Below are 144,179 nucleotides of genomic sequence, written 5' to 3' on the forward strand. Positions count from 1 at the left end.
TTCCAATTGGGTCTCGCCTAGCTCCTCTTTTCCTTAGTCGCTAAGGAACGCGTGCAAAACTCACCCTGGGCCACTGAAACAACTTGGAAGTGACTGGCAGGACTAATAGGAAGAGTTCCCTGTCTCTCTCTCGCTTCCTGGCGCCTTTGGGCCCAAATTCTAATTTGGGTCTTGCCTAGGTCCTCTTTTCCTTAGTCGCTAAGGAACGCGTGGAAAACTTATCTTGGGCCACTATAACACCCTGGAAGTCACTGCTTGGACTAATAGGAAGAGTTCAATGTCTCTGTCTCGCCTCTTGGCGCCTTTGGTCCCAAATTCCAGTTTGGGTCTTGCTTGGGTCCTCTTTTCCTTTGTTGCTCGCTAAGGAACGCGTGAAAACTCATCTCGGTCCAGTGAAACACCTTGGAAGTGACTGCTAGGACTAATAGGAAGAGTTTCCCGTCTCTCTCTCGCCTCCTGGCACCTTTGAGCCCAAATTCCAATTTGGGTCTTGCCTGCCTCCTCTTTTGCTTTGTCGCTCACTACGGAACGCGTGCAAAACTCATCTTGGGCCACTGAAACACCTTGGAAGTTACTGCTAGGACTAATAGGAAGATTTCCCTGTCTCTCTCTCGCCTCCTGCTCCTTTGGGCCTAATTTCCAATTTGGGTCTCGCTTGGGTCCGCTTTTGCTTAGTCGCTAAGGAACGCATGTGACACTCATCTTGGGCCACTGAAACACCTTGGAAGTGACTGCTAGGACTAATAGGAAGAGTTTCCTGTCTCTCTCTCTTTCGCCTCCTGGCGCCTTTGGGCCCAAATTCCAATTGGGTCTCGCGTAGCTCCTCTTTTCCTTAGTCGCTAAGGAACGCGTGCAAAACTCACCTCGGGCCACTGAAACAACTTGGAACTGACTGGCAGGACTAATAGGAAGAGTTCCCTGTCTCTATCTCGCCTCCTAGCGCCTTTGGGCCCAAATTCCAGTTTAGGTCTCGCCTGGGTCTTCTCTTGCTTAGTTGCTAAGGAACGCATACAATACTCATCTCGGGCCACTGCAAAAACTTGCAAGTGACTGGTAAGACTAATAGGAAGAGTTCCCTGTCTCTCTCTCACCTCCTAGCGCCTTTTGGCCCAGATTCCAATTTGGGTCTCGCTTGGGTCCTCTTTTCCTTTGTCACTCGCTAAGGAATGCTTGAAAACTCATCTCGGGCCACTGAAACACCTTGGAAGTGACTGCTAGGACTAATCAGAAGAGTTCCCTGTCTCTCTCTCTCTCATCTCCTGGCGCCTTTGGGCCCAAATTCCAAGTTGAATCTCGCTTGGGTCCTCTTTTGCTTAGTCACTAAGGAACGCGTGCAAAACTAATCTCGGGTCCCTGAAACACCTTAGAAGTGACTGCTAGGACTAATAGGAAGAGTTCCCTGTCTCTCTCTCGCCTCTTGGCGCCTTTGGGCCCAAATTCCATTTGGGTCTCCCCTAGCTCCTATTTTCCTTAGTCGTAAGGAACGCAGGCAAAACTCATCTCGGGCCACTGAAACATCTTGGAAGTGACTGGTAGGACTAAGAGGAAGAGTTCCCTGTCTCTCTCCCGCGTCCTGGCGCCTTTGGGCCCAAATTCTAATTTGGGTCTTGCCTGTGTCCTCTTTTTCTTAGTCGCTAAGGAACGCATGGAAAACTCATCTTGGGCCACTGTAACACCTTGGAAGTGACTGCTAGGACTAATAGCAAGAGTTTCCTCTCTCTCTCTCGCCTCCTGGCGCCTTTAGGCCTAAATTCAAATTTGGGTCTCGCTTGGGTCCTCTTTTCCTTTGTCGCTTGCTAAGAACGCGTGCAAAACTCATCTCGGGCCACTGAAACACCTGGGAAGTGACTTCTAGGACTAATAGGAAGAGTTTCCTGTCTCTCTCTCTCCCGCCTCCTAGCGCATTTGGGCCTAAATTCAAATTAGGTCTAGCCTGGGTCCTCTTTTGTTTAGTCGCTAAGGAACGCGTGAAAACTCATTTCGGGCCACTGAAACACCTTGGAAGTGACTGCTAGGACTAATAGGAAGAGTTCCCCGTCTCTCTCTCACCTCCTAGCACCTTTGGGCCCAAATTCCAATTTGGGTCTTGCCTGCCTCCTCTTTTGCTTTGTCGCTCACTAAGGAACGCGTGCAAAACTCATCTCGGGCCACTGAAACACCTTAGAAGTGACTACTAGGACTAATAGGAAGATTTCCCTGTCTCTCTCTCGCCTCCTGCGCCTTTGGGCCTAAATTCCAATTTGGGTCTCGCTTAGGTCCTCTTTTGCTTAGTTGCTAAGGAATGCGTGTGAAACTCATCTTGGGCCACTGAAACACCTTGGAATTGACTGCTAGGACTAATAGCAAGAGTTCCCTATCTCTCTCTCTCTCGCCTCCTGGCGCTTTTGGGCCTAAATTCCAATTAAGTCTCGCCTGGGTCCTCTTTTGCTTAGTCGCTAAGGAACGCGTTCAAAACTCATCTCGGGCGACTGAAACACCTTGGAAATGCTGCTAGGACTGATAGGAAAAGTTCTCTGTCTCTCTCTCCTCCTGGCGCCTTTGGGCCCAAATTCCAATTGGGTCTCGCCTAGCTCCTCTTTTCTTTAGTCGCTAAGGAACGCTTGCAAAACTCATCTCGGGCCACTGAAACACCTTGATAATGACTGCTAGGGCTGATAGGAAGAGTTCTCTGTCTCTCTCTCCTCCTGGCGCCTTTGGGCCCAAATTCAAATTTGAGTCTCGCCTGAGTCCTTGATGAATTCACTTTTTATTATATTTTTACTTGCCTTTTTGGTGCTCCTTAATAGAAGAAATGGACTTAGATAGTGCAAATAATATAAAAATCACATTTTGAGTAAATATCATAGGTTTATTAATTTTTGGTTAATTTTCATTTAATTACATAGATATAGATTGCAATTTTAATTATCTTGATGATTTTGCAGAATGCCCAAGTTAAATTTGAGAAATCTTGGTCCTTGGATGAAAGTTCCCCCCAAAGTAGCCACTTTTGGGAGCAAAAGTGGCAACTACAGCAAGTCTGGGCATTAAAAGTTCCAAAGTAGCCACTTTCAAGACCAAAAGTGGCAACTCCAGAAGCTCCAGGGACGCTAAATTGGAAGCATGATGTGCGTGGCTACTATTGGCTCTCAAAGTAACCACGCGCACCAAAGTAGCTACTATCAAGCCCAAAAGTGACAACTCCAGAAGCTCCAAGGACGCTAATTTTCAAGCCTTCTTGCGCGTGGCTACTATTGCCTCTCAAAGTAACCACGCGCACCAAAGTAGCTACTTTCAGCACAAATAGTGGCAACTCCAGAGAAGTGGCATTCCTTCCATCCTGCGCGTGGACACTTTCAAGGCCCAATTATAAATAGATTTTAGGAATTAGGGTACGGGACTTTTACACTTTACACAATTTTTCTTTGCCAAATTGGGATAATTTCTTACGACATTGGAGTCTTGGGTGACAGCCAAGGGTCTTCTATAGGTTTTAATTTCCAATTTCTCCTTTGATTGTTGTTGAATTTACATTAATGATGTTTACGTTCTTGCATTTCTTTCTCTCATTTGTGAAGCCCATCCCTATGGAGGGCTAAACTTTCTTGTAATTCCTGGTCAATGCACATGAATCTTGAATTCTTGGGATTAATTGCAATACAAGTCTTTCTTTCCTTGAATTTATTAACCCCAATCTCTGAATGAAATAGAATTTGCATGAAGGGAACATTGCTTAATGAACCCTAATTTACCTAACGAAATTCTAATTCAAAATTGCTTAATTTTGATTAATCTTTGAGGTTGCTTAATCTTAGGGATAGAGATTGGAGCCCATTAAGATGCTTAATTTTAATTGGGATGTTAAAGTTAGTCTTCGCTTGTTAGATTAACTTAATTCAAGGGAAAGAAAGGGGATTATTGAATCATTTGAAAGAATAATGATAGAACTCATTGCTTGACTAGGGATTACTCATTTTAATTGATTGAATTTCATTAAATTGACATTTCGTTCTTGATTAAAACCCGAAAATTGACAAACCTCCCCTCAATTTACTTGCTTTAAAATACATGTTTACACTTGTTCGATGTATGTTCCCAACCAAAAATTCCTTGGAGACAACCTAGGATAACACCCTAGTACTGCATTCATTTCTTTGCATATTTGATGAGGATTGATGAGTCCATATTTTACTACATTTTTATACATCATTTATTACTTCTTATAGAAAAGAATAGACTTAGATAGTGTAAATAAGATGAATATTCCAATTAGGCTAAATAATATAGCTTTCTTAGTTTTTTGTTAATTTACATGAATTTAGATAGTTTATTTTACATATTTTGATCATTTGAATAATATGGCAGGAATCCCCAAGCTTATTTTTAAGAATTATTGGATTTTGAGGAATTTGAGTTGAAAGTAACTACTTTCAATATTGATAGTGACAACTACAGCAAGCCACTTCCAGCAAAGGGACCAAAGTGATCACTTTCAAAGCTTAAAGTGACAACTACAGTAGCCCAGAATCAACCAAACCTGCGCGTGGTTACTATGAATATTCATAGTAGTCACTCCAGAGCATGCAGAATTGAAGGTGCTGCGCGTAGTTACTATCAAAATTCATAGTGACAACTCCAAAGAGTCCAAAATGTCCCAGTGTTGCGCGTGATTACTATGAATATTCATAGTAATCACTCCAGAGAGGCAAAACTCAACTGATGCTGCGCGTGTTTACTATGAAAGAATGAGAGTAACTACTTTGGAGGGCGCCAGCTTTAGTATAAATAGATTTTTACCAAATTAGGGTGGAGAGTTCTTACACTTTTTGAACCTTTTCTCTTCTTTACTCAATTTAGGATATTTTCCAGAGCTTAGGGCAACCTTGGGTGACAGCCAAGGGTCCAACCTAGGGTTTGGTTTCTCATTTCTCTTGCTTTTACATTAATGTTAATGAGTTTTCTGCATTTCCCAATTGCGTTTTTGACCCCCATTTCCATAGAGGGCTAAGTTTGTGTAATCCTTAGTGAATTCACATGGGTTCTTGAGTTCCTTGAATTTAATGATAATATAATTCCTTTCTTTCATGAATTACTTCTTCCTTATCTCTTTAATTGAATTAATGGTGAATGAGGGGGGGTATTGCTCAATTAACCCTAATTTCATTTTAAGGAGATTCTAAACTAAGGGTTGCTTAATCCTAGGTTTAATTCTAAGGTTGCGTAATTTTGGGATGAGAGATTAGAGCCTAACAAATTGCGTAATTTCGTTGGGACCATAAGGTTGATTTTCGCTTGTTAAATTAACCTAATTCATGGAAGAGAGGATGAATGTTAAATCTTGAGTGGAATGAGGATAGAATCTATGTGGATGAACTAAGGATTGCTGTTTTCTATTGTTTGAATTAATTAAACTCATTTGCTTATTGCTCTTTATTTTGATTTGAAACCACAAAACCCCCCATTTTAATTGCTTGTTTAATTAATGCCTTCAACATGTTTAATGAAGATTAATAACCAATGTTCATGGGAGACAATCTAGGGTTACCCTAGTATTACATTAATTTGTTTAAATTTTGATGAGGATTTACGACAAATCTTTTAAACACCTCGAAAAAGATCATCATCAAGGATTAACGACAATCTTTTGCATGACAAGTAGCTAAATTCGTTTCATCAAATTGGCGCCGTTGCCGGGGAATTATTGGTGCTGAACTTATGTTGAACATGATTGGTGCTCTGTTTTTGTGTTTTGCATGTTAGTACGTTTGTTTCATTTTGAGTTTTTGTATTGTGTTGATAGTCATACGAATTTTATGGTTTGTTTCTGCATTATCATTGCATGATTTTCTGCATCATTTCCTTCATTCAAGTGCTGAAAATTTTCAATCACTCACTTTCAATTTTCTGCACTCATTTTGCTGCATATTTCTCTGTTTTTCTGCACTTTTTGCTGCATAATTCTGCAGAATTCTGCAGAGAAATTTTAAATTGTTCTTGTCATTTCATTTACTCAATTTGCTTTCAATTTAGTTAGTTGATATCTAGTGCATGACCCGATCAAACCTTGGAGATTTGTATCCATTAGACCAGGAGATTGATAGGACTTTTTATAGGAACCTTAGAACACATAGGGATCACTCTGAACACTCTGAATCATTATCATCACCTACTGCATCTTTGCAATCTGTGACACCAAATTCTATTTACTCTTCTCCATTTTCACTTAACTCTAGTTTTGGAGCAATGTCAGGTGACGAGAGGACTCTTAAGGAGCAAGCTGCACCGGATGTCACATACCAAACATTGTGCATCCAATATCCAGATGTAGATGCCCCTTTTGTTTTAAAAACTGGATTAATTCAGCTTCTACCTAAATTCCATGGTTTTGCAGGTGAAGACCCTCACAAACACTTGAAGGAGTTTCATATTGTTTGCTCCACCATGCGACCTCAAGGTGTCCCAGAGGAGCATGTCAAATTGAAGGCCTGCCCTTTCTCATTAATGGACACTGCAAAGGACTGGTTGTACTACCTTCCACCGGGATCAATAACAAGTTGGGACAACCTCAAAAGACTCTTTCTAGAGAAGTTCTTTCCGGCCTCCCGAGCTGCATCCATAAGAAAGGAGATTTGTGGAATTAGGCAGCTAGAAAGAGAAACTCTCTATGAATACTGGGAGAGGTTTAAAAGACTATGTGCAAGCTGCCCCCACCACCAAATTAGCGATCAATTGCTGATCCAGTACTTCTATGAGGGATTACACCCAATGGATAGGAGTATGATCGATGCAGCGAGTGGAGGAGCTTTGGTAGACAAGACCCCTGTGGCAGCCAGGAACTTGATAGAAAACATGGCTGCCAACTCCCAGCAATTTGCAACCAGACAGAATTCTTGTGTTACTAGAGGTGTGCATGAAGTTCAAGCTACAGAACCAAACAAATTGGAGCACAAGATTGATGAGCTAGCCTCTATGGTAAAGCAATTAGCTGCAATGCAAAAGAGTGCTGTCTCTGCAACACCTCCACCACCAGTTCCAGCTACACTTTGTGGAATATGCTCAGCTGCAGATCATTATACAGACAGCTGCCCCACATTGCAGGAGTCAGATACTCCTGAAGGTAATCCCCAAGCCTATGCTGCAAATATTTACACTAACAAATTTCCTTTTCAGCAGCAGTAGCAACAACCAAACTGGGATCTTTCTTCAAACCGGTATAACCCGGGCTGGAGAAATCATCCAAACTTGAGGTGGGGAGGAAATTCCAACCAGCAAAATCAGTAAAGCAACAATTACCAAGCTGGTCAAGGTAGGCCACATCAGCCACGCCAATGGAATGATCAACAACATGGGCAACAACCTCACCAACAGCAGCAAGCATTCTCATTCCAAGCCTCTTCTTGTCAGAAGAATGAGCCATCGTTGGAGGAGCTTGTGAAGCAAATGGCCATGAGCAACATTAATTTTCAACAGCGAACAGAGGCCAGTATCAGAACAATTGAGAACCAGATGGGACAGTTGGCTTCCTCTATAAATCAAATTCAGTCCCAAGGTTCAGGCAACCTCCCAGCACAGACAGTCACAAACCCAAAGAATGTCAGTGCAATTACTCTGCGGTCTGGGAAGGTAATGCAAGAGCCTGAAATGCCTAGGGAGAAGGAGATCCCAAGCCCCTTGGTTAATGAAAGGGAGGAAGAAAATGCACCCATCACTCAAGAAGTGGTAGAAGAAGCTGAAAGGGCAATTCCACCACCTTTCCCTCAAAGGGTTATGATTGCCAAACCAAGTAAGAAAGCTGAGGAGAGTGACAAAGAAATCTTGGACACTTTCAGAAAAGTTGAGGTAAACATACCCTTGCGGAGGCAATTAAACAAATACCCAAGTACGCCAAGTTCTTGAAAGATTTATGTACACATAGAAGGCGTCTGAAGGGTAATGAAAGAATCAACATGCGTAGGAATGTTTCTGCACTTTTTGAGAAACAAAGAACCACAATGCCTGAGAAGTGTAAAGACCAGGAACATTTACTATTCCATGCATCATTGGTAATAATAGGATAGACAATGCAATGCTAGATCTAGGAGCATCCATTAATGTTATGCCATTGTCTATTTTTTCTTCTCTATCTCTTGGTCCCTTGCAGCCCACAGGTGTAGTGATTCAGTTGGCCAATAGAAGCACAACACACCCAGCTGGACTTGTTGAAGATGTGTTGGTGAAGGTGAATGACCTCATATTTCCAGCTGACTTCTACATCCTTGACATGCAAGAAGAAGAGTCACTCAAAAATTCTGCACCTATCATTTTGGGAAGACCGTTCTTGAAGACTGCAAGAACAAAGATTGATGTACATGCCGGTTCACTCACCATGGAATTTGGGGATAACATTGTGCGCTTCAACATATTGGATGCCATGAAACATCCGATTGAAGAACATTCTGTCTTCCATATTGACGTATTTGATGCATTAGTGGATGAGAGCTGGACCGAAATTTTGAGAAACTCTTTTCTTAACTTTTCCCATTATGTAGATGCTTTTGTTTGTAAATCTTATGAAAATTCTTTATATGATACTTGTGCTGAAAATTCTGCTTATTTGAATGAAAGTTCTAAAAGTTTTAGTGTTGATGAAGTTGATAATTCCATAGGGGTGGAATGTGAAGTATTGGATTTAGCAAATACAGTTGAATCTAACCCCTTTGATTTAAATGTTGCAGAAATTTTGTCAAATGAAAATGCTAAATCACTTCCCTCTATAGAGCAACCTCCCACATTGGAGTTAAAGCCTCTACTGGAGCATTTGAAATATGTCTATTTGGAACCAAATGAAAAGCTCCCAGTTATCATCCCCACCAAGCTTGATAGTGATCAAGAGGAGAAGTTGCTAGAAGTGATCAAAAAGCACAAAAGAGCCATTGGGTGGACACTTGCTGATATACCAGGAATTAGTCCCTCCATGTGCATGCATAGAATTTTGTTGGAAGAAGATGCTAAACCGGTGAGACAACCTCAAAGGAGGATGAATCCCATCATCCTAGATGTGGTGAAGAAGGAGGTCACCAAGTTGCTTCAAGCTGGGATCATTTACCCAATCTCTGATAGCACTTGGGTTAGCCCTGTGCAAGTGGTCCCCAAGAAATCTGGACTTACAGTGGTCAGGAATGAGAAGAATGAAATGATACCTACCAGAGTCCAGAACAGCTGGAGAGTCTGCATAGACTACCGGCAGCTGAACCAGGCCACAAGGAAGGACCACTTTCCACTACCTTTCATTGATCAAATGCTTGAAAGATTGGCAGGTAAATCCCACTATTGCTTTCTAGATGGTTACTCTGGTTATTTTCAAATTTGTATTGCCCCTCAAGACCAGGAGAAAACCACATTTACATGTCCCTTTGGCACCTTCGCTTATCGAAGAATGCCTTTTGGCCTATGTAATGCTCCTGGCACATTCCAGAGATGCATGTTGAGTATTTTTTCTGATTTAGTGGAGCATTGCATAGAGGTATTCATGGATGATTTCACAGTTTATGGCACCTTCTTTCATGCATGTTTAGTCAATTTAGAAAAAGTCTTGAAGAGGAGTATTGAAACTAACCTTGTACTTAACTTTGAGAAATGTCATTTCATGGTAGAGCAGGGTGTAGTTCTAGGACACATAATCTCTGAAAAAGGTATTGAGGTTGATCCTGCAAAATTGGATGTTATTTCACACCTTCCTTACCCCTCATGCGTGAGGGAGGTTTGTTCTTTTTTGGGCCATGCAGGATTTTACAGGAGGTTTATTCAGAATTTTTCCAAGATTGCAATTCCTCTTTCAAAGCTGCTGCAAAAAGATGTTGAATTCGACTTTGATGAGGACTGCAAGGAGGCTTTCAACTTCCTTAAAAAAGCCTTAACCACCACACCAATTATCCAACCTCTAGATTGGTTAATACCATTTGAGCTGATGTGTGATGCCTCAAATTATGCAGTGGGAGCTGTCCTTGCACAACGGGTTGGTAAGGTCCCTCATGTCATTTATTATGCTTCTAGGACCTTAGACACTGTACAATCCAATTACAGCACAACTGAAAAGGAATTGTTGGTCATAGTGTTTGCATTAGATAAATTCAGATCATATCTGTTAGGATCAAAAGTTGTGGTGTTCACTGATCATTCTGCTTTGAAGTTTTTACTAAAAAAGACAGATTCTAAACCCAGGCTGATAAGGTGGATGCTCTTACTTCTAGAATTTTACTTGGAGATTAAAGACAGAAGTGGAGCACAAAACTTGGTGGCAGACCATTTAAGCAGAATAGAGGGAGTCCCTGAACTTATTCCCCTCAAGGATGATTTTCCTGATGAACAACTCTTAGAGTTGTGCACATCCCATGTACCTTGGTATGCTGATTTGGTTAATTTTTTGGTTTCAGGAATTTTCCCTACAAATGCATCAAAAATTCAAAGGGACAAAATTAAGAGCGATGCCAAACATTATGTGTGGGACGACCCTTACTTATGGAAGTTCTGTAATGATCAAGTGATCAGAAGATGAATCCCTGATGAAGAGATCCCATCCATATTGCAGTTCTGCCACAATTCGGTTGTGAGAGGACACCTTGGACCTCAAAGAACAGCAAGAAAGGTGTTGGACTAAGGATTATACTGGCCCTCCATTTTCAAGGACTCTTGGCGAACATATTCTGTCTGTGAGAGCTGCCAGAGGTCAGGAGGAATGATCACCAAGAGGCAGGAAATGCCTCAGCAACCTATCCTATATTGTGACATCTTTGATGTCTGGGGTATTGACTTTATGGGTCCCTTTCCCTCTTCTTTTGGTTTCTTATACATTTTACTTGCTGTTGACTATATTTCAAAATGGGTAGAAGCTAAAGCTACCAAGACTAATGATGCTAGAGTGGTTGCAGAATTTGTTCGCTCCAACCTATTTTGCAGGTTTGGCATCCCACGTGCCATCATTAGTGACCAAGGGAATCATTTTTGCAACAAGACAATGGAAGTCCTGCTGAGAAAATATGGAGTTCTGCACAAAGTTTCCACAGCCTACCACCCGCAAACAAATGGCCAAGCAGAACTTTCCAACAGAGAATTAAAGAAAATACTTGAAAGAGTTGTACAGCCCCACAGAAAAGATTGGAGCCGCAGACTAGATGATGCCTTATAGGCAAACAGGACTGCATTCAAAGCACCCTTGGGCATGTCTCCTTACGGAATAATCTTTGGCAAGGCTTGCCATTTACCAGTGGAGATAGAGCACAAGGCATATTGGGCAATGAAGGCTTGTAATATGCACTATGACTCAGCTGGAGAGCAAAGAAAGCTTCAATTGCAAGAGTTGGAAGAGTTACGTCTAGAGGCATATGAAAATTCCAGAATTTATAAGGAGAGAACCAAGAGATACCATGACAAGTTGATAGCCAGGAAAGAATTTTGTGTTGGTCAAAAGGTGCTCTTGTTCAACTCCCGCCTCAAATTCATGCCTGGAAAGCTTCGCTCAAGGTGGATTGGTCCATTTAAAGTCACACAAGTGTTTCCTAATGGTGCAGTGGAAATCAAGAGTGAATCCACTACCAAATGTTTCACAGTGAATGGACATCGCCTGAAGCATTTTTTAGAGAACTCAGTTCCTGTGGAGGAGATTGAAGAGATGGATGTGTATTGCCCCATCATTCCCTCCAACCAAGACCCTTGCCATGAGTAAATCACTTCGAACGTCAAGCTAATGACGTTAAAGAAGCGCTCTATGAGAGGCAACTCACAAGTTGATAAGCAATTTTGTCTTTTCATTATTTCTCCTTTGCATTCTTTCAATTACATTTTTGTCTTCATTTGAGGTGTAATGAGCTAAGCAATTTCTGATATGCTTCAATTTTGTGTAAATAATTCTTTGTGGATGCACAATTTTGTAGGAATTCTAGCAGCAGCACCACTTTGGGCACTCATTCTTGCTAGATGCAATTCATCCTTCATGAAAGTGGCCACTCTCGTAGGCTATAGTGACTACTTTGGCTCAAGGTAAGCAACTCCTTCTCTGTAGTTCCCACTTTTAAGAGTGGGAGTGACCACTTTGGCGCCCAGGAGCTCAATCATTTGCGCGTGGACACTTTGAAGCTCCAAAGTAACCACGCGCAAATCTCCTTGCATTGTAGCCTTTCTGGAGTTCCCACTTTGAAGCACCAAAGTAGCCACGCGCACTTGTCCCACAAAATAACTCTCTGGAGTTCCCACTTTGAAGCTCCAAAGTAGCCACGCGCAAATGACAATCCACACACCTTCACTGTAGTTCCCACTTTGAAGCTTCATAGTGGCTACGCGCAAATTGGAACCAAATTTTAGCTTTTTAGGTGCCCCACGTTACTTGTTTAGAGTAGGCACGTACACCATTTGCACTATTCCCCTTGGGCCTAACCCATAGTAGGCACTAATTCCCTTCAAAGTGAACACGCTCACTATTTCACACACACACCTCCCACTTCACGACGCATTCACACCGCCCAACGTCCAGCACGCACCATTTTCATGTCACCCACTTACACCCACTCACTCCTAGGGCCAAAACGCACCTCCCCTCACCACACCCAAGGCTTCAAACAAGGTAATTCTCTCAATTTCTCTCCATTTATGGTTAGGGTTCATAGATTCCCCAATTTGGGGCTTTTCAATTTTACTTGTTTTTTTTCTTGAAATTGAGGTGTAATTCTTGTATAATTGAGCATTCTTACTTGAATTAGAGAGGGAGAGGTCACTAAATTAAACCCAAAGGGGCGTATTAATCCCATTCAAGTGAGCGTTCCCACTTTTGGCCCCAATAGTGGCCACGCCCACTTCCTCTTTGCCATGACTCTCATTTGTTGTTTTTGTTATGCTCCCCTCCCTCATTTTTATGCTCTAAACATGGCAATAATGCTTTTAAACTTCTTGTTCATGTGTGTTAATGCCTAAATTTGCTTCGTGCCTATTTCCATTTAGTTGTGACCCCTCCATTTTGCTGTTTTGCTTTTCAATCCCATGCCATTTTACTTTTGCTGCACTTGGTTCTCATGCATATTACAAAATTAACCATAATTGTTGCTCTTTCTGGGTGTTGAATATGCTTTTCGTGACTTTAATTTCACTAATTACTGCATTATGATCCTTGAGTTTCAAAGCTTTAATAGTCATATTCTACTATCCATTGGATTGCTATACATAGTGTATGTATGTCACACCATTCTTTGTGCTTAATTGCTCTTGTCTATACCATTTGAGCTCTATGTTTGTAGGCTGTGATTGAAATTGATTGCCCTCTGGGTCATATGTAGCACTACACACCCTTTTGCACACAAATCACTTAAGATGATATCAAATTATTTTGCAGCCCCTGCACTATTCATTCACATATTCTCTCTTCTCTGCAGATAATGTCGGGCAATCCTAGAAGGAACACACCTAGAACCAAGAGGAGTAGGACAGCTGAAGCCTCTTCATCACAACCCCCTCCTACTCATGACCCAAGGTTTAGGTCCCCAGAGCATGAACAATATTTCAAAGAGAACATCCTGCGGCGCCAGATCATTCAGGACAGGAATTTTGAAATCCAGCAGGGGACATTTCCACAGTTTCAGGAGGAGATAAACAGACATGGCTGGGGACTTTTCACTTCTTGTGCAGGCAATGGGTGGAAGGACATCACCCAGGAATTCTATGCTAATGCCCTGCGCCTGGAAGATGACACTTACCCTCCCAGGCACACCATGGTCAGGGGTAAGCAAGTTAGTTTCACTCCAGCCACCATCCAGAGGGTTTTAAACATCCCCCCTCTGCAGAAGCAACCTGGCCAATTGGATTTCACTGCATTCTCCAAACAAAAGGAAAAGGATTACCAGCCTATACTTCAAGCAATCTGCATTGAAGGAGAAAATTGGGAATTTGATTGTAAAATGCAGCCCAAGAATCTGACCACTAAACACCTTCTCCCTCCTGCCAAGGTGTGGAGTATCTTTGTTGTCAGCTCATTCATGCCAGTCATCCACACCTCCACCATTGCAGTAAAGAGGGCAGAACTCATCTATGCTATTCTCACTGGCATGCCCATCCATGTTGGGGAGGTCATCAGCAGCGCCATGCTGGAAGTCCTTAAAAGGAGCAGAGATTCTTTAGCTTTTCCATCTGTAATCACTATGTTGTGCCAGGATGCAGGTGTTGATTTTGGAGACTACCAGCAGAGAATTAGAGCACTTCCTCCCATTTCCACTGCCTTGGTAAAGGACCTATTTAAGCCAAAGAAGTCTTTAGACCCCGGTCTCACCTTGCCACCCGAATACAAGAAGGAGACCCCTGCAACAATCAAGGAGCAGCTGCAGCAAATAGCACAGAGGCAGTCTGCCATCCACTCTGGTCAAACCAGCATGCTCCTCCTCATGGAGACCATGATGCTGAACATTGGCAAGAAGATGGGGATGACTTCAGACCAGATATATCAGGCCCACCGTTTCCCTGCCCCTTTCCTCCGAGCTGCTGTTCAGAATGACTTGCCCCCATTCAATCCCAATGCTCCCAGAGATGTCCGCAACTCCAGTTCCTCAGAGGAAGCAGAAGAAGTAGAAGAAGATGAAGGCGCCACCTCATCCACCTTTGATGAAGATGCCATTTAGTCCATTTTTCGTGTTTTCTTTTATTTCTCTGCTTGTACTTATTTTCTTTTATTTTCCCAAGTAATTAGGAACCACTTGTCCTTTTATTATCTTTCCGTTCCTGCTTTTATGTTACTTTCCTTCAAACAATTATGTTACCTCCCTTTTCGTTCTTTTTCTGAACTCTTGTTATCATTGTGCAGAGATGCCCTCAGTTCCATCAAGAGGAGCATCATTTTACCCTGAACTTTGAATACACCATCTATAAAAGGGGGGTGAACTCTTTGTCTCTATTTTGCATTTATTTGTAGCTTACTTTTCCTGCACAGTACTAATAATAATAAAATTTTTTTTTCCTTATTTCATTTCTTCTCTTTTCATTTTAATCTAGTTCTCTTTCGTATTTTGCTTTTATGCTCTGATTGAATTTCCCATCTAACTCCTACTCATTCTCATTTTTGTACATATTTACTGTCCCTACTATTTTAAGCATATTTTCTTGTCGGGTGAATTGTGCTCTCATTTTGCAAGTTATTATCACTTTTACCATGGTAGTGAATTGGGCCTCTTACTTCTTTTTCTGTGTGCATATTACATGTATTGTTGCATTCATCCTCTAGAACTTGCCCTGTTTCTTAATTCAATATGCATTGTGCAATTTTTCATCTAGATGATTGAGGCCTTCTTTGCACATACCTTTCCCCCCACCCTTGCACTTCACTTCCCTGTTCCCCACTTCTTGCTTTTGCCAAACTTAGTCAACAAATATATTTCCCTTTCCTTAATAGAGGTATTTCTTTTGAGTTGCCTCAAGATTGAGTGCAAGAAACTAAGTTTGGGGTGTTGATTATGCTTGTAGTTGCTTGAGGACAAGCAATGTCTTAAGTTTGGGGTGGTGGACAGCATACATGTTCATAATACATGTAAAAAAAAAAATGATTGTCAAAGTCCTTGATATCACAAAAATATGAATGAATGAAAAAGGAGAAAAGAAAGAAAGAAAAATATAGCAAGGCATTTGAGTTGAAAAAGGATTTCCACATAAGGCAAATAAAAAATTAATGTGGTGAAAGAATGCTTTAACCTCTTAAGCTACATCATTTAAGGCATTTCACTCTAGTTGTTGCACTAAATCACTCAAAAGAACTCCCTCCTCTTGAGTACCCACTTGATCTTGTCACTCTCCTTGGTTAAAATTTGAGCCTCTCCTAACCCCATTTGTGACCAACAAAGCCCTCATGATAGGTGGTTCGTTGTATCTAGGCAAAGGAGATTGAGAATATGGGCAAGCCTATGGTAGGGTGAGGCTAAATGCATGGATTGAGGGAAAACACTTAGCCTGAAATGTTGTTGAGTGATGAGTGAAACACCACCTTGTGAGATGGATAGTTTCTTTGCATTATGTGAGTCACATGAAACCTTGCTTGATTCTTTTGTTTCAATTTAGTGGGACTTTGCATGGAATATTTGACATGAATATGATTCCTCTGTTGAATGAGTCTATGGTTGTGAAGATGTTGGAAATGCTAATTAAAGCATGAAGTTGGAATGAAAATCTCTTAAAAAAATTTTTTTGGATAAATCCAACCCTCTTCATTTGTTTTGCTTGAATTTTGATTTGCTTGAGGACAAGCAAAAGTTTAAGTTTGGGATTGTGATGAATTCACTTTTTATTATATTTTTACTTGCCTTTTTGGCGCTCCTTAATAGAAGAAATGGACTTAGATAGTGCAAATAATATAGAAATCACATTTTGAGTAAATATCATAGGTTTATTAATTTTTGGTTAATTTGCATTTAATTACATAGATATAGATTGTAATTTTAATTATCTTGATGATTTTGCAGAATGCCCAAGTTAAATTTGAGAAATCTTGGTCCTTGGATGAAAGTTGCCCCCAAAGTAGCCACTTTTGGGAGCAAAAGTGGCAACTACAGCAAGTCTGGGCATTAAAAGTTCCAAAGTAGCCACTTTCAAGACCAAAAGTGGCAACTCCAGAAGCTCCAGGGACGCTAAATTGGAAGCATGATGCGCGTGGCTACTATTGGCTCTCAAAGTAACCACGCGCACCAAAGTAGCTACTATCAAGCCCAAAAGTGACAACTCCAGAAGCTCCAGGGACGATAATTTTCAAGCCTTCCTGCGCGTGGCTACTATTAGCTCTCAAAGTAACCACGCGCACCAAAGTAGCTACTTTCAGCACAAATAATGGCAACTCCAGAGAAGCAGCATTCCTTCCATCCTGCGCGTGGACACTTTCAAGGCCCAAAGTGGACACTTTCAAAGGCAAAAGTGGACACTTTGGTGACATGTCATCCACTATAAATAGATTTTAGGAATTAGGGTACGGGACTTTTACACTTTACACAATTTTTCTTTGCCAAATTGGGATAATTTCTTACGACATTGGAGTCTTGGGTGACAGCCAAGGGTCCTCTATAGGTTTTAAGTTCCAATTTCTCCTTTGATTGTTGTTGAATTTACATGAATGATGTTTACGTTCTTGCATTTCTTTCTCTCATTCGTGAAGCCCATCCATATGGAGGGCTAAACTTTCTTGTAATTCCTAGTCAATGCACATGAATCTTGAATTCTTGGGATTAATTGCAATACAAATCTTTCTTTCCTTGAATTTATTAACCCCAATCTCTGAATGAAGTGGAATTTGCATGAAGGGAACATTGCTTAATGAACCCTAATTTACCTAACGAAATTCTAATTCAAAATTGCTTACTTTTGATTAATCTTTGAGGTTGCTTAATCTTAGGGATAGAGATTGGAGCCCATTAAGATGTTTAATTTTAATTGGGATGTTAAAGTTAGTCTTCGCTTGTTAGATTAACTTAATTCAAGGGAAAGAAAGGGGATTATTGAATCATTTGAAAGAATAATGATAGAACTCATTGCTTGACTAGGGATTACTCATTTTAATTGATTGAATTTCATTAAATTTACATTTCATTCTTGATTAAAACCCGAAAATTGACAAACCTCCCCCCAATTTACTTGCTTTAAAATACATGTTTACACTTGTTCGATGTATGTTCCCAACCAAAAATTCCTTGGAGACGACCTAGGATAACACCCTAGTACAGCATTCATTTCTTTGCATATTTGATGAGGATGAACGACAATCTTTTGCATGACGAGTAGCTAAATTCGTTTCATCAGTCCTCTTTTGCTTAGTCGCTAAGGAACACGTGCAGAGCTCATCTCGGGCCACTGAAACACCTTGGAAGTAACTGCTACGACTAATAGGAAGAGTTCCCTGTCCCTTTCTCGCCTCCTGGCGCCTTTGGGCCTAAATTCCAATTGGGTCTCGCCTAGCTCCTCTTTTCCTTAGTCGCTAAGGAACGCGTGTAAAACACATCTCGGGCCACTGAAACTACTTGGAAGTGACTAGCAGAACTAATAGGAAGAGTTCCCTGTCTCTCTCTCGCCTCCTGGCGCCTTTGGGCCCAAATTCTAATTTGGGTCTTGCCTAGGTCCTCTTTTTCTTAGTCGCTAGGGAACGCGTGGAAATCTCATCTTGGGCCACTGTAACACCTTGGAAGTGACTGCTAGGACTAAGAGGAAGAGTTCCCTGTCTCTCTCTTGCCTCCTGGCGCCTTAGGGCCCAAATTCCAATTTGGGTCTCGCTTGGGTCCTCTTTTCCTTTGTCGCTCGCTAAGGAACGAGTCAAAACTCATCTCGGGCCACTGAAACACCTTGGAAGTGACTGCTAGGACTAATAGGAAGAGTTCCTCGTTTCTCTCTCGCCTCCTGGCACCTTTGGGCCCAAATTCCAATTTGGGTCTTGCCTGGGTCCTCTTTTGCTTTGTCGCTCACTAAGGAACGCGTGCAAAACTCATCTCGGGCCATTGAAACACCTTGGAAGTGACTGGTAGGACTAATAGGAAGAGTTCCCTGTCTCTCTCTCGCCAGCATTTGGGCCCAAATTCCAATTTAGGTCTCGCTTAGGTCCTCTTTTCCTTTGTTGCTCGCTAAGGAATGCGTGCAAAACTCAACTCGGGCCAGTGAAACATCTTGCAAGTGACTGCTAGGACTAATAGAAAGAGTTTCCTGTCTATCTCTCGCCTCCTGGCGCCTTTGGGCCCAAATTCCAATTGGGTCTCGCCTACGTCGTCTTTTACTTAGTCGCTAAGGAACGCGTGCAAAACTCATCTCAGGCCACTGAAACAACTTGGAAGTGACTGGTAGGACTAATAGGAAGAGTTCCCTGTCTCTCTCTCGCCTCCTGGCGCCTTTGGGGCCAAATTCTAATTTGGGTCTTGCCTGGGTCCTCTTTTGCTTAGTCGCTAAGGAATGCTTGCAAAACTAATCTCGGACCACTAAAACACCTTGGAAGTGACTGCTAGGACTAAGAGGAAGAGTTCCCTGTCTCTCTCTCGCCTCCTGGCGCCTTTGGGCCCAAATTCCAGTTTTGGTCTCACTTGAGTCCTCTTTTGCTTAGTCGCTAAGGAACGCCTGCAAAACTCATCTCGGGCCACTGAAATACCTTGGAAGTGACTGTTAGGACTAATAGGAAGAGTTCCCTGTCTCTCTCTCGCCTCCTGGCGCCTTTCGGCCCAAATTCCAATTTGGGTCTCACCTAGGTCCTCTTTTGCTTAGTCGCTAAGGAACGCATGCAAAACTCATCTCAGGCCACCAAAACAACTTGGAAGTGACTGGTAGGACTAATAGGAAGAGTTCCTTGTCTCTCTCTCGCCTCCTGGCGCCTTTGGGCTCAAATTCTAATTTGGGTTTTGCCTGCGTCCTCTTTTGCTTAGTCGCTAAGGTACGTGTGCAAAACTCAACTCGGGCCATCGAAACACCTTGGAAGTGACTGCTAGGACTAATAGGAAGATTCCTCTGTCTCTCTCTTGCCTCCTGCGCCTTTGGGCCTAAATTTCGATTTAAGTCTCGCTGGGGTCCTCTTTTGCTTAGTCGCTAAGGAACGCGTGCAGAACTCATCTCGGGCCACTGAAACACCTTGGAAGTGACTGGCAGGACTAATAGGAAGAGTTCTCTGTCTCTCTCTCGCCTCCTGGTGCCTTTGGGCCCAAATTCCTATTGGGTCTTGCCTGAGTCTTCTTTTGCTTAGTCGCTAAGGAACGCATGCAAAACTTATCTCGGGCCACTAAAACACCTTGGAGTGACTGCTAGGACTACTAGCAAGAGTTCCCTATCTCTCTCTCGCCTGCTGGCGCCTTTGGGCCCAAATTCCAATTTGGGTCTCGTGTGGGTCCTCTTTTGCTTAGTCGCTAAGAAACGCGTGTAAAACTCATCTCGGGCCACTGAAACACTTTGGAAATGACTGTTAGGACTAATAGGAAGAGTTCCCTGTCTCTCTCGCCTCCTGGCGCCTTTGGGCCCAACTTCCAATTGGGTCTTGCCTGGGTGCTCTTTTGGTTAGTCGCTAAGGAACGCATGCAAGACTCATCTCGGGCCACTGAAACACCTTGGAAGTTATTGCTAGGACTAATAGTAAGATTTCTCTGTCTCTCTCTCGCCTCCTACGCCTTTGGGCCTAAATTCCAATTTGGATCTCGCTGGGGTCCTCTTTTGCTTAGTCGCTAAGGAACGCGTGCAAAACTCATCTCGGGCCATTGAAACACCTTGGAAGTGACTAGTAGGACTAATAGGAAGAGTTCCCCATCTCTCTCTCGCCTCCTGGCACCTTTGGGCCCAAATTCCAATTTGGGCCTTGCCTGGGTCCTCTTTTGCTTAGTGGCTAAGGAATGCGTGCAAAACTCATCTTGGGCCATTGAAACACCTTGGAAGTGACTGCTACGAAGTGTTCCCGGTCTCTCTCTCGCCTCCTGGCGCCTTTGGGCCCAAATTCAAATTTGAGTCTCGCCTGGTTCCTCTTTTGCTTAGTCGCTAAAGAACGCGTGCAAAACTCATCTCGGGCCACTGAGACACTGATAAATCCACATTTTACTACATTTTTATGCATCATTTATTACTTTTTATAGAAAAGAATAGACTTAGATAGTGTAAAAAAGATGAATATTCCAATTAGGCTAAATAATATAGGTTTCTTAGTTTGTTTGTTAATTTACATGAATTTAGATAGTTTATTTTACATATTTTGATCATTTGAATAATATAACAGGAACCCCCAAGCTTATTTTGAAGAATTATTGGATTTTGAGGAATTTGAGGTGAAAGCAACTACTTTCAATATTGATAGTGACAACTACAGCAAGCCATTTCCAGCAAAGGGACCAAAGTGATCACTTTCAAAGCTTAAAGTGACAACTACAGCAACCCAGAATCCACTAAACCTGCGCGTGGTTACTATGAATATTCATAGTAGTCACTCCAGAGCATGCAGAATTGAAGGTGCTGCGCGTAGTTACTATCAAAATTCATAGTGACAACTCCAGAGAGTCCAAAATGTCCCAGTGTTGCGCATGGTTACTATCAATATTCATAGTAATCACTCCAGAGAGGCAAAACCCAACTGATGTTGCGCGTGTTTACTATGAAAGAATGAGAGTAACTACTTTGGAGGGCGCCAGCTTTAGTATAAATAGATTTTTTACCAAATTAGGGGAGAGACTTCTTACATTTCTTGAACCTTTTTCTCTTCTTTACTCAATTTAGGATAATTTCCAAAGCTTAGGGAAACCTTGGGTGACAGCCAAGGGTCCAACCTAGGGTTTGGTTTCTCATTTCTCTTGCTTTTACATTAATGTTAATGAGTTTTCTGCATTTCCCAACTGCGTTTTTGACCCCCATTTCCATGGAGGGCTAAATTTTGTGTAATCCTTAGTAAGTTCGCATAGATTCTTGAGTTCCTTGAATTTAATGATAATATAATTCCTTTCTTTTCATGAATTACTTCTTCCTTGTCTCTTGAATTGAATTAATAGTGAATGAGGGGGGTATTGCTCAATTAACCCTAATTTCATTTTAAGGAGATTCTAAACTAAGGATTGCTTAATCCTAGGTTTAATTCTAAGGTTGCGTAATTTTGGGATGAGAGATTAGAGCCTAACAAATTGCGTAATTTTGTTGGGACCATAAGGTTGATTTTCGTTTGTTAAATTAACCTAATTCATGGAAGAGAGGATGAATGTTAAATCTTGAGTGGAATGAGGATAGAATCTATGTGGATGAACTAAGGATTGCTGTCTTCTATTGTTTGAATTAATTAAACTCATTTGCTCATTGCTCTTTATTTTGTTTTGAAACCACAAAACCCCCCATTTTAATTGCTTGTTCAATTAATGCCTTCAACATGTTTAATGAAGATTAATAATCAATGTGCACGGGAGACAATCTAGGGTTACCCTAGTACTACATTAATTTGTTTAAATTTTGATGAGGATTTACGACAAATCTTTTAAACACCTCGAAATAAACCATCATCAAATTGGCGCCGTTGCCGGGGATCATTGGTGTTGATTTTTCATAAAAATGTTATTTGCTCTATTTTCATTTTCGTTTTCTGCATATTTAGTAAATTCTCTTTTAACTTTTGCATTGTGTATACTTGAGTATAGTTGTAGTTACATAGATAAGTAGAGATATCTTGCATTTAGGTAGAACCAATTGCTGTTTTCTGCATATTGTTTGAATTCTGATCTATGCATTTTAGTTTACCACACTGTATTTTTGTTTGCTGCAATTACCCTGTTTCTGCTGCATAATTCTGCAGAATTTGTGTTTGTGTGTTGCATATTTTCATTCAATAATTGCAATTTCTTTCTATTTCTGTTGTTTGGTGTTAATACTTTATTTTACTGCACTTAGATGTTAGTTTTTCTGCATAATTATAATCTGAATTTTTCTACATTTTTACTGCTTCATTAGTTTACTTCTTTTCAAATTTCCATAGACAATTCCTAATGAATGACCAGATCAAATCTGGGAAATTTATATCCTCAAGATATTGAAATTGATAGGACATTCCATAGAAATCTTAGGAACCTTAGTAGACAAATTCTGCACATATTGAGGAACCATCTTCCCCATTTTCTCCATCTTCTATATATTCTTCTCTGCATTCTTTAAATTCTGAACCTTTAGAAATGGCAGAAAATGCCTTGACACTTAAGGAGCTTGCCGCACCGGACGTGACCTACCAGACTTTATGTATCCAATACCCGGATGTGGATGCCCCTTTTGTTCTTAAAACTGGCCTAATCCATCTTTTGCCTAAATTTCATGGTCTTGCAGGTGAAGATCCGCATAAACACCTCAAAGAATTTCATATTGTTTGCTCTACAATGAGACCACAAGGTGTGCCTAAAGAGCATGTGAAATTAAAGGCTTTTCCATTTTCTCTTATGGATTTGGCTAAAGACCGGTTGTATTATCTTCCACCTGGCTCTATTACAAGTTGGGACACCCTCAAGAGATTGTTCTTGGAAAAAATTTTCCCTGCCTCAAGGGCTGCCTTAATAAGAAAGGAAATATGTGGTATTAGGCAGCTAGAGAGGGAAAGTTTGTATGAATATTGGGAGCGTTTCAAGAGACTTTGTGCTAGCTGCCCCCATCATCAGATAAGTGACCAACTCCTAATCCAATACTTCTATGAAGGCTTACACCCAATGGATAGGAGCATGATCGATGCAGCTAGTGGGGGAGCCCTAGTTGACAAGACTCCCGCAGCCGCTAGAAACCTCATTGAGAATATGGCAGCTAACTCTCAACAGTTTGCTACAAGGAAAAATTCCATTATGTCCAGAAGTGTCAATGAGATTCAAACTTCAGATTCACACAAGCTGGAGCATAAACTGGATGAGTTGGCTACTATGGTAAAACAGTTGGAATCCATCCAAAAGAATTTTGCTGCATATACACCTCCACCTCCATCCATTCTAGCAATGCTTTGTGGGATTTGTTCATCTACGGATCACTTCACTGATAGTTGCCCCACATTGCAGGAAACTGAATCTTCGGAAGGTAATCTTCAAGCTTATGCTGCTAATATTTATGCTAATAAATTTCCTTTTCAGCAGCCGCAGCAACAACAAAGCTGGGATTTATCTTCCAATAGATATAATCCCAGTTGGAGGAACCATCCTAACTTAAGGTGGGGAGGAAATGCACAGCATCAAGGCTCTAGCCAACCAACTAACAACCATTTCCAACCGCATCAAGCTGGACAAAGCAAGCCATATTCAGCCCAGCAACATCACCATCCATCATCTTCATCTCAACAGCACCATCAAGCTTCTTCTTCAATAGCTGCTGCACCTCAAAAGAATGAGTCATCCTTGGAAGACCTTGTGAAGCAACTCACTATGAGTAATCTCAATTTCCAACAACAGAGTCAAGCCTTCAAACAACAGACTCAAGCAAGTATTAAGACCTTGGAGAATCAAATGGGTCAACTTGCTTCATCCCTTAATCAACTTCAATCTCAAGGTTCAGGCAATCTCCCTGCACAAACTGTCATAAACCTAAAGAATGTGAGTGCCATTACCTTGAGATCTGGTAAGGTGATGCAAGAGCCAGAAATGCCTACTGAGAAGGATCCCAGTTGCACTTTAGCTGTAGAAGGTGAAGGAGGAGAAGTTGGAAGCCAAGAGCAGCCTGCACCTATGCCCACACCATGTCAACCAAAAGTGGTAGACAAGGAGGAGAGGTCTATTCCTATTCCCTTCCCTCAAAGAATGGTTCAGCCCAGCAAGAAGCAAGAAGAGGTTGATAAAGAAATTCTGGATACTTTCAGAAAAGTTGAAGTCAATATCCCCTTGTTAGATGCTATCAAGCAAATCCCAAAGTACGCCAAATTCCTTAAGGACTTGTGCACTCATAGAAGGCGTCTAAAGGGTAATGAAAAAGTGAACATGGGGAGAAATGTATCAGCTCTTTTTGAGAGGCAGAAAACTTCCATGCCTGAGAAATGCAAAGATCCAGGGACGTTTACTATTCCCTGCATTATAGGAAACAATAGGATAAATAATGCCATGCTTGATTTAGGTGCATCTATTAATGTTATGCCTTTATCTATCTTCACATCTTTGTCTCTTGGACCATTGCAGCCCACGGGTGTCATCATCCAATTAGCAAATAGGAGCACTACTAATCCAGCCGGCCTTGTGGAGGATGTTCTAGTGAGAGTGAATGACTTGATCTTTCCTGCTGACTTCTACATCTTGGACATGCAAGAAGAAGAGCCAATAAAAGGAGCTGCACCAATCATCTTGGGAAGGCCATTCTTGAAGACGGCCAGGACCAAAATTGATGTGCATGCTGGAACTCTCACTATGGAGTTTGGAGAGAGTGTGGTTCGCTTCAACATACTAGAAGCTATGAAGCACTCACCTGAGGAGCATTCAGTTTTTCACATTGATGTTCTTGATAGCTTGATAGATGATAATTTTGCTAAATTTTTAGGAGACTTTTTCGTTGATTTTTCTGATTGTATAGATACCATAGATACTAAAATTTGTGAATATTGTACAAAGTCATCTTTGTGTGATATTTGTATTGCTGACTTTCTGGATTTAGATTCTGCAACTTCTAACATTAATGACATTGAAAAATCAAAAGGGTTAGAATGTGGTTCATTGAGTACAACAAGTCTAATTGAATCTAACCCTTGTGGTTTAAATGTTGCAGAAATCATTTCAAATGAAAGTGCTAAAACACTGCCTTCAGTTGAGCAGCCTCCCACCTTGGAGTTAAACCCTTGCCTGAGCATTTAAAATACGCTTATTTGGAAACAGGTGAGAAGCTCCCTGTGATCATTTCCACTAAGCTTGATGAGGACCAAGAGGAGCAATTGCTTGATGTGATTCGGAAGCATAGAAAGGCCCTTGGTTGGACCTTGGCTGACATCCCTGGAATCAGCTGTCCTGCTTCTCTTGGTTCTGGGGCCGTTCCTTCTAGGATTGCTTGACATTATCTTGAGCCAAAGTAGTCACTATAGCCTATGAGAGTGGCCACTTTCACGAAGGATGAGTTGTACCTAGCAAGAATGAGTGCCCAAAGTGGTGCTGCTGCTAGAATTCCTACAAAATTGTGAATCCAGGAATTATTTACACAAATTGAAGCATATCAGAAATTTCTTAGCTCATTACACCTCAAATGAAGACAAAAATGTAATTGAAGGAATGCAAAGGGGAAGTGAGGGAAAGACAAAATTGCTTATTCACTTATGAGTTGCCTCTCACATAGCGCTTCTTTAACGTCACTAGCTTGACGTGTGAAGTGATTTACTCATGACAGGGGCCTTGGTTGAAGGATATGATAGGAGAGTACACATCCACCTCTTCAACCTCCTCCAATGAAACTAAATTCTCCAAAAATTGTTTCAAGCGATGTCCATTCACTGTGAAACTTTTGCTGGTGGAATCACTTTTGATTTCCATTGCACCATTAGGAAATACCTTGGTAATTGTGAATGGTCCAATCCACCTTGACTTGAGTTTCCCAGGCATGAGTTTCAAACGGGAATTGAATAAAAGGACCTTTTGATTAGTGTAGAATTCCTTGCTTGAAATTCTCTTATCATGGTAATGCTTAGTCTTTTCCTTGTAGATTCTGGAGTTCTCATAAGCTTCAAGGCACAATTCCTCTAACTCTTGTAGTTGTAACTTTCTCTGTTCCCCAGCCAAGTCATAATGCATATTGCACAGCTTCACCGCCCAGTATGCTTTGTGTTCTACCTCAACCGGTAGATGGCAAGCTTTCCCATAAACCACCTTGTATGGTGACATTCCCAAGGGTGTTTTAAATGCTGTCCTATGTGCCCACAAAGCATCATCAAGCCTGCGGCTCCAGTCTTTTCTATGGGGCTGAACCACTCTCTCAAGTATTTTCTTTATCTCCCTATTAGAGAGTTCAGCCTGCCCGTTGGTCTGCGGGTGGTAAGCGGTGGAAACCTTATGGACAACCCCGTATTTCTTTAACAAGACTTCCATTGTCCTGTTGCAGAAATGACTTCCTTGATCACTAATGATGGCCCTAGGAATTCCAAACCTGCAAAATAAGTTGCTACGGACAAAATCGGTAAGAACCTTGGCATCATTAGTCCTGGTGGCTTTGGCTTCCACCCATTTTGATACATAATCAACAACAAGGAGAATATAAAGAAAACCAAAAGAGGGGGGAAAAGGTCCCATGAAATCAATACCCAGGCATCAAAGATGTCACAGTACAAGATAGGTTGTTGGGGCATCTCCTGTCTTCAGGTAATGACTCCTCCTGCTCTTTGGCATCTCTCACATGTAGAGTATGTTTTCCATGAGTCTTTGAAAATGGAAGGCCAATACAGTCCTGCATCCAATATTTTTCTTGCTGTTCTCTGGGGTCTTTTATGCCCTCCCACAACTGAAGCATGATAGAACTGTAGTATGGATGGGATTTCTTCATCAGGCATGCATCTCCTAATGACTTAATCACTGCAGAATTTCCATAAATAAGGGTCATCCCAAACATAGTGTTTGGCATCACTCCTTATTTTGTCCTTCTTAATTTTTGGTGCATCTGTTGGAAAAACCCCTGCAACAAGAAAGTTGACAATGTCAGCGTACCAGGGTGTCTGTGAAGTATACAACTCCAGTAGTTGCTCATCAAGAAAGTCATCTAAGATGGCAATAGGGTTGGAAACTCCCTCTTTTCTGCTCAAGTGATCAGCCACCAGATTTTGGGTTCCGCTCCTATCCTTGATCTCCAGATCAAACTCTTGAAGTAGAAGCATCCACCTTATGAGCCTAGGCTTGGAATCTCTCTTTTTCAGTAGATACTTCAAAGCAAAATGATCAGTAAAAACTATAACTTTGGACCCTAACAAATATGATCTGAATTTATCCAATGCAAAGACTATAGCCAATAACTCCTTTTCAGTTGTAGTGTAATTACACTGTGCAGGGTCTAAAGTTCTAGAGGCATAGTAAATGATGTGAGGAAATTTACCGATCCTTTGAGTCAACGCAGCCCCCACTGCAAAGTTGGATGCATCACACATGAGTTCAAATGGTTTGGTCCAGTCTGGGGGTTGGATGACAGGTGTGGTGGTCAGAGCTTCTTTAAGCATATTAAAGGCTTCCTTGCATTTCTCATCAAAATTAAACTCAACCTCTTTTTGCAGCAGCTTGGAAAGGGGAGTAGCAATCTTGAAAAAGTTCTGGATGAACCGCTTGTAAAATCCTGCATGGCCCAAAAAAGAACGTATCTCCCTCACGCATGAGGGGTAAGGAAGTTGTGCAATAATATCAAGTTTTGTAGGATCTACTTCAATTCCCTTTTCAGATATGATATGGCCTAACACCACACCTTGCTCTACCATGAAATGGCATTTTTCAAAATTTAGCACAAGGTTGGTGTCAATGCACCTTTTCAAAACTCTTTCTAAATTAACCAAACATGCAGAGAAAGATGGGCCATATACAGTGCAATCATCCATAAAGACTTCTACGCAATGCTCCACTAAATCAGAAAAAATACTAAGCATGCATCTTTGAAATGTTCCTGGAGCATTGCACAGGCCAAATGGCATTCTCCTGTAGGCGAAAGTGCCAAAGGGACATGTGAAAGTGGTCTTATCCTGGTCCTTCACTAAATCAAAAGTGATCGTTCTAGAGAGTCTTCAACTTGGCGAACTGCGCGTAGTCACTTTTATCAGAAAAAGTGATAACGCGCAACTACCTTGGCTCTGCGTTGTCACTTTTATCATCCAGAGTGATAGTTCCAGAGAGCTCTCAATATCAGAAAAATGCGCGTGGCCACTATTTCTGGGAAAAGTGTTAACGCGCAACCAAAACCTCTCTGCGTAACTACTTTTTCTCATAAAAGTGATAACGTGAAAATCTGGGAAATTTTATAAATACCAGAATCGATCCGAAAAAAAGGGATTCTGTTCATTTTCAGTTTTTTTAGTTAGTTTCTGGTTAGAGGAAGTGAGAGAGAGGAGTGGGGATTCAGATCTTGGAGCTTCACGAAGAGGAATTGGAGTGGAGCAAGCTTCCATGGCGTTTCTGAGTTTCTTCTTCTCTTCTTCTCTTTCTTTTTCTTCTTCTGCTGCCATGGCTGTGTAATTCGTTCATAGTTAGGGATTGTAGATCTGAAATGAACATGTTGAATTGATTTGGATCTGGATTTCAAGCTTTGGAATAGATTGAGTGATTGATTCTGAACTTCACGTGTGAATTGAATGGAAATTTGATTAACTAAATTCAGAGGAACCTTTGTCAATGGAAATTGAATTTGTTCTTCAGATCTGAACCAATCACCGAGATTTTAGTTTTCTTAGGGATAAGGAACTTTGATCTTACAATCTTTTGGTTTCTTACACTTAAAGCAACATTGAATTGAATTAGATCTAAGGAATTAGAATGGTTTAATTGAATGTTAGGTTCACTGAGTTAAGGAATTAACCTCTGAATAGTATAAAGTGAAATTGATTGTCATTCTTTCCAATTGCTTGTTAATTCAGAACTTTATTGATTAAACATTGGAGTTTTGGTGAAGCAATTCCTTAGCTATGGTTTCTCCCTCTGTTATCACATAACTGTGTGTGCATTGTCTTGGTTGCTGCAAGTTCATTTTACTTTTAATTGTTCCAGTTTGCTGTTATTAGATGTTACCACTCTCCTTACAATTTTGAAAAAGCTTAAATGGTTATAATTCTATGAAGTGATACTTGAATCTAAATTCCCTGTGGAGACGATATTTGGATCTTAATTTTACTCATCACTTGCTGCAATCCTAGTGCACTTGCTAGTGTAGAAAGTTAACAACAAGTTTTTGGCGCCGTTGCTGGGGAATTTTGCATTTCAATATCATTAGTAGTAGAAAAGTAACTAGATTGAGCATTTATTTTGTTGCTTTGCTTTCAAATTGCTTTCTGCATAATTTTACTGCACCTTGTGTAATATTCTGCATAATATTTCTGTCTGCTGCATAGAATTTTTACATCTTTGTTATCTGCATAATTTCATTTTTCATTGTTCTTCATAGTTGTAATTGCCATTCTGCATATTTGTACATGATTTTACAATTCTGCAATTGCTAGATTTAAGTTTCTATATGCTTTTACTGATAGAATTTGCATGAATTATGTTGTACATTTCTGAATATCAATTGTGGTCTAATTTTGCTTTAAACTGATTTGTATATGCGTGGTAAAAACAAGAATAAATCAATTCTGGTCTTTGATAATGACATAGACATAACTTTGAGAAGATTGAGAAAAGAGTCTAGAGCAGAAAAAGCCATAGGGAGTGATAGTGAGTTAGAAGCTGTCCATTCTCCAGAATCTCAGAGTAATCCTAGAGTGAAAAGAACATCTACACCCTTGAGACAACCAAATCCAGCAATAGAAATGGCAGAACAGAACAGATTTAGAACATTAGGGGACTATGCTATTCCTAACATGCAAGGTTTTAACTCTTCTATAATTAGGCCAACTATTCAAGCCAACCATTTTGAGATTAAACCTGCCCTACTACATTTAGTCCAACAGGATCTGTTTGCTGGAGGAAATTCTGATGATCCTAACCTGCATATTTCAAATTTTCTGCAGCTTTGTGACACCATAAGAATGAATGGAGTTAGTGAAGAAGCTATCAGATTAAGACTATTTCCTTTTTCCTTGAGAGATAGAGCAAAATGTTGGTTACAAGCTCAACCACAAGGAAGCATCACAACCTGGACAGAACTTGTGAATAAGTTTTTAACTAAGTACTTCCCTCCATCTAAAGCTGCTAAGTTGAGAGGAGAAATTACATCCTTTGTGCAACAAGAAGGAGAATCATTGTATGAAGCATGGGAAAGATACAAAGAACTGCTTAGAAGGTGTCCACATCATTGTATTCCAGATTGGATGCAATTAGAGACTTTTTATAATGGGATGAATGCAGTAACAAGAACAATGGTTGATGCTGCTGCTGGAGGTTCATTAAATACAAAGTCCTTGGAAGAAGCTCAGAGGATTATTGACATTATGGCATCTTCAATGTATCAGAATTCAAACTCAAGGAATCAAGGAAGAAACTCTGGTCATGAAGCTAAAGTTCTGGAAACTTTTCTTGCACAAAATCAGCTACAAAATCAAATGTTTTCAGAACAATTAGCTGCCTTAACACAACAAATTAACAATCTGCAAACAGGGAGTATGCCTACCAGTCAGCTAAGTTGTGACTTTTGTGGAGGAAACCATGCAAATGGTGCATGTGAGGCATCCACAAGTGAACCACAAGAGCAAGTGAATTATATGAATAATTTTCAGAGACAACAGCCATCATATCCCCCTGGATTTCAATTTTCAAATAATAGAACTCAGCAGTATTCTAATTGGAATAATCAATATTCTGCTGCAAAGAATTCTAATTCAAATTTGCCTTTTTCTAATGCAGGTCCAGCAACACAACAGCATTATTTTCAGAGAAATTTGTCCACTCAACCTCAAGGAAATCAAAAATTTTCCAGACCTATGAATGAGAGGTTGACTGAGATGGAAGAGACTATGCTGCAATTCATGAAGGTGACTCAAACAAGCTTCAAAAACCAGGAAGCTTCCATGAAGAAACTAGAGACACAGATTGGACAATTAGCTGAACAATTATCCAGCAGGGATGAAGGAAGATTTCCAAGCAATACAGTAATCAATCCTAAAGAGCAATGTCAAGCCATAACTACAAGGAGTGGAGCTGTAGTTGCAAGCCCTAAACCAGCAGAAAAGAAAGTAAATGATGTAGCAGAAAGAAACATTGAACAAGATCTGCAACAAGGAAATTTTAAGCTATTGAAGAAAGACCATTCAGAAGAAAAAGAAAAAGTTCCCATGAATTCTGAAAGGAAAACCAAAAAGCAACTCTTTAAGGAAGCTTGTAAGCCAATAGATCCAGAAAAATACAAGAGGCTGCCCTATCCTCAAAGAGTTCAGAATCCTAAACAAGAGGAACAATTTGAAAGGTTTATGAATGTCTTTAAGAAATTACAAATTAACATTCCTTTTGCAGAAGCTTTGGAGCAAATGCCCTCATATGCAAAGTTTATGAAAGAACTACTTTTCAGAAAAAGAAAGCTAGAGCATGATAAAACAGTACCTTTGACAGAGGAGTGCAGTGCCATTCTCAAGAGAATGCTTCCTCAAAAGCTGAAAGATCCTGGATCATTTAGCATTCCTTGTGAAATAGGAAACTGCACTGTGGGAAGAGCATTGTGTGACTTGGGAGCAAGCATAAATCTGATGCCATTGGCTGTTCTGCAGAAACTTGGCATAGAGGAAGTGAAGCCCACCAACATTACACTGCAGCTAGCTGATAGATCATACACTTATCCATATGGAGTTGTTGAAGATTTATTAGTTAAAGTTGACAAGTTCATTTTTCCTGCAGATTTTGTAATTCTGGACATGGAGGTGGATTCTAACATTCCTTTGATCCTAGGGAGACCATTTCTTGCAACAGGGAGAGCTTTGATAGATGTGCAGAAAGGTGAACTTATGCTTAGAGTTCAAGATGAGAAGGTAGTGTTTAATGTGTTTGAAGCTTTAAAATATCCAATTGAAGATAGCACATGTATGAAGGTAGATATACTGGATGCTTTCATTACACAACGCCATATTAATGAAATTGATGAACTTGCGGTGTTAGAAGAAATAATATTTGCAGGGAGCAACAAATCTGAACTTCTGCATGAAGAATGCATTAAGGAAGTGCAGTAGCAACTAGAAGCTCTGCCAATTCAAAAATCTGCAGAAAATTCAGTGAAGGAGAAGCTAGAAAAGGATGATAAAGAAGAGGAAAAGCAAAGGCTAGAACTGAAACAACTCCCTTCACACCTGCGGTATGCATTTCTGGATGAGAAACATGAAAATCCAGTCATCATCAATAATGAACTTAAGGAAGAACAAGAGGAAAAATTGCTCAGAATTTTGAGAGAACACAAATCTGCAATTGGCTGGAGTATTGCAGATCTGAAAGGTATAAATTCCTCATTTTGTAAGCACAGAATTTTATTTGAAGAGAATTTTAAACCTGTTGTGCAGCCACAAAGGAGGTTAAACCTAGCCATGAAAGAGGTAGTTAAAAAAGAGGTCATAAAGCTGTTAGATGCAGGAATAATATACCTAATTTCTAACAGCAATTGGGTAAGTCCAGTCCAAGTTGTTCCAAAGAAAGGTGGTATGACAGTTGTACCTAATGAAAAGAATGAACTTGTCCCTACTAGGACTGTGACTGGATGGAGAATGTGCATAGACTATAGGAAATTAAATGATGCAACCAGAAAAGATCATTTCCCACTACCATTTGCAGATCAAATGTTAGAAAGACTTGCTGGACATTCATTTTATTGTTTTCTTGATGGGTATTCAGGATATAATCAAATAGCAGTAGATCCTTTAGATCAAGAGAAAACTGCATTTACATGTCCATTTGGAGTCTTTGCCTATAGGAGAATGCCATTTGGTTTGTGTAATGCCCCTGCCACTTTCCAAAGATGCATGCTTTCTATTTTTTCTGATTTGGTAGAAAACATCATAGAAGTGTTCATGGATGATTTCTCTGTTTTTGGTGATTCTTTTGATGATTGTTTAGCTAATCTATCCACTGTTTTGCAGAGATGTCAAGACACTAATCTTGTGTTAAATTGGGAAAAGTGTCATTTCATGGTACAAGAAGGCATTGTCCTTGGTCACAAAATTTCAGAGAAAGGAATGGAGGTGGACCAAGCTAAAATAGAAGTCATTAGTAAATTGCCTCCACCTATCAATGTTAAGGGAGTTAGAAGTTTTTTAGGACATGCTGGTTTTTATAGAAGATTCATAAAAGACTTTTCCAAGATTGCTAAACCCTTGAGTAATTTACTTATAAAGGATGCAGATTTCATATTTGATGATAATTGTTTGCATGCATTTTCTGTTTTAAAAGAGAAACTGATTTCTGCACCTATTCTTGCAAAACCAGATTGGAAACTACCTTTTGAACTCATGTGTGATGCAAGTGATAGTGCAGTGGGTGCTGTTTTAGGACAGAGAAAAGATAGGAAATTACATGCTATCTATTATTCAAGCAAAGTGTTAAATCCTGCACAAGTGAATTACACAACAACAAAAAAAAGAACTTTTAGCTGTTGTATATGCTTTTGATAAGTTCAGATCATATTTAATGGGTTCGAAAGTGATTGTATATACTGATCATGTTGCTCTTAAATATCTCTTGACAAAACAGGATGCAATGCCTAGATTATTAAGATGGATTCTACTCCTCCAAGAATTTGAGCTAGAGATCAAAGACAAGAAAGGAAAAGAAAACAGTGTTGCTGACCACCTATCCAAATTACCCTTGGAGAGTTCAACCACTGAATCATTGGAAATAAATGAAGAATTTCTAGATGAAAAGCTATCCGCAGTGGATAACATACCTTGGTTTGCTGACATTGCGAATTTTAAAGCCACTCAATTCATACCAAAGAGGTTTACTTGCCAGCAAAAGAAGAAGTTCCTACATGACAGCAAATTCTATGTGTGGGAAGACCCATACTTATTCAAAATTGGAGTAGATGGGTTACTTAGAAGATGCATTCCACAAAGTGAGCAAGCTGAGATATTATGGCATTGTCATAATTCAGAATATGGAGGCCACCATGCAAGTTCAAGAACTACTGCAAAAGTGTTGCAAGCAGGTTTCTTTTGGCCTACACTCTTCAAAGATGCCAAAAGGTATGTAGAAAACTGTGACAAATGTCAAAGAACTGGAAATATCTCAAGAAGACACGAGCTGCCATTAACCAACATCTTAGAAGTGGAACTATTTGATGTATGGGGGATTGATTTCATGGGACCATTTCCCCCATCATTTTCACACGAATACATTCTAGTGGCAGTGGATTATATGTCTAAATGGGTAGAAGTAATTCCCACCAGATCAAATGATGCAAAGGTAGTGATTTCTTTTATAAGAAAGAACATTTTTTCAAGATTTGGTGTGCCTAGAGTGCTAATAAGTGATGGAGGTACTCACTTCTGCAACAAGTATCTTGAAGCTGTATTAATGAAATATGGTGTGAAGCATAAGGTTGCTACTCCTTACCATCCACAAACAAGTGGACAAGTGGAGGTTTCAAATAGAGAAATCAAGCAAATTCTGGAAAAGGTAGTGAACAGCTCAAGGAAGGATTGGTCAAAGAGGCTGGATGATTCATTGTGGGCATACAGAATTGCTTTTAAAACTCCAATTGGTATGTCTCCATATCAGTTAGTATTTGGAAAGGCCTGTCACCTACCCCTAGAGTTGGAACATAGAGCATATTGGACTACAAAATGGCTTAATTTCGATCTGTCAAATGCTGGAAGGAAGAGAGTTCTACAGCTGCATGAATTGGAGGAATTCAGACAGCAAGCATATGAGAATGCAAAGTTGTACAAAGAAAGAACCAAGAGAATCCATGACAAGTTCATTCTGCAAAAAGATTTCAGAACTGGCCAACAAGTGCTGTTATTCAATTCAAGGTTAAAATTGTTCTCAGGGAAATTGAAATCTAGATGGTCTGGACCATTTTTAATAAAGGAAACCTCTCCCTTTGAAGCAATTCTTATAGAAGATCAGAAAACAGGGAGGGAATTCAAGGTCAATGGCCAAAGACTGAAGATCTATCATGGAGAAGAGTTTGCAAGAAACATATCATGCTTGAAATTGGTTCCTCTTGAGTGAGGAACAACTAATGTCAAGCTAGTGACATTAAAGAAGCGCTTTGTAAGAGGCAACTCACATTTCTAACCCAGTTTAAGCTTTCTATAGTGTTTTTAGAATTTTGCATATTATTGTTCTGTAAATTTCTGATATGCTGCAAAAATTCTACACAAATATTGCTGAATCTGAGTTTCTGAGGTGCATTTGTTTGTTTAATTTGAGAATTGAGAGGTGAATGTGTAGTTAAGAGTTTAAGATTCTGCATAATCTGATTTTACCAATTTCTGGAAGTTTCTGCATAATGTATGTGAATAGTCCAGTGAATCTGATTTTTTGAGGCATAATTGAGATACTTGAATTGAGATTCAATGTGAAGAGTGTGTATTTGATGGATTCAAGAGTGAAAATTTAATTAATTGAGGTTTTAGAGGTAATTGATTAATGAGAGGAGTCACTTTATTGCAGAAAAGAAGCTACGCAGAGAAGGCAATTTGAAGTTTTCTGCTGGAACAATCACTTTTGCTGATAAAAGCGATTACGCAGAGACAGATGGGAAAATGAACTCTATGGAACGCTTCCTTTTTCTGTCAAGAGTGACTACGCACAGGTAAGTAAACTTCTAATATCTCCGAGTTAGTACTTTTATTGAAAAAAAGTTATCACTTTGCTGCGCGTTATCACTTTGCTTAGCAATAGTGATAACGCGCGCCTCACCCTGAAAAATTCACTCTCTGGAACATTCACTCTTACGAATAATAGTGATCACGCTGGGAATTTTAATAACATAAAAGTCACTTTTATTCTCCAAAGTAGTCACGTGCTTGGGCGTGCCTATAAATATTGCTAAAGGTGAATACGCACATACGTTTTTAAATCAAAAAATCCCTTCCCTCTCTGAGAGCTCCCCACTTATCAACCTCTGCATTGCGATTCAGAAGCTTCTTCTTCCTTGTTCGAATATCATTTCTGCATCTTAACCAAGGTACACTTACCTCACTTCTAAAATCTGTGATTGGGGTTTCTGTATTTGTATAACTATTTTGGGGAAGTTGCTAAAAAGGGATAACTAAGAATGCTTGAGGCAAACAAATCAATTTAGGGATAGAAAATACTGAGATTAGGTTTTGCTGTAATGAGAGTTCTCTGAAAAAAATTAAAATTCTGCATTGCACTTTTCACATTAAAAACTTTCTGCAGAAATTGATTTGACCTAAAAGACTTTAATAACAATGTTCTGATTGAAAGATATTGAATTTGAAAGTCTGAAATTATCTATTGTACTGTGTTCTGCATGTACTGTTTTGGAAAATGTCAAGATGAGTGTTGGGAAACTATTTTGATAGTATTTGCTTCAAGAATGGACAATACTTTGGATCGATCTTTCCCTGTCAACTATGACATTTCTGCTGGGATAATTGAAATTACATTGCATATTATATGAACCACATTTCTGCAGAATCTGAACTGATAGCAACAGAACTTTCTGAAACTGTAGAATTGAAAATTAGAATACATAGTTGTGTTGAAATTGAGTTAGACATTAAATTGGGATTATCTGAAATGTATACTTGATTGCAAAATGAATACAACTTGGGAATTTTGGTCAAGGCATGTAATTATCTTTCTGCGTTACCCTGTTAATTGATAAGAGTGTGCACTCTGAAATTTTACTGTTAGATTTTGCATGTTTTGAATAAGTTGTGCAATTGGGTGTTGGTTCTATTAGCAGATTGCATGATGAGAAGTATTAGAAAATTTTAATTTCTGCAAACTGCTTGATTAAATTTTCTGCAGCATAGGATTATTCTTGATTCTAAAATTTTTAACTGACAATTACTCCTTCAATGCAGAAAATTCCAAAATGGTTAGGACTTCATTCAACACACCTGTGGGTCCTCCTAAGAAGAAGCAAGCTGCATCTTCTACCACCCCAAAGAAGAAGCGAGCTGCATATTCCATGACCCCAACAAGAAGATCCAGCAGAAATCTCCAAGCTGCAGCATCAAAAAGGGCCAGAACTGATGGTGTCTCAAGCTCTTCACCTATTCAGATATCTGAACCCTCACCTTCTCCCTCACTTCAGACAAGATCATCTGCACCTACATCTTCACCCTCACCTTCTCCACCACCTTCAACCAGATCACCTGCACCTGCACCCTCACCTACACCATCACCTCCACCAAGAACAGCTGTACCCTCAGGATCCTCACCACCAGCCCCACATGATCCGAGATTCAGAAGTTTGGCTCATGAAAACTTTTTCAGAGCCAATATTCTAAGAAGAAAAATTGTTCCCGACAGAGCATTCCAAATAGCTGGGAACAACTATCCTGAAATTAAAGAGGAAATCCAGAAAAGAGGCTGGGAATTCTTCTGTGCAACAGCTGGCCTGGGTTGGAGGGAAATAACTCAGGAATTCTATGCCAATTGCATGAAGTTTAAAGGGAAAGGAACCCCTAAGTTCAGCTCCATGGTCAAAGGCATGAGAATTGACTTCTCACCAGCAAATATCAACAGGGTGCTGGAAATTAATTCTACACAACATGCTGCATAGCTGGACTTCAAAACATTTAAAGAAAGTCCAGATATTGATTTTGTGCAAATTCTGGAAAGGATTGGGAAACCAGGCACCACATGGGAGCTCAACCAATCTAAGAAGCCAAAGCATATTGTCACCAAGAATCTTCTGCCCTTTGCCAAAGTATGGAGCATGTTTATTTTAAATTCGTTCATGCCTGTCAAACATAGCTCCACACTAGCTGTGAAGAGGGTTGCTCTACTTTTTGCCATAGTCTCCAACATCTACATAGATGTGGGAGAGGTAATAAGTGACTGTATCTTGGGAATACTGAAGACAAAAAGGGATTCATTAGCCTTTCCTTCAGTAATTACACTACTTTGTGAAGACGCAGGAGTAGAGTTTGGTGATTATCAAGAGAAAATCAGAGCTGCACCATCCATTTCTGCAGCTCTGATCAAAGAGATTTATGCAACTGTTTCCTGCACTTCTGCAACCCCAATCCCTTCACAATTCAAGAAAGAGAAACCAATGATGATGAAGGACACTCTGAAGCAGCTAGCTGAAGGGCAGAACCAACTTCCTGAAAGGCAGACTGAGCTACATAATAGCCTCAAAGCTGGAGTCATGCTAATGGAATGTATTATGCTGAATATTGGTCAGAAATTGGGAATGACCAAAGAAGAAATGTATCATACTCTAGACTTCGTAGAGAATGCCTAGTGCCTTCGTTCTTCTGTTTTCAAGAATATGCCAAAATACATAACCCACTTTCCTCAGCCACCATTTGAAGAGGTAGTGGAAGAAGAAGAAGAAGAAGAAGAAGGTTCTGAAGAGGAAAGCTCAGAGGAAGAAGATGCAGCAGAAGATTAGTCTAGGAATTTAAATTCTGTTATTAGATTTTTGTAAATTTCTGGTAGTTTAAACTTTTTGGGTTGTAATCACTAATTGGTACACTTTGGTTTAATTCTCACTTACCTATTTTGCAATTATATTAGCTTCTTAACTAATTACCTTTATCTTGCTGCGAGTTAATGGAAATCTGGTGTTTTTGTGCAGAGAATATCACACACAACACTCACACACATTGGATGGTGACTCTTGCACAAGCTGCCATGAAAGGGGGGTTTCATTCTCTACCTCTTATTCATGTGTAGCCTCACATTACACTGAATTGTTGTTGAAAAACACTAAAATACTAGAATAGATAATAAACTGCTTGCTGTGAATTCTGTGTGAAAATTTTTCTTTAAGTTGTTTTTCCCATTCTCAAAATGAGATCACACTTGTATTTTCAAATATGAGGCAGTTGCCACTAGGTGCATATATTTCTGAAAAGTGCATTGTGTTTTCATTAATCCACATGATCACTTATAAATGCCTAGTGAGACTTGAGCTACCTACTTCTTTCCTTGTGTGATTAATCAGATTTTACTGCATTCTCTAGAACTTGCCCTTGTTCCTAATTGAATATGCATGTTACAGTTCTCACACACATGATAGAGGCCATGTTTGATATACTTAGTTAGCCTAAAATGCCTTCCCTTATGATTAATTGCCCTAGTTTACCCCGTTTGAGCTTAATATTCCATTTACTTGAGTTAACTTCCTTACACGCCTTGCTGAAAAACCAATTTTACCATTCAAATTGATCAAAGGCATTGTGAGTTTAATCAAGAATGAGTTTTAAAATTAAGTTTGGGGTAGCATCCAATTAAGTTGCTTGAGGACAAGCAAAAATTTAAGTTTGGGGTAGGGGAGTAGCAAGCTATCTAAGTTTGAGTTCAAAAAGTCATAACGAAAGAACAAAAGTGTTGCAGAAAAATTAAAAATTATGCAGCAAAACTGTGGAAAACATGAGTTCAAAAATAGAATCTGAGTTGAAAAAAGCAAAATGGAGATCAAAAAGAAGAAATTAGCAGTAAACTGTTGCAGAGAAAAAGAAAAAGAAATTCAACGAAAAGAAAAGAGTAAATGGAAGTAAGAGAAAAAAAAAAAGGAAAATAAAAACTCTTTCTGCTGCACAAAAATGATTAGTCTGCTGCATAACTGAGGAATTTAATGTGAATTGATGCTAAACCAGACTAGTTTTAAAGTCATTCACTCAAAATGCTTCTGATCTTTTGAAATTGCAACTTGTTTCTTATTTTGTTCAGTATCTACCTTAACCTAAGCCCTGTTATAAACTGTAAAAAGTCCTCTTGATGTGTGATTGGCTGTACTAAGCAGAGGAGATAGAGAAATTGGGCAAGCATATGGTAGAGTGCAGTGAAATTAATGATTTAGAGTGAAAACAACACCCAAACACTGTTGAGTGATGAGAGAAACACTGTCCAGTGAGAAGTGATCATGATTTTAATGTTTCTCACATAAACTTGGCTGATATATTCACTTAGATAGCAATTCTGGCTTAAAATTTGATGAATGCATTGAGATTGCAATGATGAGTAATTGGATGAATATCTTGATTGAAAATTTTGCAAAAAACACAGAATTGCAAATTGAAAAATTCTGATATAGCAGTTGTGAAATGGTTTCTGAAAAGTGGAAGAATTACCCTTGGTTTAATTTGATTTGCTTGAGGACAAGCAAAGTTTCAAGTTTGGGGTAGTGATGAATCCATATTTTGACTGATATTTTAGCATAATTCTAACACAAATGATAAGAAAAATATATAAAGAAAGCAGAAAAACTTAGAAAAAGAGAAGGAATTGAATTTTGTTTATATATGTAGTGATTTTAGCAATTGTGAAATTTTTGCTTAGGAATTAAGTTTTTAATCTTGTTTTTGTAGGAATAAATTGAGCAAGGATCATATTCATGGAAGTTTGATGACAAGGAAGAGGAAAGAAGCAAGTCTGGACTCCAAAGACTCAAGAATAAGAAATTGCAGACTGGGCGTCATCACTATTGTCAGTGAAAGTGATCACTTCAGAGCTCAAAGAAGAAGTGAAGTCTGGGCGTTACCACTTTTATCATTAAAAGTGATAGTTCCAGAGAGGCAAAATATCAGGAAAGCTCTGCGTAACCACTATTGTCATCAAAAGTGATCGTTCTAGAGAGTCTTCAACTTGGCGAACTACGCGTAGTCACTTTTATCAGAAAAAGTAATAACGCGCAACTACCTTGGCTCTGCGTTGTCACTTTTATCATCCAGAGTGATAGTTCCAGAGAGCTCTCAATATCAGAAAAATGCGCATGGCCACTATTTCTGGGAAAAGTGTTAACGCGCAACCAAAAACTCTCTGCGTAACTACTTTTTCTCATAAAAGTGATAACGTGAAAATCTGGGAAATTTTATAAATACCAGAAGCGATCCGGAAAAAAGGGATTCTGTTCATTTTCAGTTTTTTTAGTTAGTTTCTGGTTAGAGGAAGTGAGAGAGAGGAGTGGGGATTCAGATCTTGGAGCTTCACGAAGAGGAATTGGAGTGGAGCAAGCTTCCATGGCGTTTCTGAGTTTCTTCTTCTCTTCTTCTCTTTCTTTTTCTTCTTCTGCTGCCATGGCTGTGTAATTCGTTCATAGTTAGGGATTGTAGATCTGAAATGAACATGTTGAATTGATTTGGATCTGGATTTCAAGCTTTGGAATAGATTGAGTGATTGACTCTGAACTTCACGTGTGAATTGAATGGAAATTTGATTAACTAAATTCAGAGGAACCTTTGTCAATGGAAATTGAATTTGTTCTTAAGATCTGAACCAATCACTGAGATTTTAGTTTTCTTAGGGATAAGGAACTTTGATCTTGCAATCTTTTGGTTTCTTACACTTAAAGCAACATTGAATTGAATTAGATCTAAGGAATTAGAATGGTTTAATTGAATGTTAGGTTCACTGAGTTAAGGAATTAACCTCTGAATAGTATAAAGTGAAACTGATTGTCATTCTTTCCAATTGCTTGTTAATTCAGAACTTTATTGATTAAACATTGGAGTTTTGGTGAAGCAATTCCCTAGCTATAGTTTCTCCCTCTGTTATCACATAACTGTGTGTGCATTGTCTTGTTTGCTGCAAGTTCATTTTACTTTTAATTGTTCCAGTTTGCTGTTATTAGATGTTACCACTCTCCTTACAATTTTGAAAAAGCTTAAATGGTTATAATTCTATGAAGTGATACTTGAATCTAAATTCCCTGTGGAGACGATATTTGGATCTTAATTTTACTCATCACTTGCTGCAATCCTAGTGCACTTGCTAGTGTAGAAAGTTAACAACACACACACAGAAGAATTAGTACAGTATTTACAAGTGGCATTATCTGAAAAATCAGAAAAATTAAGAGCAAGTTCCTCTTCTAAAAACTCAGAAAATTGAGCATCTATCAAATCATCTAACAGACTAATTTGGAAGACAGAGTGTTCTTCTGATGGGTGCTTCATGGCGTCCAGAACGTTGAACCGCACAATGCTATCCCCGAACTCCATAGTGAGTGTCCCGGCATGCACGTCAATCTTCGTTCTTGTAGTCTTCAAGAACGGTCTTCCTAAAATGATTGGTGCAGACTGACTCCCCCTCTTGCATGTCCAGAATGTAAAAATCGGCTGGGAAGACGAGATCATTCACCCTGACTAGTACATCCTCAACAATCCCAGCTGGGTTCGTGATGCTTCTGTTGGCTAACTGAATAACCACACCTGTAGGTTGCAGAGGGCCAAGAGATAGTGAAGTAAAAATGGACAATGGCATGACATTTATAGATGCTCCTAGATCTAGCATGGCATTTTCAATCCTATTGTTGCCAATAATGCATGGGATAGTGAATGTTCCGGGGTCCTTACATTTCTCAGGCATTGTGGACCTTTGTTTTTCAAAGCGTGCAGAAACATTCCTACCAATATTTACCTTCTCATTATTGATAACCACGTCGCAATGGTATCAAACAAACTAGATTTTCTTAAAAATTTTGTAATACAAGGAGTAAACCTAGGTCATCTCACAAGGACATAAGATACATTTTGTTTCTGGTTCCATCATGTGATTTCAGATTAGCTTAGAGAAGGATTGTTTTGAATTAAATTGTAAACAACAGAAAAGAAAGGAACAAGGAATAATTATAACGAAACGAAATATGAAATTCAACCAAATCAAGATCTCAATCACTACAATGCAATTCTCATTGTTACACGAATATAATTCCAACGAATTTCCAATCAACACTAATTAAATACGACATTAATAACCCAAAATCTAAATCTAGATTATGAATTTCATCAAAACAAGAACTGCAATCGCAAATCCAATGCACTAACAAAATTTAGAACAATTGATTTATTGAATTAGGTGAATTCATTTATTTCAAATCTAAAATTCTCATTCTCTGTTTAATGCAAACGAAAAATCAATATCATGAAAAACGTAATTATCCTAATCAGAAAAGAGGAGGAAAAGCACGAATTCGATAGAACCTAACCCGAAACTCAAACGCAATGTTGTTCTTGAAACCTTGAACCGACTGATGGATTAGCCTTGCTTCATGATCATGTTTGCTTCAGCCAAAACCAGAAAATATGAAAAGATGGAAGGTAGAGAGACGAAAATAAAGGAAAGAATTTAAAATAAAGACTTTTGTAATTCTGAAAAATTGCGGGAAAAGAAAAACAAGGATTCGTACATAGAGTCATAACCTCTATTTAAAGATAAAATAATTGGGCTTAATTAAGGCCCAACTCCCTAATGAGTTTCCTAAACACCTAACTAAGTAAAAGACATAATAATTGGGCTTAATTAAGGTGGATCATCATAGGAATCGAGAATTTTGAACATGCAAAGGCAAAACCAAAATGTTTTCAAGGAAGAAATTACATGCACTTAATAAAGTTCCAAGCTTTGAGAGAAATCAACGCATCTAAGCAAGAAATCGAGAATTTCAAAGAGACATAATGGAGTACAAGACAAAAAAATTAACATGCAAACGGTTCAATCCTTTTATCCAAGATCATTGAAGATAAAAATGGAAACTTTTTAGGGATTCTTCACAATTTATCCAGGGGAAAGCAAGAATCAAAGTGAAAGGTGAGAACTCCCCCTTGCCTTGAGTTTTAGGCGTGAAATGAAGTGGAGAAGGGGCTGGAATTGATGGATCTCCAAGGAAATCTTGCTGGACCGAGAAAACAGCAGCCAAGTTCTTCAAGGTTCTCCTCCAGAGTTGGTTCCTTCCACATGAAAATTGAAAGGATGATGGAGGAAGAAGTTTGTGATGGTGAGGTAAAGTGTTTAAGTGATTTGGATGAAGAAGTGGTGGTGTTTGAGGGGCTGGAAGCTCTTGGTTTTCTTAAGAGAACTTTGAGAAAATTTGAGACTTTGAGAGGATGAGAAGTGTGAGAGAAAGGTAGAGAGAAAAGAGAGAGGGATTCTTGGTTTTTGGCTTCCAAAAGGCTCAATCTTATTTAGCAAGCCTATTTATATGGAGTCTAACTTTGAGTGACTAAATGACACTAAGCACCTCATGTTGGTTTACTTAACAAGGCTTCCAAATTAGAAAAACTGCACACGGTTCACTTTGGGTGAAAATTGAAATGAAATTGGATCAATTGGAACAACCTAGGCTACATGCACACTGTTTGGATGCCACAAATCCCAAAAATTTTGCACAAAAATCCAAAGGTAAGATTTAGACAGCAAATGCATGAAATTTGGTTGACCGAGAAAAATGCGATATGACTAAGTTGACACGTGGACGAGGCTTTTGATGTGGTGCTAAATTAAAGAGAATGTGATTGGTTAGAATAAATATGGTGTCGGGTTTGGAAGACAAGAGAATGTTCCAAAGTGATTTTGCTGGCAAATCGGGAGACAAAATCTTGTGCATGGAATTCTAGTGGTCGATAGTAGATTTCAAAATATTCGGGCAATCATGATGTTTGTAAAATGGGGGACAAGGTTTGTTTGCATGAAAATCTAGTGGCCGATGCTAGATTTCAAAAATCTTAGAAGTAATGATTACTAGATCTCGTGAAATTTCATGCAACGATTTTGACGGCTAAAAAATCATTACTAAATCTTTGTAATGATTAGAAAATCTCATATTTTTCGAGACAGATACTTATGATTTGACAATTATTCAAATAAGACAAAAATTGACTTTTTGGATAAATCTCTCGGGGATATTTTAGACAGTACTGCTGAATAATATCAGGGAAATTCTTGGACGATATTGGAACCAAATATTTTGCATGCAGTTACCCTAAAATGCCGAACTCAGAATTAAATCAATATTCTAAAAAATAAAATTCAGCATCTATCTAATTATTCTGACGCTAGCAAGCCGAAGTTATCAAACAATTAAAATTCAAGAGCTAATAGCTAATTAACAAAAATTGGGGCGTTACAAGAAGCCTATGATGATGAAGGATACTCTGAAGCAACTAGCTGAAGGGAAAAATCAATTGGTTGAAAGGCAGAATGAGCTTCACAATAGCCTAAAGGCTGGAGTTATGCTGATGAAGTGCATAATGCTGAATATTGGTCAAAAATTGGGAATGACCAAAGATGAAATGTATCACATTCCTGATTTGGTAGAGAATGCTCAATGCCTTCGCTCTTCTATGTTCAAGAATATGCCAATCTACAGAACCCATTTTCCTCAGCCAACATTTGAAGAAGTAGTGGAAGAAGAAGAAGAAGAAGAAGAAGAGGAAGGTTCCAAAGAAGAAAGTTCAGCAGATGAAGATAATGCAGAAGAATAGAATAAGAATTTTATTTTTGTTGTTTTTCTAACAGTTTGTAAATTCAGTAGTTGTTCAGAACAATTTTTAATGTTTTTAGTTGTAATGACAATCACTTTCTGTTCAACTTTATAATTCTGCAGTTTTAATTCCTTTTGTTCCTAATCATTGATGAAATTTTGGTGTTTTGTGCAGAGAATGTCACACACACATCACTCACACACAATGGCTGTTGACAGTTGCACAAGCTGCCATGAAAGAGGGTATTTTATTCCTTACCTCTTGATACATGTGTTAGCTACACAATACACTGAAAATTTACTAATAATAGTATAGGGTATGAGCTATTTTTCTGCAAATTAACTGTAAGATGCTTGATAGTTCTGTAAAATCTGTTTGAATTTTTTTAAGTTGTTTTTCCCATTCTCAACATGAGATTACACTTGTATTTTAAAAAATGAGGCAGTCTTGCCACTAGGTGTATATAAATCTGAAAAAAGAAATGTGATTTTATTGATTAACATATCACTTACACAACATGAGTGAGATTTGAGCTGCATGTTTCTTTTTCTTGTGTGATTAATCATAATTTGATGCATTCTCTAGAACTTGCCTTTGTTCTTAATTGAATATGCATGTTTACAATTTTCACACACATGATGGAGGCCATGTTTTGGTATACCTAGTCAGCCTAAATGCCTTATGATGAAACAAGTTTTGCTACTCGTTATGCACAAAGATTGTCGTTAATCCTCATCAAATATGCAAAGAAATGAATGCAATACTAGGGTGTTATCCTAGGTCGTCTCCAAGGAATTTTTGGTTGGGAACATACATTGAACAAGTGTAAACATAGATTTTAAAGCAAGTAAATTGGGGGGAGGTTTGTCAATTTCTAGATTTTAATCAAGAGCAAAATGTAAACTACTGAAATTCAATCAATTAAGAAGAGTAATCCCTAGTCAATCAATGAGTTCTATCCCTATTCTTTCAAATGATTCAATAATTCCGTCTTTTTCCCTTGAATTAAGTTAATCTAACAAGCAAAAATTAACTTTAGCATCCCAATTAAAATTAAGCATCTTAATGGGCTCCAATCTCTATCCCTAAGATTAAGCAATCTCAAAGATTAATCAAAATTAAGCAATTTTGGATTAGAATTTTGTTTGGGTAATTTAGGGTTCATTAAGCAATGTTCCCCTCATGTAAATTTCATTTCATTCAGAGATTGGGGTTAATAAATCCAAGGAAAGAAAGAGTAATATTGCCATTAAACCCAAGAATTCAAGAACCATGTGAGTTGACTAGGAATTACAAGAAAATTTAGCCCTCCATATAGATGGGCTTCACAAATGAAAGAAGGGAATGCAGAAACGTAAACAACATTAATGTAAAATCAATGAGAATCAAAGGGAAATTGGAAATTAAAACCTATAATGGACCCCTGGCTGTCATCCAAGGCTCCAAGCTCTGGAAAGAAAAATGTCCTAATTTGGTAAAGAGAATGAAAGAAAAATAAAATTTCTAAGCTCTCGTACCCTAATTCCTAAAATATATTTATAGTGGAGGACATGTCAGCAAAGTGCCCACTTTTGCCTTTGAAAGTGTCCACTTTGGCTCTTGAGAGTGTCCACGCGCATATACGTTGGTTTGCAAGTTCTCTGGAGTGCCACTTTTCATGCTGAAAGTAGCTACTTTGGATGCGCGTAGCCACTATGAAAGGAAATAGTGTCCACGCGCAAATTGCTTCCCAAGTGGCGTCCCTAGAGCTTTCTGGAGTTGCTACTATGAAGGTTGAAAGTGGCTACTTTGGACGTGCATAGCCACTATGAAAGACAATAGTGTCCACGCGCAAATTGCTTCCCAAGTGGCATCCCTGGAGCTTTCTGGAGTTGCTACTATGAAGGTTGAAAGTAGCTACTTTGGACCCTTTAATGCCCAGACTTGCTGTAGTTGCTACTTTTGCTCCTGAAAGTGGCTACTTTGGGGTCAACTTTCATCCAAGGGCCAAGATTTCTTAAAATTAGCTTGGGGACTCTGCAAAATTATCAAGATAATTAAAATTACAATCTATATCTATGTAATTAAATGCAAATTAACCAAAAATTAATAAACCTATGATATTTACTCAAAATGTGATTTCTGTATTATTTACACTGTCTAAGTCCATTTTTTCTATTAAGGAACACCAAAAAGGCAAGTAAAAATATAATAAAAAGTGGATTCATCACCTTCCCTTATGCGTGAATGCCCTAGTTTACCCCTTTGAGCTTAATATTCCTTTTCTTAAATTAACTGCATTACAAGCCATGCTGAAAAACCAATTTTACCATTCAATTAATCAGAGGCATAGTGAGTTTAATCAAGAATAAGCTTTAAAACTAAGTTTGGGGTACCATCCATATTACATTGCTTCAGGACAAGCAAATTTCTAAGTTTGGCGTAGGGGAATAACAGGCTATCTAAAGTTTGAGTTCAAAAAGTCAGAAAGTAAAAATAAAGTGCTGTAGAAAAATTATGAAATTATGCAACAAAAACTGGCTGCAGAAAATTGTGAAAAGAGAAAAACATGAGCTCAAAAACAGAAATTGAGTTGAAAAGAGCAAATTGAAGTTTAAATTTGCAGCAATTTGTTGCAGAGAAAAAAAAAGAAAAAAGAAAATAAAAATTCTCCTGCACAAAAACAAGTTGTTTGCTGCATAATTGAGAAAGTTAGTGAGAAATGAGGCAAAACCAGACTAGTTTTAAAGTCATTCACTCAAAATGCCTCTGATCTTTTGAAATTGCATTTGCTTCCTATTTTGTTCAGTATCTACCTTAACCTAAGCCCTGTTATAACCTGCAAAAAAGCCCTCTAGATGTGTGATTAACTGTACTAAGCAGAGGAGATGGAGAAATTAGGCAAGCATATGGTAGAGTGTAGTTGAATTGATGATTTAGAGAGAAAACAACACCTAAACACTATTGAGTGATGAGAGAAACACTTCCAAGTGAGCTGTGATCATGTTGATTAATTGTACTCACATGAATTTTGATGAAATATATGAACTTAGATAGCAATTCTTACTCAATGATGATTATGCAGTAGGAATATCATGATGAGTATTTAGATGAACAACTTGATTGAAAATTTTGCAGAAAACACAGAATTGGAAATTGGAAAATCTGAGAAAAGCAGTTTGTTAATTGAATTTGAAAATAAAGGAACTTACCCTTGGTTTAATTTGATTTGCTTGAGGACAAGCAAAAATTCAAGTTTGGGGTAGTGATGAATCCATATTTTTACTGATATTTTAGCATAATTCTAACACATTTGTTAAGAAAAATATATGAAGAAAGCAGAAAAACTCAGAAAAAGAGAATGAATTGAAGTTTTCTTTAAAATTGTAGTTATCTTAGCAATTGTGGAATTTTTGCCTAGGAATTAAGTTTTTAATTTTGTTTTTGAAGGAATAATTCGAGCAAGGTTCATGAAAATGGAGGCTTGATGACAAGGAAGAGGAAAGAAGCAAGTCTGAAATCCAAAATCACAAGAACAAGAAAATGCAGACTGGGCGTCATCACTATTGTCAGTGAAAGTGATCACTCAAAGAAGAAGAAAGCTGGGCGTCATCACTTTTATCAGTAAAAGTGAGCATTCCAGAGAGGCAAAATATCAGGAAAGCTCTGCATAACCACTATTGTCGTCGAAAGTGATCGTTCCAGACAGCCTTCAACTTGGCGAGTTACGCGTAGTCATTTTTATTCATAAGAGTGATCACGCACAACTACTTGGGCTCTGCGTTGACACTTTTATCAGCAAGAGTGATAGTTCCAGAGAGCTCTCAATATCAGGAAAGTTGAGCGTGACCACTTTTTCTCATAAAAGTATTAACGCGCAACCATAAACCTTCTGCGTAGTTACTATTTCTCATAAAAGTGATAATGCGCAAATCTGGGAATTTCTATAAATACCATATGCGCCCAGATTTTCAGGGAGTTCAATTTTATTTTCTGTTTTTTTGTTAAATTGTTGTGGAGGGAGCCTGAGAGGGAGATTGGGGATGAACTTTGGGCTCCAACCTAGAGGAATCAGATTGGGGATCGAATGAAGAAGCTTCTTCTGCGTTCTTTCTCTTCTTCTCTTTCTTTTCCTTTTTTCTGTTGTAATGGCTGTGTAATTTCTTCATAGTTAGGGATTTTAGATCTGAAACGAACATGTTGAATTGATTCTAGATCTGGATTTCAAGCTTTGGAATAGATTGAGTGGTTGATTTTGCACTTTACGTAGTAATTGAATGGAAATTTGATTAACTAATTTCAGAGGAACTCTTGTCAATGGAAATTGAATTTGTTCTTCAGATCTAAACTAATCACCGAGATTATAGTTTTCTTAGGGATAAGAGACTTTGATCTTGCAATCTTCTAGTTTCTTACACTTAAAGCAATATTGAATTGAATCAGATCTAAGGAATTAGAATGGCTTAATTGAATGTTAGGTTCACTAAGTTAAGGAATTAACCTCTGAACAATATAATGTGAAACTGATTGTCATTCTTTCCAATTGTTTGCTAGTTCAGAACTTTATTGATTAAACATTGGAGTTTTGGTGAAGCAATTCCATAGCTATGGTTTCTCCATATGTTATCACATATTTGCTTGTTCATTGTTCTGTTTTTCTTTTGATTTTAGCATTTGCCAATTATAAATCCAAACACTTCTTGAAATTCGTGTGGTTCAACTAGTTATTGTTTTGTGAAGTGGTAATTGGATACCTAATTCCCTGTAGAAACGATACTTGGATCTTAAATTTACTCATCACATGCTGCAATTGCTAGCGCACTTGCTAGTGTTAAGATTGCAAACAACAGAAAGTGTTCCTTTGCCGGAAAGCAAAAAGGGACCAAAACCAGAAATTGGGTCCCAAGTCGCCAAAAAGTACCAGAATGGGAGAAGGTGCTGAGAAATCCTTCCCTTAAGTCCTACGAGTGATATTCCAGGAGTTTCAGCGGTCTGAGACAACTTTTGCACGTGTTCCTTTGCCGGTAAGCAATAGGGGACCAAAAGAGACCAAAACAAGAACTTGGGTCCAAAATCGCCAAAAAGTACCTGAATGGGAGTAGGTGCTAAGAAACTATTTCTTTGAGTCCTAGCGATGATATTCAAGGAGTTTCAGCGGTCTGAGATGAGTTTTGCACGTGTTCCTTTGTCGGTAGGCAAAAGGGACCAAAAGAGACCAAAATCGAAACTTGGGTCTAAGGTCACCAAAAAGTACCAGAATGGGAAAAGGTGCTGAAAAATCCTTCTTTTGAGTCCTAGGAGTGATATTCCAAGAGTTGTAACGGCCTGAGACGAATTTTTCACATGTTCCTTTGTCGGTAAGCAAAAGGGGACTAAAAGATACCACAACCGAAACTTGGGTCCAAAGGCGCCAGAAGGGGAGAAGGTGGTGAGAAACCCTTCCTTTGAGTCCTAGGAGTGATATTCAAGGAGTTTCAACACTCTGATACGAGTTTTGCACGTGTTCCTTTGCAGTAAGCAAAAAGGGACCAAAAGAGACCAAAACTAGAACTTGGATCCAAAGTCGCCAAAAAGTACCAGAATGGGAGAAGGTGGTGAGTAACCCTTTCTTTGAGTCCTAGCAGTGATATTCAAGGAGTTTTAGTGGTCTGAGACGAGTTTTACACGTGTTCCTTTGCCGCTAAGCAAAAGGGGACCAAAAGACCAAAATCAGAACGTGGGTCCAAAGTCGCCAAAAAGTGCAAGAAGGGGAAAAGGTGGTGACAAAACCTTCTTTTCAGTCCTTGAAGTGATATTCAAGGAGTGTCAGCGGCCTGAGACGAGTTTTGCACGTGTTTCTTTGCCGGTAAGCAAAAGGAGACCAAAAGAGACCAAAACCGAAACTTGGGTGCAAAGGCACGAGAAAGTGCCAAAAGGGGAAAAGGTGGTGAGAAACCCTTCTTTTGAGTCCTCGAAGTGATATTCAAGGTGTTTCAGCGCCCTGAGACGTGTTTTACACGTTTTCCTCTACCGATAAGCAAAAGGGGACAAAAATAGACCAAAACTGGAACTTGGGTCCAAAGGCGCGAGAAAGTGCCAGAAGGGGAGAAGGTGGTGAGAAGCCTTTCCGTTGAGTCCTTGAAGTGATATTCCACGAGTTTCAGTGGCCTGAGACGAGTTTTGCACGTGTTGCTTTGCTGGTAAGCAAAAGGGGACCAAAAAGACCAAAACTGAAATTGGGGTCCAAAGGCGCCAGAAGGGGGGAAGGTGGTGAGAAACTCTTTCTTTGAGTCCTAGGAGTGATATTCAAGGAGTTTCAGCGCTCTGAGACGAGTTTTGCACGTGTTCCGTGCCAGTAAGTAAAAAGGGACCAAAAGACCAAAATTGGAAAAGAGGACCGAAACTTATGTTCAAAGGCGCTAAAAAGTGCCAAAATTGTAGGAAGTCGTGAGAAACCTTTTCTTTGAGTCCTAGCAAGGACATTCAAAGAGTTTTAGTGGTCTGAGACGATTTTTGCACGCGTTCCTTTACCGGTAAGCAAAAGGACACCAAAAGAGACCAAAATCGCAACTTGGGTCCAAAGTCGCCAAAAAGTGCCAGAAAGGGAGAAGGTGGTGACAAAACCTTCTTTTCAGTCCTTGAAGTGATATTCATGGAGTTTCAGCGGCCTGAGACAAGTTTTGCAGTGTTTCTTTGCCGGTAAGCAAAAGGGGACCAAAAGAGACCAAAATCGGAACTTGGGTCCAAAGTCGCTAAAAAGCACCAAAATGGGAGAAGGTGGTGAAAAATCCTTCCTTTGTGTCCTAGGAGTGATATTCAAGGAGTTTCCGCGGTCTGAGACGAGTATTGCATGTGTTCCTTTGCTGGTAAGCAAAAAGGGACCAAAAGACCAAAACCGAAACTTGGGTCCAAAGGCGCCAGAAGGGGGGAAGGTGGTGAGAAACCCTTCCTTTGAGTCCTAGGAGTAATATTCAAGGTGTTTTAGCGCTCTGAGAGGAGTTTTGCACGTGTTCCGTGCCGGTAAGCAAAAAGGGACCAAAAGACTAAAATTGGAAAAGAGGACCAAAACTTGGGTTAAAAGGTGCTAAAAAGTGCCAAAATTGTAGGAGGTGGTGAGAAACCCTTTCTTTGAGTCCTAGCAATGACATTCAAAGAGTTTTAGTGGTCTAAGTCGATTTCTGCATGCGTTCCTTTACCGGTAAGCAAAAGGAGACCAAAAGAGACCAAAATCGGAACATAGGTCCAAAGTCGCAAAAAAAGTACCAAAATGGGAGAAGGTGGTGACAAATCCTTCCTTTAAGTCCTAGGAGTGATATTCAAGGAGTTTCAGCGGTCTGAGACAAGTATTACACGTGTTCCTTTGCCGGTAAGCTAAAGGGGTACAAAAGATACCAAAACTGAAACTTGTATCCAAAGCCGCCAAAAAGTACCAGAATGGGAGAAGGTGGTGAGAAACCTTTCCTTTGAGTCCTAGGAGTGATATTCCAGGAGTTTCAGCGCCCTTAGACGTGTTTTACACCTGTTCCTCTACCGATAAGCAAAAGGGGACCAAAAGAGACCAAAAATGGAACTTAAGTCCAAAGACGCGAGAAAGTGAAGAAAGGGGAGAAGGTGCTGAGAAACCCTTCTTTAGAGTCCTAGGAGTGATATTCAAGGAGTTTCAGCAGTCTGAGACAAGTTTTGCACGTGTTCCTTTGTTGGTAAGTAAAAGGGGACCAAGAGAGACCAAAATTGAAACTTGTGTCCATAGTTGCCATAAAGTACCGAAATGGAAGAAGGTGGTGAGAAACCCTTCCTTTGAGTGCTAGGAGTGATATTCAAGGAGTTTCAGTGGTCTGAGACGAGTATTGCACGTGTTCCTTTGCGGGTAGGCAAAAGGGGACCAAAAGAGACCAAAACTTGGGTCCAAAGTCGCCATAAAGTACCGAAATGGGAGAAGGTGGTGAGAAACCCTTCCTTTGAGTCCTAGGAGTGATATTTAAGGAGTTTCAGTGGTTTGAGACGAGTATTGCACGTGTTCCTTTGCGAGTAAGCAAAAAGGGAACCAAAAGAGACCAAAGCCGAAACTTGCGTCCAGAGTTGCCAAAAAGTACCAGAATGAGAGAAGGTGGTGAGAAACCCTTTGTTTGAGTCCTTCAAGTGATATTCAAGGAGTTTCAGCAGTCTGAGACACGTTTTGAACGTGTTCCTTTGCCGGTAAGCAAAAGGGGACCAAAAGAGACCAAAACCGGAACTAGAGTCCAAAGGCGCGAGAAAGTGCCAAAAGGGGAGAAGGTGCTGAGAAACCCTTCCTTTGAGTGCTTCAAGTGTTATTCAAGGAGTTTCAGCGGCCTGAGACAAGTTTTGTACGTGTTCCTTTGCCGCTACACAAAAGAGAGCAAGACCAGAACTTGGGTCCAAAGTCGCCAAAAAGTGCCAGAATGGGAAAGGGTGGAAAGAAACCTTTCATTGGAGTCCTAAGAGTGTTATTCAAGGAGTTTCAGCAGTGTGAGACAAGTTTTGCATGTGTTCGTTTGCCGGTAAGCAAAACAGGACCAAAAGAGACCAAAACCAGAACTAGGGTCCAAAGTCACCATAAAGTACCGAAATGGGAGAAGGTGGTGAGAAACCCTTCCTTTGAGTCCTAGGAGTGATATTCAAGGAATTTCAACGGTCTGAGACGAGTATTGCACGTGATCCTTTGCCGGTAAGGAAAAGGGGACCAAAAGAGACGAAAACTGAAACTTGTGTCCAAAGTCGCCATAAAGTATCGAAATGGGAGAAGGTGGTGAGAAACCTTTCCTTTGAGTCCTAGGAGTGATATTTAAGGAGTTTCAGTGGTTTGAGACGAGCATTGCACGTGTTCCTTTGCCAGTAAGTAGAAAGGGACCAAAAGAGACCAAAACCGAAACTTATGTTCAGAGTCGCCAAAAAGTACCAGAATGGGAGAAGATGGTGAGAAGCCCTTTGTTTGAGTCTTTCAAGTGATATTCAAGGAGTTTCATCGGTCTGAGACGAGTTTTGCAAGTGTTCCTTTGCCAGTAAGCAAAAGGGCACCAAAAGAGACCAAAACCGATACTAGAGTCCAAAGGCGCGAGAAAGTGCCACAAGGGTAGAAGGTGATGAGAAACTCTTCCTTTGAGTGCTTGAAGTGATATTCAAGGAGTTTCAGCGGCCTGAGACAAGTTTTGCACATGTTCCTTTGCCGCTAAGCAAAAGAGAGCAAGACCAGAACTTGGAAAAAAGTGCCAGAATGGGAGAAGGTGGTAAGAAGCCGTTCCTTTGAGTCCTAGAAGTGTTATTCAAGGAGTTTTAGTGGTCTGAGACAAGTTTTGTATATGTTCCTTTGCTGGTAAGCAAAAGGGGAACAAAAGAGACCAAAACCGAAACATGGGTCCAAAGTCGCCATAAAGTACTGAAATGGGAGAAGGTGGTGAGAAACCCTTCATTGAGTCCTAAGAGTGATATTCAAGGAATATCAGCGGTCTGAGACAAGTATTGCCCGTGATCCTTTGCCGATAAGGAAAAGGGGACCAAAAGAGACCAAAACTGGAACAAGGGTCCAAAGGCGCGAGAAAGTGCCAAAAGGGGAGAAGGTGGTGAGAAACCCTTCCTTTGAGTCCCAGAAGTAATATTCAAGGAGTTTCAGTCGTCTGAGACAAGTATTGCACGTGATCCTTTGCCGGTAAGGAAAAGGGGACCAAAAGAGACCAAAACTGGAACTTGGGTCCAAAGGCGCGAGAAAGTGGCAAAAGGGGAGAAGGTTGTGACAAACCTTTCCTTTGAGTGCTTGAAGTGATATTCAAGCAGTTTCAGCGGCCTAAGACAAGTTTTGCACGTTTTCCTTTGCCGGTAAGCAAAAGGGGCCCAAAAGAGACCAAAATCGGAACAAGGGTCCAAAGGAGCGAGAAACAGCCAATAGGGGAGAAGGTGGCGAGAAACCCTTCCTTTGAGTGCTTGAAGTGATATTCAAGGAGTTTCAGCGGCGTGAGCAAGTTTTGCACGTGATCCTTTGCCGCTAAGCAAAAGAAAGCAAAACCAGAACTTGGGTCCAAAGTCGCCAAAAAGTAACAGAATGGGAGAAGGTGGTAAGAAACCCTTCATTTGAGTCCTAGGAGTGTTATTCAAGGAGTTTCAGCAGTGTGAGACAAGATTATCACGTGTTCCTTTGCCGGTAAGCAAAAGAGGACCAAAATAGACCAAAACTAGAACTTGGGTCCAAAGTCACCAAAAAGTACCAAAATGAGAAAAGGTGGTGAGAAACCCTTCCTTTGAGTGCTTGAAGTGATATTCAATGAGTTTCAGCGACCTGAGACAAGTTTTGTACGTGTTGTTTGCCGCTAAGCAAAAGAGAGCAAAACCAGAACTTGGGTTCAAAGTCGTCAAAAAGTACCAGAATGGGAGAAGGTGGTAAGAAACCATTCCTTTGAGTCCTAGGAGTGTTATTCAAGGAGTTTCAGCGGTCTGAGACAAGTTTTACACGTGTTCCTTTGTCAGTAAGCAAAAGGGAACCGAAAGAGACCAAAACCAGAACTGGGGTCCAAAGTTGCCATAAAGTACCAAAATGGGAGAAGGTGGTGAGAAACCCTTTCTTTGCGTCCTAGGAGTGATATTCAAGGAGTTTTAGCGGCGTGAGATTTGTTTTGAACATGTTTCTTTGCCGGTAAGCAAAGGGGGACCAAAAGAGACTAAAACCAGAACTTGGGTTCAAAGTCACCAAAACGTCCCAAAATGGGAGAAGGTGGTGAGAAACTCTTCTTTTGAGTCCTAGGAATGATATTCAAGGAGTTTTAGCACTCTGAGACGAGTTTTGCACGTGTTCCTTTGCCACTAAACTAAAGAGACCAAAACCGGAACTTAGGTCCAAAGGCGCGAGAAAGTGCCAAAAGAGGAGAAGGTGGTGAGAAACCCTTTCCTTTGAGTCCTTGAAAAGATATTCAAGTAGTTTCAGCAGCCTGAGACTAGTTTTGCACGTGTTCCTTTGCCGGTAAGCAAAAGAGACCGAAACCAGAACCTGGGTCCAATGTCGCTAAAAAGTACCAGAATGGGAGAAGGTTGTGTGAAACCCTTTTTTTGAGTCCTAGGAGTGATATTCAAGGAGTTTTAGTGGTCTGAGACAAGTTTTGCCCGTGTTCTTTTGCTGCGTACAAAAGGGGACCAAAAGAGACCAAAATCGGAACTAAGGTCCAAAGGAGCGAGAAAGTGCCAGAAGGGGAGAAGGTGGTGAGAAACCTCTTCCTTTGAGTCCTTGAAGTGATATTCAAGGAGTTTCAACGCCTAACACTAGTTTTGCACGTGTTCCTTTGCCGGTAAACAAAAGGGGACCAAAATAGACCAAAACCAGCACTTGGGTCCAAAGTAGCTAACAAGTACCAGAATGGGAGAAGGTGGTGAAAAACCCTTCCTTTGAGTCCTAGGAGTGATATTCCAGGAGTTTCAGCGGTCTAAGACGAGTTTTGCATGTGTTCCTTTGCCGGTAAGCAAGAGCAGACCAAACGAGACCAAAACTAGAACTTGGGTCCAAAGTCGCAAATAGAACCAGAATGGGAGAAGGTGGTGAGACACCCTTCCTTTGAGTCCTAGGATTGATATTCAAGGAGTTTTAGCAGTCTGAGATGTGTTTTGCACAGTTCATTTGCCGCTAAGCATAAGTGGACCAAAAGAGACCAAAACCAGAACTGGGGTCCAAAGTAACCTAAAGTACCGAAATAGGAGAAGGTCGTGAGAAACCCTTCCTTTAAGTCCTAGAAGTGATATTCAAGGAGTTTTAGCAGTCTGATATGAGTTTTCCACGTGTTCCTTTGCTAGTAAGCAAAAGGGGACCAAAAGAGACCAAAACCAAAACTTGAGTCCAAAGGCGCGAGAAAGTGCCAAAAAGGGAGAAGGTGGTGAGAAACCCTTCCTTTGAGTCCTAGGAGTGATATTCAACGAGTTTCAATACTCTGATACGAGTTTTGCACGTGTTCCTTTGCAGTAAGCAAAAGGGGACCAAAAGAGACCAAAACTAAAACTTGGATCCAAAGTCGCCAAAAACTACCAGAATGGGAGAAGGCGGTGAGTAACCCTTTCTTTGAGTCCTAGGAGTGATATTCAAGGAGTTTCAGCGGCCTGAGATGTGTTTTGCACATGTTCATTTGCCGCTACGCAAAAGTGGACCAAAAGAGACCAAAACCAGAACTGGGGTCCAAAGTCATCGAAAGTACCGAAATGGGAGAAGGTGGTGAGAAACCCTTCCTTTAAGTCCTAGAAGTGATATTCAAGGAGTTTTAGCAGTCTGAGATGAGTTTTCCACGTGTTCCTTTGCTAGTAAGCAAAAGAGGACCAAAAGAGACCAAAACCAAAACTTGGAACCAAAGGCGCGAGAAAGTGCCAAAAGGGGAGAAGGTGGTGAGAAACCCTTCCTTTGAGTCCTAGGAATGATATTCAGGGAGTTTTAGCGGTCTGAGACGAGTTTTGCTTGTGTACCTTTGCCAATAAGCAAAAGGGGACCAAAAGAGACCAAAACCAGAACTTAAGTCTAATGGTGCGAGAAAGTGCCAGAAGGGGAGAAATTGGTGAGAAACCCTTCCTTTTAGTCCTAGGAGTGATATTCAAGGAATTTCAGCTGTTTGAGACGAGTATTGCACATGTTCTTTTGCCGGTAAGCAAAAGGGGACCAAAAGAGACCAAAACCAGAACATGGGTCGAAAGGTGCCAGAAGGGGAGAAGGTGGTGAGAAACCCTTCTTTTCAGTCCTAGGAGTAATATTTAAGGAGTTTTAGCAGTCTGAGATGAGTTTTGCGCCTATTCCTTTGCCGGTAAGCAAAAGGGGACCAAAAGAGACCAAAATTGGAACTAGGGTCCAAAAGCGCGAGAAAGTACTAGAGGGGGAGAAGGTGATGAGAAACCCTTCCTTTGAGTCCCTAAAGTGATATCAAAGGAGTTTCAGTGCCTAAGGTGAATTTTACACGTGTTGCTTTGCCGGTAAGCAAAAGGGGAGCAAAAGAGACCAAAACCGAAACTTGAGTCCAAAGTCGCCAAAAAGTACCAGAATGGTAGACGGTGGTGAGAAATCCTTTCTGTAAGTCGTAGAAGTGATATTCAAGGAGTTTTAGCAGTCTGAGATGAGTTTTCAACGTGTTCCTTTGCTAGTAAGCAAAAGGGGACCAAAAGAGACCAAAATCGGAACTTGGGTCCAATGGCACGAGAAAGTGCCAAAAGGGGAGAAGGTGGTGAGAAACCTTTCCTTTGAGTCCTTGAAGTGATATTCAAGGAGTTTCAACGCCTGAGACTAGTTTTGCATGTGTTTTTTTGCCGCTAAGCAAAAGAGACCAAAATAGACCAAAACCAGAACTTTGGTCCAAAGTCACCAAAAAGAACCAGAATGGGAGAAGGTGGTGAGAAACCCTTCTCTTGAGTCCTAGGAGTCATATTCAAGGAGTTTTAGCGGTCTGACATGAGTTTTGCTCGCGTTCCTGTGCCGTTAAGCAAAAGGGGACCATGAGAGACCAAAACCAGAACTTAGGTCTAAAGGCTCGAGAAAGTACCAGAAGGGGAGAAGGTGGTGAGAAACTCTTCCTTTGAGTCCTAGGAGTGATATTCAAGGAGGTTCAACGGTCTGAGACGAGTTTTGCTTGTGTACCTTTGCCGGTAAGCAAAAGGGGACCAAAAGAGACCAAAACCATAACTTAGGTCCAAAGGTGCGAGAAAGTGCCAGAAGGGGAGAAATTGGTGAGAAACCCTTCCTTTTAGTCCTAGGAGTGATATTCAAGGAATTTCAGCTATCTGAGACGAGTATTGCAAATGTTCTTTTGCCGGTAAGCAAAAGGGGACCAAAAGAGGCCAAAATCGGAACTTGGGTCCAAAGGCGCGAGAAAGTACCAAACGGGGAGAAGGTGGTGAGAAACCCTTCCTTTGAGTCCTAGGAGTGATATTTAGGGAGTTTCAGCGGTCTGAGACGAGTTTTGAATGTGTTCCTTTGCTGGTAAGCAAAAGGGGACAAAAAGAGACCAAAACTTAAACATGGGTCCAAAGTCGCCAAAAAGTGCCAGAATGGTAGAAGGTGGTGAGAAACCCTTTCTTTGAGTCCTAGAAGTGATATTCAAAGAGTTTCATCGGTCTGAGATGAGTTTTGCAAGTGTTCCTTTGCCAGTAAGCAAAAGGGGACCAAAAGAGACCAAAATCGGAACTTAGGTCTAAAGGCACGAGAAAGTGCCAAAAGGGGTGAAGGTGGTGAGAAACCCTTCCTTTGAGTCCTTGAAGTGATATTCAAGGAGTTTCAGTGGCTTGAGACCAGTTTTGCACATGTTCTTTTGCCGCTAAGCAAAAGAGACCAAAACAAGAACTTGGGTCCTAAGTCGCCAAAAAGTACCAGAATAGGAGACGGTGGTGAGAAACCCTTCCTTCTAGTCCTAGGAGTGTTATTCAAGGAGTTTCAGCGGTCTGAGACAAGTTTTGCATATGTTCCTTTGCTGGTAAGCAAAAGGGGACCAAAAGAGACCAAAATCAGAACATGGGTCCTTAAGCGCCAGAAGGGGAGAAGGTTGCGAGAAACCTTTCCTTTGAGTCCTAGGAGTGATATTCAAGGAGTTTCAGCAGTCTGAGACGAGTTTTGTACGTGTTCCTTTGCCGGTAAGCAAAAGGGGATCAAAAGAGACCAAAACTGGAACTTGGCTCAAAAGGCGCGAGAAAGTGCCAAAAGGGTAGAAGGTGGTTAGAAACCCTTCCTTTGAGTCCTTGAAGTGATATTCAAGGAGTTTCAGCGGCCTGAGACTAGTTTTGCATGTGTTTTTTTGCCGCTAAGCAAAAGAGACCAAAATGAGAACTTAGGTCCAAAGTCGCCAAAAAGTACCAGAATGGGAGAATGAATTTTTACTGATATTTTAGCATAATTCTAACACATTTGATAAGAAAAATATATGAAAAAAAAACAGAAAAAACTCAGAAAAAGAGAAGGAATTGAAGTTTTGTTTAAATTTGTAGTTATTTTAGCAATTATGGAATTTTTGATTAGGAATTAAGTTTTTAATCTTGTTTTTGAAGGAATAATTCGAGCAAGGTTCATGCAAGTTCAAGGACTGTTGCAAAAGTCTTGCAAGCAGGTTTCTTTTGGCCTACACTCTTCAAAGACGCCAAGAAGTATGTGGAAAACAGTGATAAATGTCAAAGAACTAGAAATATTTCAAGAAGACATGAGTTGCCATTAACCAACATCCTAGAAGTGGAGCTATTTGATGTATGGGGGATTGATTTCATGGGACCATTTCCCTCATCATTCTCACACGAATACATTTTAGTTGCAGTGGATTATGTTTCTAAATGGGTAGAAGCAATTCCCACCAGATCAAATGATGCAAAGGTAGTGATTTCTTTTATAAGAAAGAATATTTTTTTTCAAGATTTGGTGTGCCTAGAGTGCTGATAAGTGATGGAGGTACTCACTTCTGCAACAAGTATCTTGAAGCTGTCTTAATGAAATATGGTGTGAAGCATAAGGTTGCTACTCCATACCATCCACAAACAAGTGGACAAGTGGAGGTTTCAAATAGAGAAATCAAGCAAATTCTAGAGAAAGTAGTGAACAGCTCAAGGAAAGATTGGTCAAAAAGGTTGGATGATTCATTGTGGGCATATAGGACTGCTTTTAAAACTCTAATTGGTATGTCTCCGTATCAGTTAGTATTTGGAAAGGCTTGTCACCTACCCCTAGAGCTGGAACATAGAGCATATTGGACTACCAAGTGGCTTAATTTTGATTTGTCAAGTGCTGGAAGGAAGAGAGTTCTGCAGCTGCACGAATTGGAGGAATTCAGACAGCAAGCTTATGAGAATGCAAAGTTGTACAAAGAAAGAACCAAGAGAATCCATGACAAGTTCATTCTGTAAAAAGATTTCAGACCTGGACAGCAAGTGCTGTTATTCAATTCAAGATTAAAATTGTTTCCAAGGAAGCTGAAATCTAGATGGTCTGGACCATTTTTAATTAAGGAGACTTCTCCTTTTGGAGCAATCCTTATAGAAGATCAGAAAACAGGGAGAGAATTCAAGGTCAATGGCCAAAGATTAAAGATCTATCATGGAGAAAAGTTTACAAGGAACATCTCATGCTTGAAATTAGTTCCTCTTGAGTGAGGAACAACTAATGTCAAGCTAGTGACATTAAAGAAGCGCTTTGTGAGAGGCAACTCACATTTCTAACCCATTTTAAGTTTTTTTTAGTATTTTAGAATTTTGCATATTCATGTTTTGTAATTTTCTGCTGTTCTGTAAATAATCTGCAAAAATACTGTTGAGTCTGCTTTCTGAGGTGCATCTGATACTTAAATTGAGAATTGATGTGGTGAATGTGCATTCAAAGGTTTAAAAAGTCTGCATAATCATATTTTACAACTTTTTGAAAAGTCTGCATAATGTATGTGAAATTCTGCTACATCTGGTTTTCTGAGGTACATTTACAATACTTGAATTGAGATTCAATGTTAAAGTGTGTATTTGAAGGATTAGGGTATGAGAAGTGAGTCAATTGAGAGTTTTGAAGCAATTGGTTAATGAAAGGAGTCACTTTGTTGCAGAAAAGAAGCTACGCCGAGAATGTATTTTGAAGATTTCTGCTTGAACACTCACTTTTACTGATAAAAGTGATCACGCAGAAACAGATGGGAAAATGAGCTCTCTGGAACGCTTCCTTTTTCTGTCAAAAGTGGTTACGCACAGGTGAGTAGAATTTTAATCCTTCTGCGTTACTCCTTTTATTGAAAAAATTTGTCACTCTACTGCGCGTTATCACTTTGCCCAGCAATAGTGATTACGCTGGGACCAATTAATTGTACAATGTTCATTTTTGTTTTAAAAAGTGTCACGTGCCTAGCGTAAATATATATACTCTCTAACCTGAGCACGCACACACACTCTTCACTCTTAAAACTTCATCTCTTTCTGAGCTTTCTCTGCAATCTTACTCCCTGTGTGCGTCGAGCTAGCATCAGCAAGCAATTCTCATACATTTCTGCATCTTCCTGCAAGGTACGCTTACTTTCATCCCTCTGAAACTGTAGTTAGGGTTTCTGTGTTTGAAGTTTGAAAAAAATATTGAATTGGGTAATGGGGCATTGTATGAACAATACACTGAATAAGTTTTCCCTGTCATTTAAATTTTTTTTAGAAGCATCTGAATCTGCATTGCACAATATTTGAATTAAAAAAAATTCTGCAGAAACTGGGATGACCTAAAAAGACGTTAGTGAAAATGTTTGAACTGAAATTGTTTCATGTGATTAATTGCTACCATATGCTAATTGTAATATAATCGAATGCTTGAAAAATACCAGGAGAATCAACCCTGCATTACTTTAATAAAATAGCTTGTTACTGAAAATGATTAGGTTGCAAAACTATGTTTGAAAATTGGTTGAAACCTGAAAATATTGCTCTGCGCTACCCTATTTCTTTGTGAGAGTGAACACACCCTGAACTTCCAAACTAGGTGTATAAAAATCCCTCTGAATTTGATTGATTAATGTTGTGCATCTGTACTGTTGCATCTATATATTACATTTTCTGATAGCAGACTTGAATTCATGTTCTGAGGTTATTTGGTTCCATAATAGAATGGATAATACTCTAAATTGGTGTTCCATGTCAGGTATGCTAATTTGATGGGATAGTTGAAATCACATTGCACTATATGAACCAAATCTCTGCATAATCTGAATTAATAGCAACAGAATTTTTTGAAAAAGGTGGGATTGGACATTAGAATGCATGATTGTGGTGGAATTGAGTTAGACATTATACTGGGAAGAACTGAAGTGCATACTTGGTTGAAAACTGGCTAAAAAACCTGTAAATTTTTGCTGACATTACAGAATTGTTTTGAAAATTGGTCAAGACCTATAATAATCTGTCTGCGTTAACCTGATATTTTCTAAGAGTGTGCACTCTAAAAACCTACAGCAGGATTTTATATGCTGTCACTGTGAATATTTAAATTTGTGCAGCTGGGTGTTGGTATTTGAATGTTGGATTTTATCTTAACAGCAACCTGCATGAGCATAGTGTTAAACAATGAATATTTGCAAACTATTTGCTGGAATTTTCTGCAAGCATAGAAATATCATGTGTTAAAATTTTACAATTTCTTTTGCAGAAACTGAAAAATGGTTAAAACTTCCTTCAACACACCTGCGGGCCCTCCTAAGAAGAAGCAAGCTGCATCTTCCACAACTTCTATAAGAAGATCCACCAGAAATCTTCAAGCTAGGAATTATCTAGCAGCAAAGAGAGCCAGAACTGATGGTGTCTTAAGTTCCTCACCTATTCAAATCTCTGACCCACCTCAACCAAGATCCCCTGAACCTTCACCTTCCCCATCACCTCCCCCAAGAACAACTGCACCCTCAGGATCTTCACCATCTGTCACACATGACCCCAGATTTAGAAGTTTGGCTCATGAAAACTTTTTCAGAGCCAACATTCTGAGAAGAAAAATTGTTCCCGACAGAGCATTCCAAATAGTTGGGAACAATTATCCAGAATTCAAAGAGGAAATCCAAAGAAGAGGCTGGGAATTCTTCTATGCAACAGCTGGCCTGGGTTGGAGGGAAATAACTCAAGAATTCTATGCCAATGCCATGAGGTTTAAGGGAAATCGAATCACTAAGCTCAGCTCCATGGTCAAAGGCATGAGGATTGACTTTTCACCAGCAAACATCAACAAGGTGCTGGAAATCAACTCTGCACAACATGCTGCACAGCTGGACTTCAAATCATTTAAGGAAAGTCCAGATATTGATTTTGTGCAGATTCTGGAAAGGATTGGTAAACCAGGCACCACATGGGAGCTGAACCAATCTAAGAAGCCAAAGCACATCATCACTAAGAATCTGCTTCCCTTTTCCAAAGTGTGGAGCGTGTTCATCTTGAACTCATTCATGCCTGTCAAACATAGCTCCACACTGGCTATCAAAAGGGCTGCTTTGCTATTTGCCATAGTCTCCGACATCTACATAGATGTAGGAGCAGTTATAAGTGACTGCATTTTGGGCATCCTGAAGACAAAAAGGGATTCATTGGCTTTTCCCTTAGTCATCACTTTGCTTTGTGAAGATGCAGGAGTAGAATTTGGAGATTACCAAGAGAAGATCAGAGCTGCACCATCCATTTCTGCAGCTATGATAAAAGAGATTTATGCTATTGTCTCTTGCACTTCTGCAATCCCAATTCCTTCACAATACAAGAAAGAGAAGCCTATGATGATGAAGGACACTCTGAAGCAACTAGCTGATGGGCAGAATCAATTGGCTGAAAGACAGACTAAGCTTCACAATAGCCTAAAAGCTGGAGTTATGCTAATGGAATGTATCATGATGAATATTGGTCAGAAATTGGGAATGACGAAAGATGAAATGTATCATACTCCAGATTTGGCAGAGAATGCTCAGTGCCTTCGTTCTTCTGTGTTCAAGAATATGCCAATATACAGAACCCACTTTCCTCAGCCAACATTTGAAGAGGTAGTGGAAGAAGAAGAAGAAGGTTCTGAAGAAGAAAGCGCAGAGGAGGAAGATGCAACAGAAGACTAGTTTAGGAATTTATTTTCTGTTACTAGGAGTTTTGTAAATTTCTGTAGTTTCAAACTTTTTGGGTTGTAATCACAATTTGGTTTAATTTTCACATACCTGTTCTGCATTTATATTAGCTTTCTAACTAATTGCTTTTCTCTTACTGATCATTAATGGAATTTTGGTGTTTTGTGCAGAGAATGTCACACACACAACACTCACACACATTGGATGATAGCACCTGCACAAGCTGCCATGAAAGGGGGGTTATTCCTTACCTCTTAATTCATGTGTTAGCTACATAATACACTAGACATTTACTGATAATAATATAGATTAGGAGCTGTTTTCTGCGAATTAAATGCAAGAGGATTGAAAATTTTGTGAATTCTGTTTGAATTTTTTTTTAAGTTGTTTTTCCCATTCTCAAAATAAGACCACACTTGTATTTTCAAAAATAAGGCAGTTGTCACTAGGTGCATATAATTCTGAAAAGTGCATTGTGTTTTCATTAATCCACATGATCACTTATAAATGCCTAGTGAGATTTGAGCTGCCTATTTTTTTTTTCTTGTGTGATTAATCATATTTGGCTGCATTCTCTAGAACTTGCCCTTGTTCTTAATTGAATATGCATGTTTACAGTTTTCACACACATGATGGAGGCCATGTTTGATATACTTAGTCAGCCTAAATACCTTCCCTTATCCTTGAATACCTTAGTTCACCCCTTTGAGCTTAATATTCCTTTTTTCTTGAATTAACTTCATTACAAGCCCTGTTGAAAAACCAATTTTACCATTCAATTAATTAGAGGCAGAGTGAGTTTAATCAAGAATGAGCTTTAAAACTAAGTTTAGGGTAGCATCCATTTTGTGTTGCTTGAGGACAAGCAAATTTATAAGTTTGGGGTAGGGGAATAACAGGCTATCTAAAGTCAGAAAATAAAAATATAGCACTGTAGAAAAATAAAGAAATTATGCAGCAAAAACTGGCTGCAGGAAATTCTGAAAAGTGAAAAAAAAATTGAGTTCAAGAGAAAAAGAATTACAGTAAAATGCTACAGGAAAAGAAAATTTGAACTCATGAAAGCAAGGAAAGAAAAATCAAAATGAAAAATCTGCTGCACAAAAACAAATTGTTTGCTGTAATATTGAGGAAGTTAGTGAGAAATGAGGCAAAACCAGGTTAATTTTTCAGTCATTCACTCAAAATGCCTCTGATTTTTGAGAAATTGCATTTGCTTCCTATTTTGTTCAGTATCTACCTTAACCTAAGCCTTGATTATAACTTGCAAAAAGCCCTCTTGATGCGTGATTGACTGTACTAAGCAGAGGAGATGGAGAAATTGGGCAAGCATATGGTAGAGTGTAGTTGAATTGATGAGTAAAGAGAGAAAACAGTACCTAAAACACTGTTGAACAATGAGAGAAACACTGTCTAGTGAGAAGTGATCATGCTTTTTAATGTTTCTCACATGAACTTGGCTGATATATATGAACTTAGATAGCAATTCTTGCTTAAAATTTGATGAATGCAGTGTGATTGCAATGATGAGTAATTGGATGAACATCTTAAATGAAAATTATGCAGAAAACACAGAACTGTAAATTGCAAATCTTAGAAAAATAGTTAGTGAGATGATTCTTGAAGAATGGAGGAATTACCTTTGGTTTAATTTGAATTGCTTGAGGATAAGCACAAATTCAAGTTTGGGGTAGTGATGAATCCATATTTTTACTAATATTTTAGCATAATTCTAACACATTTGATAAGAAAAATATATGAAAAAAAAGTAGAAAAAACTCAGAAAAAGAGAAGGAATTAAAATTTTGTTTAAATTTGTAGTTATTTTAGCAATTATGGAATTTTTGATTAGGAATTAAGTTTTTAATCTTGTTTTTGAAGGAATAATTCGAGCAAGGTTCATGTGAATGGAGGCTTGATGACAAGGAAGAGGAAAGAAGCAAGTCTAGACTCCAAAAACACAAGAACAAGAACATGCAGACTAGGCGTGATCACTATTGTTAGTGAAAGTGATCACTCCAGAGTTCAAAGAAGAAGAAAGCCTGGGCGTCACCACTATTGTTGTTGAAAGTGATCGTTCCAGAGAGCCTTCATCTTGGCGAGTTGTGCGTAGTTACTTTTATTCATAAGAGTGATCACGCGCAACTACTTGGGTTCTGCGTTGACACTTTTATCAGCAAGAGTGATAGTTCCAGAGAGCTCTTAATATCAGGAAAGTTGCGCGTGGCCACTTTTTCTCATAAAAGTGTTAACGCGCAACCATAAAACCTCTGCGTAGCTACTATTTCTCATAAAAGTGATGACGCGCAAATTTGGGAAATTCTATAAATACCAGAAACAATCCGGAAATTAGGGGATTCGGTTTATTTTTAGTTTTGTTAGTTAGATTCTCGTTGAAGGAAGTGAGAGAGAGGAGTGGGGAGTTGAATCTTGGAGCTTCACGAAGAGACATTGGAGTGGAGCACATTGCAATGGCGATTCCGATTTTCTTCTTCTCTTCTTCTCTTTCTTTTCTTTTCTCTGCTGCCATGATTGTGTAATTTCTTCATAGTTAGGGATTGTAGATCTGAAACGAACATGTTGAATTGATTTTGAATCTAAATTTCAAGCTTTGGAATAGATTGAGTGATTGATTCTGTATTTTACGTAGTAATTGAACGGAAATTTGATTAACTAATTTCAGAGGAACTCTTGTCAATAGAAATTGAAGTTGTTCTTCAAATCTGAACCAATCACCGAGATTATAGTTTTCTTAGGGATAAGAGACTTTGCTCTTGCAATCTTCTGGTTTTTTACACTTAAAGCAACATTGAATTGAATCAGATCTAAGGAATTAGAATGACTTAATTGAATGTTAGGTTCACTGAGTTAAGGAATTAACCTCTGAATAATATAATGTGAAACTGATTGTCATTCTTTCCAGTTGCTTGCTAATTCAGAACCTTATTGATTAAACATTGGATCTTTGGTGAAGCAATTCCCTAGCTATGGTTTCTCTCTCTGTTATCACATAATTGTTTGTTCATTGTTTTGTTTTCTGCAAGTTCACTTTACTCCTAATTCTTCTGAATTGATGTTATTAAATGTTACAATTTTTCTTTCGAATTTTCATGGATCAAATGGTTATAATTTTATGAAGTGATACTTGAATCTAAATTCCCTGTGGAGACGATACTTGGATCTTAAATTTTACTCATTACTTGTTGCAATCCTAGTGCACTTGCTAGTGTTAGATTGCGAACAACAGAGAAGTTGGGTCCAAAGGCGCCAAAAAGTGCCAAAATGGGAGAAGGTGGTGAGAAACCCTTTCTTTGAGTCGTAGGAGTCATATTCAAGGACTTTTAGCGGCCTGAGACGTGTTTTGCACGTGCTACTTTGCCGCTAAGGAAAAAGGGACAAAAAGAGACCAAATCAAGAACTTGGGTCCAAAGGCGCGAGAAAGTGCTAGAAGGGGAGAAGGTTGTGAGCAACCCTTCCTTTGAGTCCTAGGAGAGATATTCAAGGAGTTTCAGTGGTCTGAGACGAGTTTTGCATGTTTTCCATTGCTGCTAAGCAAAAGGGGACCAAAAGTGACCAAAACCGGAACTTGGGTCCAAAGGCGCCAAAAAGTGTTGGAATGGGAGAAGGTGGTGAGAAACCCTTTCTTTGAGTCCTAACAGTGATATTCAAGGAATTTCAGCAGCCTAAAAAGAGTTTTGCACGTGTTCCTTCGCCGGTAAGCAAAAGGGGACCAAAAGAGACCAAAACCGGAACTTGGGTCCAAAAGCGCCAGAAGGGGAGAAGGTGCTAAGTGATAACCACGTCGCAATGGTATCAAACAAACTATATTTTCTTACAAATTTTGCAATAGAAGGAGTAAACCTAGGTCATCTCACAAGGACATAAAATGCATTCTATTTCTGGTTCCATCATGTAGTTTCATATTAGTTTAGGGAAGGATTGTTTTAAATTAAATTGTGAACAACAGAAAAGAAAAGAACAAAGAATAATTCTAACGAAATATGAACTTCAACCAAATCAAGATCTCAATCACCACAACGCAATTCTCATTGTTACACGAATATTATTTTAACGAATTTCCAATCAACACTAATTCAATACGACATTGACAATCCGAAATCTAAATCTAGATTATGAATTCCATCAAAACAAGAACTACAATCGCAAATCCAATGCTCTAACAAAATTCAGAACAATTGATTTATTGAATTAGGTGAATTAATTTGTTTCAAATCTGAAATTCTTATTCTCTGTTTAGAATGCAAACGAAAATTCAATATCATGAAAAACGTAATTATCCTAATCAGAAAGAAAAAGGAAGAGCGAGAATTCGATAGAACCTAATCCAAAACTCAAATGCAATGTAGTTCTTGAAACCTTGAACTATTAATGGATTAGCCTTGCTTCATGATCATGCTTACTTCGGCCAAAACCAGAAAATACGAAAAGATAGAAAGTAGAGAGACGAAAATAAAAGAAAGAATTTAAAATAAAGACTTTTTGAATTCTGAAAAATGATGACCGAAGAGGATTCGCACATGAAGTCATAACCTCTATTTAAAGATAAAATAATTGGGCTTAATTAAGGCCCAACTCTCTAATGAGGTTCCTAAACACCTAACTAAGTAAAATCAACAATACAATCAAATTCTAAAAATTTCAGTGCAGGGACGTAACATTGTGACGAAATTTTGGACCTGAAGATGCTCGAACTAGGCTTTTCTCTAAACAGAGAAGTTATAGATCTCTGTCTTATCTTTCCAAGGACACCCATTTTGTCCAATTCTGAGTAGTGTAGCTCCAGATATGGTCTTTGTAAGAAACTGTGTCAAAATAAGAAGTTATGGCGGGAATTAAGAAAGAATTGCATTTAAATCCTAAATGACTTACTAACACAAATCTAAACTAACACATCAAAATAGTGTACTAATGAAGCTCAATTAAACTAAAAACATGGAGAGAAAGATGTACTAAAATATGACTATTGATGAATCCATATTTTGACTGATATTTTAGCATAATTCTAACACATTTGATAAGAAAAATATATAAAGAAAGCAGAAAAACTCAGAAAAAGAGAAGGAATTGAAGTTTTGTTTAAATTTGTAGTTATTTTAGCAATTGTGAAATTTTTGCTTAGAAATTAAGTTTTTAATCTTGTTTTTGAAGGAATAAATTGAGCAAGGATCATATACATGGAGGTTTGATGACAAGGAAGAGGAAAGAAGCACGTCTGGACTCCAAAAACACAAGAATAAGAAATTGCAGACTGGGCGTAATCACTATTGTCAGTGAAAGTGATCACTTCAGAGCTCAAAGAAGAAGGAAAGCTCTGCGTAACCACTTTTATCATTAAAAGTGATAGTTCCAGAGAGGCAAAATATCAGGAAAGCTCTGCGTAACCACTATTGTCATCAAAAGTGATCGTTCCAGAGATTCTTCAACCTGGCGAGTTGCGCGTAATCACTTTTATTCATAAGAGTGATCACGCGCAACCACTTGAGCTCTGCGTAGTCACTTTTATCAGCAAGAATGATAGTTCCAGAGAGCCTTCAATATCAGGAAAGTTGCGCGTGGTCACTTTTTCTCATAAAAGTGTTAACACGCAACCATAAACCTTCTGCGTGGCTCCTATTTCTCATAAAAGTGATAACACGCAAATCTGGAAAATTCTATAAATAACAGAAACGTGCAGATTTTTCGGTGTTCAGTTTTATTTTTCTGTTTTTCTATTAGATCTCGTTGAGAGAGATTGAGAGAGAAGATTGGGGTCAAGTCTTGAAGCTTCCACAAAGAGGAATCGGATTGGAGCTTCCAGCTATGGCTTCTTGGAGTTTGTTTTCTTCTTTTTTCTCTTTCTCTTCTCCCATGTCTGAGTAGTTTTCTTGTAGTTAGGGGTTTATGGAACTCGAATTGATGTATTGATTTGATTCTTGCTTCTGAATTTTGAGTTCTTGGATTAATTGAATTGTGAATTCTGTTTTTCTTGCAATCGATGAATGGAAATTCGTTTGATTCATCTTAGAGGAACAATTACCAATGGAAGTTGGATTTGCTTCTCTGATCTGAGTTAGCAATCAGAATTTGAGGATTTCTTAGGAATAAGGAGACCTAATTCTGCAATCTTTAGGTTCTAAGTCTTAATGCAACTTGAAATTGAACTTCACCTAAGGGATTAGGGTGGTTTAATTACTTTGGTTATTGCTGTTATATGTCACAAATCTCATTCCAAAATTCGTATGACTCAAATGGTTATAATTCTGTGAAGTGGTACTTGAAACCTAAATTCCCTGTGGAGATGATATTCTGATCTTAAATTTACTCATCACTTGCTGCAATCCTAGTGCACTTGCTAGTGTTAGATTGCGAACAACAAGTTTTTGGCGCCGTTGCCGGAGAATTTTGCATTTCAATATCATTAGTAGTAGAAAAGTAACTAGATTGAGCATTTATTTTGTTGCTTTGCTTTCAAATTGCTTTCTGCATAATTTTACTGCACCTTGTGTAGTATTCTGCATAATATTTCTATCTGCTGTATAGAATTTTTACATACTTATTTATCTGTATAAGTACTTCCCTCCATCCAAAGCTGCTAAGTTGAGAGGAGAAATTACATCCTTTGTGCAGCAAGAAGGAGAATCATTGTATGAAGCTTGGGAAAGATACAAAGAATTGCTTAGAAGGTGTCCACATCATTGTATTCCAGATTGGATGCAATTGGAAACTTTTTATAATGGGATGAATGCAGCAACAAGAACAATGGTTGATGCTGCTGCTGCAGGTTCATTAAATACAAAGTCCTTAGAAGAAGCTCAGAGAATTATTGAGATGATGGCATCTTCATTGTATCAGAATTCAAACTCAATAAATCAAGGAAGAAACTCTGGTCATGAAGCTAAGGTTTTGGAAACTTTTCTTGTATAGAATCAGCTGCAAAATCAAATGTTTTAAGAACAATTAGCTGCCTTAACACAACAAATCAGCAATCTGCAAACAAGGAGTATGCCTACCAGTCAGCTAAGTTGTGATTTTTGTGGAGGAAACCATGTAAATGGTGCATGCGAGGCATCCACAAGTGAACCACAAGAGCAAGTGAATTATATGAATAATTTTCAGAGACAACAGCCATCATATCCCCCTGGATTTCAATTTTTGAATAATAGAACTCAACAGTATTCTAATTGGAATAATCAATATTCTGCTGCAAAGAATTCTAACTCAAATTTTCCTTTTTCTAATGCAGGTCCAGCAACACAACAACCTTATTTTCAGAGGAATTCATCCACTCAACCTCAAAGAAATCAGAAATTTTCCAAGCCTATGAATGAGAGGTTGACTAAGATGGAAGAAACTATGCTGCAATTCATGAAGGTGACTCAAACAAGCTTCAAGAACCAAGAAGCTTCCATGAAGAAACTAGAAACACAAATCGGACAATTAGCTGAACAACTATCCAGCAGGGATGAAGGAAGATTTCCAAGCAATACAGTAATCAATCCTAAAGAGCAATGTCAAGCCATAACTACAAGGAGTGGAGCTATAGTTGCAAGTCCTAAACCAGCAGAAAAGAAAGTAAATGATGCAGTAGAGAGAAAAATTGAACAAGATCTGCAACAAGGAAATTTTAAGCTATTGAAGAAGGACCATTCAAAAGAAAAAGTAGATGTTCCTATGAATTCTGAGAAGAAAACCAAAAAGCAACTCTTTGAGGAAGCTTGTTGATGAATCCACTTTTTATTATATTTTTACTTACCTTTTTGGTGCTTCTTGATAGAAAAAATGGACTTAGATAGTGCAAATAATATAGAAATCACATTTTGAGTAAATATCATAGGTTTATTAATTTTTGGTTAATTTGCATTTAATTACATAGATATAGATTGCAATTTTAATTATCTTAATAATTTTCCAGAGTCCCCAAGTTAATTTTGAGAAATCTTGGCCCTTGGATGAAAGTTGCCCCCAAAGTAGCCACTATCAAGCCCAAAAGTGGCAACTCCAGAAGCTCCAGGGACGCCAATTTTGAAGCATGATGCGCATGGCCACTATTGCCTTTCAAAGTGGCTACGCGCATCCAAAGTACCCACTTTCAAGACCAATAGTGGCAACTCCAGAAGCTCCAGGACGCTAATTTTGAAGCATTTCAGCACAAAAGTATCCACGTGCACCAGCCACTTTCAGCACAAAAAATGGCAACTTCAGAGAAGTGGCAAACCTTTCATTCTGTGCGTGGACACTTTCAAGGCCCAAAGTGGACACTTTCAAAGGCAAAAGTGGACACTTTGGTGACATGTCATCCACTATAAATAGAATTGAGGAATTAGGATATGGGACTTTTGACATTTTACACAATTTTCCTTTGCCAAATTGGGATAATTTCTTACGACATTGGAGTCTTGGGTGACAGCCAAGGGTCCTCTATAGGTTTTAATTTCCAATTTCCCTTTTGATTTTTGTTGAATTTACATTAATGCTGTTTACGTTCTTGCATTTCTTTCTCTCATTTGTGAAGCCCATCCATATGGAGGGCTAAACTTTCTTGTAATTTCTAGTCAATGCACATGAATCTTGAATTCTTGGGATTAATTGCAATACAAATCTTTCTTTCCTTGAATTTATTAACCCCAATCTCTTAATGAAATGGAATTTGCATGAAGGGAACATTGCTTAATGAACCCTAATTTACCTAACAAAATTCTAATTCAAAATTGCTTAATTTTGATTAATCCTTGAGGTTGCTTAATCTTAGGGATAGAGATTGGAGCCCATTAAGATGCTTAATTTTAATTGAGATGTTAAAGTTAGTCTTCGCTTGTTAGATTTACTTAATTCAAGGGAAAGAAAGGGGATTATTGAATCATTTGGAAGAATAATGATGGAACTCATTGCTTGACTAGGGATTACTCATTTTAATTGATTGAATTTCATTAATTTACATTTCGTTCTTGATTAAAATCCGGAAATTGACAAACCTCCCCCCAATTTACTTGCTTTAAAATATATGTTCACACTTGTTCGATGTATGTTCCCAACCAAAAATTCCTTGGAGAAGACCTAGGACAACACCCTAGTACTGCATTTATTTCTTTGCATATTTGATGAGGATTAACGACAATCTTTTGCATGACGAGTAGCTAAAAATCGTTTCATCAAATTGGCGCCGTTGCCGGGGAATTTTTGGTGCTGAACTTATGTTGAACATACTTGGTACTCTGTTTTTGTGTCTTGCATGTTAGTGTGTTTGTTTCATTTTGAGTTTTTGTGTTGTGTTGAAAGTCATACGAATTTAGTAGTCTATTTCTGCATTGTTATTGCAAGATTTTCTGCATCATTTCCTTCATTCAAGTGCTGAAATTTTTCAATCACTCACTTCCAATTTTCTGCACTCATTTTGCTGCATAATTCTCTATTTTTCTGCACTTTTGCTGCATAATTCTGCAGAATTCTGCAAAGAGATTTTTAAATTGCTCTTGTTATTTCATTTACTTAATTTGCTTTCAATTTAGTTAGTTGATATCTAGTGCATGACCCGATCAAACCCTGGAGATTTGTATCCATTAGACCAGAAGATTGATAGGACTTTTTATAGAAACATTAGGACACATAGAGATCACTCTGAACATTCTGAATCATCATCATCATCACCTACTACATCTTTGCAATCTGTGACACCAAATTCTGTTTACTCTTCTCCATTTTCACTTAACTCTAGTTTTGGAGCAATGGCAGGTGACGAGAGGACTCTTAAGGAGCTAGCTGCACCGGATGTCACATACCAAACATTGTGCATCCAATATCCAGATGTGGATGCCCCTTTTGTTTTGAAAACTGGATTAATTCACCTTCTACCTAAATTCCATGGTTTTGCAGGTGAAGACCGTCACAAACACTTGAAGGAGTTTCACATTGTATGTTCCACTATGAGACCTCAAGGTGTTCCGGAGGAGCATGTCAAATTGAAGGCTTTTCCTTTCTCATTAATGGACACTGCGAAGGATTGGCTCTACTACCTTCCTCCCGGATCTATTACAAGTTGGGACAACCTCAAAAGACTCTTTCTAGAGAAGTTCTTTCCAGCATCCCGAGCTGCATCCATAAGAAAAGAAATTTGTGGAATTAGATAGCTAGAAAGAGAAACTCGCTATGAATACTGGGAGAGGTTTAAAAGACTATGTGCTAGCTGCCCCCACCACCAAATTAGCGATCAATTGCTGATCCAGTACTTCTATGAGGGATTACACCCAATGGATAGGAGTATGATCGATGCAGCGAGTGGAGGAGCTTTGGTAGATAAGACCCCTGTGGCAGCCAGGAACTTGATAGAAAACATGGCTGCCAACTCCCAGCAATTTGCAACTAGACAGAATTCTTGTGTTACTAGAAGTGTGCATGAAGTTCAAGTTGCAGAACCAAACACATTGGAGCACAAGATTGATGAGCTAGCCTTCATAGTAAAGCAATTAGCTGCAATGCAAAAGAGTGTTGTCTCTGCAACACCTCCACCACCAGTTCCAGCTACACTTTGTGGAATATGCTCAGTTGCAGATCATTATACAGATAGCTGCCCCACATTGCAGGAGTCAGATACTCCTGAAGGTAACCCCAAGCCTATGCTGCAAATATTTACACTAACAAATTTCCATTTCAGCAACAGCAGCAACAACCAAACTGGGACCTTTCTTCAAACCGGTACAACCCGGGCAGGAGAAATCATCCAAACTTGAGGTAGTGAGGAAATTCCAACCAGCAAAATCAGCAAAGCAACAATTACCAAGCTAGTCAAGGTAGGCCACATCAGCCACGCCAATGGAATGATCAACAACATGGGCAACAACCTCACCAACAGCAGCAAGCATCCTCATCCCAAGCCTCTTCTTATCAGAAGAATGAGCCATCATTGGAGGAGCTTGTGAAGCAGATGGCCATGAGCAACATTAATTTTCAACAGCGAACAGAGGCCAGTATCAGAACAATTGAGAACTTGATGGGACAGTTGGCTTCCTCTATAAATCAAATTCAATCACAAGGTTCAGGCAACCTCCCAGCACAGACACTCACAAACCCAAAGAATGTCAGTGCAATTACTCTGCAGTCTGGGAAGGTAATGCAAGAGCCTGAAATGCTTAGGGAGAAGGAGATCCCACGCCCCTTGGTTGATGAAAGGGAGGAAGAAAATGCACCCACCACTCAAGAAGTGGTAGAAGAAGCTGAAAGGGCAATTCCACCACCTTTCCCTCAAAGGGTTATGATTGTCAAACCAAGTAAGAAAGCTGAGGAGAGTGACAAAGAAATCTTGGACACTTTTAGAAAGGTTGAGGTAAACATACCCTTGCTGGAGGCAATTAAACAAATACCCAAGTACGCCAAGTTCTTGAAAGATTTGTGTACACATAGAAGGCGTCTGAAGGGTAATGAGAGAGTCAACATGGGTAGGAATGTTTCTGCACTTTTTGAGAAACAAAGAACCACAATGCCTGAGAAGTGTAAAGACCTAGGAACATTTATTATTCCATGCATCATTGGTAATAATAGGATAGACAATGCAATGTTAGATCTAGGAGCATCCATTAATGATATGCCATTGTCTATTTTTTCTTCTCTATCTCTTGGTCCCTTGCAGCCCACAGGTGTAGTAATTCAGTTGGCCAATAGAAGCACAACACATCCAGCTGGACTTGTCGAAGATGTGTTAGTGAAGGTAAATGACCTCATATTCCTAGCTGACTTCTACATCCTCGACATGCAAGAAGAAGAGTCACTCAAAAATTCTGCACCGATCATTTTGGGAAGACCGTTCTTGAAGACTGCAAGAACGAAGATTGATGTATATGCCGGTTCACTCACCATGGAATTTGGGGATAACATTGTGCGCTTCAACATATTGGATGCCATGAAACATCTGATTGAAGAACATTCTGTCTTCCATATTGATGTATTTGATGCATTGGTGGATGAGAGCTGGACCGAAATTTTGAGGAACTCTTTTCTTAATTTTTCCCATTGTGTAGATGCTTTTGTTTGTGAATCATATGAAAATTCTTTGTGTGATACTTGTGCTGAAAATTCTGATTATTTGAATGAAAGTTTTGAAAGTTTTAGTGTTGATGAAGTTGATAATTCCATAGGGGTGGAATGTGAAGTATTGGATTTAGCAAATACGGTTGAATCTAACCCCTTTGATTTGAATGTTGCAGAAATTTTGTCAAATGAAAATGCTAAATCACTTCCCTCTATAGAGCAACCTCCCACATTGGAGTTAAAGCCTCTACCGAAGCATTTGAAATATGTCTATTTGGAACTAAATGAACAGCTCCCAGTTATCATCTCCACCAAGCTTGATAGTGATCAAGAGGAGAAATTGCTAGAAGTGATCAAAAAGCACAAAAAAGCCATTGGGTGGACACTTGCTGATATACCAGGAATTAGCCCCTCCATGTGTATGCATAGAATTTTGTTGGAAGAGGATGCTAAACCAGTGAGACAACCTCAAAGGAGGGTGAATCCCATCATCCTAGATGTGGTGAAGAAGGAGGTCACCAAGTTGCTTCAAGCCGGGATCTTATACCCAATCTCTGATAGCACTTGGGTTAGCCCTGTGCAAGTGGTCCCAAAGAAATCTGGACTTACAGTGGTCAGGAATGAGAAGAATGAAATGATACCTACCAGAGTCCAGAACAGCTGGAGAGTCTGCATAGACTACAGGCGGCTGAACCAAGCAACAAGGAAGGACCACTTTCCACTACCCTTCATTGATCAAATGCTTGAAAGATTGGCAGGTAAGTCCCACTATTGCTTTCTAGATGGCTACTCTGGTTATTTCCAAATATGTATTGCCCCTCAAGACCAGGAGAAAACCACATTTACATGTCCCTTTGGCACCTTCGCTTATCGAAGAATGCCTTTTGGCCTATGTAATGCTCCTGGCACATTCCAGAGATGCATGTTGAGTATTTTTTCTGATTTAGTGGAGCACTGCATAGAGGTCTTCATGGATGATTTTACAGTTTATGGCACATCCTTTCATGCATGTTTAGTCAATTTAGAAAAAGTCTTGAAGAGGTGTATTGAAACTAACCTTGTACTTAACTTTGAGAAATGCCATTTCATGGTAGAGCAGGGTGTAGTTCTAGGACACATAATCTCTGAAAAAGGAATTGAGGTTGATCCTGCAAAATTGGATGTTATTTCACAACTTCCTTACCCCTCATGCGTGAGGGAGGTTCATTCTTTTTTAGGCCATGCAGGATTTTACAGAAGATTCATTCAAAATTTCTCCAAGATTGCAATTCCTCTTTCGAAGCTGCTGCAAAAAGATGTTGAATTCGACTTTGATGAGGACTGCAAGGAGGCTTTCAACTTCCTTAAAAAAGCCTTAACCACCACACCAATTATCCAACCTCCAAATTGGTTAATACCCTTTGAGCTGATGTGTGATGCCTCAAATTATGCAGTGGGAGCTATCCTTGCACAGCGGGTTGGTAAGGTCCCTCATGTCATTTATTATGCTTCTAGGACCTTAGACACTGCACAATCCAATTACACCGCAACTGAAAAGGAATTGTTGGCCATAGTGTTTGCATTAGATAAATTCAGATCATATCTGTTAGGATCAAAAGTTGTGGTGTTCACTGATCATTCTGCTTTGAAGTTTTTCCTAAAAAAGACAAATTCTAAACCCAGGCTAATAAGGTGGATGCTCTTACTTCAAGAATTTGACTTGGAGATTAAAGATAGAAGTGGAGCACAAAACTTGGTACCAGACCATTTAAGCATAATAGAGGGAGTCCATGAACTCATTCCCCTCAAGGATGATTTTCCTGATGAACAACTCTTAGAGTTGTGCACATCACATGTACCTTGGTATGCTGATTTGGTTAATTTTTTGGTTTCAGGAATTTTCCCTATAAATGCATCAAAAATTCAAAGGGACAAAATTAAGAGCGATGCCAAACATTATGTGTGGGACGACCCTTACTTATGGAAGCTCTAGGACGCTAATTTTGAAGCATTTCAGCACAAAAGTAGCCACGCGCACCCAAGTAGCCACTTTCAGCACAAAAAGTGGCAACTTCAGAGAAGTGGCAAACCTTTCATTCTGCGCGTGGACACTTTCAAGGCCCAAAGTGGACACTTTCAAAGGCAAAAGTGGACACTTTGGTGACATGTCATCCACTATAAATAGAATTGAGGAATTAGGGTACGGGACTTTTGACATTTTACACAATTTTCCTTTGCCAAATTGGGATAATTTCTTACGACATTGGAGTCTTGGGTGACAGCCAAGGGTCCTCTATAGGTTTTAATTTCCAATTTCCCTTTTGATTTTTGTTGAATTTACATTAATGCTGTTTACGTTCTTGCATTTCTTTCTCTCATTTGTGAAGCCCATCCATATGGAAGGCTAAACTTTTTTGTAATTCCTAGTCAATGCACATGAATCTTGAATTCTTGGGATTAATTGCAATACAAATCTTTCTTTCCTTCAATTTATTAACCCCAATCTCTGAATGAAATGGAATTTGCATGAAGGGAATATTGCTTAATGAACCCTAATTTACCTAACGAAATTCTAATTTAAAATTGCTTAATTTTGATTAGTCCTTGAGGTTGCTTAATCTTAGGGATAGAGATTGGAGCCCATTAAGATGCTTAATTTTAATTGGGATGTTAAAGTTAGTCTTCACTTGTTAGATTAACTTAATTCAAGGGAAAGAAAGGGGATTATTGAATCATTTGGAAGAATAATGATGGAACTCATTGCTTGACTAGGGATTACTCATTTTAATTGATTGAATTTCATTTATTTACATTTCGTTCTTGATTAAAATCCAGAAATTGACAAACCTCCCCCCAATTTACTTGCTTTAAAATATATGTTCACACTTGTTCGATGTATTTTCCCAACCAAAAATTCCTTGGAGACGACCTAGGACAACACCCTAGTACTGCATTTATTTCTTTGCATATTTGATGAGGATTAACGAAAATCTTTTGCATGACGAGTAGCTAAAAATCGTTTCATCACTTGTAAGCCAATAGATCCAGAAAAATACAAGAGGCTGCCTTATCCTCAAAGAGTCCAAAATCCTAAACAAGAGGAACAATTTGAAAGGTTTATGAATGTCTTTAAGAAATTACAAATTAACTTTCCTTTTGCTGAAGCTTTGGAGCAAATGCCTTCATATGCATAGTTTATGAAAGAACTACTTTCCAGAAAAAGGAAGCTAGAGCATGATAAAACAGTACCTTTGACAGAGGAGTGCAGTGCCATTCTCAAGAGAAAACTTCCTCAAAAGCTGAAAGATCCTGGATCATTTAGCATTCCTTGTGAAATAGGAAACTGCACTGTGGGAAGAGCATTGTGTGACTTGGGAGCAAGCATAAATCTGATGCCATTAGCTGTTCTGCAGAAACTTGGCATAGAGGAAGTGAAGCCCACCAACATTACACTGCAGCTAGCTGATAGATCATACACTTATCCATATGGAGTTGTTGAAGATTTATTAGTTAAAGTTGATAAGTTCATTTTTCCTGCAGATTTTGTAATTCTAGACACGGAAGTGGATTCTAACATTCCTTTGATCCTAGGGGGGCCATTTCTTGCAACCGGGAGAGCCTTAATAGATGTGCAGAAAGGTGAAGTTATGCTTCGAGTTCAAGATGAGAAGGTAGTGTTTAATGTGTTTGAAGCTTTAAAATATCCAATTGAAGATAGTACATGTATAAAGGTAGATATACTGGATGTTTTTATTACACAACGCCATATTAATGAAATTGATGAACTTGCTGTGTTAGAAGAAATAATATCTGCAGGGAATAACAAATCTAAACTTCTACATGAAGAATACATCATGGAAGTGCAGCAACAATTAGAAGCTCTGCCAATTCAAAAATCTGCAGAAAATTCAGTGAAGGAGAAGCTCGAAAAGGATGATAAAGAAGAGGAAAAGCAAAAGCTAGAACTGAAACAACTTCCTTCCCACCTGCGGTATGCATTTCTGGATGAGAAACATAAAAATTCAGTCATCATCAATAATGAACTTAAGGAAGAACAAGAGGAAAAATTGTTGAGAATTTTGAGAGAACACAAATCTGCAATTGGATGGAGTATTGCAGATCTAAAAGGTATAAATCATTCATTTTGTAAGCACAGAATTTTATTTGAAGAGAATTTTAAGCCTGTTGTGCAGCCACAAAGGAGGTTAAACCCAGCCATGAAAGAGGTAGTTAAAAAGGAGGTCATGAAGCTGTTAGATGCAGGAATAATATACCCTATTTCTGACAGCAATTAGGTAAGTCTAGTTCAAGTTGTTCCAAAGAAAGGTGGTATGACAGTTGTACCTAATGAAAAGAATGAACCTGTCCCTACTAGGACTGTGACTGGATGGAGAATGTGCATAGACTATAGGAAATTAAATGATGCAACCAGAAAAGATCATTTTCCACTACCATTTGCAGATCAAATGCTAGAAAGACTTGTTGGACATTCATTTTATTGTTTTCTTGATGGGTATTCAGGATATAACCAAATAGTTGTGGATCCTTTGGATCAAGAGAAAACTGCATTTACATGTCCATTTGGAGTCTTTGCATATAGGAGAATGCCATTTGGTTTGTGTAATGCCCCTGCCACTTTCCAAAGATGCATGCTTTCTATTTTTTCTGATTTGGTAGAAAACATCATAGAGGTATTCATGGATGATTTCTTTGTTTTTGGTGATTCTTTTGATGATTGTTTAGCTAATCTATCCACTGTTTTGCAGAGATGTCAAGACACTAACCTTGTGTTGAATTGGGAGAAGTGCCATTTTATGGTATAAGAAGGCATTGTCCTTGGTCACAAAATTTCAGAGAAAGGAATGGAGGTGAGATATAAGTCATTAGTAAATTGCCGACACCTATCAATGTTAAGGGAGTTAGAAGTTTTTTAGAACATGTTGGTTTTTATAGAAGATTCATAAAAGATTTTTCCAAGATTGCTAAACCCTTGAGTAATTTACCTATAAAGGATGCAGATTTCATATTTGAGGATAATTGTTTGCATGCGTTTTCTGTTTTAAAAGAGAAACTGATTTCTGCACCTATTCTTCCAAAACCAGATTGGAAATTACCTTTTGAACTCATGTGTGATGCAAGTGATAGTGCAGTGGGTGCTGTGTTAGGACAGAGAAAAGATAGAAAATTACATGCTATCTATTATTCAAGCAAAGTGTTAAATCCTGCACAAGTGAATTACACAACAACAGAAAAAGAACTTTTAGCTGTTGTATATGCTTTTGATAAGTTCATATCATATTTAATGGGTTCAAAAGTGATTGTATACACTGATCATGCTGCTCTTAAATATCTTTTGACAAAATAGGATGCAAAGCCCAGATTATTAAGATGGATTCTACTCCTCCAAGAATTTGAGCTAGAGATCAAAGACAAGAAAGGGAAAGAAAATAGTGTTGCTGACCACCTATCCAGATTACCTTTGGAAAGTTTAACCACTGAACCATTGGAAATAAATGAAGAATTTCTAGATGAAAAGCTGTTTGCAGTGGATAACATGCCTTGGTTTGCTGACATTGCAAATTTTAAAGCCACTCAATTCATTCCAAAGAGGTTTACCTGGCAGCAAAAGAAGAAGTTCTTACATGACAGCAAATTCTATGTGTGGGAAGACCCATACCTGTTCAAAATTGGAGTAGATGGGTTACTCAGAATATGGAGGCCACCATGCAAGTTCAAGGACTACTGCAAAAGTTTTGCAAGCAGGTTTCTTTTGGCCTACACTCTTCAAAGATGCCAAGAGGTATGTGGAAAACTGTGACAAATGTCAAAGAACTGGAAATATCTCAAGAAAACATGAGCTGCCATTAACCAACATCTTAGAAGTGGAACTATTTGATGTATGGGGGATTGATTTCATGGGACCATTTCCCCCATCATTCTCACACGAATACATTCTAGTGGCAGTGGATTATGTGTCTAAATGGGTAGAAGCAATTCCCACCAGATCAAATGATGCAAAGGTAGTGATTTCTTTTATAAGAAAGAACATTTTTTCAAGATTTGGTGTGCCTAGAGTGCTGATAAGTGATGAAGGTACTCACTTTTGCAACAAGTATCTTGAAGCTGTATTAATAAAATATGGTGTGAAGCATAAGGTTGCTACTCCATACCATCCACAAACAAGTGGACAAGTGGAGGTCTCAAATAGAGAAATCAAGCAAATTCTAGAGAAAGTAGTGAACAGCTCAAGGAAGGATTGGTCAAAGAGGATGAATGATTCATTGTGGGCATATAGAACTGCTTTTAAAACTCCAATTGGTATGTCTCCATATCAGTTAGTATTTGGAAAGGCCTGTCACCTACCTGTAGAGCTGGAACATAGAGCATATTGGACTACAAAATGGCTTAACTTTGATCTGTCAAGTGCTAGAAGGAAGAGAGTTCTGCAGCTGCATGAATTGGAGGAATTCAGACAGCAAGCTTATGAGAATGCAAAGTTGTATAAAGAAAGAACCAAAACAATCCATGACAAGTTCATTCTGCAAAAAGATGTCAGACCTGGCCAGCAAGTGCTGCTATTCAATTCAAGATTAAAATTGTTTCTAGTGAAACTGAAATCTAGATGGTCTGGACCATTTTTAATTAAGAAGACTTCTCCCTTTGGAGCAATTCGTATGGAAGATCAGAAAACAGGGAGGGAATTCAAGGTCAATGGCCAAAGATTGAAGATCTATCATGGAGAAGAGTTTGCAAGAAACATATCATGCTTGAAATTGGTTTCTCTTGAGTGAGGAACCACTAATGTCAAGCTAGTGACATTAAAGAAGCGCTTTGTGAGAGGCAACTCACATTTCTAACTTAGTTTAAGCTTTCTATAGTGTTTTTAGAATTCTGCATATTAATGTTCTGTAAATTTCTGATATTCTACCAAAATTTTGCAAAAATACTGCCGAATCTGATTTTCTGAGGTGCATTTGGATGCTTAAATTGAGAATTGATGAGGTAAATGTGAATCAAAGGGTTAAAATTCTGCATAATCAGATTTCCCAATTTTCTGTTCTTCTGCTATGTAATTTTGCTGCATATCTTTGTTGAGGTGAAACTGATATGTGAATTGAGATCTAATATGTCTAATGTGTATCTGCAGAATTAGAAATATGTATAATCAAGTTTTACAATTTTATCCAAGTTCTGAATATATGTTGCTACAGTTGTCTTTAAGAATTGAATCTGATAAATGGTCAGAGGTTTGAAATTGATATTCAATGTGGAGAGTGTGTATTTGATGGATTCGAGAGTGAAAATTGAATTAATTGAGGTTTTAGAGGTATTTGATTAATGAGAGGAGTCACTTTATTGTAGAAAAGAAGCTACGCAGAGAATGCATTTTGAGGTTTTCTGCTGGAACAATCACTTTTACTGATAAAAGTGATCACGCAGAGACAGATGGGAAAATGAGCTCTCTAGAACGCTTCCTTTTTTTGTCAGAAGTGACTACGCACAGGTAAGTAAACTTCTAATATTTTTGCGTTAGTACTTTTATTGAAAAAAGTTATCACTTTGCTGCGCGTTATCACTTTTCTCAGCAATAGTGATAACGCGCGCCTCACTCTGAAAAATCCACTCTCTGGAACATTCACTCTTACGAATAATAGTGATAACGCTGGGAATTTTAATAACATAAAAGTCACTTTTATTCTCCAAAGTAGTCACGTGCTTAGGCGTGCCTATAAATAATGCTAAGGGTGAATACGCACATACATTTTTAAATAAAAAATCCCTTCCCTCTCTGAGAGCTCTCTACTCATCAATCTCTGCATTGCGATTCAGAAGATTCTTCTTCCCTATTCGAACATCATTTTTGCATCTTCAACCAAGGTACACTTCCCTTATTTCTGAAATCTGTGATTGGGGTTTTTGTATGTGTTTAAATATTTTGGGGAAGTTGTTGAAAAAGGGTAACTAAGAATGTTCAAGGCATTTAAATCAATTTGGAAAATAGAAAATACTGAGACTAGGTTTTGCTGTAACTTGAGTTTTCTGAGAAGATTCAATTCTGCATTGCACTTTTCAAATTAATAAACTTCTGCAGAAATTGACTTGACCTAAAAAAAGACTTTAATAATAATGTTTTGATTGAGAGATATTGAATTTGAAGTCTATATTTATCTATTGAGCTGTGTTCTACATAGAGTGTCTTGGGAAAATGTCGAGATGAGTTTTGGGAAACTATTTTGATATTAGTTTCCTCAAGAATAGAATATACAATACTCTGAATTGGTCTTTCTCTGTCAACTATGACATTTCTACTGGATAACTGACATTGCATTACACACTATATGTATCACATTCTGCAACATTTTAGTTGACTTAAATTGAAGTGTGTGAATTAGTTGATAGAAAATCTTTGAATATGACTATTTAAAATTACCTGCTGCGATGGAACCACTTCTTCATTAGTCTGAAAATTACAATAAGTGAGTTGCAACAATATTTTTGGAAATTGATTGAAACCTGAACAGATTGCTTTGCACTACCCTAATTCTTTAGGACAGTGAACACATCCTGAATTTCCAAATTAGGAGTATCCAAATTTCTCTGAATGTGATGAATCAATGTTGAGCATCTATTCTGTGCATCTGTATAATACATGTTTTGATAGCAAACTTAAATTCATATTCTGAGGCTATTTGGTTCAAAATAGAATGGATAATACTTCAAATAGCTATTCTCTATCATGTATGTTAGTTTGATGGGATAGTTGAAATCACATTGCACTATATGAACCAAATCTCTGCAGAATCTGAACTGATAGCAACAGAATTTTTTGAAACTGTGGAATTGGAAAATAGAATACATAGCTGTACTGAAATTAAGTTAGACATTAAATTGGGAATATCTGAAGTGCATACTTGATTGCAAAATGAATACAACCTGTGAATTTTTGCTGACAGCACAAAATTAGTTTGAAAATTTGGTCAAGGCATGTAATAATCTTTTTGCGTTACCCTGATATTTTATAAGAGTGTGCACTCTGAAATTCTACTGTTAAATTTTGCATGTTTTGACTAAGTTGTGCAATTGGGTGTTGGTATTTGAATGTGAATGATACTATTAGCAGATTGCATGATGTGAAGTATTAGAAAATTTAAATTTCTGCAAACTGCTTGATTGAACTTTCTGCAGTATAGGATTATTCTATGATTCTAAAATTTTAAACTGACAATTACTCCTTTCTTGCAGAAAATTTCAAAATGGTTAGGACTTCATTCAATTCACCTGTGGGTCCTCCTAAGTAGAAGCAAGTTGCATCTTCTACCACTCCTAAGAAGAAGCGAGCTGCATCTTCCACAACTCCAACAAGAAGATCCAGTAGAAATCTCCAAGCTACAGCATCAAAGTGGGCTAGAACTGATGGTGTCTCAAGTTCCTCACCTATTCCGATTTCTGAACCCTCACCTTCTCCTTCACCTCAAACAAGGTCATCTGCACCTGCATCTGAACCATCACCTTCTCCACCACCTCAGACATAATCTCCTACACCTTCACCTACACCATCACCCCCACCAAGAACAGCTGCACCCTCAGGATCTTCACCACCTGCTACACATGATCCAAGATTCAGAAGTTTGGCTCATGAAAACTTTTTCAGAGCCAACATTCTAAGAAGAAAAATTGTTCCTGACAGAGCATTCCAAATAGTTGGGAACAATTACCCTGAATTCAAGGAGGAAATCCAGAAAAGAGGCTGGGAATTCTTCTATGCAACAGCTGGCCTGGGTTGGAGGGAAATAACTCAGAAATTCTATGCCAATGCCATGAGGTTTAAAGGAAAAGGAATCCCTAAGTTCAGCTCCATGGTCAAGGGCATGAGAATTGACTTTTCACTAGCAAACATCAACAGGGTGCTGGAAATTAATTCTGCACAACATGCTGCACAGCTGGACTTCAAAACATTTAAGGAAAGTCCAGATATTGATTCTGTACAAATTCTGGAAAGGATTGGGAAACCAGGCACCACATGGGAGCTCAACCAATCTAAGAAGGCAAAGCATATTGTCACCAAGAATCTTCTGCCCTTCGCCATAGTATGGAGCATGTTTATCTTAAATTCTTTCATGCCTGTCAAACATAGCTCCACACTAGCTGTGAAGAGGGCTGCTCTGCTTTTTTCCATAGTCTTTGACAGCTACATAGATGTGGGAGAAGTAATAAGTGAATGCATTTCTGCAGCTCTGATCAAAGAGATTTATGTGCAGCCCCAATTCCTTCACAATTCAAGAAAGAGAAACCGATGATGATGAAGGACACTCTGAAGTAACTAGCTGAAGGGCAGAATCAATTGGCTGAAAGGCAGACTGAGCTGCACAATAGCCTCAAAGCTGGAGTCATGTTAATGGAATGTATTATGCTGAATATTGGTCAGAAATTGGGAATGACCAAAGATGAAATGTATCATACTCTAGACTTAGCAGAGAATGCCCAGTGCCTTCATTCTTCTGTTTTCAAGAATATGCCAATATACAGAACCCACTTTCCTCAGCCACCATTTGAAGAGGTAGTGGAAGAAGAAGAAGAAGAAGAAGGTTCTGAAGAGGAAAGCTCAGAGGAAGAAGACGCAGCAGAAGACTAGTTTAGGAATTTATTTTCTGTTATTAGGAGTTTGTAAATTTTTGGTAGTTTTAAACTTTTTGGGTTGTAATCACTAATTGGTACAATTTGGGTTGAATTTCACATACTTGTTCTGCAATTATATTAGTTTTTAACTAATTACCTTTCTCTTGCTGCGAATTGATGAAATTCTGGTGTTTTTGTGCAGAGAATGTCACACACACAATACTCACACACATTGGATGGTGACACTTGCACAAGCTGCCATGAAAGGGGGTTTCATTCTCTACCTCTTGTTCATGTGTTAGCTTCACATTATACTGAATTAATTTTGAAAAATACCAAAATACTAGAATAGATAATAAACTGCTGGCTGTGAATTCTGTGTGAATTTCTTTTTAAGTTGTTTTTCCCATTCTCAAAATGAGATCACACTTGTATTTTCAAAAATGAGACAGTTGCCACTAGGTGCATATATTTCTGAAAAGTGCATTGTGTTTTCATTAATCCACATGATCACTTATAAATGCCTAGTGAGACTTGAGCTGCCTTTTTCTTTTTCTTGTGTGATTAATCAGATTTTACTGCATTCTCTAGAACTTGCCCTTGTTCTTAATTGAATATGCATGTTACAGTTCTCACACACATGATAGAGGCCATGTTTGATATACTTAGTTAGCCTAAAATGCCTTCCCTTATGATTAATTGCCCTAGTTTACCCCTTTGCGCTTAATATCCCGTTTCTTGAGTTAACTTCATTACAAGCCTTGCTGAAAAACCAATTTTACCATTCAAAAGAAAAAGAGGCATAGTGAGTTTAATCAAGAATGAGTTTTAAAACTAAGTTTAGGGTAGCATCCATTTATGTTGCTTGAGGACAAGCAAATTTTTAAGTTTGGGGTAGGGGAATAACAAGCTATCTAAGTTTGAGTTCAAAAAGTCAGAAAGAAAGAACAAAAGTGCTGCAGAAAAATGAAAAATTATGCAGCAAAACTATGGAAAGAGTAAAACATGAGTTCAAAAATAGAATCTGAGTTGAAAAGAGCAAAATAGAGATCAAAAAGAAGAAATTCGCAGTAAACTGTTGCAGAGAAAAAAAGAAAAAGAAATTCAAGGAAAAGAAAAGAGTAAATGGAAGTAAGAGAAGAAAAAGGAAAATGAAAATTCTGCTGCACAAAAACAATTTGTTTGTTGCATAATTGAGGGATTTTATGTGAATTGATGCTAAACCAGACTAGTTTTAAAGTCATTCACAAAAAATGCCTCTGATCTTTTGAAATTGCAACCTGTTTCTTATTTTGTTCAGTATTATCTACCTTAACCTAAGCCCTGTTATAAACTGTAAAAAGTCCTCTTAATGTGTGATTGGCTGTACTAAGCAGAGGAGATGGAGAAATTGGGCAAGCATATGGTAGAGTGTAGCTGAGTTGATGATTAAAGAGAGAAAACAGTACCTAAACACTGCTGAGAAATGAGTGAAACACTGTCCAGTGAGAAGTGATCATGATTTTTAATGTTTCTCACATGAACTTGGCTGATATATATTCACTTAGATAGCAATTCTTGCTTAAAATTTGATGAATGCATTGTGATTGCAATGATGAGTAATTGGATGAACATCTTGATTGAAAATTTTGCAGAAAACACAGAATTGGAAATTGAAAAATCGGAGAAAAGCAGTTTGCTAATTGGTTTTTGAAAAGTGGAAGAATTACCCTTGGTTTAGTTTGATTTGCTTGAGGACAAGCAAAAATTCAAGTTTGGAGTAGTGATGAATCCATATTTTGACTGATATTTTAGCATAATTCTAACACATTTGATAAGAAAAATATATAAAGAAAGCGGAAAAACTCAGAAAAATAGAAGGAATTGAAGTTTTGTTTAAATTTGTAGTTATTTTAGCAATTGTTAAATTTTTGCTTAGGAATTAAGTTTTTAATCTTGTTTTTGAAGGAATAAATTGAGCAAGGATCATATCCATGGAGGTTTGATGACAAGGAAGAGGAAAGAAGCAAGTCTGGACTCCAAAAATACAAGAATAAGAAATTGCAGACTAGGCGTGATCACTATTGTCAGTGAAAGTGATCACTTCAGAGCTCAAAGAAGAAGGAAAGCTCTGCGTAACCACTTTTATCATTAAAAGTTATAGTTCCAAAGAGGCAAAATATCAGGAAAGCTCTGCGTAACTACTATTGTCATCAAAAGTGATCGTTCCAGAGAGTCTTCAACCTGGCGAGTTGCGCGTAATCACTTTTATTCATAAGAGTGATCACGCGCAACCACTTGAGCTCTGCGTAGTCACTTTTATCAGCAAGCGTGATAGTTCCAGAGAGCCTTCAATATCAGGAAAGTTGCGCGTGGTCACTTTTTCTCATAAAAGTGTTAACGCGCAACCATAAACCTTCTGCGTGGCTACTATTTCTCATAAAAGTGATAACGCGTAAATCTGGAAAATTCTATAAATAACAAAAATGTGCAGATTTTTTGGAGGTCAGTTTTATTTTTCTGTTTTTCTGTTAGATCTCGTTGAGAGAGATTGAGAGAGAAGATTGGGGTCAAGTCTTGAAGCTTCCACAAAGAGGAATCGGATTGGAGCTTCCAGCTATGGTTTCATGGAGTTTTTTTTCTTCTTCTTCTTCTTTCTCTTTCTCTTCTCCCATGTCTGAGTAGTTTTCTTGTAGTTAGGGGTTTATGGAACTCGAATTGATGTATTGATTTGATTCTTGCTTCTGAATTTTGAGTTCTTGGATTAATTGAATTATGAATTCTGTTTTTCTTGCGATCTATGAATGGAAATTCGTTTGATTCATCTTAGAGGAACAATTACCAATGGAAGTTGGATTTGCTTCTCTGATCTGAGTTAGCAATCAGAATTTGGGGATTTCTTAGATATAAGGAGACCTAATTCTACAATCTTAAGGTTCTAAGTCTTAATGCAACTTGAAATTGAACTTCACCTAAGGGATTAGGGTGGTGTAGTTACTTGTTAGGGTCAATGAGTTAAGGAATTAACCTTTGGCTATTCCTATGCGAAACTGATTGTCAATTAACCAAGTTTTTGAATGTTCAGAGGCATAATTGAATTAATACTGATATTCTTGTGAAGTAAATTCCTAACTATTCTTCATTCCTATTTCATCTTATTACATACTCTGTTTTTTTGCAAGTTCTTTGCTTTAATTACTTTGGTTACTGTTGTTATATGTTACAAATCTCATTCCAAAATTCGTATGGCTCAAATGGTTATAATTCTGTGAAGTGGTACTTGAAACCTAAATTCCCTGTGGAGAGGATATTCTGATCTTAAATTTACTCATCACTTGCTGCAATCCTAGTGCACTTGCTAGTGTTAGATTGCGAACAACAACTATCACGGCCTGTGATGAGTTTCGCGCACGTTCCTTTCCCGCTGAGCAAAACGGGAGCAAAAGAGACCAAAATCAAAACTTGGCGACATAAGCGCCTAGAAGCACCACGAAGGGATATAGTGGTGGGAAACCCTTATTGTGAGTCCTTGATGTGACATTCATAGAATTTCAACGGCCTGAGATGAGATTCACGCATGTTCCTTTGCCGCTAAGCAAAAGGGGACCAAAAGAGACAAAAACTGGAACTTGCGGCCCTAGGGCCAAGAAGCGCCAGGAGGGGGGAGAGAGATGGGAAACTCTTCCTTTGAGTCCTAGGAGTGACATTCAAGGAATTTCAACGCCCTGAGACGAGTTTCGTGCACGTTCCTTAGTTGCTAAGTAAAAGAGGACCCAAATAGACCAGAACCGGAACTTGGGGCCATAAGCGCCAAGAAGCGCCCAGAGGGGAGAGAGTGGTGGGAAACCATTCCTTTGAGTCCTTGGAGTGATATTCAAGGAGTTTCAGCTGCCTGAGCTGGATTTCGCGCGTTCCTTAGCCGCTAACCAAAAGGTGACCAAAACCGGAACACGGGTTGAAAGGTGCCAAAAAGTGCTAGCAGAGGAGAGAGTGGTGAGAAACCCTTCCTTTGAGTCCTTGGAGTGACATTGAAGGAGTTTCAGCAGCTTGAGATGAGTTACGCACACGTTCCTTAGCCCCTAAGCAGAAGGGGACCAAAAGAAATCAAAGCCGGAACTTAGGGCCATAGGCGCCAAGAAGCTCCCGGAGGGGAGAGAGTGGTTGGAAAACCCTTCCTTTGAGTCCTAGGAGTGACATTTAAGGAGTTACAGCGGTCTGAGAAGAGTTGCGTGTGTTCCTTAGCCGCTAAGCAAAAAGGGACAAAAAGAGACCAAAATCGAAACTTGGGGCCATTGGGGCCAAGAAGCGCCAGGAGGGGAGAGAGTGGTTGGAAACCCTTCCTTTGAGTCCAAAGAGTGACAATCAAGTAGTTTCAGTGCCCTGCACGAGTTTTGCATGGGTTCTTTAGCCATTATGCCAAAGGGGACGAAAAGAGACCAAAATTGGAACTTGGGGCAATAGGTGCCATGAAGCACCAGAAGGGGAGAAAGTTGTTGGAAACCTTTCCTTTGAGTCCTAGGAGTGACATTCATGGAGTTACAACGGCCATAGATGAGTTTCACACGTCTCCCTTCGCCGCTTAACAAAAAGGGACCAAAAGAGATCAAAATTGGAACTTGGGGCCATAGGCGCCAAGAAGCGCTAGGAAGGGAGAGAGTGATGGAAAACCCTTCCTTTGAGTCCTATGAGTGACATTCAAGTAGTTATAGTGGCCTGAGAAGAGTTGCTCGTGTTTCATAGTCGTTAAGCAAAAGGGGACCAAAATAGACCAAAATCAAAACTTGGGGCCATACGCGCCATGAAGCGCTCAAATGGGAGAAAGTGGTGGGAAGCCCTTCCTTTGAGTCCTTGGAGTGACATTCAAGGATTTTTAGCAGCTTGAGACGAGTTTCGCACGCATTCCCTAGCCGCTAAGCAAAAGGGGACCAAAAGAGACCAAAACCAGAACTTGATGCCATTGGCGCTAAGAAGCGCTAGCAGGGGAGAGAGTGGTTGGAAACCCTTCCTTTGAGTCCTAGGAGTGACTGTAACGCCCCAAAATTCATCAACTAAGCTAGTGACTCTTAGATCTAGTTTGGTTGCTATTTATGGCTTGCTAGTATCGGAATAATTAGCTAGATGCTGAACTTTTCTATTTTATTCACTGAGGAGAATAGTGACTTGATCTTCAAGTTCTGCATTTTAGAGTAACTGCATGCAATAATACACTTGGCTTCGATATCATCCAAAATTTCCCTAATTATTTTCAACTTAATTACCCAAAAATACCCCTGAGAATCTTGCTCAAAAAACTATATTTTTCTTATTTAAATTATTGAAAAATCATAATTATCAATCTCAAAAAATGTAAGATTTTGTAATCGTTACAAAATATTCTATGTTTACTTCAAAAGATTTTGTAATCATTACGAAATATTCTATATTTATTTCAAAAGATTTTGTAATAACTGTAAAAAGATTTTGTAATCATTACGAAATATTCTATATTTATTTCAAAAAGATTTTGTAATCACTGCATAAAGATTTTGTAATCATTACGAAATATTCCATATTTATTTCAAAAGATTTTGTAATTACTGCAAAACGATTTTGTAATCATTACATAGATTTTGTAATCATTTCAAAATATTCTATAATCATTTCAAAAGATTTTATATTTATTTCAGAAGATTTTATAATCATTTCAAAAGATTTTGTAATCATTTCAAAAGATTTTGTAATCATTACTTCAAATCTTTACAAATCTAGTATCGGCCACTAGATTTTCATGCAAAATATTCTTGTTCCCTAAAATGCAAACACCATGATTACCCGAATCTTCCAAAATCTAGTACCGACCACTAGAATTACATGCAAGAGATTCTTGTCTCCTAATTTGTAAACATAATCATTTTAGAACATTCTTGTCTTGTCTTCCAAAATTCTGACACCATAATTACCTTAATTAATTGTCTTTCTTAAAATTAGCACCACATCAAAAGTCTCGTCCACATGTCAACCTAGTCATGTCGTATTCTTTCCGGCCAATCAAATTATATGCATTTGCTGCCCAAAATCTTAACCTTGGAGTTTTGTGCCGATTTTTGGAAATTGCTCCACCCAAAACCCTTTGCATGCAGCCCTAAATTATTTCATGAATTTTACTTTCCAAAATATACTAACTTTGCTTGCAAGTTTCCCTAAAAACATCTATTCCTACACTAAAAACCGTAACACCCTTTTCTTGCACCATTCTCACCAATTTCACTTCAATTCTACTTCTTTTGGACCGTGAGCAAATTTTGGGACTTCCAAGGCTTATCCAATAAGCTAACCATGAGTTCCTAATTATCTTGGACCATTAAGACCTTAACCTTCATATAAATTATTTATTTTTTTTCCATTTGCCTATTTTGGAAACAAGAAACCGAGACCTCATTTCTCATTCTCTCCACTTGATTTCTCATTTCTCTCTCTCACTTTGCTTCATCATTTTTATTCTCTCAAAGTCTCAAATTCTCTCAAACTCTCTCAAGAAAACCGAGAGCTTCCAGTCCCTCAAACACCATAATTTCTTCATCCAGATCACTCAAACACTTCACCCTTCCATCACTAACTTCTTCCTCCATCTTCTCTCCAATTTTTGTGTGGAAGGAACCAACCTTGGAGGAGAACTTTGAAGAACTTGGTTATTGTTTTTGGTCCAGCAAGCTCTCTTTGAAGATCCACAAAAATCCAGCCCTTTCTCTCACCATTTCACGCCCAAAACTCAAAGGCAAGGGGGAGTTCTCACCTTTTATTTTGATTCTTGCTTTCCCTTGGTTAAATTGTGAAAAATCCTTAGAAAGTTTTCATTTTTATCTTCAATGATCTTGGACAAAATGATTGAACCCTTTGCATGTTAAGTTTGCATCTTGCTCTCCACTTTTATCACTTCTATATTCTCGGTTTTATGCTTGGATGAGTGGACCCTTTGAAAGTTTGAATTTTTATTCTTTGCATGTTGAATCTTTTGGTGCATATCTCGGTTTTGCACTTGTCTTGCCTGAATCTTTGGTTCAAATAATGGTTTACCCTTGGATTCTTGGAACCGTGAAATGATTTGTTAAAATCCCCTTTTTGCATGTTGATTTTGAACCTTGAAGGTTTCAGTTTTTCACTTTCTAAACTCAATATTAGTTTTTAACCAATGATCTTGCACTTGACTACTCAAATGATGCCTTGCATGTCTTGAACCCCTCGTTCTTTTGAGATCTATCTCTCTTTAAATAAGTGTACTCTTTGGATCACTAAAATGAAAGATCTAAGTGTTGAAAGCCCTTATGTATTGCCTCGGTTTAGACTTTTTAAACCTAATCCTTTGCTGAAAATTAAAGTACTGCACTTGGACGATGGAACTTTGTGTTTGCATGTTGATTTTTCTTTATTTTGCTTATTGTGGACTTGATGAAAAATGAGTTTTTAAAGGCTGGACAGTTTTGATTGTTATGAGGAAAAAGGCTAAGATTTATATATTTTGAAACCTTGGGACATTTGGAAAGGATTGGTATGATTCATTTTAATTAATTTCATAAAAAGAGAAAAGGAAAATCGCTTGGATGGTTTCGGTTTTGGTATTTAAAAGTGATGCAAAATTTGGAAAATAACTTGCATGTTTGAACCTTGGTAAATAAATAAATTAAGATGCTGGACAATTTTGAGTTTTAAGAGAAAGATTTGAATTTTGTATTTTGAGGTCTTGAAACTATTTGGAAAAAGTTAGTGTGAACTTTAAAAAGAAATTGCACAAAAGGAAAGGCTAATTCTAGTGGACAGCCTATGTTTTGAATATATAAAATGTTATAAAAGTTTGAAATACATCTTGTATGGCTTGGTTTGTATAAGGAAGCAAAAATGAAATTGAAAAGTGCAATTACTTGGCTGGACTTGATTGAACCGTGACGGACTTTGCTAGTGTGAAAGATTGATTGTTGCTTGTAAATTTTGCATGATTGACCTTGGATGAATATTAGTGCAAGACTTGAAATTACTTGATTTTGGATGTGGAAATTCATGAAATTTACTTGAGTAACTTGCTGGAAAAATGTGAATGATGTGAGATATGTACTATTCATTCTTGGTAATTGTGTTTGAGAACCTTGAGGTATGTTTGAAGTGATGCTTGGCTGGAAATTTAGATTTCCTTACTATTCATTGTGAATTTAGCTATGAAATTGCTATTTGAGAGCATCACATGCATCATTGCATACCTTATGAAAGAAATGATGAATTATAACAATGTGCAGCGAAAATGATTATATGATATTGCAATGTTGATAATCTAGAGCCTTTGAGGGCTATTTGATGGAAATGGACCATGAATATGATTGAAATTATTGGAAGTATTATGATTTAGTTGCCTTTTGAGTGATTGAGTATTGAGAATAAAAAATCAGCAAGTGACAATGCAAGAAAAATGTGATAAATGAGAGGAAAGGACTTAGATGGTGTGTGACATAAATTAAACTACTTGGTGTGACAAAAGTACTTAAGTTTGATTGAGATAACCTAATAAAGAGTGAGAAACCGAGAGGTAGTACCCTTGAATCATTGTGTATTAACTTGATTAATTAGTGGTTTAGAAAGGAATTAAGTTTGATGAATTGTTCTTTCATGGAGAGAAAAACCGAGAGGAAGAAAATTAAGAGAGTAAGAGTTAGAGTGAAATGATTTATGGTTTAGAAGGTGTTAGAGGTTAATGAAAATAAATGTGATGGTTAGGATGAACTTGAAAGGAGAGATTGTAAAGATTGAGGAATAGGACTGTGCTAAATTGAAAGAGGGATTGAATTGAAATGTGAAATAAAGAGTAACTTGAGAAAGAGGAAATGAATTATGAAGGCTTGAATGATTTGCCTAAGTTGCAGTCCAATATATTAAGTGCTGCACTAAAATTATCCATGAGTGGGAAAATATAAAACCATGAGACTATGAATCTATGATGAAAGATCTATTCTAAGCTATGAGTTCTAGAAACTATATTACTTTGAACTACTATGAACTCATTGAAATTGCTATGAAAACTATGCTACTATGAAACTCATGGAATCTATCCATGCTACTATGAAACTCATGGAATCTATCCATGCTACTGTGAAACTCATGGAATCTATCCATACTACTAAGCCCTGTGATGGCTTCTATTATATTCTACTGTGCCTAGCCTCTAAGTGGCTACATGAAATGAGAAAACTATCAAAGAAAACTGAAAAATATCATTTCATGCATCATACTATTATTTTGAACGACTTCGAGGCATTACCGCGGCACAACTTGGAGGTGTTGTAGGTTCAGTCCCGAGTAGATCTACTGGGGGTGGCAAAAGGGGGAATAGTCGACCTAAGTGGCAATAGTGATGCGCCTCTGTGGCTGGGTCGTGACCCACTACAAACCTTATCCAAACCTGACAAGGACCGCACATTCTATGGTCATCGAGGTCCATTCCCGAAGAGAGCCATCTTGGGCCAAACACCAGTGGTGTTTTACTAAAGCTAACCTTCTATTCTATTCTACTGTGCCAATCTAAATGCAGGGAATGGAGTCCTTCGATCGCCTCACGACTTGAATCTATCTATGAGACTCTATGGTAAAAGCTGGGCAAGTCGCCAGTCATAGAGTGATGGGATCCCCACGCATCATTTGCATACTATTAACACATGAGTGACTCTATGGATGAGATCGAAACCTGCATTCATGCATCATATGCATTACTATTAGGGATGATTGAATATTCGTGAGATTTGTTATGATTATGATTACATTTATCTCCTTATTATATGATTAAACCTTTGATGATGCTGAATGTGGATTGTTAGATTGAGATGTGACTATACGTCACCTTCCTTGGGGTATGGTTATATATGATGTTTGTGTTTGGAGAAGTCACCCCTTGTTTGTGTTGTTTCGTATCGCTTTCCTTTTATCTATATAGATGGACACAAACAAGGTGAAGGCATGGAACCTATCTTTTGAGGAGGATACCTACTACTTGTTCACCCCTTGCGCTGCTGAATGGATCGAGGAGAATGATAAAGATCCCGCTTCTACTTTTAGTTTTTCTTCCCCTACTTCTTCTGAGGAGTTGAATCCCATTAGGGATTACTCTCCTCATGACTGATGTTTTATTTGCTTATGCATTAGGGGAACTGCTCTTAGGAAGTCTGGTCTTATTCTGTTATGTTTTGTATTTGGATAATGCTAATCGTCTTTAATTATGACTAAGTACTTGACTATGCTGCCAAACTGATATTTAATATATCGAGGTGTTATCATATTATGAGATGTGTCTATTCTTACTCTATTAGGCCGTTGGGATTGAAATGTGGAATGATAATTAGCTATGGTATGGTTAGATGTTGAACAGATATGTATATTAACTCTCTTTTTCCAGAAAAAGGGAACCTATACTTATATTTCTATGTATGAAGAAATTTTTTTTTTACCAGATTTTGGTGTTTTCTGAGTTACTACATTAATAAAGTGATATCAGAGCTTTAGTATTAGAAGGGTCGTTATAGTGACAATTAAGGAGTTTTAGTGGCCTACACGTGGTTTGCACGAGTTCTTTAGTCGTTATGCAAAAAGGGACGAAGAGAGACCAAAATTGGAACTTAGGGCCATAGGTGCGACGAAGCGCTAGGAAGGGAGACATTGGTTGGAAACCCTTCGCGTGAGTCCTAGGAGTGACAATCAAGGAGTTTCAACGGCCCGCACGAGTTTTGCACGAGTTCTTTAGTCGCTAAGCAAAAGGGAACCAAAAGATACGAAAACCGGAACATGGGGCCATACGGGCCAAGAAGCGCTAGGATGGGAGAGAGTGGTGGGAAACCCTTCCTGTGAGTCATTGGAGTGATATTGAAAGAGTTTCAGCGGCCTGTGACGAGTTTTGCGCACGTTCCTTTGCCGCTAAGCAAAAGGGGACCAAAAGAGACCAAAGTCAGAAATTGGGGCCAATGGCGCCTAGAAGCGTCAGGAGGGAAGAGAGTGGTGGGAAACCCTTCCTGTGAGTCCTTGGAGTGACATTGAAGGAGTTTCAGAAGCCTGTGACGAGTTTCACACACGTTCCTTTGCAACTGAGCAAAAGGGGAGCAAAAGAGACCAAAATCGAAAATTTGGGCCATAGGTGCCAAGAAGCACCAGGTGGGGATATAGTGGTGGAAAATCCTTCCTGTGAGTCCTTGGTATGACATTCAAGGAATTTCAGCTGCCTGAGACGAGTTTTGTACACGTTCCTTTGCCGCTAAGGAAAAGGGGACCAAAAGTGACCAAAACTGGAACTTTGGGCAATAATCGTCAAGAAGCGCCAGGAAGGGAGAGAGCGATGAGAAACCCTTCCTTTGAGTCCTTGGAGTGACATTCAAGGAGTTTCAATAGCCTGAGAACGTTTCGTGCACGTTTCACGCACGTTCCTTTTCTCTAAGCAAAAGGGGACTAAAAAAGAAACAAAATCGTCCTTGAGGCCATATGGGCCAAGAAGCACTAGGTGAGGAGAGAGTAATGGGAAACCCTTCCTATGAGTCATACAAGTGACATTCAAGGAGTTATAGCGGCCTGAGAGGTGTTTCATGCGTGTTCCTTAACCGCTAAGCAAAATAGACCAAAATTGAAACTTAGGGCCATAGGTGCCAAGAAGTGTCGGGAGGGGAGAGAGGGTGGGAAACCCTTCCTTTGAGGCCTTAGAGTGACATTTAAGGAATTTCAGCGAACTGAGACGAGTTTCGCGCACGGTCCTTGTTACACGCTTTTTCTATCGCAACACTTAAATGGTATAATTTCACTACTAGCAAGTGTACTAGGTAGTTGTAGCAAGTTATAAAATGTGGAAATCAGATTGAGTCCCAAGTATCGTCCTCTAGGATCTTAATTTTAATCACCAATTCACAAGATAATAACCATTTGCACCAAACAATTCATTAAACAAATTTCAATATGCAAGAAAGTAAAATTCAAAATTAAAGAAATGAGAAATTGTTAAAAACAGAATGTTAACTTGTACTATTAAAATGAATCATGAATGGAAGAAAGTTAGAAACACATTACAATGAAATGGAGAGAAGTAAGAAGAAAAGAAGATGAAAAGCAGAGAGCCATCTCAATAACTTTGTCTTCCCCCAGATTCCTCTAGCAAAGAAGAACAAAAGTCGCTTCTCTCTTCTCCCTCTAACTTCCCTTAGAAGTTAAAACATTTACAAAATGAATACCAAAACAAAAATGACAAAAATCCCCTTTTTCTAAATTCCTAATTCCTATTTATAGAGTTCCTCTAATTCTTCGACTTAACCCTTGAAATTCTAAAAGTTAGTTGTCCCCAGGTGTTCTAGAATCTTCTAAAAGTGATATAAAAGCTCCAAACGTCCAGAATTGGAAAGAAGAAGAAGTTATAAAGTTGCAGAATTCTGCGCTAAAACACGCAGTGGCTAGAGTAAAGGCGCGCAAATGCGCGCCTTGGCTGCATATGCTATGATTTGCAATGCGCTTTTGTGCACCAAAGCTTCAACTGACGTGCGTTTCAACGCAGAGCACTTCAATGAATGCTTCTTCTATGTGCTTAGCTTTGCGTTGCTACGCCATCTGTTATGCGTTTCCACGCTCTGTTGCGCGCCAAAGTGCCAGGTGATGTGCGTTTCAACACAATGGCAGTTATCCAGTTTCAGTTGCTGGAGTGTTAACGCGCATCACTCAGAGTGGCCATGCAGTCCCAGTGCTGTATTTTGTTCTTTCCACGTTCAAATGCAAATCACTTGGAGTTGTAACGCCCAGCTCTTAGGATTTCTTCAAGCTTGATTATTTGACTATTCTTCTTCAATTTCAGCTACTAATCCTTCCTTTAAGCACTTTCAACAACTTTTCATCTTTTTGGATGAACTCTTACAAAAATATAAATAATTTTTAATATTTCAACAAAACAACAATTTATACTAATTATATTATTTTTGTGATCTTTTCAAGTTTATTTTAGAATTATTTTCCTAATTATTAACCAAAAACTATGCTAAAAACATGGTAAAATATGGATTTATCACCACCCCAAACTTAGAATTTTTCTTGTCCTCAAGCAAATCAAATCAAACAAAAGGGAAAGGGAATAATCCAATTGACAAGAATTCAATTATCAATCTGATTTTTCAACACTTCTAATTCCCAATTCTGTATCTTTTTGATTTCTCATCCAAATCAAGTTATTCATCCATTGATCAACATGATCATTACACTGTTTTAACCTCTTAATCAACAAAAATATGCCATCTAAATTCATGTAATTCAGCAAAGTTTCATATGAGCAAAATTGAAAAATATGTTCACAGCTCACAAGTAGTGTTTTCCTCATCACTCAATTCGTGTTTAGGCTCAGTATTTGCTCTCAAAATCATCATTTTTACTACACTCTACCATAGGCTTGCATATATTCTCAATCTCCTCTAAAAAAAATGTAACAATCACAAATCAAGAGGACTTCTCAGGTGAAATTGAGGTTAAAGGATAGGTAGGTGTTCAACCAATTTGGGAAACAATGTAGGTTATGCCAAACAGAAAAAATGCAATTCAAGTAGATGATATTCAGAATTTAGCATGAGATTGCATTGTCTTTTCTTCTATTCAATTCTGCACAACATTTTCTGAATTTTGTAATATTTCAAGTGCTTTTCATATATCAATCTATGCATTTATGCCCAAATTTCCTTTCTGTTTTTCATTTCCTATTTCTTCTTTTCAATACTTTGCTTTTTCATTCAATCATTCAATCGTTCTATTCAAATGACTCAGATTTTATTATTGTTTTTTTCTTTTTTCTTTTATTGTTACTTTTCTTTTCAAATAACACATACTTTGCTGTTACCCACTCCAAACTTAAAACTTTGCTTGTCCTCAAGCAATGTCATACAATATCACAACATGCCACCCCAAAATTAATTCTGAAAATCATCTTTGGTTAAACTTGAATTGCCTTTTTCTTATTTGGATAGGTGTCATGGTTTTTCAGTAGGGCTTGAATTGAAGTTTACCAAAAGACAGGTTAAAGGCTCAAAAGGGTGAACTGGGATCTTCAGCATAAGGGAGGTTTATTTAGGTTCTAAGCATACACAAAGAAGGCCTCCATCATATATGTGACTTTAACATATTATAAATTCAATTAAGAACAATGCAAGTTCTAGAGGTGCAGCAAAATATGAGATCCATTTCACACATCAAGAAATGTCATGCATGAGGCTCAAGTCTCACCAAGGAATTAAAGTGAAAATATTAAACAATCAAGCTCACAATTTACTTTTTCAGAATTGTATGTACAGGATGGCAAGACTACCTCAATTTGAAAATGATAAGTGTGACAATCATGTGAGAATGGGAAAAACAACTTAAAAGAATTTGGAATTCAGAATTCACAGAATCTCACTATATTCAATTATTTCAAAAGATGCAGTTCAATGATTCTTTTTTCAATTATTTTTGTGTTTTTCAGGAAGTGTTTTCAGTGAATAAGGCAGCTTAAAATCATGAATTAGAGGTACAGAATTTCACCCCCTTCTATGAAAGCTTGTGCAAGTGTGCAGTCCAAGTGTGAGTGCTGTGTGCAAATGTGAAGTGTTCTGCACAAACGAAATTCAGATTATTATCAGTTTAAATGAATTTCATGAAAGGAATACTGCAGAAATTTTAAAGTAATTAACAACAAAATGCATTACAACTGAAAATGATTTAAAATGTTCTCAACATTCAAAAGTGCTAACTGAATTATATAGAATATAAATTGTCCTAAGCACTCAAACTTTTACAACTGTAAAATAAAGCAAAATAACTCCTAATCTATGCTTCTTCTTCCTCCTCTTCCTCTGAACTGGTTTCCTCTTCTTCCTCTTCATTTTCTTCATTTTCTCTTGGAGGAGTGTGCATACCAGGAGTGAACAATGGAAGATTGTTAAATGTAGTGGCCCTCAGACATGGGACATTTTGAACTTCAGACTCATATAGCTGCTCCTTTGTCATTCCTAGCTTCTTTACTATGTTCATCATCATAGTGTCCATCAAGAGAAGTCCAGCTTTATGACTTTCAAGGAAAGCATCCTGCCTTGCAGCCAAGGACTCTTGTTTGTCCAGAATTCTTTGCAGCTGAGACTTCATTTTCAGAGGTGATTCCTTTTTGAATTTAGTTGGAAGAGGTGAGGCAGCAGTGACAAGGGTGTTGGTATAGATGTCCTTGATCATAACAGCTGTTATAGGAGGAGTGGCCTTAAGTTGTTCTCTGAAATCTGCAAAATCCACTCCAGCATCCTTGCACAGCAAAGCTAACACGCCTGAAAAAGCTAAAGAATCAGCCTTTGATTTTAAAAATTGCTTTAATGGTGCTGTTAATCACTTTCCCAACATCCATAAAGAAGTCATTCACTATTGCAAAGATCAATTCTGCTCTCTTGATGGCAATAGTGGAGCTGTGAATTACAGGCATAAAAGAACTCAAAATAAAAATACTCCACACTTTTGTGAAGGGCAGCAGATTTCTAGTTGGGATATTCTTGGGTGTGGAGATGTTTTTAGCCTTATCTCTTGCTTTCATTTCCCAAGTTGTCCCTAATCTGCCTATCCTGTGCAGAATTTCTGTATAATCCTTGTCCTTCTCATTCAGAAATTCATAGAAGTCTTTCTGCTTTTCTTCCCTCTTAGCTGTGATTTGCAATACTTTGTTGATGTTTTTAGCTGAGAAATTGATCAGTTTGCCCCTTACAAAAGTGTGATTGAAGGGTAGATGTTCTCCTTTAGTCCTCAAAGCATTAGCATAAAATTCCTGTGTCAGCTCTTTGAATCCCTTGCCAGCAGTTGATACAAATAGTTCCCATCCTCTCTTCTTGATTTGGTCAAAGAATTCAGGGTGTTCATCCTCCTTTAGTTCAAAGTTTCTGTCATGCACTATTTTTCTTTTCAGAATATTAGCCTTGAAGTAGTTTACCTGTGGGATGCCTCTGAATCTAGGGTCATGCTCAGGTATGCTTCTTGAAGAAGGGCCTTCTGAAAATTTGCCTCTTTTTGTCCTAAGAGTTCCCCTTGGTGTGCTTGCCATTTTTCAGTACCTATCACAATTTTAAATCAAGGAAGAATTAGTTCAGAATTTAACCAAGTGTGCAAGAATTATTTCAACAATTGCAGCACTTTTTCTAACTCCAAATACAGAGAATATGCTATCTTAAAGCTATGTGAACCATCAGCAAGTTATAATTCCAGTGAAATTCATCAGTATCTAGCTATGTCCAAGTGTAAGATAAGTTTTTAGGTTCAGCTCAACTCTTAATTTTCATGTTGAATGTGCTAAATGTAGAGCAGTATGACAACAAATGCACAATCAAAGTTCCATGGTAAAACAAAATAAAACTCAAAACAAATCACTGCAATGCATCAAAACAATAATCCAAAATGTCTTGATCAAACAATTTTTAGTACCAAAAAATCACATTAGTACTCATAAGATTCAATTTGAATTCTTTTTCTGGATATTAAATTGAGTAAAATTAATTCAGCACTTCGCAGAACATGTTTCTCATCATACTCAATGCTACATTGCACAAATTTTTCAATAAAATTCCCAAAATATTCATGGCTATATTTCTGCACATACTCAGCAAAGGAACAAAATGAAAATTCATAATGCAGATTCAAATTTTCATGAAAAATTACAGTTCTGGCATGAATTCGACTCAATCACACCTTAATTTCATGTTCCAATCATCAATTAAGCATAATTCATGCCCAAATCACAATCCCCAAATTATCCCCAAATCAAGTTTAGAAGAACCCTAGAATTTAAATTTTGCAAATTGAGGAAAATTACCTGGAATTGGAGTGCAGAACGGATATAGACTTACTCGATAGTGATAATGTGGTGGAATGAAGTCTCAAATTCAATTCAGAACAAACAGAAAGTTGTTGACTTTTTATGAAGGTATCTGGGCAGCTAGGGTTTTGCACAGTGCATTTTGGCTCTGGGGGTTTTAAGTGAAAACTCTGAACGTGTGAAGGCTTTAAATAGGGAAAGTAATCACGCAGAAGAATTAGTTCAAAAATACCCTAGGCGTGGTTACTTCACTCATTCTGCGTTTCAACTTAAAATCCTTGTGCAGCTCATATGCTTACTTAAAATGAAGGAAGTTAAGGTTTAAAGGATCTGACCTATGCGTGTGTTGGCTTCAAACAGCTAGGGTGAAGGCGCACAACTGCGCGTGGTAACTTCACCCAATTAGTGTTAAGGTGTGCAGCTTCTCTTTGTGAGGTGCTCTGAATGCATCTTGGCTTTATTCACTTAGAGTGAAGGCACGGTTTTGCGCGCCAAGACGTCATGTTAGCAGAGTGAAGACGCGCAACTGCTCCTCCTCAGCTTTTCACTCAGAGCTTCTGCATTCTGGCTTTATCCATTTAGTGTGTCAGCACGCAACTATGCGTTGAAGCTTCAGTTGTTTAGAGTGAAAACACACAACTCACTGCTTCAGATTCTTCTTAATTGGTCTGCGCGTGTTGGCTTCAAGTGTTTAAAGTTTCAACGCGCAGATCATAAGGTCCCTGCGTTGCTACTCTACTCACTTGAAGTCTCAACTCTCATGATTGTTTCCTCCATATCAGCTTAAGAGCTACAATTTTTCTGTAATCTGAATTCCTTGATCATGACCCATCTTGAAACTTAAGTTCACCATCTAATTTTTCTCTGAATCACAGCAAACAACCAATCAATTTTCACTACACTTCCTTATCAAAAATTAAATTTCAGAATATTAATTTCTACCTAATTCAACAAAGTATACTACTATGACTCAAAATTAACTAGAAATTCAACATCTAAACTACAATCAATAAAAGTTCAGGTTTTAGAAACGTGAGTTGCCTCTCACAAGTGCTCTTTTAACGTCACTAGCTTGACGTTTGATGTTTCTCATTCAAGAGAAACCACTTTGATGCATGAAATTTCCTTTGAGAATGCCCCATGAGGTGATACTTCTTTAATGAGGAAGGGTCCAGACCACCTTGATCTGAGTTTCCCTAGAAATAATTTCAATCTTGAATTGAACAATAACACTTGTTATTCAGGTCTGAGTTCCCTCTTCAGGATGAACTTATCATGGATCTTTTTGGTTTTCTCCTTGTATATTTTGGCATTTTCATAGGTTCGCTGTCTAAATTCTTCTAATTCATGTAGCTGTAAAATTCTCTTCTCTCCAGCCTTTGCCAAATCAAAATTCAGCCACTTTGTAGCCCAATAAGCCTTATGTTCCAATGCCATAGGTAAATGACATGCCTTTCCATAGACTAATTGGTAAGGTGACATACCAATTGGAGTCTTAAAGGCTATTCTGTATGCGCATAAACAGTCATCTAGCTTCTTAGACCAGTCCTTTCTTGATTGATTCGCCACCTTCTCCAAGATTTGCTTAATTTCTCGATTTGAAACTTCCACTTGTCCACTTGTTTGTGGATGATAAGGTGTAGCAATCTTGTGTCTCACTCCATATTTTGCTAAGACTGATCAAGATATTTGTTGCAAAAATGAGTACCTCCATCACTCAGTAAGAATCTAGGTACTCCAAACCTAGTGAATATGTTTCTCTTGATAAAGGATATCACCACTTTAGCACCATTGGACCTTGTTGGGATGGCTTCCACCCACTTAGACACATAATCTACTGCCACAAGTATATATTCATGAGAAAAAGACGTGGGAAATGGTCCCATGAAATCAATTCCCATACATCAAACATCTCCACTTCTAGAATATTGTTCAAGGGCAGTTCATGCTTTCTAGAGATATTGCCTGTCCTTTGACACTTGTCATAGCTTTCAACATAATTCCTGGCATGTTTAAACAATGTTGGCCAGAAAAATCCTGCTTGTAAGACTTTTGCAGTAGTCCTTGAGCTACCATGGTGGCCTCCATATTCTGAGTTATGACAATGCCACAGAATTTTAGCTTGTTCTCCTTGTGGTATACACCTTCTCAGCAGACCATCAACCCCTATTTTGAACAAGTAAGGTCTTTCCACACATAAAATTTGCTGTCATGTAGAAATTTTTTTCTTTGTTGCCAATTAAACTTTATTGGAATCAACTGAGTGGCCTTAAAATTTGCTAAATCAATGAACCAAGGTGACTCTTCCACCTCAAATAACTTCTCATCTGGAAATTCTTCATTGATGTCCAAAGAATTAGAGTTCAAACTGTCCAATAGCAGTCTGGATAGATGGTCAGCTACTCTATTTTCCTTGCCCTTTTTATCTCTAATTTCCAGCTCAAACTCTTGCAGTAGTAGAATCCATCTCAGCAATCTTGGTTTGGCATCCTACTTTGACAACAAATATTTAAGTGCAGAATGGTCAATGTATACTATTACTTTTGATCCTATCAAATATGATCTGAATTTGTCAAAGGCAAACACAATGGCAAGGAGTTTCGTTTCAGTAGTTGTATAATTCACTTATGCAGAATTTAAAACTTTGTTGGAATAATAAATCACATGCAATTTCTTGTCTTTTCTGTGTCCTAGAATAGCTCCTACTGCACTATCACTAGCATCACACATTAATTCAAATGGTAAATTCCAATCAGGTTTGGCTAGAATTAGTGCAGAAATGAGTTTCTCTTTTAAAACAGAAAATGCATGCAAACACGCTTCATCAAACACAAATTCAGTTTCCTTGACAAGTAAATCACTAAGAGGTTTTTCTATTTTTGAAAAGTATTTTATAAACCTCCTATAAAAACCTACATGGCCTAAGAAACTCCTAATTCCCTTAACATTAATTGGTGGGGGCAGTTTACTAATGACTTCAATTTTGGCTTGGTCCACCTCAATTCCCTTTTCAGAAATTCTATGGCCAAGGACTATTCCCTCTTGGACCATAAAATGACATTTCTCCCAATTTAGCACAAGGTTTGTATCTTGACATCTCTGCAAAACAATGGACAAATTAGATAGACAATCATCAAAAGAATTGCCAAAGATAGAAAAATCATCCATGAAGACCTCAATGGTCTTTTCTACTAAGTCTGAAAAAAATGGACAGCATGCACCTTTGGAATGTGGCTGGAGCATTGCATAATCCAAATGACATCCTTCTATATGCAAATACTCCAAATGGACATGTGAAGGCAGTCTTCTCTTGATCCATAGGGTCCACCGCTATTTGATTATAGCCTGAATATCCATCAAGGAAGCAATAAAATGCATGTAACATTTGATCAGCAAATGGTAAGGGAAAATGATCATTCCTTGTTGCATCATTAAGCTTTCTATAATCAATGCACATGCACCAGCCTGTCATAGTTCTAGTAGGTATTAATTCATTCTTTTCGTTTGCCATTACAGCCATTCCTACTTTTTTAGGAACAACTTGAACTAGGCTGACCCATTGACTATCCAAAATTGGGTAGATTATCCCTGCATCTAACAGTTTCATCACCGTTTTTCTAACCACTTCCTTCATAGCTGGATTCAACCTTCTTTGTGGTTGTACTACTGGCTTGTAGTTGTCCTCAAACAGAATTCTATGTCTACAAAAGGATGGATTAATACCTTTCAAATCTAAGATGTGCCATCCAATTACAGATTTGTGATTCCTTAAAACTCTCAGCAGCTTTTCTTCTTCATCTCCCTTGAGGTTATTGCTTATAATCACTGGATATTGATGTCTTTGATCCAGAAAAAAGTACCTCAAGCGAGATGGCAATTGTTTCAGCTCAAGTTTCTCCACTTTCTCTCCTTCCTCTTCTTTTTTCAGCTCCTCTCTTGTTGAATTTTCGGATAAAGGGATGATAGGCAATGTTTCAAGTTGCTGCACATATTCTATGAATGTTTCTTCTCTTTTTACAGCAGCTTGTGAATTTCCTGCAACTATAATTTCCCTTAACATAGAAAATTCATCAGCATTATTAATTAATTGAGGAAATGAAATAGATTCTAAAATATCAACTCTCGTGCAAGTGCTATCATCACTAGGATGTTTGAGTGCTTCAAAAACATTAAAAGTAACCTTTTCATCCTGCACTCTAAGCATTAATTTCCTTTTTTCGCACATCAATCAAAGCTCTCGCTGTAGCTAAGAAGGGTTTGCTCAATATTAAAGGAATATCGGCATCCACTTCCATGTCTAAAATCACAAAATCTGCAGGGAAAATAAACTTGTCAACTTTAACCAATAAATCCTCTACAATACCATATGGATAAGTATATGATCTGTCCGTAAGTTGTAGAGTGATGCTTGTTGGCTTGACTTCCTCTATTCCAAGTCTTTTCATGATGGCAAGAGGCATAAGGTTGATGCTTGCTCCAAGATCACACAAAGCTTTTCCTATTGTGCAATTTCTAATAGAGCATGGAATGCTGAATGAGCCTGGGTCTTTTAATTTTTGAGGTAGCTTTCTCTACAAAAATAGCACTGCATTCTTCAGTCAAAGGGACTGTCTTGTCATTTTCTAACTTTCTCTTCTTGGACAACAGCTCCTTCATGAATTTTGCATATGAAGGCATTTGTTCTAATGCTTCAGCAAATGGTATATTAATTTGGAGCTTCTTGAAAACATCTAGAAATCTCTCATACTGCCTTTCTTGCTTATGATTGGTGACTCTTTGTGGATAGAGTAGTCTCTTGTATCTCTCTTCATCTATACGCTGTTTGAATCTTTTAAAATCTGCCTCTTTGTTCTTCTCACAGTTTTAGGGAAGGTATCTACTTCTGAATTTTCTCTTTTCAATAAGGTGAAGTTCCCTTCCTCTAAATCAGATTTGATCTTCTCCTCTTCCTTGGTTTTCTCTCTCTTCTCAGCTGGTTTTGGACTGCCCACAACAGCTCCACTCCTAGTCATCACAGCTTGGCATTGTTCTTTTGGATTTATAACTGTGTTGCTAGGGAATCTCCCATCTTATCTGCTGGACAGCTGCTCAGCTAGCTGTCCAATCTGTGTTTCCAACTTCTTCATAGAAGATTCTTGATTTTTGAAGCTTGTTTGTGTTACTTTCATGAATTGCAGCACGGTTTCTTCCATTTCATTTAGCCTTTCATTCAGTGGTTTAGAAAACCTCTGATTTTTTTGAAGTTGGTTGGCTGGATTCCCTTGGAAATAAGGTTGTTGTGCTGCTGGACCTGCATTTGAAAATGGAATAGCAGAGTTAGAATTTTTCCAATTGGAATTTTGGTTATTCCAGCTATGTTGTTGCTGGTTTCTATTGTTAGAGAACTGAAAACCAGGGGGAAATAAAGATTGTTGTCTCTGAAATTCCCCATATAGTTGACTTGCTCTTGAGATTTAGAATTATTCCCATCACAAGCTCCGTTTACATGATTCCCTCCACAAAAGTTACACATAAGTGGATTGTTCTGTGTTGGTACAGCTTGTAAATTGCTGATTTGTTAGGTGAGTGCAGCTATTTGTTCAGAAACCAATTGGTTTTGTAGCTGATTTTGAGTCAAAAAAGTCTCAAGAAGTTTTGCCTCATAGCCACTACTCCTTGCTGATTGTCTCAAACTACAGCTTTGATGCATGGAAGAGGCCATCATATCTATAATTCCTTGGGCTTCTTCTAGTGATTTGGTGTTCAAAGAACCTCCTGCAGCTACATCTATCATGGTTCTACTTGCTGGATTCATCCCATTATAGAAGGTTTTAAGTTGCATCCATTCTAGTATGCAATGGTGTAGGCATCTTCTCAAGAGTTCCTTGTATCTCTCCCAAGCCTCATATAAAGTTTCTCCTTCTTGCTGCATGAAGGATATGATCTCTCCTCTTAGCTTTGTAGCCTTAGAAGGTGGAAAATATTTAGAGAAAAACTTGTTGACCAGATCTGTCTAAGTAGTTATGCTCCCTTGTGGTTGGGCTTGGAGCCAACATTTTGCCTTGTCCCTCAAAGAAAATGGGAACAATCTTAATCTAATTGCATCTTCACTGACTCCATTGATCCTTATGGTATCACATAACTGCAGAAAATTAGAAATATGTAAGTTAGGATCATCTGAAATTAAACCAGAAAATTGATCTTGTTGAACTAGGTGAAGTAAGGCAGGTTTAATCTCAAAATAGTTGGCTTGAATGGTTGGTCTGACAATAGAAGAACTGTATCCATGCATATTAGGTACTCCATAGTCTCCTAAAGTCCTTTGTGTATGTGGTTCAGCCATCTTTGCTTCTGAATTTACAGGTGAAGTTCGAGAATTGGCTTGTTGTTCTGCTAAGTTTGGTGAAGAAGGTGTAAACTGTGAATTCTGCTTCTTTTTAGCTGAGCTCTCTGCCCTTAATTCGTTCCTTATCCTTCTCAAAGTTCTATCTATGTCCAGATCAAATACAAGAACAAATTTGTCTTTATTCTTCCCACGCATATAACACAAGGAAAACTAAACACAAACACTAATACTTGAAATTTGATTAGAACACAGAGTAGTAGAGTGCAGAGAAATTACAATCAAAATATTCTTTAAGAGCTAAAAGAGATAATCTCTATTTATTTAAAAATAGAACAACAATGCAATATTACAAAAATTAAAATAATAACAGCTAATATATTTAAAATAACTACCAAAACTTAATACAAAATTGAACTATCAAATAGAACTGAATTAAAACAGAAAGTAAGTGGTACAATCTAGCTATCCTCTAGTTACTAATGATGTTAAAAATTAAGATCCCCAGCAACGACGCCAAAAACTTGTTACATGCTTTTTCTATCGCAGCACTTAAATGGTGTAATTTCTTTACTAGCAAGTGTACTAGGTAGTTGTAGCAAGTTATAAAATGTGGAAATCAGATTGAGTCCCAAGTATCGTCCTCTAGGATCTTATTTTTAATCACCAATTCACAAGATAATAACCATTTGCACCAAACAATTCATTGAACAGATTTCAATATGCAAGAAAGTAAAATTCAAAATTAAGGAAATGAGAAATTGTTAAAAACAGAATATTAACTTGTACTATTAAAATGAATCACGAATGGAAGAAAGTTAGAAACACGTTACAATGAAATGGAGAGAAGCAAGAAGAAAAGAAGATGAAAAGCAGAGAGCCATCTCAATAAGTTTGCCTTCCCCCAGATTCCTCTAGCAAAGAAGAACAAAAGTCGCTCCTCTCTTCTCCCTCTGACTTCCCTTGGAAGTTAAAACGGTTACAAAATGAATACCAAAACAAAAATGACAAAAATCCCCTTTTTCTAAGTTCCTAATTCCTATTTATAGAGTTCCTCTAATTCTTCGACTTAACCCTTGAAATTCTGAAAGTTAGTTGTCCCCAGGTGTTCTGAAATCTTCTAAAAGTGATACAAAAGCTCCAAACGTCCAGAATTGGAAAGAAGAAGTTGTTATAAAGTTGCAAAATTTTGTGCTAAAACGCGCAATGGCTGGAGTAAAGGCGCGCGGATGCTTGGAGCCATAGGGGCATAGAAGCGCCAGGAGAGGAAAGGGTGGTGGGAAACCATTCCTGTGACTACTAGGGGTGACATTGAAGGAATTTTAGCGGCTTCAAACGAGTTTCGCAGACGTTACTTTGCCGCTAAGCAAAAGGGGACCAAAAGAGACCAAAATTGGAACTTGGGGCCATAGGTGCCAAGAAGCGCTACGATGGGAGAAAGTGATGAGAAATGCTTGCTTTGAGTCCATGGAGTGACATTCAAGGAGTTTCAGTGGCTTGTGAACGTTTCGCGTACATTTCTTTTCTCTAAGCAAAAGGGGACTAAAAATGAAACAAAACTGAAACTTGGGCCCATAGGTGCCAAGAAGCTCCAGGAGGCGAGAGAGTGATGAGAAACCCTTCCTTTGAGTCCTAGGAAGGTCATTCAAGGAGTGACAGTGGCTTTAGACGAGTTTCGGATGGGTTCTTTAGCGATTAAGCCAAAGGCGACCAAAACTGGAACTTGGGTCCGTAGGCGCCAAAAAGCGCCAGGTGGGAAGAGAGTCATAGGAAATCCTTCCTTTGAGTCCTAGCAGTGACATTCAAGGAGTTACAGTGGCCTGAGACAAGTTTCGCGCGTGTTCCTTTGCCACTAAGAAAAACGGAACCAAAAGAGACTAAAACCAAAACTTGGGGCCATAGGCACCCAGAAGCACCATGAGGGGAGAAAGTGGTGGGAAACCCTTCCTTTGAGTCCTTGGAGTAACATTCAAGGATTTTAAGCAGCCTAAGACATGTTTCACGGGCGTTCCTTAGCCGCTAAGTAAAAGGACAGAAAGAGACCAAAACCGAAATATGGTCCAATAGCGCCAGAAAGCGCTAGGAGGGGAGAGAGTTGTGAGAATTCCTTCCTTTATGTCCTAGGAGTGACATTCAAGGAGTTCAGCAGTTTGAAACAAGTTTTGCGCACATTCCTTTGCCGGTTAGCAAAAAGGGATCAAAAGAGACCAAAACCAGAACTTGGGGCCATAGGCGCCAAGAAGCGCCAGGAGGGGAGAGAGTGATGGGAAACCCTTCCTTTGAGTCCTAGGAAGGTCATTCAAGGAGTTACAGTGGCCTGAGACGAGTTTCGCGTGTTTTCCTTATCCGCTAAGTAAAACGGGAACAAAATAGACCAAAACCAGAACTTGGGGTCATAGGCGCTAAGAAGCGCCCGGAGGCAAGAGAGTGATGGGAAACCCTTTTTCTGAGTCATACGAGTGACAGCGGCCTGAGACGAGTTTCGGACGGGTTCTTTAGTTGTCAAGCCAAAGGCGACCAAAAGAGACCAAAACTAGAACTTGGGTCCGTAGGCGCCAAGAAGTGCCAGGTGGGAAGAGAGTCATGTGAAACCCTTCCTTTGAGTCCACGGAGTGACATTCAAGGAGTTTCAGTGGCCTGCAAATGTTTCGCGTAGGTTCCTTTTCTCTAAGCAAAAGGGGACTAAAAAAGAAACAAAACTGAAACATGTGGCCATAGGCGCCAAGAAGCTCCAGAAAGGGAGAAAGTGATGGGAAACCCTTCCTTTGAGTCCCAGGAAGGTCATTTAAAGAGTTACATTGGCCTGAGACGAGTTTCGCGCGTTTTCCTTAGCCGCTAAGTAAAACGGGAACAAAATACACCAAAACCAGAACTTGGGGTCATAGGCACTATGAATAGCTTGGAGGGGAGAGAGTGATGCGAAACCCTTCTTGTGAGTCCTAGGAAGGTCATTCAAGGAATTACAGTTGCCTGAGACGAGTTTCACGTATTTTCCCTAGCCGCTAATTAAAACGGGAACAAAATAGACCAAAACCAGAACTTGGGGTCATAGGCGCTAAGAAACGGCCGGAGGGGAGAGAGTGATGGGAAACCCTTCCTTTGAGTCATAAGAGTGACATTCAAGGATTGACAGCGGCCTGAGACGAGTTTCGAACGGGTTCTTTAGTCGTTAAGCCAAAGGCAACCAAAAGAGACCAAAACTGGAACTTGGGTCTATAGGTGCCAAGAAGCGCCAGGTGGGAAGAGAGTCATGGGAAACCCTTCCTTTGAGTCCTAAGAGTGACATTCAAGGAGTTACAGCGGTCAAAGACAAGTTTTGCGCGTGTTCCTTTACCACTAAGCAAAACGGAACCAAAAGAGACTAAAACTGAAACTTGGGGCCATAGGCACCCAGAAGCGCCAAGAGGGAAGAAAGTGCTGAGAGACCCTTCCTTTGAGTCCTTGGAGTAACATTCAAGGATTGTTAGTGGCCTGAGACAAGTTTCGCGGGCATTCCTTAGTCGCTAAGTAAAAGGTCCAAAAGAGACCAAAACTGAAATATGTCCAATAGCGCCAGAAAGTGCCAGGAGAGGAGAGAGTTGTGAGAATTCCTTCTTTTATGTCCTAGGAGTGACATTCAAGGAGTTCAGCGGTTTGAAATGAGTTTGCGCACGTTCCTTTGCCGGTTAGCAAAAAGGGATCAAAAGAGACCAAAACCAGGACTTGGGGCCATAGGCGCCAAGAAGCGCCAAGAGGGGAGTGAGTGGTGGGAAACCCTTCCTGTGAGTCCTTGGTGTGACACTCAAGGAAAGGTTCCCCACCACTCTCTCTCCTCCCAGCACTTCCTTATGCTTTGGGCCCAAATTCCAGTTTTTGTCTCGTTTTGATCCCCTTATGCTTAGCAGCTAAGGAATGTGTATAATTCTCATCTGCGGGCACTGAAACTCCTTAAAAGTAACTTCTAGGACTCAAAGCAAGGGTTCCCCATCGCTTTCTCCCCGCTGGCACCTCTGGGCCCAATTTCCAATTTTGGTCTCGTTTTGGTCCCCTTATGCTTAGCGGCTAAGAAATGCGTGTAATTCTCATCTCTGGCCATTGAAACTCCTTGGAAGTGACTCATAGGACTCAAAGCAAGGGTTCCCCACCGCTCTCTTCCCTCTTGCCGCTTCCTAGCGCCTTTGGGCCCAATTTCCAATTTTGGTCCCTTTTTGCCTACCAGCTAAGGAATGCGTGCAAAAGTCATCTCCGGCCACTGAAACTGCTTAGAAGTAACTCCTATGACACAAAGGAAGGGTTTCTTACTGCTCTCTCCCCTCTTGGCGCTTCCTGGTGTTTTTGGGCCAATGTTCCAGTTTTGGTCTCCTTTTGCTTAGCGGCTAAGGATTGCGCGCAAAGCTCGTCTCGAGCCATTGAAACCTCTTTGAAGTGACTCCTACAACTCAAAGGGAGGGTTTCTCACCGCTCTCTCTCCTTCTGGCGCTTCCTTGCGCTTTTAGGCCTAAGTTCTAGTTTTGGTCCGGTTTCAGTGCCCTTATGCTTAGCGGCTAAGGAACGCATGCAAAACTCGTCTCGGGCCACTAAAACTTTTTGGAAGTAACTTTTATGACTCAAAGGAAGAGTTCCCCACTGCTCTCTCTCCTCCTTGCGCTTTTGGGACCATGTTTTAGTTTTGGTCTTCTTTTGCTTAGCGGCTAAGGAATGCGTGCAAAACTTATCTTGATCCACTGAAACCTCTTTGAAGTGACTCCTACGACTCAAAGGGAGGGTTCCCCCACCGCTCTCTCTCCTCTTGGTGCTTTCTTGCACTTTTGGGTCCAAGTTCTAGTTTTGGTCTGGTTTTAGTGCCCTTATGCTTAGCAGCTAAGGAACGCGTGTAAAACTTGTCTCGGGCCATTGAAACTCCTTCAAAGTGTCTCCTATGACTCAAAGGAAGGGTTCCCCAGTCCTCTCTCCTCCTAGTGCTTCCTTATATTTTGGGCCTAAGTTCCAGTTTTGGTCTCCTTATTCTTAGCGGCTAAGGAATGCGTGTAGTTCTCGTCTATGGCCACTGCAACTCCTTGGAAGTGACTTCTAGGACTCAAAGCAACGGTTCCCCACTGCTCTCTCCTCGCTTAGCGCTTCCTTGCGCCTTAAGGCCCAATTTCCAGTTTGGGTATTGTTTTGGTCCTCTTTTGCTTAGCGGCTAACGAACACGTGCAAAACTCGTCTCAGGCACTGAAACACCTTGGAAGTGACTCCTAGGACTCAAAGCAAGGGTTCCCACTGCTCTCTCCCCTCCTAGCGCTTCCTAACGCCTTTGGGCCCAATTTCCAGTTTTGGTTCCCTTATGCTTAGTGGCTAACGAACGCGTTGTTGTTTGCAATCTAACACTAGCAAGTGCACTAGGATTGCAACAAGTAATGAGTAATTTTTTAAGAACAGAATATCGTTTCCACAGGGAATTTAGATTTCAAGTATCAATTCACAGACTTATAACCATTTGAGCCATACGAATTTTGAATGAAATTTGTAACATGTAATAGCAATAACAGAACAATACAGAGAAGTAATTGCAGTAAAAACAGAGTAATAAAGTTGTGATGGATTGAGATAGGAATGAAGAATAGTTAGGAACTTACTTCACAAGAATGTCAATATTAATTCAATTATGCCTCTGAACAATCAAGAACTTGGTTAATTGACAATCAGTTTCGCATATTAATAGCCAAAGGTTAATCCCTTAACTCATTGACCCTAACAAGCAACTAAACCACCCTAATCCCTTAGGTGAAGTTCAATTTCAAGTTGCATTAAGACTTAGAACCTTAGGATTGCAGAATTAGGTCTCCTTATCCCTAAGAAATGCCCAAATTCTGATTGCTAATTCAGATCAGAGAAGCAAATCCAACTTCCATTGGTAATTGTTCCTCTTTGATGAATCATACGAATTTCCATTCATAGAGTGCAATAACAGCAGAATTCACAATTCAATTAATCCAAGAACTCAAAATTCAGAAGCAAGAGCCAAATTAATACATCAATTCGAGTTCCATAAACTCTTAACTACAAAGAATTAAGCAAACATTGAAACAAAGGAAGAGAAAGAAAGAGAAGAAGTGTAGAGAAGCCATCTCCACGAGCTCCAATCCAATGCCTCTTCTTGGAGCTTTGAAATTCGACCCCACTCTTCTCTCTCACTCTCTCCTAACGAGAATCTAACAGAAAAAATGGAAAATGAACAAAAGATCCCCAATTCTGAGCTTAAGACATGTATTTATAGAAATCCCGATTCTGTGCATTGTCACTTTGTTTCATAAAAGTGACCACGCAGAGGCTTATTCTATTTTTGGAAGACTGGAGCATTCACTTTTGTTGATAAGAGTAGCAACGCAGGAGGTCAAGGAGTGCGCGTGATCACTTTCGAGAGCAAGAGTGATCACGTGCAACTTGCCTTGTTTCACTCCTTTCTGGAACTTCCACTTTTGCTGGCAAGAGTGGTAACGCAGAGCTTGTTAAAATCTTGCCTTCTCTGGAACGTTCACTTTTGTTGGCGAGAGTAACAATGCACAGCTCTGCTGAGATTGAACCTCTCTGGAACGTTCACTTTCAGTGATAATAGTGATCACGCCCACACTCAACTTCTCATTTAAGTTATGAATCACTCACTTTCGCTGGCAAGAGTAACCACGACCAGCTTAACTCCATGAGCCATGTTCTTTAAGTCCAGACTTGCTACTTTTCTGCTATTTCTCTATTGATCTACCAGCTTCATGGTCTTTGCTCAGAATTTTCTACAAAAACACACTTCAATTATTAATTTCTACACAGAAAATTCATAAATGCTAAACTAACTATGTATTTAAAGAAATTCTTCAATCATTCTATTTTTATGATTTTGTTCTGCTTTTTCCAACACATTTTCCTTATCAAATGGATTAAAACTATAATAAAATACTAGTAAAAATATGGATTCATCACGCGTGCAAAACTCGTCTCGGACCACTGAAACTGCTTGGAAGTAACTCCAAGGACACAAAGGAAGGGTTCCTTACCGCTCTCTCCCCTTCTGGTACTTCATGGCGCCTTTGGGCCGAAGTTCCAGTTTTGGTCTCGTTTGGGTCTTATTTTGCTTAGCGACTACGAAATGCGTGAAAAACTCATCTCACGCTACTGAATCTCGTTGGAAGTGACTTCTACGAGTCAAAGGAAGGCTTTCCGACCACTTTCTCCCTTCCTAGAGCTTCCTTGCACTTTTGGGACTAAGTTCCAGTTTTGGTCTCCTTTTGCTTAGTGACTAAGGAATGCGTGAAAAACTTATCTCGGGCTACTGAAACTTTCTGGAAGTGACTCCTACGAGTCAAAGGAAGTGTTCCCCACCACTCTTTCCCCTCCTGGCACTTCCTAACGCCTTTGGGCCCAAGTTCTAGTTTTTGTCTCATTTTGGTCCCCCTATGCTAGCGACTAAGGAACGCATGCAAAAATCGTCTCGAGCCACTAAAACTTCTTGGAAGTGAATTTTACGACTTAAAGGAAGGGTTCGTCATCGCTACCTCTCGTCTTGGCGCTTCCTGGCACCTTTGGGCCCAATTTCCAGTTTTGGTCTCCTTTTGCTTAGCGGCTAAGGAACGCATGCAAAACTCGTCTCGGGCCACTGAAACTCCTTGGAAGTGTCTCATAGGACTCAAAGGAAAGGTTCCTTACAGCTCTCTCCCCTCCTGGCGCTGCTTTGCGCTTTTGGGTCTAAGTTCCCGTTTTGGTCTCCTTTTGCTTAGCGACTAAGGAATGCTTTTAAAACCGGTCTCGAGCCACTAAAACTCCTTCGAAGTGACTCCTACGACTCAAAGGAAAGGTTCCCCACAACTCTCTGTCCTCCTAGCGGTTCCCTGTGCTTTTAGGGCCAATTTCCAGTTTTGTTCTCGTTTTGGTCCCCTTATGCTTAGCTGCTAAGGAACATGTGGTAAACTCATCTCAAACTACTGAAACTCCTTCAAAGTGACTATTATAACTCAAAGGAAGGGTTCCCCACTACTCTCTCGCCTCTTGGCACCTTTGGGCCCAAGTTTTAGTTATGGTCTTGTTTTGGTCCGCTTATGGATAGTGGATAAGGAACGCGTGCAAAACTTGTCTCGAGCCACTGAAACTGCTTGGAAGTGTCTCCAAGGATTTAAATGAAGGGTTTCTTACCGCTCTCTCCCCTCCTTGCACTTCTTTGCGCTTTTGGGTCAAAGTTCTAGTTTTGGTCTCGCTTTGATCTCCTTTTGCATAGCGGCTAAGGAATGCTTTCAAAACTCGTCTCGAGGCACTAAAACTCCTTGGAAGTGACTCCTACAACTCAAAGGAAAGTTTCCCCACAGCTATTTGTCCTCCTGGCGGTTCCTTGTGCTTTTGGGCCTAATTTCCAGTTTTGCTCTGGTTTTGGTCCCCTTATGCTTAGCTGCTATGGAATGCGTGGAAAATTCATCTTGGGCCACTGAAACGCCTTGGAAATGACTCCTACGACTCCTAGGAAGGGTTCCCCATCGTTTTCTCTCCTCCTGGTGCTTCCTTCTTCTTTTGAGCCCAAGTTCTAGTTTTGGTCTCGTCTTGGTCCCCTTATGCTTAGTAGCTAAGGAATGGTGTAATTCTCGTCTCTGGCCACAAAAACTCCTTGGAAGTGACTTCTAGGCCTCAAAGCCAGGATTCCCCACCGCTCTCCCCCCTCTTGGTGCGACGCCTAAAAATAGCAGGATTTTTTATTTTTTTTTGTACGAACATAAGCTCTCTCTTCATAGAGAGTTTTAATCACACAATTAATATTTCGTATTCCATAGACAATCATTATTTCAATTCCCAATTTCAACCACATAGTGAGATAAGGATAAACATAACTCATGACATAAAGGTACCTCAAGGTATTTAAACATCAGTTTGGCAGAAATATTAAAATGTTCAGATAGAGTCGAGAGCAACAAACATTAATCCAATCCATCAGACAGAATAATAACATAAGTAAACCAAACGCCCTAAGAGCAGTCCCTACTAGGACAAAAACAATCAGTAAACATCACTCATAAGGTGAATAATCCTCAATGGGATCAGACTCCTCAAAGATGTCAGGGAAGCAGAGCTAGAAGAAGCAGCGTCCTCAGTGTCCTCTTCAATCCATCCAGCAGTGTGAGGTGGCGAACGGTCTGTAGTGAAGGGCGAATAGGTGTTTGGGTAGGTAGGGAGCATGTGGGGTAGTACATCATCATTCCTCACTGAGGGTTCTGCCATATGAACATCTCTCTCAGTGGCCACAGGGGGTGGAGTAGGATCCTCAGTAGGGAATGGTACAGGAGCAGGTACTGGTCTAGAACTGGGAGTACGAGGATCAACAGACATGGGAGAAGGAATAGCTGCAAGGGCAGGATAAGGTAGGTGAGAATCTCAAGGTGGGGTGGAGAAAACAAGCTCGATGGGGGTATCAACCATAAAGTGGGTGGTCCATGAGTGTCCGACATCCTGTCCATGAATCACTCGTGGCATTCCATGGAAGATGCTTTGCTGTGCTGCCGCGTTGAACACCCAAACGTCCTCCTCAGATGGCAGGATCTATACCTTCATTCGGAAGCTAGTCATCTGTATAAGGCATATACAAAAGTACAACAACACACACAGACAGGGGTGAGCTCTCCAAACACAAACAAACATCTAATAGCCGTACCCCAAGGAAGGTGGCTTTTCACACTATCACCCAAACAACATCATTATCCAAGCTCAAAACAAACATTGGTTCAATATAAGTCGATTCATACTTCTCATAGAAAATTCCTAGGTTCATCAAACTAATAATGCACATGATGCATGAATGCAAGTTTCTTTCCTCACTATTCATCCCTCAAATTTTCATTTTAATGCATATGATATGCATGGGGATCCCTTACTCTATTGCCAGCGACTTGCCCAGCATTTAGTGTAGAGTTAACAATTTCATATTCAAGTCGTGTGGCGATCGGAGGACTCCATTCCCTGCATCACAATTGTACAGAAAAAAATTTGTATCATTATTCAAAAACACCTAAACTGGTGCTGGCCCCAAACTGGGTCTCTTCGGGAATGGACCTCAACGACCCTAGGATTTGGAGTTCTTGTCGGGCTTGGCTAAGGCTTGCAAGTAGGGTCACGACCCGGCCACAGAGAGCTCTACTGCGCCATCTAGGTCGACTGTTCCCCCTTTCGCCACCCCCGTAGGTCTACTCGGGTCCGAACCTCCAATACCTACAGCTGTGCCTCTGTTATGCCATCAAGTCGTTCCAAAGAAATGTTATGATGCATGAAGCATGATTTTCTTTTCTCTCCCTAATGTTTTCTCAATCTTGGATCACCAGGAATTCAAGCACAGGATCAAGGCCCTCACAAGGCCTACTCAATCATTATTCACTTTCTCACCCAGCAAAATTTTATTAAACGACAAGGTTTAGAAATTACATACAAGCTTCCAATCCCATCAATACACATCCACTACTTCTCAACACATAAGTTTCAGTAATTTGACATAACCCACTCAGATTTTCCTCATCCAATTCCATGATAATAATTTACTATATCACCATTGTTCATTTTATCATTTCCCTCGCTATTAACTATACTACTTCCTATTTAGATATAACGTGTTTCCATTTTCCTCTTTCCCTCTGGTTTTTCCATTTAGTTATTTTCTAATTACTTATATTGATTCCTGATTACCTATTTAAGTCAAGGTTACTTAGTTTATTTCTAGTTCTCTTTAGGTTTATTAATATTAAGTCCTCACGCGATGAGTTTTATTAAGTAGCTAATAGTAAGATCTTTCCAAGAATGACTTTTATCAATTAAGTACTATGTCCAGACCCTTAATTACCATCTCCATACCTTTAATTACTATCTTTTTAGTTTGGGTAAACTTTCCATCAAAAAGGGCTGCACTTGACTCTTTTTATTTTTTATTTTTATTTTTCTTTCTTTATTCCTTATATGGTGCAATGAACATGATGCATGATTCATCTTAATACTCACGGATCCAGGTGCAAACAGCAAACAAACCCTATCATTATACAATCCTTATCACCCATAATTCATCAAAATTGACACAATTTCAAGCACAACTTTTAGGATTCTTTATCATCAAAACCGAGAGTGAATAGTTTTCACTTTCTTGTCCACCACAAATTCCCAAAGCAACACATGCATGAAACTTTTAAACCAAGTGGAAACATACATCACAATCAATTCAATCATCCATCATCCCAACTAGCAAGCAACCATTTTCATGCAAATCACACAAAGTCTAGCACGGCTTTCGATTTCTAAAGTGTAGTTCAATATGCTAGTCTTTTTCATGAAAGGTCAAATCTGTCCAGCCTTTCCACTAGATTTTCGTCAAGTTAAAAATAGGTAACACAAAGGAAATTAACATGCAAAGACATAGTTTCATCATCCAAGTGCAGGGGCAACATTTCTAAGTGACATTCAAACTTCCAAGGGAAAACCGAAACACTTAGGGGCTGAAATCAACATGCAATGACCTCCATTTCACATGCAATCCAAGGTTTATTGATTACAAGAGTAGATTGACATTTTAAACAAAGAATCCAGCCAAACAAAAGTGAAACCGAGGCATCCACAAAGGGATCCAAAGCATTTCATGGTTAAAATTCAACATGCAAGTGAAAGAATGTGTCAATCAAGTTCACGGTTCATGGTTTCAAGGAAGAAATATCATTAATTCAAAGATTTCTCCAAGGAGACATAAAGATCGAAACATGCACAAGGGAAAATCCACATCCACACATCAAAGTTTCAAGTTTTTTAAGGAACAAAGTTGATTAAAGTGGAATCAAGCTCTTTAGGATGTAACCGAGGCATGCAAACAAGAAATCCACACACTTTTTGAACAAAATTTAACATGCAAGTTCAGATTTGAAGTTCTTCAAACATGCAGTCCAATATACACTATTTTTCAAAGGGAAAATGAGCAAAAACAGCCAAGAAATGGACATGCAAACACATCAATGGTGAGAACTCCCCCTTGCCTTGAAGGTGTCAAAAAATTGTGAGTAAAAGGAGTTGATCTTGGCTGGTTCCTCAAAAGAAAGGTGCTGGACCGAGAGGATGAGTTTCAAACTTCAATCTTTCTCCTTTTGGCTAGGTTGTCTTCCTCGGTTCTTTGAAGAGAAAAAAGGGAAAAGCTTCAAAATGGTTAAGATCAAAGTGAGAAAGGAAGTTTTAGGAGCTTTTGGTGTTAGGCTTCCAAGGTTCTTCAAATCAAAGAAGGAAAAAGGGTGAGGAAACTTACCTCCTTGAAGGAATGGTCACGGTTTTGAAGAATCAAGCAAGAGGATGCAAAGGTGAAAGCTTGGAGTTCCTTGGCTTGTCTCGAAAGGTTGAGAAGATGAGAAATTTTGAAGAGATTTAGGGAGAGAGGGTCTCGGTTTCTTTGAAGAAAATGGAGAGAATGGGACTTGAAAGAATGTTGAGAGAAAGAGTGGGAGGCTCACGGTTTTTAGAGTGAAAAAGAGAGGAAATAAGGTAGCTTGACCTATTTATATGAAGTGTTCAATTTTCCTTTGCCAAATGTAACTTAATGCTCACGGTTTGGGCTTGTGAGACAAGATTCAAATGCCAAAACTGCACAAAATTGATTTGAAGCAATGTGGAAGTGAAATTTGGTGAAAAACTTGAATGATAAGGGTGCCACGATTTTTGTGCATGAATAGTGAATTCTTTTTGCAAACTTGCAAGTTAAGTAAATACAATTTGGCAAGCAAAAAGCATGGAGGAATGTGGAGGTTACATGCACACGGTTTTGGAGTAGAACATTCCAAGAATTGCACAAAATTCCAAAGGCTAGATTCTAGGCAGCAAATGCATGCAATGCAATTGGCCGACGAGGAATTTTGATGTGACGAGATTGACTTTTGAAAGGACATTTGACATGGTGCAAATTTCAAGAAAAGCATTTAATTAAAGTAATCATTATGTCGGCCTTTTAGAAGACAAGACAAGAAAGTTCCAGAATAATTATGTCTACAAATCGGGAGGCAATAATCTTTTGCATGAAATTCTAGTGGCCGATACTAGATTTGGAAATCTTTATATTAATGATTACTAGATTTCGTGAGATTCCGTGCAGAATTTCGACGGCTAAGGAATGATTACAAAATCTTAGCAATGATTACAAAATCTCACGTTTTTTAAGGTGGATAATTTTGATTTGACAATTTAAATAAGATAAAATTTAACTTTTCCAGATAAAGTTATCAGGGGCATTGCGGACAGTACAGCTGAACATACTCAAAGAAATCCTTAGACGATATTGAAACTATATATTGCATGCAGTTATCCTAAAATGCCTAATCTTAGAAATAAATCAATATTCTATCAAAATAAAATAATTCAACCTCTATCTAATTATTCCAGTACTAAAGAACCAGAATAAGCAAGTAAGTACGATTCAAGGGTCGCTAGCTAACTTAGGAGAATTGGGGCGTTACACTTGGGGCTTCTTGGTGCCTTTGGGCCCAAGTTCTAGTTTTTGTGTCATTTTGGTCCTCTTATGCTAGAGGCTAAGGAACACGTGCAAAACTCGTTTGAGGCACTGAAACTCCTTGGAAGTAACTTCTAGGACTCAAAGCAAGGGCTCCCCACTGCTCTCTCCCTGCGTGGTGCCTCCAGACGCCTTTGGGCCCAATTTCCAGTTTAGGGATCCTTTTGCTTAGCGGCTAAGAAATGCGTGCAAAACTCATCTCAGACCACTGAAAACTCCTTGGAAGTGTCTCCAAGGACTCAAAGGAAGGGTTCCTTACTGCTCTCTCCCCTCCTCGCACTTCTTTGCGCTTTCAGGTCCAAGTTCTCGCTTTGGTCTCCTTTTGCTTAGCGGCTAAGGAATGCTTTCAAAACACGTCTCGAGCCACTAAAACTCCTTGGAAGTGACTCCTATGACTCAAAGGAAGGGTTCCCTAGTGGTCTCTATCCTCATGGCGGTTCCTTGTGCTTTTGGCCTAATTTGCAATTTTGGTCCCGTTTTGGTCTCGTTTTGGTCCCTTTCTGGTTAGCTGCTAAGGAACACGTGCAAAATTCATCTTGAGCCACTGAAACTCCTTGGAAATGACTCCTAAGACTCCTAGGAAGGGTTCCTCATTGTGCTCTCTCCACCTAGCGCTTCCTTCTGCTTTTGGGCCCAAGTTCTAGTTTTGGTCTCGTTTTGGTCACCTATGCTTAGCGGCTAAGGAATGGGTGTAATTCTCGTCTCTGGCCACATAAACTCCTTGGAAGTGACTGATGAATCCACATTTTACTAAATTTTATATATCATATATTACTTTTTATAGAAAAGAATAGACTTAGATAGTGTAAATAAGATGAATATTCCAATTAGGCTAAATAATATAGGTTTCTTAGTTTTTGGTTAATTTACATTAATTTAGATAGTTTATTTTACATGTTTTGATCATTTGAATAATATGGCAGGAATCCCCAACCTTATTTTGAAGAATTATTGGATTTTGAATAAAGTAACTACTTTCAAGATTGATAGTTGATGTGTAAAAATTGAATTACTGGGCACGTGTACCCGTTGTCAAAGTAATATTATGAAAATTTAAATACCAAGTGTCGTATCCACAGGGACTATTATTAAGAAATCTTTCCTTAATTTTGTAATTGTTAATAGATATGAAAAATAAATTTTGTTGATGAAATTGCTAAAAGTAAAAGAATAATAAATTAAAAAGGAACAAATATTCTTATGAAAATAAATTATAGAAAATTATGGCTAAAGGTGTTCAAGGAAATAGGCAAGTATCTAGACTGTAAATCCTCCTAAATGTCCAAATAACTGAAATTTTTCTTCAACTACTTAGTTCCAAACCCTTATCGCTGCAGGAAATTCTAAATTTAATCAATACCTTTCTCAAGGATAATGATTCCTAACCCTCAATTGATCAATCGGAATCTCTTCCTTAATTAATACCCCTAGGTTGCATTAAGTTCATTATGAATTCCATAATTAGGGTTAATCCTAATACACAAAACTCGCGTCTTTCTATCTCTAGAAATACATTCAAGTCTTTTTAATTGAGCAATGTTAAATTCATGCAAGAATTTTACTCAAATTCAAACAAGAAAACAAGATAGAAGAAAATTGATACTACTCAATTAAACCCAAGAGAAAGGAACATGAAATAGCATTAGAAGAATTCCAGAAAATTTAGTCAATTAGGATTCATTACGTCTAGATACTCAAAGGAAAGTTAGAACCTAAACATCTTGAAACTAAAATTACAAAAGATATGAATTAGAACACTTGATCTCATCCTCTTGCCATCTCTGAGTCTTTCATCTCCAAAAATCGCCTCCCTAGGTTTCTGTGCCAAGTTCCCTTTTATATGAGTGGCCCAAGGGCTCATCTTCTCGTAGAAATTTAAATTCTGACACACGTTAAAAGTACACGCCCAAGTACACGGCCATGTACTTTGGCCGTGTACATCTCTGGTCTCTAATAATTGCATTTCACAACCTTCTTGAAAAGTACACGCCCATGTACACGGCCATGTACTTTGGCCGTGTACATCTTTGGTTTTGATGATACACTTCAATTGACGTGACCAGTGAGATACATGCTCATATACACGGGCATGTATGTGCCTGTGTATATCTCTGGTTTCATTATATGTTTCAATTCCCAATATCTTTTAAAGCTTTCACTTCTTGATCCTTTTTCCTGAAATATAAATAAAATGAAATTAATAATAGTAAATTTTATCAATGAATAGCTTAAAACTCTCAATTATCATTCATGAATTACAATGTAGGATCAAGTATAGAAAGCATTTATCAATAGTAACTACTACAGCAAGCTACTTCCAGCAAAGGGACCAAAGTGATCACTTTCAAAGCTAAAAGTGATGACTACAGCAGCCTAAAATCCACTAAGCCTGCACGTGGCTACTATGAAAGTTCATAGTAGTCACTCCAGAGCGTGCAGAATTGAAGGTGTTGCGCATAGCTACTATCAAAGTTCATAGTAGTCACTCCAGAGTGCCCAAAATGTACTAGTGCTACGCTTGTCTACTATCAAAGTTGATAGTAGACACTACAAAAAGGCAAAAACCAACTGATGCTGCGCGTGTCTACTATGAAAGAATGAAAGTAATCACATTGGAGGGCGCCAACCTTAGTATAAATAGATTTTTGCCAAATTAGGGTAGAGAGCTCTTACATTTTTTGTACCTTTTCTCTTCTTTACTAAATTAGGACATTTTCCAGAGCTTAGGGCAACCTTGGGTGATAGCCAAGGGTCCAACTTAGGGTTTGGTTTCTCATTTCTCTCACTTTTACATTAATGCCAATGAGTTTTCTGTATTTCCAAACTGTGTTTTTGACTCCTAATTCCATTGAGGGCTAAATTTTTGTGTAGTCCTTAGTGAGTTCACATGGATTCTTGAGTTCCTTGATTTTAATGATAATATAACTCCTTTCTTTTCATGAATTACTTCTTCCTTGCCTCTTGAATTGAATTAATGGTGAATAAGGGGGACATTGCTTAATTAACCCTAATTCATTTTAAGGAGATTCTAAACTAGGGATTGCTTAATAAGGGGGACATGATTTTTCATAAACATGTTATTTACTCTGTTTTCATTTTCGTTTTCTGCATGTTTAGTGAATTCTCTTTGAACTTTTGCATTGTGAATACTTTAGTATAGTTGTAGTTTCATAGGTAAGTAGAGATATCTTGCATTTAGGTACAACCAATTGCTGTTTTCTGCATTTTGTGAATTTTGATTTCTCCACTTAAGTTTGTTGCACTGCATTTTTGTTTGCTGCATAATTGCCCTGTTTTTGCTGCATAATTCTGCAGAATTTTGCAGGATTTAATCAATAGGACTAAACACTTGTTGTTTCATTTTCACTGCACATTGTATTTAATTTTTTTGCATAGTAGTTTCCTGCATAATTTGCACTTTAGTTACCTCATTCATTTAATTTCTTTTCAATTCCCATAGCTAATTCCTAATGAATGACCAGATCAAATCTGGGAGATTTATATCCTCTAGATACTGAAATTGATAGGACATTCCTTAGGAATCTTAGGAACCTTTGGACAAATAGACAAAACTCTGCACATACTGAGGAACCATCTTCTCCATCTTCCATATAATCTTCTGTGCATTCTTTAAATTTTGAACCTTTAGAAATGGCAGAAAATGACCTGACACTTAAGGAGCTTGCCGCACCAGACGTGACTTACCAGACTTTGTGTATCCAATACCCAAATGTGGGTGCCCCTTTTGTTCTTAAAACTGGCCTAATCCATCTTTTGCCTAAATTTCATTGTCTTGCACGTGAAGATCCACATAAAGACCTCAAGGAATTCCATATTGTTTGCTCTACAATGAGACCACAAGGTGTGCCTAAAAAGCATGTGAAATTGAAGGCTTTTCTGTTCTCTCTTATGGATTTGGCTAAAGATTGGCTGTATTATCTTCCACCTGGCTCTATTACAAGTTGGGACACCCTCAAGAGAATGGTCCAAGAAAATTTTTTCCCTGGCTCAAGGGCTGGCTCAATAAGAAAGGAAATATGTGGTATTAGGCAGCTGGAGAGGGAAAGTTTGTATGAATATTGGGAGCGTAATCCTCAAGCTTATGCTGCTAATATTTTTGCTAATAAATTTCCTTTTCAGCAGTCGTAGCAACAACAGAGCTGGAATTTATCTTCTAATAGATATAATCCCGGTTGGAGGACCATCCTAACTTAAAGTGGGGAGGAAATGTACAGCATCAAAGCTCTAGCCAACCAACCAACAACCATTTTGAACCGCATCAAGATGGACAAAACAAGCCATATCCAGCCCAGCAACATCACCATCCATCATATTCATCTCAGCAGCATCATCAAGCATCCTCTTCACTGGCTCCTGCACCTCAAAAGAGTGAGTCATCCTTGGAAGACCTTATGAAGCAACTCACTATGAGTAATCTCAATTTCCAGCAACAAAGTCAGGCCTTCAAGCAACAGACTCAAGCAATTATCAAGACCTTAGAGAACCAAATTGGTCAACTTGCTTCATCCCTGAATCAACTTCAATCTCAAGGTTCAGGCAATCTCCCTGCACAAACTGTAACAAACCCAAAGAATGTGAGTGCCATTACCTTGAGATCTGGTAAGGTGATGCAAGAGCCAAAGATGGCTAAGGAAAAGAATCCTAGTTGCACTCTAGTTGCAGAAGATGAAGGAGGAGAGATTAAGAGCCAAGAGCAGCCTGCACCTACGCCCACACCATGTCAACCAAGAGTGGTAGACAAAGAAGAGAGGTCCATTCCTATTCCTTTCCCTCAAAGAACGGCTCAGCGCAGTAAGAAGAGGTTGACAAAAAAATTCTGGATACCTTCAGAAAGGTTAAAGTCAATATCCCCTTGTTAGATACTATCAAGCAAATCCCAAAGTACGCCAAATTCCTTAAGGACTTGTGCACTCATAGAAGACGGGTAATGAAAGAATGAACATGGGGAGGAATGTATCAGCCCTTTTTTAGAGGCAGAAAACTTCCATGCTTAAGAAATGCGAAGATCCAGGGACGTTTACTATTCCTTGCATTATAGGCAACAATAGGATAGATAATGCCATGCTTGATTTAGGTGCATCTATTAATGTTATGCCTTTATCTATCTTCACATCTTGGTCTCTTGGACCATTGCAGCCCACAGGTGTCATCATCCAGCTAGCAAACAGGAGCACCACTAATCCAACTGGCCTTGTGGAGGATGTTCTAGTGAGAGTGAATGACTTGATCTTTCCTGCTGACTTCTACAACTTGGTCATGCAAGAAGAAGAGCCAATAAAAGGAGCTACACCCTGATAAATCCACATTTTACTATATTTTTAGCCTAGTTTTTGTTAGCAAATAAAGAATTAAATAGTAAATAAAGTTGAAAATATCATAAAAAATGCATTAATATTTGTAATTGTATAAATAGTTTAGAATTTTAGATTTTATTCCAATTGTGGACAATTTTGCTTAAAAGACTTAATTTTGTGTAAAAGCTTGAGCTGAAGATGTTTGAGTTAAAGATTGACGTGAAGAAAGTAGAGGAATTGAGTTCAAAAGATGAAAAATCAAGTGTTATGTGTTGGGCGTAGCCACTTTGAGTGCACAGAGTTAACACTTTGAAGAAGAAAATCCATGAAGACCAAGAGAGTAGCTACTTCAAGTGCTCAAAGTAGTACACAGTAAGCGAGTAGCCACTCCAGGTGCTGAGAGTAGCTACGCCCAAGGCCAATTCAAAACTGCACAGTGCGCGTAGCTACTTCAAGTGATCAGAGTAGCTATGCAATTGAGCGAGTAGCTACTTCAAGTGCTCAGAGTGTCTACGCAAAAGTAACAAAATTTTAAATATCACTTCTAAGTGTCAACTTTGGACAATTTGAGTTCATAATTCAGTTATAGAAGCTTCTAGAAGACCTTTCATGCTATAATCCTCAGAGCTTAAAGTGTGGAAGTGGAAAAGGCAGGAAAAATATTATAAATAGAAGTTAAGAGTTCAGAATTAGAAGTCTTTTGCCATTTTTTGTTTTCTTTTCATTTCCATACCTTATGAGAGTTAGAGAGGGAGATTGGGAGCGGCTTCCAAGCTCTGGACCTTGAGGAATCAGGCTGGGGATTGGATTTATGAAGAAATTTTGCTGCTCCTCTTTTCCTACTCTTTCTTTCTCTTTTTCTTTTAGGAACATGTTTTGATTTCTTTTTGTTATGGATTAATGGATCCGATTTTGATATTGTAAATTGATTGTGGATCTGGATTTTAAGATCTTGATTATATTGAATGTTTAATTTTGTTCTTAATGCAATTGTGAACTAATCCTTCATTCAATTGAACTTAGAGGAATCTTCATCAATGGAAATTGAATTTATTTCTCAGATCTGAATTAAATGTCAAGGTTATGGATATCTTACGGATAAGAATTCATGATCTTGTGATCTCTTAATTTCTAATACCTAATGCAATGTTTGATTGAATTACATCTAAGGAATTAGGGTAGTTTAGTTAGATATTAGGATCAATGAGGCAAGGAATTGTCCTTTGATTAATCTAGTGAAATTGATCATCAATCAATTAAGGAACTTAAATTTCATATCTACTTCAGTTTGGAAATTGATAAAGAGGTGAATCAATCCTAACTTCATTTACATATCATTTCATTTCTAAATTCGTACCTTTATTTTGCTGTATTTTTCATATTTCTACACTTTATTGTTTTTGTTTGTTAAATGATTCAAAACACTCCAAATTTGTTTGGCTCAACTAGTTATTAATTTGTGAAGTGGTAATTGATAGAACTAATCCTTGAGGATGATACTTGGGACTCATATTGATTTCCAAATTTTATTACTTGCTACAACTACCTAGTACACTTGCTAGTTAGTTCTCCAATTTGTGTGACACACCCATCATCTTAGGGAGGCCATTCTTGAAGACAGCCAGGACCAAGATTGATGTGCATGCTGGGACTCTCACTATGAAGTTTGGAGAAAGTGTGGTTCGCTTCAACATACTGGATGCTATGAAGCACTCACCTGAGGAGCATTCAGTTTTCCACGTTGATGCTCTTGATAGCTTGATAGATGATAGTTTTGTTGAATTTTTAAGAGACTCTTTCTTTGATTTTTCTGATTATGTAGATACCATATATACTAAAATTTGTGAATATTGTACTAATTCATCTTTATGTGATACTTGTATTTCTGATTTTCTGGATTTAAATTTTGCAACTTCTGACATTAATGGCATTGAAAAGTCAAAAGGGATAGAATGTGGTTCATTGAGTATAGTAGGTATAGTTGAATCTAACCCTTATGATTTAAATGTTGCAGAGATCATTTCAAATGAGAGTGTTAAACCACTTCCTTCAGTTGAGCAGCCTCCCACCTTGGAGCTTAAACCCTTGCCTGAGCATCTGAAATACGCTTACTTGGAAGCAAGTGAGAAGTTCCCTGTGATCATATCCACTGCGCTTGATGAGGACCAAGAGGAGCAATTGCTCGATGTGATTCGGAAGCATAGAAAGGCTATTGGATGGACCTTGGTTGACATCCCTAGAATCAGCCCTTCCCTGTGCATGCAACAGATTTTGTTGGAAGAGGGAACCAAGCCAGTAAGACAGCCCAGAGGAGGGTAAATCTGATCATTTTGGAGGTGTTGAAGAAGGAGATCACCAAGCTACTCCAGGCAGGCATCATCTACCCGATATCAGATAGCACATGGGTGAGCCTAATGCAGGTGGTGCCCAAAAAGTCCATGATTACAGTGGTGAAGACTGAGAAGGATGAGCTATTGTCCACTAGAGTGCAGAACAGCTGGAGAGTCTGCATTGATTATAGGAGGCTCAACCAAGCGACTAGGAAATACCACTTTCTCTACCTTTCATTGATCAGATGCTGGAGCGCCTGGCAGGTAAGTCTCACTACTGTTTTCTAGACGAATTCTCTGGTTATTTTCAAATATGCATAGCTCCTGAGGATCAGGAGAAGATCACTTTTACATGCCTATTCGGTACATTTGCATATAGGAGAATGTCATTCGGGCTTTGCAATGCTCCCGGTACATTTCAAAGATGCATATTGAGCATATTTTCTGATTTGGTTGAACATTGTATTGAAGTCTTCATGGATGACTTCACTGTATATGGGTCATCATTTTCTGCATGCTTAGGAAACTTGGATAGAGTTTTACAAAGATGTATAGAGACTAACCTTGTTTTGAACTTTGAGAAATGTCATTTTATGGTTAGGCAGGGGGTAGTCTTAGGACATATAATATATGAGAAGGGAATTGAGGTAGATCCTGCTAAGCTTAATGTCATTTCACAGCTTTCCTACCCCTCTTGTGTGCGAGAGGTGCATGCATTTCTTGGCCATACAAGTTTCTACAGGCGCTTTATCAAGGATTTTTCCAAGATAGCCCTTCCTCTTTCCAAGTTACTGCAGAAAGATATTGATTTTGAGTTTAGAGCCAAGTGCAAGGAGGCGTTTGATTGCCTAAAGACAGCCTTGACCACAACTCCCATCATTTAGCCACCAAACTAGACACTCCCATTCAAGCTCATGTGTGACGCATCCAATTTTACTGTGGGTGTTGTCTTAGCACAACGGTTTGGTAAGGATCCACATGTTATTTATTATGCATATAGGACTTTGGATCTTGCATAGTGTAATATACCACAACTGAAAAGGAACAATTGGCCATAGTATTTGCTTTAGATAAATTTAGATCATACTTGCTAGGGTCAAAAGTTGTGGTGTTTACTGATCATTCTGCTCTTAAGTTCCTTTTGAAAAAGACAGATTCAAAGCCAAGGCTTATAAGGTGGATGCTTCTACTTCAAGAATTTGATTTGGAGATAAAGGATAGAAGTGGAGCACAAAATTTGGTGGCAGATCATTTGAGCAGGATAGAGGAAGTCCCTGAACTCACTCCTCTAAAAGATGATTTCCCTGATGAGCAACTATTAGAGTTGTGTACTTCAAAGTTGCCTTGGTTTGCTGACATTGTAAACTTTTTACTTGCAAGAGTTTTTCCAGCAGATGCACCAAGGATTAAAAGGGAAAAGATCAAGAATGATGCCAAGCATTACCTCTAGGATGACCCCTATTTGTGGAAGTTCCGTAGTGATCAAGTTATTAGGAGGTGCATTCCTGAGGAAGAAGCTGCATTAGTGCATTTCTGCCATGCATCCACTGTAAGAGGCAACCTTAGGGCCCAAAGGACTACAAGGAAAGTATTGGATGCAGGTTTTTATTGGCCTATAATCTTCAAGGACTCTTGGCAAGTGTGTTCTACATGTGAGAGATGCCAAATAATTGGAGGGGTGATCATCTTGACGCATGAAATGCCTCAACAATCCATTTTATATTGTGATGTATTCGACGTTTGGGGTATAAACTTCATAGGTCCTTTCCCTCCTTCCTTTGGTTTCTTATATAGTTTGCTTGTTGTGGACTATGTCTCTAAGTGGGTAGAGGCTAAGCCCACAAGAACTAATGATTCAAGAGTAGTTGCAGATTTTGTGCGTACTCATTTGTTTTGTAGGTTTGGAGTACCTCAAGCTTTGATTAGTGACCAAGGTACCCACTTCTGCAATAGAATCATTGAGACTTTACTGAGAAAGTATGGAGTAGTGCACAAAGTATCCACCCCTTATCATCCCCAGACCAATGGGCAGGCTGAGCTCTCCAACAGAGAAATTAAGAAGATTTTGGAAAGGATTGTTCAGCCCAATAGAAAAGACTGGAGCAAGCGTCTTGATGATGCTCTTTGGGCTCATAGAATAGCATCCAAGGCTCCTTTGGGAATGTCACCTTACAGAATTGTCTATGGAAAAACCTGCCACCTTCCAGTGGAAGTAGAACACCGTGCTTATTGGGCAGTGCAAGCCTGCAATATTGACCTAGACAAAGCTGGGGAACAAAGGAAACTACACTTGTAAGAATTAAAAGAACTTCGCCTTGAAGCATATGAAAACTCCATAATTTATGAGAAAATAAAGGCCTTTCATGATGCAAAAATAGCAAGGAAGGAGTTTTTCATAGGCCAAAAGGTTTTGCTATTCAATTGTCGTTTGAAGCTCATGCCTGGAAAACTCAGATCTACATGGATCAGACCTTTTATTGTGACTACCATTTCTCCCTATGGAGCAGTGGAAGTAAAAAGTGAATCCACAAACAAGGTTTTTAAAGTGAATGGCCATCGCCTAAAGCCTTTCCATGGGAATCCTACACTTGAGGCTAATGTGGAGGAAGTTTTCCTAGAGCAACCTCCAGCAGTTCTTGATTCTTTGGTTATTTTGGAGTGAGAGCTCCATAAAACGTCAAGCTAGTGACGTTAAAGAAGCACTTTGTGAGAGGCAACTCACAGTTTTTATAGCACTTTCTAGTTTTCTTTTGATTTCAATAAGCATTCTTTCATTTGAGTTGTCTTACTAGTCATGTTGCTTATTTCATGCTGCACAAACACTTTGTTCTACACTTGACTTATTATTTGATTGATGATTTGTTCAAAAATTTTGTAGAGGAAAAATTGCTTTATTTGGACTCAATTTATGCATATATTCATGGAAGTCCAAGTGGAGAAGGAGGAATAATCATTTCCATGGCACCAAGCATTCACTTTAGGAAGAATTTTAAGGTTCGCCATGAAGGTAATCACTTTCCCAAGCCATAGTGGTCACTTTCCACCAAGGTATGTGACTTTACTCTTTATAGTTGTCACTTTCAACTTTCATAGTGACCACTTTGAAGGCTTTTAAATTCCTTGGTCTGCGCGTAACTACTATGAAAGTTCATAGTAGCCACGCGCAGAACTCTGGGAAAATACACATGAAGGGCACCTCTGTAGTGGTCACTTTAAACTTTCATAGTAACCACTACAGAACCCAATTTTGAACACTTGACGCGCGTAGTTACTATGAAAGTTCATAGTAACCACGCGCAACCTCTTTTAAAATATGAAAGTTCATAGTAGCCACGCGCACTCCATTTTTGCAAAACCTCTTACGTGTGTCTAATATGGTTCTTGAGAGTAACCACGCCCATCATTTTCATATAAATAGGGCCCCTCTCATGTTCATTCTCACTCTACATTTCTGAGAATTTTTTCACTCCCCTTCAAATTTTCTGAGCACCCACTCCCTCGAATTCGATTCCTTGCATTTGAACATCACTTTCCTGCACTTTTGCACTTAATTTGAACTCCAATCCAGGTAATTTCCTCTTCCTCACTCTCTGCATTAGGGTTCTTCATTTTTAAATTGGGGACTTTTTATTAGAACCAATTTTAGTTGAATTTACTGGTTAGAATCAGTTTCTGCAAGGATAATTACATGATTTTAAGTTAGTGGGATGATTAATTTGATTCTGTGTGTGCAAATTGACATGATTGAACCCTAGGGTAGCTACTATCATAATTCGTAGTGATTACTTTGTGTATAATGCTGAAATTCTACTCTCTCTATGTTCGTTTTAGTCTTGAATGTGATTTCTATGCATTGAAATTCCAATTCTCATTATTAGAAATCGATTTGCATTTTTCCTTTGTGAATTTGAAGTGTTTTTGCTTTGGAGTAGTCATTATCAACATTCATAGTGATCACTCTCTATGAATACCTTGTGTCTGCTCACTGTTTACACTCATTACTGATCTGATTCAATTGCATTACTATGTACTCACATTTTCACTCACTCCATGTTCTGCATTCTAGAAATTTGAAATGAAATTGGACCCATATTGCTGCACATACTTTTTACCTTAGCTGATTTAGTTGAATTCATCTTGTGCATAGCTATTTTCTGCATTTCACATGTTGCATATTGACTTAGAAATTGGGAATTAGTCTGTTTGGATCCAAATGCACTCTGTGTTTAAATTTTACATTCAACTACTATCAAATGAACCTCTTTTGTAGACCATGATTCAATATAGGATATGTGTTTTTCTACATTTTAAACAAACGAATTATGGATTCCATTTTGAAATTGTTTTTTCTGCCATTGTAGTTACCTGCCAACACATAGTGATCACTTTGAACTGAAAACTATTTCCTTCTACACTAGACCTAATTTGTTGTTTGAATTTGCAAGTGTTTTGTGTCTACATGCTATTTTCATGCTAATAAGCTTCACTGAAAGTGTCCACGTTCATAGTGACCACTTTTATCACTTCAACATTGCAAAAACTTGCATGACTCATTTCATTTCCTCTGCATGTGCCTAACTGTCTGTTCTGTCACTGTCAAAGTAATTACTTTCAATTAGCAAAGTAGTTACTTTTGTATGCAGAACTACTCTGGTTTGCCTCAATTTTCTCTGATTCATGCACACTTGTTGTGAAATTATGCCCACACCATTACCTCTGCATTCTGTCATGCTTTATTGCCAAAGTAACTACTTTCATTCATCATAGTAGCTACTCTCTTCTGCAACAGTGCTGTAAATTACTTGAATTTTCTCTTTCATTTCCAAATGGTGTGAAATTCTTACAACATGATTATATCTGCTGTCAGGCCTGTGATTTATTATTGAGTAATCTATAATATTTTATACTTGTTAAATGTTAATTAAGTGAATAGTACCGTATGAACAGTGTCAGATGAACAGTAAAACTGCCTATGAACAGTGCAAACTGCGTACAAACCGTCTATTAACAGTGCAAACCGCGTATGTACGGTGACTGCTAAGGTAATCAGTGACGTCATGGCTGACGTTACATACGCGTACAGTGCACGTGCACAGTATTTTCTGGCGTAAATAGTGCCCTGAACAGTGTTTCCGGCGATGAACAATAAATTTCGGCAGTGAACAATAAATTTTGAAAATTTTCTATAAAAAGGGGGCTTCACACGAAATTTTCATTTCTTCACCCCTATCCAAGGTTCTCAAAAGTTCTAAGGCCAAATACCACCATTTCTCTCATACTAAACCTTCCTAAACTTAGATTTCTTGTCAGATCTAAGATTCTACGTCTATTCTGAAGGATTTGAAGTAAGTTTCTTTAAGTTTGAAGCTAGATTTACCGTTCATTTCTCTTCTCCTTCTCTTTCTCATAGAAGTTCATGGTGTTTCTAGGAGAAACTTCGTTCTAAAGCTGAATCTTCGGTAAATCTTGCATTAAAACAAGTAATATTTGGTAGATTTAGTGTGAATCATCTTTCTGAGGTAAGGGGAGTTTACTTTAACCTATGAACTATGTTTTGAACAGTTTAATATGCTATTTCAAGATGTTTTGATATGATTTTGTTAGATCTTTTGAATAAAAGTTATTTTCTAAGCTGTAACTGGTGTTAATTGATTTAAAATGCTGAGATTTTGGCTGATCTATTATAAACTTGCTTTAGTTGAGCTGCTAAAATAACTTTGGCAGTGTGCATCATGCTGAGATATATATTTTGCATCATTATAGAGCCGAGTTACATGTTTAGGTGGGTAGACATGTAACGGTAAGTTCATGCTGAGCTGCTATGCTCTGCTGTCTGGATCCAGATACCGAAATGGGTCGCTCCCGGATTGGCTCGGTTCCTTCTGGATTACTTAGGCTGTGAAACCAGTTGGAAACCGTTTTCATGTTGTCCATTAGATGGGCTGGAAATGCATGGGATTATTGCTGTGAGAAATATTTTGCTCTATATATATGATTTTATTTTAAGTTTGGTAAGCTCACCCTTGCATTTCTTTCTATGTCGTTGTGTGCGTGTGTACTGCGATGATCGTACGGTGGTACGTGAGCAGATGTAGCAGGTGTTGCATCTACTTCACAGGCTGAGGGGCCAACGAAGAAATGTTAGAAGCTGGGGTCGAGTAATATTACATCAAAGTCCTTTTTCCCTTATATGTTGAGACCTCATGTAGAGGGAACTATTTAGTATAATTTTGGGTATTTTGAATATTATGAACTAAATGTAATATTATGTTGTTCTGTTGGATATTTGTTGTAAGAAACTTTGTTTTATTTTAATTGAGAAGAGAATTTCATACTTATATTCTCTATTATTTATTTATCTTAAATAAGTATGTGATGTACAAACAATGTTCTCGGTTCCTTACAAAAAGGGGTCGTGACATCTGCACTATCACTGATTTATCTTTTTTTTTCTATGTGCAGATTAATGGCAAACACTCCCAGGAAGAACACACCCAGGGCCAAGACAACTGCTGCTGCTTCCTCCAGGCCTCAGCCTGCCCATGATCCCAGATTTAGGTCCCTGGCTCATGAGAATTTCTTCAAAGCAAATATTCTCAGTCGATACATTGTGCAGGACAAGAATTTTGACCTGCAAAAAGGGACCTACCCCCAATTTGAGAAGGAAATCCAGAAGAGGGGGTGGGATTTGTTCACCACATGTGCTAGGCATGGGTGGAAGGACATCACCCAGGAGTTTTATGTCAATGCCTTCAGGGTTAAGGCAGATGATTTCCCCTATAGACACTCCATGGTCAGAGGCAAGGTGATAGACTTCAACCCTGCCAACATCCAGAGGATCCTCAACATTCCTCTTCCTGAAAAGAGGCCTGGACAGCTGGATTACAATACTTTCAGCTACTTGGAAGAGAAGCACTACAAGCCAATCCTTCAAGAGATATGCAAGGCTGGAAAAAACTGGGAATTTGACATAAAGCTCCAGCCCAAGAATCTAACTACAAAACACCTCCTCCCACCTGCCAAGGTTTGGAGCATCTTCATCCTGAGCTCATTCATGCCAGTAATGCATTCATCTACCCTGGCAATGAAGAGAGCAAAGCTAGTTTATGCTATCATGACAGGGATGCCCATCCATGTTAGTGATGTTATTAGCAATGCCATCATGGAGATCCTAGCTAGGAAGAAGGATTCTATAGGTTTTCCCTCCATCATCACTATGCTCTGCCAAGATGCTAGAGTTGATTTGGGGGAATATCAGCAGAAAATCAGAGCAGCTCCTTGCATCACCACAGCTATGGTGAAGGAGCTGTTCAAGGCTAAGAAGAGCTCAGTCCCAGAGGCACCTCCCCAAGCTGCAGGAAAGAAAGGCTTCCCTCCCAACATGAAGGTCCACCTGAAGGAAATAGCTCTGCGACAAGATGCCATACATGCTGGTTAGAAGGCTACTCTGACCCTTACAAAGACTATGTTGCTCAACATAGCGAAGAAGGTGGGGATGACTGCAAAACAGATTTACTATGCCCCCACTTTCTCAGCCCCTTATCTCAGAGCAGCTATTCAGAATGATCTTCCACCTTTCACACCTATAGTAGAAGAGGAGGATGAAGAGGAAGATAACAGCTCAGAGGGGGAGCAAGTACCAGACCCAGTTGCAGCAGCAGAGGAGAAGGATGATGAATATACAGACACTGACTCAGCTGATGATGACCTCTCCTCCAGCTTTGATGAGGATGCTATTTAGTTTTAAATTTTTATTTATGTTATTTATTTACCCTTCTATTTCATTGTACATATTTTTTTCTGCTAATTTCCCATGTAATTAGTACACTTTTCTATTTATTTTCCCTGCTTTTAAGTTTCCTTTATTGCTTCTACTCTGAACAGTAAGTTAACTCTTTTATGCTATATATATATATATATATATATATATATATATTATCTGAGTTTGAGTTTATTTTGCTTCTTCTAGTGTTGAATTTGTTGTCTCTTTGTGCAGAGAATGCCCTCAGTTCCATCAAGAGGAGCATCATTTTTTTTGCCCATGAGTTGAGGCACTATCATTCATAAAAGGGGAGGGTGAAATTCTTTGCCTCTATTTCATATACTCCTAACCTCATTTTTCCTGCACAATTATATATCAAAATACAAAAATAATTCTTTGTTGTTTCTCTTTTTCATTGAATCTAATTTTTTAATTCCAATTCTAGACTCTTACTGCAATTTTCATTCAATTCATGAACACACTTTACTTTTGTAAATAATTCTCTCTCCATGCCATGCTGAATATCTTTTCTTGCAAGGTGAACTATCCTCACATGATGTTAAGTAGTTATCACCATTTTTACCATTGTAGAGAATTGAGCCCTTAATTTCCTTTCTGTGTGTATATTCCATGTAATTTTGCACCTATCCTCTAGAACTTGCCCTACTTCTTAGTTGAATATGCATTATGCAATTTTTTTATCTAGATGATTGAGGCCTCCTTTACACACACCCACTCACCATTGCCCACCCTTGCACCTTATTGTATTACATTCCTTTCTTTTGCCAAACTTAGTCTGCGAAAACATTTTTTTTCTTCCATCAAGAACGTATTTCTTTTGAGTAACATCAAGAGTGAATGCAAAAACTAAGTTAAGGGTGTTGATTTTGACTGTAGTTGCTTGAGGACAAGCAACCTCTCAAGTTTGGGGTGGTGGACATCATACATGTTACTAATACATGTCAAGAAAAATTTGCTTAAATTTTAAGAAAAAGAGTGGTTGCCAAAGTCCAAGAAATCATAAAAGAAAGAATGAAAAAGGAAAGAAAATAAAATGAAGCAAGGTCCAAAAGATTGAAGAGATCTTCACATAATAAAAAATGATGAAAAACAAGGTGAAAGAATGCTTGAACCTCTTAGGCTACCTCATTTAATGCATTTCATTCTAATTGTTGTATTCACTCACTCAAAAGGAGTCCCTTATCTTGAAAACCCACTTGAGCTTTTGACCCTCCTTGATCAAATTGAACCTTACCTATCCCTATTTGTGACAAACCAAGTCCTTTTGATAGGTAAATCATTGTATTAAGGCAAAGGAGATTGTGAATATGGGCAAGCATATGATAGGGTAGAGCAAATTGCATGTATTGAGGGAAAATACCTAGCCTGAAACACTGACGAGTGAAGAGTGAAACACCACCTTGTGAGCTAGATAATTTCTTTGCATTGTGTGAAGTATAATGAACCTTGTTGAATTTTTGTTTCGCTTGTATAGGACTTTGCATAAAATTAATTGATGAGTGTGCTTTCTTTGTTGAATGACTCCATGATTTTGAAATGGAGGAATTGTATATTAGAGTTGAAAGATTGGAACAGAAAAATTTTGAGAAAACTTTTTTTTGGATAAGTCCAACCCTTGTTACTTAAGTCTTTGAATTTTGGTTTGCTTGAAGACAAGCAAAAGTTTAAGTTTGGCGTTGTGACGAATTCACATTTTACTAAATTTTTATACATCATTTATTACTTTTTAAAGAAAAGAATAGACTTAGATAGTGTAAATAAGATGAATATTCCAATTAGGCTAAATAATATAGGTTTCTTAGTTTTTGGTTAATTTACATTAATTTAGATAGTTTATTTTACATGTTTTGATCATTTGAATAATGTGGCAGGAATCCCCAAGCTTATTTTGAAGAGTTATTGGATTTTGAGAAATTTGAGGTGAAAGTAACTACTTTCAAGATTGATAGTAACCACTACAACAAGCTACTTCCAACAAAGGGACCAAAGTGATCACTTTCATAGTAAAAGTGACGACTACAGTAGCCCAGAATCCACTAAGCCTGCACGTGTCTACTATGAAAGTTCATAGTAGTCACTCCAAAGAGTCCAAAATGTACCAGTGCTGCACGTGTCTACTATGAAAGAATGAAAGTAATCACTTTAGAGGGCCCCAGCCTTAGTATAAATAGATTTTTGCCAAATTAGGGTAGAGAGCTCTGATGAAACGAATTTAGCTACTCGTCATGCAAAAGATTGTCGTCAATCCTCATCAAATATGCAAAGAAATAAATGCAGTACTAGGGTGTTGTCCTAAGTCGTCTCCAAGGAATTTTTGGTTGGGAACATACATCGAACAAGTGTGAACATATATTTTAAAGCAAGTAAATTCGGGGGAGGTTTGTCAATTTTTAGATTTTAATCAAGAGCAAAGTGTAAACTAGTGAAATTCAATCAATTAAAATGAGTAATTCCTAGTTAATCAATGAGTTCCATCATTATTCTTTCAAATGATTCAATATTCCCCTTTCTTTCCCTTGAATTAAGTTAATCTAACAAGCGAAAATCAACTTTAACATCCCAATTAAAAATAAGCATCTTAATGGGCTCCAATCTCTATCCCTAAGATTAAGCAACCTCAAGGATTAATCAAAATTAAGCAATTTTGAATTAGAATTTCGTTGGGTAATTTAGGGTTCATTAAGCAATGTTCCCTTCATGCAAATTCCATTTCATTCAAAGATTGGGGTTAATAAATTCAAGGAAAGAAAGATTTGTATTGCAATTAATCCCAAGAATTCAAGATTCATATGCATTGACTAGGAATTACAAGGAAGTTTAGCCCTCCATGTGGATGGGCTTCACAAATGAAAGAAAGAAATGCAAGAACGTAAGTAACATTAATGTAAATTCAACCAAAATCAAAAGGGAAATTGGAAATTAAAACCTATAGAGGACCCTTGCCTGTCACCCAAGACTCCAATGTTCTGGAGAAATGTCTCAATTTGGCAAAGGAAAATTGTGTAAAGTGTAAAAATTCTCGTACCCTAATTCCTAAATTCTATTTATAGTGGATGACATGTCAGTAAAGTGTCCACTTTTGCCTTTGAAAGTGTCCACTTTGGGCTTTAAAAGTGTCCACGCGCAATTCTCGTAAATCTCTCAATTCTCGGGAGTTGGTCTTGAAAGTGGGAACTTTGGATGCGCGTAGCCACTTTGAAAGGAAATAGTGGCCACGCGCATCATGCTTCAAAATTGGCGTTCCTGGAGCTTCTGGAGTTGCCACTTTTGGTCTTGAAAGTGGCTACTTTGGATGCGCGTAGCCACTTTGAAAGGCAATAGTGGCCACGCGCATCATGCTTCAAATTTAGCGTCCCTAGAGCTTCTGGAGTTGCCACTTGGTCTTGAAAGTGGCTACTTTGGAACCTTTAATGCCCAGACTTGTTGTAGTTGCCACTTTTGCTCCTAAAAGTGGCTACTTTGGGGGAAACTTTCATCCAAGGACCAAGATTTCTCAAATTTAACTTGGGCACTCTGCAAAATCATCAAGATAATTAAAATTGCAATCTATATCTATGTAATTAAATGCAAATTAACCAAAAATTAATAAACCTATGATATTTACTCAAAATGTGATTTCTATATTATTTGCACTATCTAAGTCCATTTTTTCTATCAAGGAGCACCAAAAAGGCAAGTAAAAATATAATAAAAAGTGGATTCATCAAGCTCTTACACTTTTGTTACCTTTTCTCTTCTTTACTAAATTAGGACATTTTCCAAAGCTTAGGGCAACCTTGGGTGACAGCCAAGGGTCCAACTTAGGGTTTAGTTTGTCATTTCTCTCACTTTTACAATCATGCCAATGAGTTTTCTGCATTTCCAAACTGTGTTTTTGACCTCCAGTTCCGTGGAAGGCTAAATTTTTGTGTAATCCTTAGTGAGTTCACATGGATTCTTGAGTTCCTTGATTTTAATGATAATATAACTCCTTTCTTTTCATGAATTACTTCTTCCTTGCCTTTTTAATTGAATTAATGGTGAATAAGGGAGACATTGCTTAATTAACCCTAATTCATTTTAAGGAGACTCTAAACTAGGTATTGCTTAATCCTAGGTTTAATTCTAAGGTTGCGTAATCTTGGGATGAGGGATTAGAGCCTAACAAATTTAGTAATTTCGTTGGGACCATAAGGTTGATTTTCGCTTGTTAAATTAACCTAATTCATGGGAGAGAGGATGGGTGTTTAATCTTGACTGGAATGAGGATAGAATCTATGTGGATGAACTAAGGGTTGCTGCTTTCTATTGTTTGAATTAATTAAACTTGTTTGCTTGTTGCTCCTTATATTGTTTTGAAACCACAAAACCCCCCATTTTAATTGCTTGTTCAATTAATGCCTTCAACATGTTTAATGAAGATTAATAGCTAATGTTCATGGGAGATAATCTAGGGTAACCCTAGTACTACATTAATTTGTTTAAATTTTGATGAAGATTTGTGACAAATCTTTTAAACAAAACATGAAAATGCATCATCAAAAGTGACTCCTAGGACTCAAAACAAGGGTTCCCACCGCGCTCTCCCCTCCTAGTGCTTCCTGGCACCTTTGGGCCTAATTTCCAGTTTTGGTC

General features: G+C 38.7%; 4 non-coding genes and 1 pseudogene across 4 annotated transcripts; 2 read left to right on the forward strand and 3 right to left on the reverse strand.

Annotated features, from left to right (window-relative positions):
* Positions 1-22,984: 22,984 nt before the first annotated feature.
* LOC113870524 lies at positions 22,985-23,089 on the reverse strand. The gene has a single exon (XR_003505547.1). It is a non-coding gene; the product is annotated as a small nucleolar RNA R71 (small nucleolar RNA).
* A 175-nt stretch (positions 23,090-23,264) lies between these two features.
* Positions 23,265-97,609, forward strand: LOC113869297 (annotated as a pseudogene).
* Positions 30,245-30,351, reverse strand: LOC113870507. Its single transcript, XR_003505531.1, has one exon. It is a non-coding gene; the product is annotated as a small nucleolar RNA R71 (small nucleolar RNA).
* On the reverse strand, positions 71,476-71,582 carry LOC113870500. The gene has a single exon (XR_003505524.1). It is a non-coding gene; the product is annotated as a small nucleolar RNA R71 (small nucleolar RNA).
* Positions 97,610-110,142: 12,533 nt separating the features above from the next.
* On the forward strand, positions 110,143-110,249 carry LOC113870575. Its single transcript, XR_003505596.1, has one exon. It is a non-coding gene; the product is annotated as a small nucleolar RNA R71 (small nucleolar RNA).
* Positions 110,250-144,179: the final 33,930 nt, after the last annotated feature.

Source organism: Abrus precatorius, unplaced genomic scaffold (genome assembly GCF_003935025.1).
Source record: "Abrus precatorius isolate BTA unplaced genomic scaffold, Abrus_2018 Scaffold6, whole genome shotgun sequence".
Taxonomy (NCBI): domain Eukaryota; kingdom Viridiplantae; phylum Streptophyta; class Magnoliopsida; order Fabales; family Fabaceae; genus Abrus; species Abrus precatorius.